The sequence below is a fragment of the Staurois parvus genome, unplaced genomic scaffold (assembly GCF_062004578.1).
Source record: "Staurois parvus isolate SC_StPar_1 unplaced genomic scaffold, SC_StPar_1.0 ptg000259l, whole genome shotgun sequence".
In the NCBI taxonomy this organism is placed as follows: Eukaryota; Metazoa; Chordata; class Amphibia; order Anura; family Ranidae; genus Staurois; species Staurois parvus.
Genome location: NW_028318055.1, coordinates 758,372 through 902,550, shown reverse-complemented (window position 1 = coordinate 902,550; position 144,179 = coordinate 758,372).

Genomic DNA, 144,179 nt, shown 5'->3' with positions numbered 1-144,179 from the left:
AATATCATCACACTGATTGGAGTCAAGGTTGGCTCACTCCTGGCTCCAATTAGCTCTGGGAGAAGTCATTAAGCTAGGGCCTCACATACTTTTTCCTCCCTGCACTGTGAATGTTTACATGTTATGTGCAATTAAACCATGGCAACATCTAATGTTTGTGTAGTATTATGTTCAGCAGACTGTGTTCTTCTATTGTTGTGACTTAGATGACGTTCAGAGCACATTTTATGCCCAATTCATGCAAAACTCCACGTAATCCCAAGGGGGTCACATACTTTTTCTTGCAACTGTATACCAAATGTGCTTTAAGGCTTAGGCTATCAAAACTGTTGCTATTATATGCAGATGGTGGTGAGCTCTCCCAGGCATTTCTTGAGCCAATAGAGTGTAGTCTTTCTCAACCAGAGTTCTATGTAACCCAAAGGGGTTCCTTCAGATGTTTTTAGAACCTTTCAGATACGTTTCCAATCAAATTTCTAAGTATTTCCAAGGGACAGCATGGGGAATTCTTCCAACTGATCATCAGAATAAGGAGTGGTTTTTTTTTGCACTGACCATCACATTGCACTAAGGGGGTCCTACCATTGACGACCAGTGTGTGGAAGCACTACAATTTTTTTACAGTCTACATTTATTTTCTTGCCATTATTATTTTTCATGTTGTTATAACTGGAGATAATTTTCTTGTATAGAGCAGCTAGGTGTCGACTACATGCCATGTGTGGCACATTACTTATCTTCTATTTATTTTTATATTCACAACTTACTGTTTTACGCTTCCCTGGGACCTCAGTGGTATTTTATGGGTTCTTCCATGTTAAGAGGTTAGGCTGCTCTGAAGGCAAGACCTTCCTGGTCATATTTTAAAAATTCCCCCACTCTGCTCCACTATCTACAAAACAGGAATAGTGTTAGTGCTGTGTCTTACTCTATATCATTGGTCTCCAAACTGCTTCCTGGGGGCCAGATGCGGCCCTTTGCTTGCTTTTATCCAGCCCTTGGGGCATGGTGTCATCCACTGATACCAACAATGGGGCATAATTCCCCCCCCCCCCCCCCCACCAGTGAAGGGAACACATTTCCTCCCAATGACAGGGCACAATTCCTCCCAATGACACCAACGATGGGGCGCAATTCTTCCCACTGACACCAACAATGTGGCCCAATGACTCCAACGATGGGGCCCAATGACATCAATGATGAGGCACAATTCCATGCAATGACACCAACGATGGGGCCCAATGACATCAATGATGAGGCACAATTCCATGCAATGACACCAACGATGGGGCCCAATGACATCAATGATGAGGCACAATTCCATGCAATGACACCAACGATGGGGCCCAATGACATCAATGATGAGGCACAAGTCCATGCAATGACACCAACGATGGGGCCCAATGACATCAATGATGAGGCACAAGTCCATGCAATGACACCAACGATGGGGCCCAATGACACCAACGATGGAGCCCAATGACACCAACGATGGGGCCCAATGACATCAATGATGAGGCACAATTCCATGCAATGACACCAGCAATGGGGCCCAATGACATCAATGTTGGGGCACAATTCCTCCCAGTGATACCAATGATGGGGCAAAATTCCTCCCAATGACATCAACAATTCCTCACAATGTCACCAATATTTGGGACCCAATTACATCAATGATGGGGCACAAATACTCTCAATGATGCCAACAGCGGGGCACAATTCCTCCCACGTATACTAATAATGGGATGCAATTACTCTCACTGAAACAAACAATGGGGCATTATTTATTCCCACTGATGTCGGGACCTTTTCTGCTCCCAATGGCCACAATCCGACCCCCCTAAAGTCTGATGAACAGTAAACTGGCCCTTTAGGAAGTTTGGGGCCCCCTGCTCTATATTATAGAATAAGTTCCATGTACAGTAGGGAGATACACTGGCTGGCATGTTGAATCTTACAGCTAGAGGCTCAAACAATGTCTGATGGATCCAAATACCCAAAACGAAAAGGTTTACAAGAGCTGCGCACTTATTGATGATTACCTGTTTTTGGTTTATTTAAAGTAATCAAAATGCTGTAACAGCAGCCAGTTAACGTTCTACAAAAAAGGTATTTTATATAGCAAGTTAACTACTTCCCATCTGGCCACTGTATTGAAATGGCTGGAGGAGACAATCGTTGGTGTGGGAGGGCGTATATATGTGGCCTCCCTCATCAGCTGCTTGTTCGTGGCTTCCAGACATAGCAGATCACAGAACAGGGTACCCTGTACCATGTGATTGTAGTGACCAGAAATAGCGATCACACAATTTTTTTATATACTATCAACAGAGCAAATTCAGTGTGATTATGGTGACATTGTAATGCTGTGGTGGTGATCGTGTACAGTGGCTGGCTGCTATGATGACACTATGGGGGTTATTCACTAAAACCAGAGTGCAAAATCTGGTGCTACTCCGCATAGAAACCAATCCGCTTTCAGTGTGTATTGCTAAAGCTTAATTAAACTGCAATTAGAAGCTAATCGGCTACCATGCACAGCAGCACCAGTTTTAGTAAATCTACCCCTGTATGTCAGTGTAGCCAGCCATGGTCTCTGATCACCCATGTCAGTACAATGTTACCATAGTGACGCTCTGGTGATAGTGTGTTAAAAACTAGAAAAGCTCCAATTTCTGGGGAAATTGTGTGAAGTGTTCTTACCTCCACCAGTAGTCTACAACTGGAGTGGGCGGAGTACCTGGGGGGAGTGGCTTGTCACTCTGCTGCCTGCTCACACACCTGGGTTCCTATGGCAACTCACTCTACAGCCAGGGCAGAGAAGAGCGGTTAAAAACAAACTGCTCCAACTTGCTCACTTCACTGGCAGTTGCCATCTTCAAACGGTTGTAGTTTAAAAATTCTAAATCCTACAGCAAAGAGCTTTATATTGTGAGAATCACAAGACCCAGATCTACATTTTGATGCATAGTATGTCTCTGAAATATTAAAAATGAAGGCACAGTCGCAGTTTACAAATTGCCCTTCAAATTTGAGGGGGCTAGAGTGCAGTTTCAATGAATGTCAATGGGCGGCGTGAGTTGCAGACAAATGGTCATATTGTGAAAACTATCAGGACTATGGCTTAGCCGTGGACATTTTTAGTGGCAGCCGGGATAGCTGAACGTTTTGATATAAGATTTGTGTAGGTGGGCTTGAAAATGAGGGAGTGATGGCAGTTTAGAAATCATGTCCTGATTTTTCAGCTCACACTCTAGCTTTTGTCAGCTCCCACTCTAGTTTTGGAGATTCCGCCATTCATTCCTATGGGACCAATTTCACCACAAAAACGGCGATATTTCGTGAACCATTCGGGGAAACGTTCCACAAAGTAATAGCACACCAATCGGGAACAATCCGCACGTTTCCGTATATTACTGTCTATGTAGTGTAAAAACTGTGGGAGGAGTTAGGGGGGTAAATTTGGCTGTAATAATAAGAATATATATGTGAGATAACAGGAAGTGGTCGCCATGCAGGAACACCTAATGATAATAATTGGGATTGTACGGCGATGGCGGTGATCAGACAATGGCTTGCTACGCTGACATACAGGGGTTGATTTTACGAAAACAAGAGTGCAAAATCTGGTGCAGCTGTGCATGGGAGCCAATCAGCTTCTAACTTCAGCTTGTTCAATTGAGCTCTGACAATAAAACCTGGAACCTGATTGGTTTCTATGCAGAGCTGCATCACATTTTGCGCACTCCAATTTTAATAGATCAATTCCACAGTGTCATCAGAGCAGTCGGTCATTGTACATGAACACTGCCACAGAGGTACAATGTCATCAGACCAGTGCAGACAGTCCAGTGTCCCCAATCACCAACCGCACCAGTCTCATGATACAGCCGCCTTTTATTACATTTTTCTATAAAGAGCGCGTATACACCTAAACACACCTTGGCCATCTCACGGGGTATGGCAATAACATACCACTTAATCAATCAAATTCCTTTTTTGTACTCCCACAAAAAGTCACACTTTCTCCCTAGAAAGTATACAACCTCACATAACCTTTTTGTGATGACCATAAATCAAGTATAATAAATTCATATCAAAACTAAAAATAAAAATCTATAAAAATATGTGAATTGTGTCCAAAGAAATTTTTTAAATAGTAATTGTGTCCAATGTCCAAATCCCAATTTTTCCACCTTGATGCAGTTTGAAGGAAATCAATCCTAGATATTCCGAAATACCTCAAAAGAAAAGAAAAATCCATAGTTAGTGCATTACCTTTTACATATATATCACTCCACTCAGTGCTCAACGCAAAAATCACTCTTAAATTGTGAGGGAAAAAAAAAAAATGTATACAAATATTCTTTTTAATTTCTATAAAATTCAAACCCAAAAAGTGAAACTCTGTGATCACTATATACCCTCACACTTTGTGATCAACCACTTCAATTCCATAAACACTCTGTGCACAACCCCTAGTGAATAGTGATACGAGGTACTAGTACCCTTTTTTTCAACCACAAGTGATACCAGGTACTATTACCCTCTTATAGTTGTTTTCAGGCATGGGCTATCAAAAGTACTCCTTCCTTTCGAATGCTTTTCTTCAAGGGCAATCCTCCAATATCCTCATGGAAATAAACAGGCTCTTAGGCAGAATCCATATTAGAGGAACAAATTTAATCCAAACTTACACAAAAGAAAGCAGAATCCGGCTCCCAGCATTACTCCTTCAATGGCTTTTTACAAACATTTAGTAAACCACATGTACACCACCAAAAAGATGGCCGCGGCGACACTTCCGGTTTGGCGTGCGTGCGTCTTGACGTCACTCTCCTAACGCGTTTCGTCGCTTCCGGACTTCATCTGAAGGGATACTCCTCTGGTCGTTTAACCGGCGGCCAGGTCCTGCTGCCTTGAATTTTTGTGAAATGTTTATGGAATTGAAGTGGTTGATCACAAAGTGTGAGGGTATATAGTGATCACAGAGTTTCACTTTTTGGGTTTGAATTTTATAGAAATTAAAAAGAATATTTGTATATTTTTTTTCTCACAATTTAAGAGTGATTTTTGTGTTGAGCACTGAGTGGAGTGATATAGATGTAAAAGGTAATGCACTATGGATTTTTCTTTTATTTTGAGGTATTTCGGAATATCTAGGATTGATTTCCTTCTAACTGCATCAAGGTGGAAAAATTGGGATTTGGACATTGGACAAAATTACTATTTAAAAAATTTCTTTGGACACAATTCACATATTTTTATTTTTAATTTTTATTCTATTTTTAGTTTTGATTATATGAATTTATTATACTTGATTTATGGTTATCACAAAAAGGTTATGTGAGATATGGCAATAATATGCTGACTCCTGACTGACCATTACCAACCCCTCCTTTTACACTGACTCTGCATCACAAAGGCACGGCATTTAGCAAAACAACAGTAAAAGACCGAATAGCAGAGCTGCTGCACACTATGGCCATGAAATAAATGGGGCTGGTGTTTCCTAGAAGTGCAATAATACCTGACGGCAGTCACAACTTTTGCACTACATGCCCCGGGATACGTTTGTGGTAGTTATACTCTGAGGTAAGACACTTGCACTTTACTAACTGGTACTTAAATCAGGGTAACCAGAGATGAATGTGAAAAGTGAGGGCGATATACTAATGATCACACATAGGAGTGTCCTGCATATCGGAATTTGTCCTGTTTTGGATTACCATCAGACAGAAGAAACTCCAGAAAGTGTTGGCGTACACTAGACTGTTTGTGGTGCCAGAAATGTGACTATTATTTTTCCTAGACGTGCATAAGATGTAAACCAGTTCCAGGAATAAGCCTAGGCTCGGCCCCGCTGCCTCCAGGGATCACAGCAGTCCCGGGAGATGAGGTGTTGTTCAGCTGCACGTTTACTGTGGATATGTACCAAATCCACGTGGCACTATAATACCCATCCACTAGAAGTGGCAGCATTTGTGTGGCGGTGTCTGCCCACTCCCAAATTCCTGAAAGAAACGGTCAGCGCGTCTGCTTTTTTTTTTTTTTTTTTTAATGTTGGTGCGGGACGTAGAAAAGTCATTTAGAAGCGGTTAAGTTGCTCATTAACATTTTATAGAAGGGAAAATCTAGGTTGGATTTTTAACTCCTTCCTGCTAACTGTAAGTATATATGCAACCTCAGGTAAGTGGGACCTAATCTGTGGGGTCCACATACAGTATCTCACAGAGGTCAGTACACCCCTCACATTTTTGTCAATATATCTTTTCATGTGACAGCAGTGTAAGTTTGCTCTCCCCTCAAAATAACTGAACACACCGCCATTAATGTATAAACCGCTGGCAACAACAGTGACTCCACCCCTAAGGGACAAGGTCCAAATTGGGCCCAAAGTGTCAATATTTTGTGTGGCCGCCATTATTTTCCAGCACTACCTTAACCCTGTTGGGCATGGAGGTCACCAGAGCTTCACAGAGTTATTTTGAGGGGACAGCAAATTTCCATGTTATACAAGCTGTACACTGACTACGTCACATTGTAGCAAAGTGTCATTTCTTCAATGTTGTCACATGAAAAGATATAATAAAATCTCTACAAAGATGGGAGGAGTGTACTCACTTCTGTGAGATGCTATGTATGTGTATCTCTGCTGGGAGTGAACCACGCAGCATGCTCCCAGTACAGAGTCCAGGCTCTCGCCAACAATTGGACTCCTGTTTCCAGATCACCTGATCACTGTGATCAATCACTCTGCAGCCTGCCCATGTGTTTTACTTCCTCTTCGAAAGGAAGAGCAAGGTACATTGTCGGTAAAAATGGGGCTGGGTCAGTGATGTCACCGGATGACCCCGTCCCTTAGTTATTTAAGAGCTGTAACCCGGCACAGCAGGCCGACGGCGGGATCCTTCATCTGGACCAGAGGAGGGTTTTTTTTTCAGGTCGGCGGTGAGCATCGTGATTGACGATGGACCTACACCAGGGGCCATTTTTATTTATTTTTAAATAAAGGACTTGTCAAAAACTTGTGTTGTGTCTTTATTTACTTTTTACACTTTTTTGGTGAATAAGTAGGGGTACTCTGGTTTTAGTAAATACTCATTCGGGGGGGGATCCCTTTTTAAGGGGGCTTCTAGATTCTGATAAGCCCCTTGCCCGCAGACCCCCACAACCACTGGTCAGGGTAGTGGGGAAGAGGCCCTTATCCTCATCAACATGGGGCCAAGGTGCTTTGAGGGGGTGCTAAAATTCATACCAGACCCAAAGGGCCTGCTATGGATTGGGGGGCACACACCGTTTTTTTTTTTCCTTCTTATTGCCGGCAAAGGTTTTGTTTTTTTTATACAGACAGCTGATGACCCATCCACTGTTAAGGATGTGGCTACCTGCTCCCCGGCCCTCTCCTTCACAATGGCTGCCCTGCTTCTTAACCCTGAAGCTACTCAACTTAACTTACAGAAAATGTATATTGTATCGGGCGCGCTTGTTGGAGCCCAACCTCTGTAACTGTAAGATAAAGGTGCCGGATGGATTGGAGCAGTAACACTGAGGCAGCTCTTCTTAGGGTGGAAGAAAGGCTCTAATGCAGTAACATGAAAAAGAGAGGAAGGCGCCTCTAAGTGCAGTATTAACAATTTATTCAGTAAACAATGGAAAATTTGCACTTACAAGATAAATAGTTAAAAAGACTCATCGTGTGGTAGTTAGATCCAGGTGGGACATCCAGCCGTCCAGCAGCAAACGATACCTATAGGATCAGGAAGTAGAGTCCAGGATGTGCATCAAAAATGAAGCTTGGAGAGCAGAGTCAGATGTAGCAGGTGAAGGGGGCGGTAATGCATTTCGGAGCATGCTCAATAGGCTCTGAAGAGGTCTGAAGAAGGAGCCTATTGAGCATGCTCCGAAATGCATTACCGCCCCCTTCACCTGCGACATCTGACTCTGCTCTCCAAGCTTCATTTTTGATGCACATCCTGGACTCTACTTCCTGATCCTATAGGCATAGCTTGCTGCTGGACGGCTGGATGTCCCACCTGGATCCAATCACCACACGATGAGTCTTTTTAACTGTTTATCTTGTAAGTGCAAATTTTCAATTGTTTACTGAATAAATTGTCAATAGGGCACTTAGAGGCGCCTTCCTCGCTTTTTCTTCAACCTAACTTACACACTAGGCTAAACGCTGGAAAAAAATGCTAAAACAGTTTTTTTGTCCAGAGTTTCTAAAGCAATTTTTAGCTAGTGTGGGGACTAAAATAAAAAAATATATCAAGGTTTTGTTGTAGGTCATTGCCAGGGTTCGTGCTGGGGTCAAGGGTCAGGGACAAAGTTCAGAGTCAGTATATTTTGGGTAGGATTAAAAAAAAAAAAACCTTAAAATTAGTATTGGTGTCAGTGTTTTATTTTGGGTGGTTCTTTGGTGGTAAATTATTGTAATGGCAGGAAATGTACAGCTAGATTAAAATATATATTTGTAATAATTTGGGCAAGTTTTCCTTTGGAAAAAAAAATAGGAGATATCCATTACTATTTACCACATAATGAAAACCCAGTTTGAACTGAAAAAAAATAATAAGGTATTCCTCAGGTTACACAAAGTAGTTGCAATGATGGGTACAGTTTTACTAACACGTCAAAGTTGCAAAATTTATTTTCAGGCATTAACATGTTTTACCCTCAGTCACTAAGTGGTTAAGCAAGTAAAAAGGTAAGTGCCATTCACATAGCATAATGTAAATGCTAATGTTTAACAAATATAAAGAATCATCCCAATTTGGCTAAAAATGTGGAAATTCACGATGAGGAGGCTGCATTCACACTTCAGTGTTTTGGAGCTCACAGCTACAAAAAAAGCTCAAACTTAAAAAAAAATCAATTGTTTTCTATGGTGCCTGTTCACACTTGATTGCGAGAACAGGCACTATAGAGAACAATTGATTTTTTAAGTTTGAGTGTTTTTCAAGCTGCAAACCGCTCAAATGTGAATGCAACAAATATCACACTAGGGCCGCGCTCCTAATTATTATTAATAACAGTATTAAATATCACAAAAAAGTATTTTGAATTAGGTCCGTATAATAGTGTATACACAATATATATATTAACCTCCCTGGCGGTATTCCCGAGTGTAGCTCGGGGTAAAGTTTCAGTACCAAAAGTGGTAACCCCCCCCCCCGAGCTACACTCGGGCTTACCATGTGGCGTTGCTCAGGGGGTCCCTGCAGCACTTACCTTGTCCTTCGCTCCCGCGATGTGTCCCCTGCAGTGTCCCCGGCCATCTCCTCCAGCCGATGCCGGCATCTGGCTTCTGTGTTCCGGTCCCTGTGACGTTGGGATGTACGGGCGCCGGTCCCGGTGGCAAATTTGAAATTTTTCAAATATGTCTTTTTTTTTTTTAAATGATTATTACATAGTATAACATTCCTGTATCCAACCATTTCACATACATTTTGTCCCGAGTGCTTTGTCCGGCGCCCTGCCTGCATTTTGACTGTTCTTTCTGCCTGGAAACTTAGAACAGTCCATGGCGTCCAAAAAGCGTCCCTTTAGGTCAGATGTGGTTTTAGACCGGCTAGAGAACAGCGATAGTAAATCAGAACCACTTGCAGAATTGAGTGATAATGATTCGTGGGGGAAATTCATCATCAGACACTGAAAACGATTCTGCGACTTTGCTCAGCGATGTGCGAACTTGGCGCTATATTTCACATTTCAGTGTTTTTGGTTTGATTATATTATTGAATTACATTTATTATTATTATATTATTATTTTTTATGATTATTAAATTATAATTTATGATTTCGTGTTTCAAATTTTATCCTCCCCGGGATGTTTACTAGACTCTTGTTCGGACAGATTTCAGGGAGTTATTCCTAAAAATTACAGCCTACAATAAAAAAACTACATATTTCCTGCAAAATAATGTACCGCTTTCAGCACAAAAAATCTGAAATAATCAGACCGCCAGGGAGGTTAATAACAAAGTGAAACCATAAGTGACAATAAAGTGAAAATAACAATCTATATTCAATGTGCACAAAAATTAATATAAACATGATTGATGGTAAATAAATGATGAATAAATCAGTCTCTGGTGACACGTGAAAATTCGCAGGTGATGTGACCTCCAATTCCCAGTGACTTGAATAATTTTATGCACTCACCTCATACAAAGCCTATGAATAGGCTGAAACAGCTTGTGTTCCCCAAATGGAACTATATCCTTGAATTGCACCGTAGCAGTAATGGTGGTTACTCCTTCAACGTGGCAGTAATGGTGGTTACTCCTTCAACGTGGCAGTAATGGCGGTTACTCCTTAACAACGTGACAGTAATGGTGGTTACTCCTTCAACGTGGCAGTAATGGCGGTTACTCCTTAACAACGTGACAGTAATGGTGGTTACTCCTTCAACATGGCAGTAATGGTGGTTACTCCTTAACAACGTGACAGTAATGGTGGTTACTCCTTAACAACGTGGCAGTAATGGTGGTTACTCCTTAACAACGTGGCAGTAATGGTGGTTACTCCTTAACAACGTAGCAGTAATGGTGGTTACTCCTTCAACGTGGCAGTAATGGTGGTTACTCCTTCAACGTGGCAGTAATGGTGGTTACTCCTTAACAATGTGACAGTAATGGTGGTTACTCCTTAACAATGTGGCAGTAATGGTGGTTACTCCTTAACAACGTAGCAGTAATGGTGGTTACTCCTTCAACGTGGCAGTAATGGTGGTTACTCCTTCAACGTGGCAGTAATGGTTACTACTTAACAATGTGGCAGTAATGGTGGTTACTCCTTCAACATAGCAGTAATGGTGGTTACTCCTTCAACATGACAGTAATGGTGGTTACTCCTTCAACGTGGCAGTAATGGTGGTTACTCCTTCAACGTGGCAGTAATGGTGGTTACTCCTTCAACGTGGCAGTAATGGTGGTTACTCCTTCAACGTGGCTCTCCTGCCACTATCCCCACAAAGATCTCGCTCTCTCCATACACTGGAACACTCCTCCTTGGTATAACCCTCAGTGTGAGAAGAAATACAGACATAATGTCTTATCTTTTTAAATATAACTACCTTTAATATATGCCCATTACACTCACATATAAAAGCGCTTTGTTAAAAAACAGTTGCCAGCAGATGATACAAGTGCGCCTCTCGCACTGTGTACTTGCCGTCCTCGAGTGTCAGGTGACGTCACTGCCCCTCCCCATGCGTCACGCCGCAGGTCACGCGGCCTCACCAGGGGATTTGATTGAGCAATAGAGGACAGCAGGCTATGACTGTGTCTGCTCTGCAGCAGTGGAATGGACACGGATTTGTTATCTGCTTGCTCAGCAGAGAGATCCCCGCTGAGCAAGTGGATCCGCTGAAGGGTCCATCCCGTGTGAAAGGGGCCTAAAGGTTAGGAAACTGGCGGTAAGTAAAGCAGTGTTAAACCCAAAACCAAACATTTATTATATTGCAGCTTACCAATTTTTAGATGTGTTGGCTGCATTCATTTTCTTCATTAGGCATTCTGCTTTCACCTGCTGATCCAGCCAGTAAGTCTGTTGTTTTTCAAAAGAACAAGCTCTAATGCAGTTATAGGGATGCGACAAACCATTTACCACTGGCAGGGTGCTTGCAATGATCTGCTTGTATTTATTCATGGAAAACCTTTATCCCTAAAGGAAAGACTTTGCTGCACCTGCCTATAACGTGTTAACTGTTGTTTGGCTTCGGTTTGTGAAGGCAAGTATGTGCTTCTTCCTCCAGAGTGATGAGCAAAGCCAAAGTCCATTATATGCAATGTTTTATTACTCTTTCCAGTAGGCTTGCACGTTACTTAGAGTAACTGGTATGGAATATTTACCTGTAGACTGCATTATGTATGTACAGCAATTACTCGCTTAGTGCCAACAGTGTCCTGCTGCCCCGAGTCAGTCTTTGACCTCACATAATTGAACAGCGTAATGGCCGGTTACTGATAAATAAATTGCATTCTTTGTCAACATTTACTACAGTGCAGTGAACCTTGCAGTAGAGTGCCCTATCAAGGGTGACCCATTGCACAGGACACCTTCAAAACATTATTAAAACAAACAATGTAGTTGACAAAGTAAACAGCAACCAAAAATGTATAACTATCAAATGATTATAAACACAGTTTTAAAAGGTGAATTATATTCGGCTGATTACATAAATAAATAGTGTAGCGCTCAAAATAAATACTGAATATAAATAAGTGACCAATTCATATATTACAATCTATAAAGTAATCCGAAATTTCATAAAATTAAAACCACCTTGTAATATTAATAAAAATATATAAATAATACCAACTCATAATAAATAACTGTGTATCATGTAAAACATAAGTGGTCACACTCTAAATCAATCAAGTGTCCAAAAAATTAAATATCGTGCTCACACACCTACTAAGTAAAATAGTGACCAGGTTATAATAAAACCTTTATACGAATAAAAGCGGCCGGTGAGGCGGTGTGGAGAGAGCGGTGACATTGTGTGACACCCAGGAGGAGTCAGCTGACTGGGGGCAGGTTCAGATGCTGCCAGGAGTGCAACCCATTCACTATGAAGGAACGACTTTAAGCTTCTATTCAAGAACTCCTTTTGCTAAACATTGTGGATTGGTGAGCCATTGTTCTTCAGAGACACCTTGGCTGAGTAGGGGAAATAGGAGCCCCACAAAGAGATCCAATGAAGGAGGGAAGCTGCTGGCCTATATGAATTAAGGATCCAGGGTGATCCTGCAAGCCCCTAGGGGTCACTGGGAGGAGGTGAGGAGGAAATTTAGCCACCATTAGGAGCAGATTTTGGCACAAATCACGAATTGGTCAATAATCACCACACATTGCATGATTATATCTACCACCAGAAGGACATTGTTTCAGTTGACTTTTGAAAGAGTGGACAATTTTTTTTGCACTATTTTGGCACTAGCACTTTTATTCGTATAAAGGTTTTATTATAACCTGGTCACTATTTTACTTAGTAGGTGTGTGAGCACGATATTTAATTTTTTAGACACTTGATTGATTTAGAGTGTGTCCACTTATGTTTTACATGATACACAGTTATTTATTATGAGTTGGTATTATTTATATATTTTTATTAATATTACAAGGTGGTTTTAATTTTATGAAATTTCGGATTACTTTATAGATTGTAATATATGAATTGGTCACTTATTTATATTCAGTATTTATTTATTTTGAGCGCTACACTATTTATTTATGTAATTTACACTGTGTTAGGTATCAGTAGGTGAGTGTTGGCAGCTTAAGGTTAGTTTTTTCCATTTATAGCGCAGGAGGATCTCTGATTATTTATATTCGGCTGATTGCCAATTGACTAAGTTAACTACAGAGAAATGAGCTGGTTAGCACGATTATATATGAGTTGGCCAGAAATGAGAAGACAATTAAGTTCTAAAGTATAAAAATAAAAAATACAGTTTTAAAATGAGGGTTCTGGAAGGACAAAATTATTTAGTATTGTTTGTGAACACCCCCCCCCACCCCACCCCTCTATACCTGAACTATAGACAGAAGAGTGGGAGCCAAGTGGAAATAGAACATCAAATACCAGCAAAAAATAAATACGATTGAAGTAAGAGCAGCTGCTGCACTTAATAATTCTTTCTTGAAAGTATAAACTGTATGAAGGCTCCTTTACACCGTGCATGCATGGACACTGACGTGGGGATTTCACTTCATTCTCCCTCGGTTTTCATATGCACTTCATTGAGTTTTGTACACATTGCAGTTTCCTGCATAGAATTTATCTGCGTGTGATACTAGTGTTTGTGAACAGGGCACATAGAGAGCAATTGATTTTGCTTTGCCTTTGCAGAACACTTGCAGAAAAACAGACATCTCAGCATCATGGTGTGAACGAGCCCTGAATGTTCACTTATACAAGTCCAAAAATTAGACACCAATACCTACAATTAAAAGGTTGTCTCTGTAACCTCTTCATGCCAACAGTACGCAAATATGCAGCCTCTCGGCGGCTGGGCCTTGACGCTGAGCGGCCGCATAATTGCATACCATTTTTAAACAAACGCACTGAGAGCGCGTGCCCTGCGTGCTCCCAGAACATGTTTCGGCGTTCCACGGAAAAGTCCCAATCCTTGTGATCAGGACCTTTTATCATATGAGAGCCAATCACAGCAGTCACATGACCCTAAACCCCATCCCATTTCCCGGCGTCAGAAACCCCTTAACCCCCCTGGCGGTATTCCCGAGTGTAGCTCGGGGTAAAGTTTCAGTACCAAAAGCGGTAACCCCCCCGATCTACACTCAGGCTTGCCATGCGGCGTTGCTCAGGGATTCCCTGCAGCACTCACCTTGTCCTTCGCTCCCGCGATGTGTCCCCTGCAGCGTCCCCGGCCATCTCCTCCGGCCGATGCCGGCATCCGACTTCTGTGTTCCAGTCCCTGTGACGTCGGGATGTACGGGCGCCGCCAGGGGCGGGAAATTTGAAAATTTAAAAAAATGTCATTTTTTTCCAAACAAATTTTACATAGCAAAACATTGCTGTTTCAACCCATTTCACATACATTTTGTCCCGAGTGCTTTGTCCGGCGCCCTGCCTGCATTTTGTCTGTTCTTTCTGCCTGGAAACTGAGAAACATCCATGGCGTCCAAAAAGCGTCCCTTTAGGTCAAAAGCGGTTTTAGACCGGCTAGAGAACAGCGATAGTAAATCAGAACCACTTGCAGAATTGAGTGATAATGATTGGTGGGGGAAATTCCTCATCAGACACTGAAAACGATTCTGCGACTTTGCTCAGCGATGTGCGAACTTGGCGCTATATTTCACATTTCAGTGTTTTTGGTTTGATTATATTATTGAATTAAATTTATTATATTATTATTTTTTATGATTATTTATTAAATTATAATTTATGATTTCGTGTTTCAAATTTTATCCTCCCCGGGATGTTTACTAGACTCTTGTTCGGACAGATTTCAGTGAGTTATTCCTAAAAATTACAGCCTACAATAAAAAACTACATATTTCCATGCAAAAAAAGTACCGCTTTCAGCACAAAAATCTGAAATAATCAGACCGCTAGGGAGGTTAAAGGGCCAGGAGGCACCAGCATGAAAGGATTAAGCATGAAAGCACTGCACAATAGCCTGCCTAATCACACCTACTACACCCCAAAACTATTCGGGAACAATCAGAAAAGTTCTTTTTTTTGGTGTTGGTGGATCAACATTTGGGGCTCGTTCACACCAGGATGCAGAGATGCCAGTTTTTCTGCATGCGTTCTGCAAGGGCACAACAAAATCAATTCTCTATGTGCTCTGTTCACACCAGAACACTTTTATCACACAGATTTTTTTTCTGCACAGGAATCTGCAATGTGTACAAAACTCACTAAAACACGCATGTAAACTGATGTCTCTGCAAGTGAAATTTGCGTGTCAGTTTTTCTGCACATATTATTATTATTATACGGTGTTTATAAAGCGCTGATAGTTCGCTCAGTGCTGTACATAGGCCCTTAGAGGTAGAAGGAGCTCCTGTTTATGACCCGAAAATCCATCAATTAGACAGTACTAGAGTAAGGTGTCAGGAATTTAAATTATGTAGAGTCCTTATTAAAGACTGACGAGAGCAGGTTTGGAGCCCATACTATATTGTTAGTTCATGTAATAACACGGAAGGGCTCATTCACACCATATGTGCATGGAAACTGACTTGCAGAGACATCAGTTTTCATGCATGTTACATGAGTTTTACACACATTGCAGATTCCTGCACAGAAAAAATCTGCAGGTGATACTAGTGTTGTGGTGTGAACAGGACACATAGACAACAATTGATTTTGTTATGCCCTTGCAGAAAAAACTGATGTCTGTACATTGGTGTGAATGAGGCCTAAAACATCTGTACAATCTCAAAGGCAGTTTATATCACAAAGTAATTTGCATATGCTGTTCATGTGAACAAATTCCTCTTCCATGTCTGTATGCACATCATATGGGAAATCGAACAGCCACTTGCACTCATGGCCAAAAGTATTGGCACCCCTGCATTTCTGTCAGATATTGCACCACTTTGCCTATAAAATTGTTGCAAGAACAAATGTTTAGGCATTTTCAAAAAAAGTAGAGAAACAAAAAGCCAAATCTGCCACATTCCACGCAAAACTCCAAAAATGGACTGGACAAAATTGACACCCCAAAATTGTAAGAAATAAATAGCATTCTAAGTTTCTGATCCTCCTGTAATTTGTAATAACACTCACCTGTATTAATTAACCGGTGCTGACAAAATAGAAATCACACCGGAAACCAGTTAAAATGGTGAAAAATTGACTCAACCTTTCTGCTGTGAGTTTCTGTTTGCCACATGAAGCATGGAGAAGAGAAAGAGCAGCAAAGAATTGGCTGTGGATTTGAGAACAAACATTGTGGAAAAGCATGGACAGTCTCAAGGTCCATCAAGTCCATCTCCAGAGATCTTAGTGTTCCTTTGTCAACATTGTGAAGTTGACAGCCCATGGCACTAAATAATCTCCCTGAACGTGGATGAAAGAGAAAAACTGACCAAAGATTGCAATGATGGATTGTTGGAATGGCGGATAAAAGAAGCTCAATCAACTGCCAGACAAATCCAAGCCGACCTTCAGTAACAGGGTACAACTGTGTCAGCTGCACTATATGTTGCCATCTGAATGTAAAGGGACACTATGGGAGGAGACCCAGGAGGACCCCACTGCTGACACAAAAATATGGTAGGAGACCCAGGAGGACCCCACTGCTGACACAAAAATATGGGGGGAGACCCAGGAGGACCCCACTGCTGACACAGAAATATGGCAGGAGACCCAGGAGGACCCCACCGCTGACACAGAAATATGGTAGGAGACCCAGGAGGACCCCACCGCTAACACAGAAATATGGTAGGAGACCCAGGAGGACCCCACCGCTGACACAGAAATATGGGAGGAGACCCAGGAGGACCCCACCGCTGACACAGAAATATGGGAGGAGACCCAGGAGGACCCCACCGCTGACACAGAAATATGGGAGGAGACCCAGGAGGACCCCACCGCTGACACAGAAATATGGTAGGAGACTCAGGAGGACCCCACCGCTGACACAGAAATATGGTAGGAGACCCAGGAGGACCCCACCGCTGACACATAAATATGGGAGGAGACCCAGGAGGACCCCACCGCTGACACAGAAATATGGTAGGAGACCCAGGAGGACCCCACCGCTGACACAGAAATATGGTAGGAGACCCAGGAGGACCCCACCGCTGACACAGAAATATGGTAGGAGACCCAGGAGGACCCCACCGCTGACACAGAAATATGGGAGGAGACCCAGGAGGACCCCACCGCTGACACAGAAATATGGGAGGAGACCCAGGAGGACCCCACCGCTGACACAGAAATATGGTAGGAGACCCAGGAGGACCCCACCGCTGACACAGAAATATGGTAGGAGACCCAGGAGGACCCCACCGCTGACACATAAATATGGGAGGAGACCCAGGAGGACCCCACCGCTGACACAGAAATATGGTAGGAGACCCAGGAGGACCCCACCGCTGACACAGAAATATGGTAGGAGACCCAGGAGGACCCCACCGCTGACACAGAAATATGGGAGGAGACCCAGGAGGACCCCACCGCTGACACAGAAATATTCTATCTGCTGGGGACATCTCCCCGAACCCTGGCCCCTCGCCACCTCACCCCTCCTCTAGGGACCCCCCTGCTCCCGCCAGCTGCCGTAACCCCCTCAACCTCATATCTGTGCCCCTTCTCCCCGCATCCATCCCCCCTCTCTCGGTTGCACTCCTGAACGCCCGCTCGGTCTGCAACAAACTTACTGCCATCCATGACCTCTTTATCTCCCGCTCCCTTAACCTCCTAGCCATCACCGAAACCTGGGTACAGGCCACTGACTCCACCTCCCCTGCGGCACTCTCCTATGGAGGTCTCGTCTGGTCCCATTCACCAAGACTGAGCGGTCACAAAGGTGGTGGGGTCGGCCTGCTCCTATCACCGCTGAGCACCTTCCAGGTCCTCCCTAATCCTCCCTCCCTAACTTTCTCCTCCTTCGTGGCTCACTGCATCCGGCTCTTCTCACCCACCCCCCTAAGGATCGCAGTGATCTACAGGCCTCCCGGATCCATACCCCGCTTCCTGGATGACTTCGCTGCCTGGCTTCCCTTCTTCCTCTCCTCTGAGCTACCAACCATCATCCTCGGGGACTTCAATATCCCCATCAATGACAACAGCCCGGCTACTTCCCAATTCCTCCACCTAACCTCCTCCTTCGCGCTCACACAGCACACTCAATCCTCCACCCACATCATTGGGAACACCCTGGACCTCGTCTTCTCCCACCTCTGTACCCTCAACCAGTTCTCTAACACCCCCTTCCCTCTCTCCGACCACCACCTCCTCACGTTCTCCATCTCCCCTTCCCCTAACTCCCCCCCCCAGAGCGCCAAACCATCACCAGCCGCAACCTTCGCAACCTGAACCCGGCCCCCCTCCACTCAGCTGCCGACCGCCTACACGACAGAATCCTTCCACTGTCTTGTCCTGACCTAGCCACTAACACGTACAACGACTCACTATCAGCTACCCTAGACTCTCTGGCACCCCTAACCACACGCTACATCAAACCCAGACCGCTCCAACCATGGCAGAACGACCACACTAAATGCCTCAAACGTCGCAGTCGTGCGCTGGAGAGACTATGGCGCAAAACCAGGTCCCCCCGTTCATTCTCCCTCTACAAATCTGCCTTCCTCACTTACACCTCCTCCCTCCACGCCGCCAAGCAGGCTTACTTCGTAAACCTGATTAACACCCTCTCCTCCTGCCCTCGCCGACTCTTCTCCACCTTCAACTCCCTGCTCTCTCCCCCCCCTCCTCCACTGTACCTCACTCACCGCCCACGAGATTGCCACTCATTTCCACAATAAAATTGATGCTATCCGTCAGGACATAGTCAACTCGCAATCTACCTCCCCACCTAGCCCCCCCCCCCTATCTCCCCCTCATCTCTTCCCTCCTCTGACCTCGCAACCGCACTGCCCCCCTCCACACCCAAGACCCCGCTTACCGTAACCCCACCAGCTCTGCACTCCTTCAGCCCCGCTACCACTGAGGAAGTCACCAGGGTCTTCTCTGAAGCCCGCCTCACTACCTGCCCCCTAGACCCTATCCCCTCTCGACTCCTCCAGTCACCCCCCTCTTCCCTCATCTGCTCCCTCACCCACATCTTCAATCTCTCCCTCTCTACCGGCGTATTCCCCTCCCCCCTAAAGCATGCGCACATCACCCCCATACTCAAAAAGCCCTCCCTGGACCCCTCTGACCCAAACAACCTCAGACCCATCTCCCTGCTGCCACTCACTTCCAAACTCCTGGAGCGCTTAGTCTACAACCGCCTAAGCGCCCACCTAACTGACAACAACCTCCTTGATCCACTACAGTCCGGCTTCCGTCCCCTACACTCCACCGAAACCGCCCTCCTCAAAATCACCAACGACCTACTTACCGCCAAAGCCAAAGGCGACTACTCTGTCCTCCTCCTCCTGGACCTCTCCGCGGCCTTCGACACAGTTGACCACCCCCTCCTCCTTAATAAACTATTCTCCCTTGGCGTCAGAGACACCGCTCTCTCCTGGTTCTCCTCTTACCTATCCCGACGCTCCTTCAGCGTTTCCTACAATGGTGCCACCTCCCCTTCCCTCCCCCTCTCTGTTGGGGTCCCCCAGGGCTCTGTCCTTGGACCCCTTCTCTTCTCCATCTACACCTCCTCCCTTGGCAAACTCATACACTCCCACGGCTTCAACTACCATCTCTATGCAGATGACACTCAAATTTACCTCTCCACCCCTCACCTCACCTCCACTTTCTCCGCCCGCATCACTCACCTCCTAAACGACATCTCTGACTGGATGTCGCTCCATTTCCTCAAACTCAACCTCTCCAAAACCGAGCTTCTCGTCTTCCCTCCTGCCCGCGCCCCCCCCCCCATCCTATCCATCACTACTAACATCACCACCATCAATCCCGCCCCGCAAGCCAAAGTCCTTGGGGTCATTCTGGACTCTAACCTCTCCTTCCAACCTCATGTCAAATCACTGACAAACACATGCAGGCTCCACCTCCGCAATATCGCCAAAATACGCACCTTCCTTACCCCAGACACCGCTAAACTACTCGTACACTCCCTGATTATCTCACGCCTTGACTACTGCAACTCCCTCCTCACCGGCCTACCCCAGTGCAAACTCTCCCCGCTTCAGACCATCCTGAACTCAGCTGCCAGACTCATCCACCTCACCAGCCGCTCCACCTCTGCCACCCCCCTCTGCCTCTCCCTCCACTGGCTCCCTATCGCCCAACGCATCAAATTCAAACTACTCACTCTGACCTACAAAGCCATTCACAACACTGCCCCTAACTACCTCACCGACCTGATTCCCAAGTACCACCCTACCCGTACCCTTCGCTCTTCACAGGACCTCCTTCTATCTTGCTCCCTGGTCTCCTCCTCACACGCACGTCTGCAAGACTTCTCCAGGTCCTCCCCCATCCTCTGGAACTCACTACCCCAATCCATCAGACTGTCACCTTCCCTCCTCACCTTCAGGCGCTCCCTGAAAACCCACCTCTTCAGGGAAGCCTACCCCACCCTCACCTAACTGCTGCTCTCCTTCATTCCTCCTACCACTCCATCCCCCACAGCCACTTCCTCCTGTACCACTACCCCCTCCCTCCCAGATTGTAAGCTCGAAAGAGTAGGGCCCTCTTACCCCTCGTGTGCTGTTCGTAGCTGCTGTAATGTTTCATGTATTGTCCCCCCCTCTATTGTACAGCGCTGAGCAAACCCTTTGGCGCTATATAAACTCAATGTAATGTAATAATGTAATGTAATGGTAGGAGACCCAGGAGGACCCCACCGCTGACACAGAAATATGGTAGGAGACCCAGGAGGACCCCACCGCTGACACAGAAATATGGTAGGAGACCCAGGAGGACCCCACCGCTGACACAGAAATATGGTAGGAGACCCAGGAGGACCCCACCGCTGACACAGAAATATGGTAGGAGACCCAGGAGGACCCCACCGCTGACACAGAAATATGGTAGGAGACCCAGGAGGACCCCACCGCTGACACAGAAATATTGGAAGGAGACCCAGGAGGACCCCACCGCTGACACAGAAATATTGGAAGGAGACCCAGGAGGACCCCACCGCTGACACAGAAATATTGGAAGGAGACCCAGGAGGACCCCACTGCTGACACAGAAACATAAAAAAGCCAATTGGAGTTTCCCAAAACTTACCTGAGGAGCCAAAATTCTTATAGGAGAATGTACTGGGGACAGACGAAACAAAATCACAGCTTTTTGGTAAAACCCATCATTCTACTGTTTTCAGAATAAGCAATGAGGCCTTTAACCCCTTGACGCCTACCTCACGCAAATATGTGGCCTCACTGCACAGGGCTTTATGCCGTGGGGCCACATACTTGCATATCTCCCTTTGTGATGGGAACATGCCGCACATCACACTCCCAGCACAGAGATCGGGGTCCAGTATGAATGATCGGGACCTGGTACTTCCGATTCTGGGTCACCTGATCACTGTGGTAGCCTCTGATTGGCTATCACATCGATCAGTCAATGTAAAGCCCGCCCTCCAGTGCATTCTAATTTAATCGGGCACTCCACTGAATACTGATGTTTGGGGCACTGTGCTGGATAATGTTGTTAGGGGACACCCCGGTGCATTCTGATGTAAGGGAACATGCCACTAGATCTTGATGTAAGGGGGCACTCCGCTTGATCCTGATGTTTGGGGGACTGTGCTGGATAATGATGTAAGGGGACACTCCAGTGCATTCTGATGTAAGGCGGGCACTCCACTGGATACTGATGTAATGGGGCACTCCTCTGGGTACTGATGTAATGGGGCACTCCTCGGAACTCTCATGTAAGGGGGCACTCTGCTGCATTCTGATGTAAGGGGACATTCCGCTGGATACTGATGTAAAGGGAAACTCCGCTGCATTCTGATGTAAGGGGGAACTCCACTGCATTCTGATGTAAGGGGCACTCTGCTGGATGCTGATGTAAGGAGGCACGCCACTTGATCCTGATGTAAGGGGGCACTGCTGGATAATGATGTAGGGGGCAATCCAGTACATTCTGATGTAAGCAGGCACTCCACTGGTACTGATGTAAGGGGGCACTCTGCTGGATACTGATGTAAGGGGGCACTCTGCTGGATACAGATGTAAGAGGGCACTCCACTGGATACTGATGTAAGGGGTCACTCCACTGAACTCTGATGTAAAGGGCCAACTGCTGGATACTGATGTAAAGGGGCACTCTGCTGGATACTGATGTAAAGGGGCACTCTGCTGGATACTGATGTTGGAGGGCACTCTGCTGGATACTGATGTTGGAGGGCACTCTGCTGGGTACTGATGTAAGGGGGTACTGCACTGGATACTGATGTAAGGGGGCACTCCACTGGATATTGATGTAAGGGGGGGGGGTTCTGCTGGATACTGATGTAAGGGGGCTCTCTGCTGCCTTCTGATGTGAGGGGCATTCTACTAGATATTGATGTAAGGGGGCATTTAGCTGGATATTGATGTAAAGGGGCACTCCAGTGTATTCTGGTAGAAGGGGGCACTCCTTCGGGTTTTGATGTAAGGGGGAACTCTGCTAGATTCTGATGTAAGGGGGCAGTCTGGTGCATTCTGATGTAAAGGGGCACTCTGCCAAATTCTCATGTTAAGGGGGCACTCTGCTGTAAGGTGGGACTCTGATGTAAGGAGTCACTCTGCCTCACTCTGATGTAAGGGGGGACTCTGATGCAAGGGGGGACTCTGCAGACTCAGATGTAAGGTGGTGGCACTCTGGGGACACTGATGTAACGGGGGACTCTGACGTATAGAGGGAATGCTGGGGACTTTGATGTAATGGAGGTTTCTGATGTGAATGGTGCACTCATCCTGTTTCTTTCCATATGTTATTTTGTTTTTTACTTGCTGCTTCTCCCTGTACTTTATGCTGTACATAGACCTGACCAAGGTGTAGATTGCCTCAATGGTTGCTGGTTTGAATTAAGCTCTTCTTTCAGGCAGGCTCAGTAAGGCCACCAATACTTGAGTCATATTTTTCATTCTGAGGTATTGTGTTGTGACATCGGGGAGACTTTCCTTCCGTCAGAATACACTGATCAGTGCTGCAGGCCATGGCCGGTGGGACCGATCAAGTAGACATTTTCTTACAGGCTGGTTGGCCATGGGCATGCTCTCGATGACACCGCAGACAGAGAGAGAGCAGCAGTGACCAGATTTTATTTTCCTTTCATTACAGGAATCTCCCGTACAGAAGCAACATTGACTGCACAGACCTAGAAGAGACACACAGAGCACAAGATTCAGGTGAGAATACCTCTTCTGTTCAGATAATATTTGCCTATCCCCAAATCCAGCTTTGAAGTGACCCTGTAATTCCCCATGCCGGACCCATGCCGGACAAAGCAACAGGTTCACTTAGTTGCCCCCTTCCCAAGCATTCCTTTTCTCCCACAGCTTTGCTTAGCCTCCAGACACAGACACATAGGCCAGCGCAGACAGTAATTGGACACTTCCGGAAGAAAAAAGGGAGCTCTGCTGGGAAATCGACTCTTCATGGAGTAATCACATTTTTTATCAAGTTTAAAGGCAGATTGTGAATGAATTAAAATTATTTATGGAAAAGAAAACACTGGATGTAAGCATTTAACTTTCATCTTTCTTTATTTTCTGTTTTTACTTGCAGGGGTCCAAACCCCAATGCGTCCTGACTGGCAGTTGCTTTAACCACTTCCCGACCGGCCGTTGTATATAAACGGCCAGACGGTGGCAGTGCAGGGTCAGGTGGCCATTTATAAATGGCCTCCCCTCACCCTGCTTGTGCGCGCTCCCTGTGAGTGAGCAAGCACCGTGATCCGGTTGTCCTCAGAACACAGTGAAACACCGATCGTTGGACGGGACCTCTGTGCGAGGTCCCGATCACGCGATCCCTGATTGGCCAATCAGTGATCACATGCATAGTAAGCAAGATGTCACTTGTGACATCATTGCTTACTACGTGTGAAATCTGTGAATGATCACAGAGGTCACATGGTACAGGGCTATTCACAACAGCCTTGTACCATGTGACAAGCTGTGACCAATCACAGCTCACACAGTATTTCTCAATGGCTGCAAGAATGCAGACAGAGAGAAAGAGAAATGATTGCTTTTACATCCTATATGGGTGTAACAGCAATCAGTGTAAAAAAAAAAAAAAAAATCTTCATCACCCCCCACAAGTAGTACAGTGTCCTCATGGTGAGTGACAGTATGTAAAAAAAAAAATACAACTAAAAAATATAAAAAATAAAATAAAAATATAAAAAAATGTTTAAAAATTATAATTTTTGGTTATAAAGTAATTTGGATTGTTTTTTTTTTTACTAAAAAGATAACGGAATACATTTTGGCCAAGATTTATGATGAAATATTATTTATTTGCAAAATGTTATAAAAAAACCCACTTTTTTTCAAAATTTTTGGACATTTTCATTTACATAGCAAAAAAAATAAAAATCCCAGTGGTGAATAAATACCACCAAAATAAAGCTTTATCTGTCTCAAAAAAATGGTAAAAAATTCATATGGGTACAGTGTTGCATGACCGCGCAATTGTCATTCAAAGTGTGATAGCGCTGAAAGCTGAAAATTGGCCGGGACTGGAAGGGGGGGAAGTGTCCGGACTGGAAGGGGGGGAAAGTGTCCGGACTGGAAGGGGGGGGAAGTGTCCGGACTGGAAGGGGGGGGAAGTGTCCGGACTGGAAGGGGGGGAAAGTGTCCGGACTGGAAGGGGGGAAAGTGTCCGGACTGGAGGGGGGGAAAGTGTCCGGACTGGAAGGGGGAAAGTGTCCGGACTGGAAGGGGGGAAAGTGTCCGGACTGGAAGGGGGGGGAAAGTGTCCGGACTGGAAGGGGGTGAAAGTGTCGGGACTGGAAGGGGGGGAAAGTGTCCGGACTGGAAGGGGTGAAAGTGTCCGAACTGGAAGGGGGGGGAAGTGTCCGGACTGGAAGGGGGGGAAAGTGTCCGGACTGGAAGGGGGGGAAAGTGTCCGGACTGGAAGGGGGGGAAAGTGTCCGGACTGGAAGGGGGGGAAAGTGTCCGGACTGGAAGGGGGGGAAAGTGTCCGGACTGGAAGGGGGGGAAAGTGTCCGGACTGGAAGGGGTGAAAGTGTCCGGACTGGAAGGGGGAAAGTGTCCGGACTGGAAGGGGGGAAAGTGTCCGGACTGGAAGGGGGGAAAGTGTCCGGACTGGAAGGGGGTGAAAGTGTCCGGACTGGAAGGGGGGGAAAGTGTCCGGACTGGAAGGGGTGAAAGTGTCCGGACTGGAAGGGGGGGAAAGTGTCCGGACTGGAAGGGGGGGAAAGTGTCCGGACTGGAAGGGGGGGGAAAGTGTCCGGACAGGAAGGGGGTGAAAGTGTCCGGACTGGAAGGGGGGGAAAGTGTCCGGACTAGAAGGGGGTGAAAGTGTCCGGACTGGAAGGGGGGGAAAGTGTCCGGACTGGAAGGGGTGAAAGTGTCCGGACTGGAAGGGGGGAAAGTGTCGGACTGGAAGGGGGGGAAAGTGTCCGGACTGGAAGGGGTGAAAGTGTCTGAACTGGAAGGGGGGGAAAGTGTCCGGATTGGAAGGGGGGGAAAGTGTCCGGACAGGAAGGGGGTGAAAGTGTCCGGACTGGAAGGGGGGTGAAAGTGTCTGGACTGGAAGGGGGTGAAAGTGTCCGGACTGGAAGGGGGTGAAAGTGTCCGGACTGGAAGGGGGGGAAAGTGTCCGGACTGGAAGGGGTGAAAGTGTCCGGACTGGAAGGGGGAAAGTGTCCGGACTGGAAGGGGGAAAGTGTCCGGACTGGAAGGGGGGAAAGTGTCCGGACTGGAAGGGGGGAAAGTGTCCGGACTGGAAGGGGGTGAAAGTGTCCGGACTGGAAGGGGGGGAAAGTGTCCGGACTGGAAGGGGTGAAAGTGTCCGGACTGGAAGGGGGGGAAAGTGTCCGGACTGGAAGGGGGGGGAAAGTGTCCGGACAGGAAGGGGGTGAAAGTGTCCGGACTGGAAGGGGGGGAAAGTGTCCGGACTAGAAGGGGGTGAAAGTGTCCGGACTGGAAGGGGGGGAAAGTGTCCGGACTGGAAGGGGTGAAAGTGTCTGGACTGGAAGGGGGGAAAGTGTCGGACTGGAAGGGGGGGAAAGTGTCCGGACTGGAAGGGGTGAAAGTGTCTGAACTGGAAGGGGGGGAAAGTGTCCGGATTGGAAGGGGGGGAAAGTGTCCGGACAGGAAGGGGGTGAAAGTGTCCGGACTGGAAGGGGGGTGAAAGTGTCCGGACTGGAAGGGGGTGAAAGTGTCCGGACTGGAAGGGGGTGAAAGTGTCCGGACTGGAAGGGGGGGAAAGTGTCCGGACTGGAAGGGGTGAAAGTGTCCGGACTGGAAGGGGGGGGAAAGTGTCGGACTGGAAGGGGGGGGAAAGTGTCCGGATTGGAAGGGGGGGAAAGTGTCCGGACTGGAAGGGGTGAAAAGTGTCCGGATTGGAAGGGGGGGAAAGTTTCCGGACTGGAAGGGGGGGAAAGTTTCCGGACTGGAAGGGGGTGAAAGTGTCCGGACTGGAAGGGGTGAAAGTGTCTGAACTGGAAGGGGGGGAAAGTGTCCGGATTGGAAGGGGGGGAAAGTGTCCGGACAGGAAGGGGGTGAAAGTGTCCGGACTGGAAGGGGGGTGAAAGTGTCCGGACTGGAAGGGGGTGAAAGTGTCCGGACTGGAAGGGAGTAAAAGTGTCCGGACTGGAAGGGGGTGAAAGTGTCCGGACTGGAAGGGGGTGAAAGTGTCCGGACTGGAAGGGGGTGAAAGTGTCCGGACTGGAAGGGAGTAAAAGTGTCCGGACTGGAAGGGGGTGAAAGTGTCCGAACTGGAAGGGGGTGAAAGTGTCCGGACTGGAAGGGGGTGAAAGTGTCCGGACTGGAAGGGGGGAAAGTGTCCGGATTGGAAGGGGGGGAAAGTGTCCAGACTGGAAGGGGTAAAAGTGTCCGGACTGGAAGGGGGGGTAAAGTGTCCGGATTGGAAGGGGGGAAAGTGTCCGGACTGGAAGTGGTTAAAACAGAACTAAACCTTCCTATTCTTTACAGCCAATGAAGTTGCTGTCGTAGCCTTTGTTTGATCTACAGTGGCCATGGTACTGCACATGTGATCAGTTATGGCTCCAAAAAAGTCAATGGTTTGACAATTTGGCCGAGAGCAAAAGATAATTGTGTCAGTAATCCTTCACAGCATGCCTTGAATGTAACTGTTTTGGGCAGCAGTCAAACCAATGGGTTTAGTTCTGCTTTAAGGTGTTTGAGTCGCATTGCCTGAGCATTCTGTGTATTCCCACTGCTGAAAGGACCGTGCAGCATTGCATTGGTAGCCAGACTTTGGTCCCAATACACTGGCAAGGAGAAAGTTCTGGGGACAGTGTGGGATGCTAGAGGTGATCATCGGGACCCATGGCAAGCAGGACATATATGGACACATGTCCATCTCTTCATTCTTTCAACCGCTTGTGTGGGTTTGACACTATACAGAATCAAATGATTAATATTTCACACTGGTGATTTAACTACTGGGGAGCTGGGAGTACTGGAGTCATAGTGGCAGTGTGGATACTGGAAAGTGACCCCTATATGTTCAAATACAGATCTCGGTTATTACTAGCATGCTGTGAAGTGGGCTGAATGTGCCGGTGTGTAGATCTCACTGGTGACATGGATACTGAAGAGTAAGATATGTGTGCTGGAAATCAGATCTCACTGCTGGTGTCATACCATGGGGTTTTGTGTGTTGGAGTGCAATTTGTACTGGTGATAGTGATAATGAGGAGTGAAATGTGTCGCAGTTGTTGATCTCACTATTGACATGGATAGTTGTAGGGCAGATCTCCGTGCTGGAGACCTGATCACTGACGTTCTGGAATTAATGATCACACTGATGATATAAATGCTAGAGATCAGGTTCTGGGTGATAGAGTGCAGATCTGTATGAGAAGTGATCTTTGTGTATTGTATTGGATATCTGACAGAAGACTTATATCCTGGAGAGTGTGCTGTGGGAGCTGCAGATCTATTGATATATGTGAGTAAACTGTGTGCCTCCTGGAGCATAGATCTCACTTGGGGTATGGATACTAGGTAGTAAGCAGTGTGCATTCTAAATGAAAGACACTACAATGTGCATACAGTTGCAAGAAAAAGTATGTGAACCCCTTGGGATTACGTGGAGTTTTGCATGAATTGGGCATAAAATGTGCTCTGAACGTGAATGTTTACATGTTATGTGCAATTAAACCATGGCAACATCTAATGTTTGTGTAGTATTATGTTCAGCAGACTGTGTTCTTCTATTGTTGTGACTTAGATGACGTTCAGAGCACATTTTATGCCCAATTCATGCAAAACTCCACGGAATCCCAAGGGGTTCACATACTTTTTCTTGCAACTGTAGTACCATGTGCTAATGTGCATTGCGGAAACACTCAGTAAAATGGGCATCTTACCGCGCTTTACTAGAATGCACAATTGTGAATCCACACTAATAGCTCAATACCTGTTTTCCAATACAGAGAAAAATAAAACTATTCCTCATCTAGTACTACAGTGAAAACCACAGGAATCTTCTATAGACTTATGCTCATCCAGTTTTTTGGGTTTTTTTTTACATGCTAGTCTTCATATCAAAAATGAAGAGGATACTAAACTTACAAAAATTCTTGTACGAAAGAAAAGAATTTCAAAAGTGATGTACTCTATTGTATTTTCGGATGACTACTGTACTGTTTCAATGAAAATCGTACAATCTGGTATCGTAAGAGGAACATTTTCATGCTTGCCCCTTTGGATATTGTCTCATGAATTGTTACGGCTCCCGAAAGCTGTGTACTGACGATCAGATTATTGGACGATCGGTCCTCATACTAACATTTTCACATGATTTTCTTATTGCTTGTACGGGCCATTAGGAACCCTTCAGAATCATTTTAAAGACCCTTGCAATGTAAGAGTTTGATACCTTTCAATCAGAGTTTTTTTTAATAAGCCCACCCTTTGCTTTTTTTGGTGGGGGGTGGGGGTAGAAGGACTGGATAAATCAAGATTTCAAAAAGCCCCTAAATGTTCAATTTAAAAGAAACATTTTCTAAGAGAAATAGGGGATTATTATTTCTGACCTTTTTCAAAAACGAATTGTCTATTATCCTGACCCTCTGCTTCAATACTTTTTTTAGGTCACTAACCTAGAGCAAGGATGCAGATCAGAAAAGTCAGAGTAACATCAGAACTTCATATTAGTTCTGAGTTATTGATTCAAATTAATATAGCTATTCAACTACAATGGAGATCAGTCTGAATTAATTTAGCAGGACTTAATTTTTTGACTAAAGTTCCACTTTAAATGGAAAAGTCAGTGTAAGGCTTGGGTGTGTGGCTGTACCTCTCCACCATTCTTCTAAATAACCAGTAGGTGGCACTCTAGTGTCATACATGTACTGATCCTATTACAACATAGAAAGATAGCCCTGATCAGTAATAATACACAGCACATCTCTCTGGTGTCCCCCCAGAACACTCCAGAGCAGGGGTGGACTGACCATTTGGAAAGTCGGGCACTGCCCGAGGGCCCAGGGTCAGTAGGGGGCCCCATGAGATGCCCCTGGTACCTTTTTCCTAGGCTTTTTTGAGTTTTGGCAAGGACACAGGGGCCCCATGATCCCCTGTTGCCCGGGGGCCCCATGAGTTGTCAGTCTGCCCCTGCCTGGTACCTTTTTCATAGGCTTTTTTGAGTTTGGGCAAGGACACAGGGGCCCCATGATCCCCTGTTGCCCGGGGGCCCCATGAGTTGTCAGTCTGCCCCTGCTCCAGAGGTCTTTTATTTTTTAGGTGACCCATGTTATGTAAAAACTCTTGCACTTTATGATAATGTGCCCTATCTTGTATCGAGGTAGTTACTTCACACGAGCCGTGTATGTCACATGAGGCGCTGGTATTGTACGTAGTTGTCAGTTGTGGAGCTGTGAAGGAAGAGTAGCCTGGAGATGTCCTGGGTGAAGGCGGTTGTGGACAGGGAGGAGGAAATGTTCAATGAGGAGGGAGATGAGATGAACCTTCTACACAGAGAATAGCAGCGGTCCATGGAGAAGAGACTGAAGGTGAGGAGAAGGGAGAACAGACTCCTGGCAGTGCTAGCACTATGGGGGCATTTGCACATTCCTGTACTCAATACTTATTTTATTATATTCATAAATAAGAGTTCATTCACACAGGCAGCAAAAAAATGCTGCGTTTAGCTGTGCACTGCGCAAAGTTTTGTGTGCACCTAAAAGCATCACTATTGCAATCACCAAGCCCATACACACAGCTCCTCCCTACATGCCAAAATGTGTGCTGCATACAAAATGGGCATTTTCTGCATCATCTTCTGCCAGCAGGAATCTGTGTTCATGCAGAAAATACACATATGCCCCTTTAAATGCACCCTAAAGCAGGCCATAGACGTGGGGACAATCAGACTTTTTTTTTTTAAAAGTCGTAAATCGGTCGTTCAGACGGCCGACGTTGCCACTAATTACAAAAAAAAAGTCGGCAGGTCTTAGTCCCGTCTACGGTCGTCAATTAATATAATAGCGCTGTCCTTGCATAGAGATCCACTATTATATCTGACAGAAGAAATAGATTATGTAGAAGAAGAAGAAGAGAAACAACATTGTATCTATTTGTACTGGAATAGAAACATCTGTATCCGAAATGCATACAAATAGATCAGGGGCGGACTGACAACTCATGGGGCCCCCGGGTAATAGGGGATCATGGGGCCCCTGTATCCTTGCCCAAACTCAAAAAAGCCTATGAAAAAGGTACCAGGGGCATCTCATGGGGCCCCCTACTGACCCCCGGCCTTCGGGCAGTGCCCGGGTTTCCAAATGGTCAGTCCGCCCCTGAAATAGATACAATGTTGCAACTTTTTTTCTTCTCAGTCTTCTTCTGCAAAATCTATTTCATCTTCTCCTCTTTTCTTCTATTCTTCTTCTTGATCAGAGGCGGACTGACCATTCGGGCTCTCGGGCACTGCCCGAGGGCCCGGGGTCAGTAGGGGGCCCCATGAGATGCCCCTGATACCTTTCATAGGCTTTTTAGGGTGTAGTTTGAGTGTGGGCGAGGACACCTGGGCCCCATGATCCCCTATTGCCCGGGGGCCCCATGAGTTGTCAGTCCGCCCCTGCTCTTGATATTCTATTTCTTCTTCTCCTGCAAAATCTATTACTTCTATTTCTTCTTTTTCTTCATAGTCAATTTATTGTCAAATCGGCCAGAAGAACGGCCGATTTGACCATAAATTACCGCGAAAATCGGCCGATCTAACAAATCGTCCCAGGATTTTCCAGCTTGGCCGATTTTCAAAATCTCTTAAAATTAAGAAAAACGGAAAAACGACATTTTTCCCCACTAACGGTACGAATATCGGCCGATAATTCGGCAAGAAAATTGGAAATCTATGGCCGCCTTAAGAGAACTTTGCTAGTGTGGATAAGTAGTGGCTGGCAGAAGCCCCCCCAACCCCCCCGTACTAAAATGGAACCAATAAAGAAACGTGTTTCTTTCTGTGAAATTTATCTCGGGAAGCAGTATTTTGCTCATCATATGTAAAAGTTTTTCCTTTGGACTAGCATATTTTTTGATCAGCTATCAGGCTGTTAAGCAACCAAAATAAAAACCAAAATGGATTCCCATCTGCACATTAGAGGTGGATGGAGGAATCCTCCCCGCTGTGCTATTGTATTCTGACAGAGGGGAATCCTCTGCTGTCAGAATACACTGATCAGCATTGCAGCCGATTGGAGAGGATGGGAAGCATGCTGCAGCTTTGGGATAGCTCCACTGAGTCTGTGTCCAAGGAGCAACAGCTGCCACTGTCAGTGCTGATACAGCTCTTGGATGATGTCACATATCAGGGTCCCAACCCAAGATGCCAATACCGAGAGACATACATTTTTGGGGGAATTCCACCATTCAACAGTCATTAATCCATCTATGACCAGATTTTGGCTGCCCATACACTATGCTTTCTCCTTTATGATGGCCATATATGCTTCAATTCATTAAATTGGATGTGTAAGTGATCGAATAATTCAACAAACAAGTAGCCATAATTTCCCTTCTCATTGATTAAAGCTGGCCATACACTAGTGGATTTGTGAACAAACATTCTCATCAGTGCTTTTGATGACATGAGGAATATTGTTCAAAAGTACTTCAGCCTGTTACCGCCTGCGCAACACATATCGACGGCAGAAAGTGGGTGGGCTTTCATGCCCACACACCTCACATACGTATTACTAGGCAGATGATATTTCTGTGTTGAGCCTACTACTGTCAGGGCAGGAGCCGAGGAACGGACAGGCAGGCCTAACAATGTAACGCACTGGCTGATGACAACCACCACCCACAGACCGAAGTCCCTCAGGGCGCGGAGTCTAAGTCCCAGGCTGCCCTTCACTAGGGCCCCTGATGGTGGGGATGGACTTGACGCAGCCAGGAACCAGGTCGCGGCCCCCGAGACACCTCAGCTGCGGTAATGGCCGCCGCCAATGGCGTGTAGCTGGTGGAAGAGACAAAAGAGTAGTCAGACAGGCCGGGGTCAACAACAATAGGACAAAACAGTACAGGACAGCAGACAAGAATCACAGGTCACGAGCCGGGTTCAGCAACAGAGGGTCAGATCAAAGGAGAATACAAAGAATAGTCGAGTCACAAGCCGAATCAGATACCAGGAGAGTCACGAGAGTCAGAACAGAGTAATAGCAACACAAAGACACAAGACACAAGTGCAAAGAGCATGTGCGGGCCACAGGCTTATATGTCATCAGCCACACCCCTCTGGGGTGTGGACCTCAGAGACCTGAAGGCATAAAAGGATTCCCACCATGCACAGCAGAATCCAAGATGGACGCCAGCACATGGAGTAACATAACCTCAGGGAAAAGGTAGGACCTTGACAACTACTCCCAGCGCAGAGAGCCAAGATGATAAAGACAGCTCTAGGTCCGGGATAAAGATCGGTAACCAGCAGGACTGGCTCCCGATCATATGACTGCTATCACAACCAGGGTCGGACTGACCATTTGGAAACTCGGGCACTGCCCAAGGGCCCAGGGTCAGTAGGGGGCCCCATGAGATGCCCCTGGTACCTTTTTCATAGGCTTTTTTTGAGTTTGGGCAAGGACACAGGGGCCCCATGATCCCCTATTGCCCGGGGGCCCCATGAGTTGTCAGTCTGCCCCTGATCACAACTAATCACAGTGTTCACATGATCACCAAACCTTCCCGCCCTCTGGGCATTCAGGACTTTTTAAAGGGATTCAAGGGGGGATGGGGTTAATGGGTGTGGAAAATTTTGAAAAAACTACTTGTTCAAGGACTAAATCGGTGCCCCAATCTACTTGTCCTGATAAAAAAAAAAGATCAATTTTAACCAAAACCATATTTAATGTCTGGGCCTTTTAAAATCAAAAGGGGTTCTATGGTGACTTTTAATTTTTTTTAACATTGCGCTGTATGTCTCCTCTTCCCCTCCCTGCCTGTCTCCAGCACCGCACCCAAGGACTAACAGGGAGGGGAGAGACCTTGCAGTGTGATGAGCACCGATTGGCTGTTCCTCAGGGAAGGGGAGTGTTGGGCTTATTCTTTATCCTTTTTGATGCCAGAGACATTTTTGCATTTTTTGCACGTTTAAAAAATTATTTTAGGCTTGAAGATTACCCAAAACCTCCAAATATGATATATTTTCTGAAAGCAAAGACCCTAGAGAATAAAATAATGGTAGTTCCAATTTGTTATGTTGCACGATATTATTATTATATTATTAAGGTCTAGGAAATGCAAAATTTTAGGGCATAAAAAAGCAATAAATTACCCTATTTTTTGTAAAATATGAAAGACGAGGTTGCACCGAGTAACTAGATATCCAACATGTCAAACCTTAAATTTGTGTGCGCTCGTGAAATGGGGACATACTTCAATACCCTATATTTTCTATAGGCGACCCTTTTAAAGCCCCTTATAGGTAATCAGTTTAGCGTTACGGAGGATGTTTCATACTCAGGGGCGGACTGACAACTCATGGGGCCCCCGGGCAATAGGGAATCATGGGGCCCCTGTGTCCTTGCCCAAACTCAAAAAAGCCTATGAAAAAGGTACCAGGGGCATCTCATGGGGCCCCCTACTGACCCTGGGCCCTCGAGCAGTGCTAGAGTTTCCAAATGGTCAGTCCGCCCCTGTTCATACTAGAGTTATTGCTCTCACTCTGGCATATGCGGCAATATATAACGTGTATTGCAATGAACATTTTCATGCGTAGGCGGCCCGGCGCTCACTTTTACTTTTGTATATGGGGGGGGGCTTAAATTTTTTTGAGAGGATGTTGTATGCTTAAGTGCAACTTTGATTTTTTTTACTATAAAAAAAAAAATTTCACTTAACTTTTTATTTTCATCACATAGGGGAAAAAAAGTCAATGCTCTGTGCCAACACTGACCAATCAGAATCATTCTGATCTGTCCTGGAAATGCTGCAGGAAGAAGGGGGAAAGAAATTTCAAATCCCCAGACTGGTGGATCAGTTGCATGGGCACTGACAGCTCATAACTCAAAGAGGTAAGTACAGTGGGACCGGGGGTGGGGAGGGTGTACGGTGTGAGTTCACCTTTACATTTTTTTTCTTAAAAGGTGAACATACATTTGAAGTATAACAGCCCTTCAAGAATGTTAACATGCCTTTAGGTGGAAAGTTTTTTTCCATCCGGTGTCACCCTCTGTGATTGAAATTGATGGTGTTTGAGTACAGACATTAATATGTATTATAACATTCATCCTTCACTGGCACTCCTGGTGAATAGTGATCTCTGGCCACAAAATAAACGCCTTAAAGGTATTTTGTTGACACTGCGATACCATTCTACAGTAAATCGCTGATCATAGTGCTTTTACATTGATTTGTTTAGCACAAGTCCAGTTCTGCTTCACCTTTGCAATAAACTAATATGTAGCCAATAAGGAAACCGAATCCAGCAAGTCATATACAATAGACAAAGCAGAAATGAAGCTTAAAGTGGAAAATAAATAAATGAGTGTACTTGTGAGCTACTATGGTGTTTGTCTAAACTATTACCATTAATTAATTTGACAAACAAACAAAACACAATATATGATACACCTGTGGTTCGCTGGCACTCACACCTACTCATTAGACAGTGTTCTGTGAGAAAATTAAATATATAAATTGTGCCGCGCTCCTGTGTATAAATAATTACAATATTCACTATTTCAAATGACAATCCAAAGTTAAAAAAAAAAAAAAAAATATGAAAAAATAATAAAAATGATATATATACTTATATCTAGTGTATAAAATACAATTATCTTCTGCTTATAACATCATAAATAAATACCGCATACTGTGCTGGTGACAATAGTAAATAGTGATAGTGATAAAAACAATATATATGAAAAGGTGCTCATAGACAGTCCTCTTTCAATTTAAATTCTGATGGTGCGATCCCATAATCCACGTGCAGTGTGATTTTATTATGCGCTCACCTCAGTGGAAACTGAATATTTTTTTATACGGTGCACAGGACCATAGAGGTAATTTTTATTGTATGGTTCCAATTATGAAATAATTTTTTAAATCTCTTTTATTTCAGGAAGGTTATCTAGATGGGATTGATGCTGGAAAGGAATATTCATTGCAGACAAGATTCAACCTGGTATATATCCTCACCAGCAACTTTTTTAGGTACACCTTGCTAGTGCCAAGAGAATATCCTCCACACCACCAGCCTGAACCATTGATACAAGGCAGGATGGATCCCCCACACCATGACATCACCACCATCAGCCTGAACCATGTATACAAGGCAGGATGGATCCACCACACCATGACACCACCACCACCAGCCTGAACCATTGATACAAGGCAGGATGGATCCCCCACACCATGACACCACCACCACCAGCCTGAACCATTGATACAAGGCAGGATGGATCCACCACACCATGACACCACCAGCCTGAAAGATTGATACAAGGCAGGATGGGTCCCCCACACCATGACACCACCACCACCAGCCTGAACCATTGATACAAGGCAGGATGGATCCACCACACCATGACACCACCAGCCTGAAAGAGTGATACAAGGCAGGATGGGTCCCCCACACCATGACACCACCACCACCAGCCTGAACCATGTATACAAGGCAGGATGGATCCACCACACCATGACACCACCACCACCAGCCTGAACCATTGATACAAGGCAGGATGGATCCACCACACCATGACACCACCACCAGCCTGAACCATTAATACAAGGCAGGATGGATCCCCCACACCATGACACCACCACCACCATCCTGAACCATTGATACAAGGCAGGATGGATCCCCCACACCATGACACCACCACCACCAGCCTGAACCATTGATACAAGGCAGGATGGATCCCCCCACACCATGACACCACCAGCCTGAACCATTGATACAGGCAGGATGGATCCATGCTTTCATGTTGTTTTCGCCAAATTCTGACCCTGCCATCGGAATGTTGCAGCAACCAGTCTGCCCATTCTCCTCTGACCTCTGACATCAACAAGGCATTTTCATTCACACAACTGCTGCTCAATGGAGATTTTCTCTTTTTCGGACCATTCTCTGTAAACCCTAGAGATGATTGTACATGAAAATCCCAGTAGATCAGCAGTTTTTGAAATACTCAGACCAGCCCATCTGGCACCAACAACCATGCCAAGTTCAAAGTCACTTAAATCCCCTTTCTTCCCCATTCTGATGCTCGGTTTGAACTTCAGCAAGTCATCTTCACCATGTCTAAATGCCTAAATGCATTGATTTGCTGCCATGCGATTGGCTGATTAGCAGTTTGTGTTACCAAGCAATTGAACAGGTGGACCTAAGAAAGTGGCTGGTGATTGTAAGTTTGGGGTAAACATGCTAATACCCTGTGGAGAACTTTGAAGGACTATTAGGTATTTGAATGTTTTTTTTTATGGTTTTATGTATGACAACATTTATATCAATGATATCCATAAATACCGTTTTAGCTTTTCTTTTGGAATCTAATAAATATAGTTTGAGAACAGAGGCACTCCTACTGTATAACATTCCTGCCCATGTCACAAATAGAATTCCTCCACTCATTCAGTATAGTTCATCTGAGGTATTGATGATGTCCTGATATTCAAACACCACCAAGATCAAGCTCTTTAAACTGTACACTCCTGGCCACTTCACCCTTTTTTTTTTCGGGAACATTAGTGGCAAAGTGTTGGAATATAAAACTGCCTGTCAACGTTGAATGGTCCTTTAAGTCCAATTTTTAGTTTAAACTAGCGAAATACATTCTCAGTACATTAAAACAAAAGGTGTATTGGGTTTTGTAGTATATTTTCTTTAGAGAGTAGTCACAGCCTGGGTAGAAAAGCCTGCCCTGCCAACGAGTGACCCCGCCCCATGTGACATCAATGATGTCACATGGGGTAGGATCACATGCTTGATGTCCCCGGCTGGCCCCGCCCCTTACCTATTCAAGAGCTGTCAGCGAGCGACTCACCACATAAGGCTAGTAAGCCTCATCGAGTGCGGAACGGGTTTTTTTTTTTTTCTTTTTTCCGGTCACCGGCGCGTGACACCGTGATTGACGTTGGATCTACTTCGGGGGACATTGTTTTAATAAAGGACTTGTCAAAGACCCTGTACTGTGTTTTTTTTACACCACACTTTGTTTTTTTGTGAATGAGTAGCGGGACCATGTACCGCAGACTCATTCACGTGGGGGGGGCCGGGATCTGGGGGCCCCCTTGTTAAAGGGGGCTTCCAGATTCTGATAAGCCCCCTGCCCGCAGACCCCCACAACCACCGGCCAGGGTTGTGGGGAAGAGGCCCTTGTCCCCATCAACATGGGGACAAGGTGCTTGGGGGGGGGAGCCCCCCTGCCCCAAAGCACCCCCCCCATGTTGAGGGCATGTGCCCTGGTATGGTTCAGGAGGGGGGGCGCTTGCTCGTCCCCCCCCCTCTTTCCTGACCTGCCGGGCTGCATGCTCGGATAAGGGTCTGGTATGGATATTGGGGGGTACTCCACGCTGTTTTTTTTTTTTTTTTTATTGCGGACCATTATTTTTACATTCAGCTGTCAAAATAAATATTATCCAGACTTTCGAAATAAGTAAAATCATCACAGAAATAATTATAAAGGATAAGAAACAAAAATAGAATCACTAGAACTAAGGAAATCCAATGAGAGTACATAAAGATCTGCCGAGTGCTGGTTGTCACACACAGGAGACGCCACCGAGTGCCGGCTGTCAGAGGACTCCACACACAGGAGACGCCACCGAGTGCCGGCTGTCAGAGGACTCCACACACAGGAGACGCCACCGAGTGCCGGCTGTCAGAGGACTCCACACACAGATGACGCCACCGAGTGCCGGCTGTCAGAGGACTCCACGCATAGGAGACGCCACCGAGTGCCGGCTGTCAGAGGACTCCACACACAGGAGACGCCACCGAGTGCCGGCTGTCAGAGCACTCCACACACAGGAGACGCCACCGAGTGTCGGCTGTCAGAGGACTCCACACACAGGAGACGCCACCGAGTGCCGGCTGTCAGAGGACTCCACACACAGGAGACGCCACCGAATGCCGGCTGTCAGAGGACTCCACACACAGGAGACGCCACCGAGTGCCGGCTGTCAGAGGACTCCACACACAGGAGACGCCACCGAGTGCCGGCTGTCAGAGGACTCCACACACAGGAGACGCCACCGAGTGCCGGCTGTCAGAGGACTCCACACACAGGAGACGCCACCGAGTGCCGGCTGTCAGAGGACTCCACACACAGGAGACGCCACCGAGTGCCGGCTGTCAGAGGACTCCACACACAGGAGACGCCACCGAGTGCCGGCTGTCAGAGGACTCCACACACAGGAGACGCCACCGAGTGCCGGCTGTCAGAGGACTCCACACACAGGAGACGCCACCGAGTGCCGGCTGTCAGTGGACTCCACACACAGGAGACGCCACCGAGTGCCGGCTGTCAGAGGAATCCACACACAGGAGACGCCACCGAGTGCCGGCTGTCAGAGGACTCCACACACAGGAGACGCCACCGAGTGCCGGCTGTCAGTGGACTCCACACACAGGAGACGCCACCGAGTGCCGGCTGTCAGAGGACTCCACACACAGGAGGTGCCACCGAGTTCTGGCTGTCAGAGGACTCCACACACAGGAGACGCCACTGAGTGCCGGCTGTCAGAGGACTCCACACACAGGAGACGCCACCGAGTGCCGGCTGTCAGAGGACTCCACACACAGGAGACGCCACCGAGTGCCGGCTGTCAGAGGACTCCACGCACAGGAGACGCCACCGAGTGCCGGCTGTCAGAGGACTCCACGCACAGGAGACGCCACCGAGTGCCGGCTGTCAGAGGACTCCACGCACAGGAGACGCCACCGAGTGCCAGCTGTCAGAGGACTCCACGCACAGGAGACGCCACCGAGTGCCGGCTGTCAGAGGACTCCACGCACAGGAGACGCCACCGAGTGCCGGCTGTCAGAGGACTCTACGCACAGGAGACGCCACCGAGTGCCGGCTGTCAGAGGACTCCACGCACAGGAGACGCCACCGAGTGCCGGCTGTCAGAGGACTCCACGCACAGGAGACGCCACCGAGTGCCGGCTGTCAGAGGACTCCACACACAGGAGACGCCACCGAGTGCCAGCTGTCAGAGGACTCCACGCACAGGAGACGCCACCGAGTGCCGGCTGTCAGAGGACTCCACGCACAGGAGACGCCACCGAGTGCTGGCTGTCAGAGGACTCCACGCATAGGAGACGCCACCGAGTGCCGGCTGTCAGAGGACTCCACACACAGGAGGTGCCACCGAGTGCCGGCTGTCAGAGGACTCCACACACAGGAGACGCCACCGAGTGCCGGCTGTCAGAGGAATCCACACACAGGAGACGCCACCGAGTGCCGGCTGTCAGAGGACTCCACACACAGATGACGCCACCGAGTGTCGGCTGTCAGAGGACTCCACACACAGGAGACGCGACCGAGTGCCGGCTGTCAGAGGACTCCACACACAGGAGACGCCACCGAGTGCCGGCTGTCAGAGGACTCCACACACAGGAGACGCCACCGAGTGCCGGCTGTCAGAGGATTCCACACACAGGAGATGCCACCGAGTGCCGGCTGTCAGAGGATTCCACACACAGGAGACGCCACCGAGTGCCGGCTGTCAGAGGACTCCACACACAGGAGACGCGACTGAGTGCCGGCTGTCAGAGGAATCCACACACAGGAGACGCGACCGAGTGCCGGCTGTCTGAGGACTCCACACACAGGAGACGCCACCGAGTGTCGGCTGTCAGAGGACTCCACACACAGGAGACGCGACCGAGTGCCGGCTGTCAGTGGACTCCACGCACAGGAGACGCCACCGAGTGCCGGCTGTCAGAGGACTCCACACACAGGAGACGCCACCGAGTGTCGGCTGTCAGAGGACTCCACACACAGGAGACGTGACCGAGTGCCGGCTGTCAGAGGAATCCACACACAGGAGACGCGACTGAGTGCCGGCTGTCAGAGGATTCCACACACAGGAGACGCCACCGAGTGCCGGCTGTCAGAAGACTCCACACACAGGAGACGCGACCGAGTGCCGGCTGTCAGAGGACTCCACACACAGGAGGTGAAACCGAGTGCCGGCTGTCAGAGGACTCCACACACAGGAGATGCCACCGAGTGCCGGCTGTCAGAGGATTCCACACACAGGAGACGCCACCGAGTGCCGGCTGTCAGAGGACTCCACACACAGGAGACGCGACCGAGTGCCGGCTGTCAGAGGACTCCACACACAGGAGGTGAAACCGAGTGCCGGCTGTCAGAGGACTCCACACACAGGAGATGCCACCGAGTGCCGGCTGTCAGAGGATTCCACACACAGGAGACGCCACCGAGTGCCGGCTGTCAGAGGACTCCACACACAGGAGACGCCACCGAGTGCCGGCTGTCAGAGGACTCCACACTGAGATTTACTATTGAGCAGTGGCTAAAAAGCAAGCGCCCACAGAGGACGGCTAAAATGTGTTCTGCACATGCGCATTTATATTGGACAAATACACTGCACAAGCGTCTAGTTTTTCACTGTGTCGTTTTGCTTAAAAAAAAAACTTAACACATTTTAATTTTTTTGGGAAATGGCAGATATTGTTTAAAGTGAAGTCCTGATATTTGGCAAAGCAAATTTCAAAGTGAACGTCTCTGCAGTGATTTTTCATGGTATCAGACATGCCTCTGACCAAGTCTGCTTTTTGAGTCTGATTCCTGGTGTGTGTCTGGTTAGTACATTCGATTGGGCGTCTACTTATGGACGCTGCTCAATAGTAAATCTCTTAGCGGGGTAAAAGTAGACAGTTGCTCATAAAAATTAGACCTTCGCCCACGGAAATGCGCCCAGGCACAATAGTAAATCAGGGTCTATGAGTCAAACTTGGAGGTGAGCGCAATAGTGTGTTGGAGGTGGAAGAGCACCAAGGGGTGACACAGGAGTACGGTACACATGTATGCAGCAGTGTGTTCACACTGGTTCACTTGAAGTACAGCGGTTTTAAAGGAACAGTCCACCATTATTGAGACTATATTCAGTTGACACTTTTTGTTGGCGTATTCGGATCATGATACACAGGAAGTGTACCACACAGGTCCATGTGACGGTATTTAGGATTTAAAGAGACAGATCACCATTTAGGATTGTTTGTTTTGTATTTGTGTGCACTATTTATTTCTAGCACTGGTTATGTGCAGTCTCTATGGGCGTTTCTATGTATACATTGGAGACGTCTTGAATAGCACAGCAGGTTGTATTCACTATTTACACATGCATGTATTAGATTGTGAGCACCATTATATTTATATTGTTGCGCTGCATTTTTTTCATTTAATTTACTTTGTTACACGTGGGAACACATTATATGCTAGCTGTACAATTTTTTTTAGGATATTTTATTGCGCTGAAGGTTTTCTATACACATTAAACACAAAGAATGACAAATGACAAAGAATGTACCATTGTGCTTTAAATGATATCTACAAAAACAAAAAAAAAAAAAGAAGAAGAACTGTCCAGGGCTGGAAGACAGATTGTGGAATCGCTGCACGCGGAACCTGGGCACTATATAGTAAAGTAAAAATACGGCTTCAGCCTAACCTCCTGGCGGTGCCCTTCTGACATGTTTCGCCCTGCCATTGGGGCTTAATCATAGAGATATCTCAATAATTAAGCCCCAAAGGGGGGGGGGAACATGTCAGAGGGGCATAGCCAGGAGGAGTTTACGCTGAAGCTGTATCTTTACTTTTCCATCACAGTGATTGGGTTCTGATGTGCAGCGTTTCCACCTTCTGTCTTCTGCTTCTGCTAGCCTGGATGAGCATGTTTGAATGCTGGCACCCAATCTGTGCTTTGGACTGCAGGAGGGAGCAGGGGCAGACTGACAACTCATGGGGCCCCCGGGAATAGGGGATCATAGGGTCCCTGTGTCCTTGTCCAAATTCAAAAAAGCCTATGAAAAAGGTACCAGGGGCATCTCATGGGGCCCCCTACTGACCCCGGGCCCTCGGGCAATGCCCGAGTTTCCAAATGGTCAGTCCGCACCTGGGAGGGAGGATTTGTTGTGCTTTGAGTGGCATTCTAAATTCTTTGTATATGTATCACACCAACATAGTCCTCATCAACAGAAGCACAAACTATTGACTTAATATTATGTTTCTATTCACAAAGCAACATTTTGCCCCAATGGATTTAGGTGCAAAACTCAAATCACTGGCAAAGTGGCTTACTGCCAATTAGCTCCTTAGAGTAGTTGCAAAATGGTCCAACTGTAAATGCCAAACCAATCGCATATTCCCAGAATTAGGATCCATTGAGTGAAGTAAGCCCAGTAAGTTGCCGTCCAATTTATTTATTTTGAAGAGATAGGGCCCATTCGCACCAGTCAGTTTTTGGCTACACTAAGTGTAAGGGACCGCCCGGCGGTACCACTAGCACTCCACTAAATAGGTGTTTCCAGAGCACGGAGTCTAAGTCCCAGGGGACTTGTTCACCAGGGCCCCTGATGGTGGGGATGGACTTGGAGCCCCCCGAGACCAGGTCGTGGCTACTGGGCAAACCCGTTAGTGGTAGTGGTATTCGCCGAGGGCTCCTGCGGGGAAGAGCCTGATATGAGGAGGTCAGGAGACCCCACTGGGAGGGATGGACGGATGGATGGCTGAGCAGGTGCGGGGTCAGACAAGCCGGGTCGGTAACAGGGAGGACGGTATGGTACAAGGCAGCGGGCAGAGAATAGTCGGGTCACACGCCAGGTCAGCAACAGCAGGTCAGATCCAATAGGGGGCATTCAAGAGAGAGGTCAGGCAAAGCAAGGGTCAGGGCAGGAGAAATACAGCAAGGTCAATAGCAATCCGGGTCAGCAACTTACTATTCACAGGTTCGCAGATACAGGATACAGGTAAGACCAGAAGGCACTGAATGACAGCTCAGGGCCATTTAAATATCCCGCCCTGCGCTGCCATTGGTGCCCAGCGGGCGGCCGCGGCTTCTACTGCGCATGCGCGAACTCGAACGCCGCGGCCGGCCGGCCGGACCTAATGCTCGAGTCCCAGCACAGGGCGGCACACTGCGCCTGCGCCGGGACCATCGCGGCGGAGACCGAGGGGATCCCTGACATTGCCCCCCCCCTACGGGCAACCTCCGGATGCCCACCCGATCTCTCCACCACGGGTGATCGCGAAAGAACCTCCGGACAAGTCTAGGTGCATGGACATTATGGGCAGGTTCCCAAGAATTATCCTCAGGGCCATAGCCCTTCCATTTGATTAGGAATTGGGTCTGGCCCCCCCTCCTTCGGCACTTCAAGATTGATTCCACCTCAAATTCCTCTTCCCCTTCTACCGATATGGCCTGCGGAGGCCCAGATTCTCGTTCAGGGAAGGTATCCGGGACTACTGGCTTCAGCAGGGACACATGGAAGACTGGGTGGATCTTGAGTGTGTCAGGGAGGACAAGTTCGTAGGCCACATCGTTGACCATCCGCTTAACGCAAAAGGGTCCTATAAATTTAGGGCCTAATTTCTTTGAAGGGCAAAGCATCCTTAAGTTAGAAGTAGACAACCAAACCTTCTCACCGGGTCGCAACACCAGATCTCCCCTTCGTCTCTTGTTGAATGCCCTCTTGTAGTCATCTTGGGCCCGAATTAGGGCTTCCTGTAGCTTCTTGTTGTTCTAGGAGAAGAACGTCAATGTATCCTGCGTTGCCGGAATTGGGCATTCCGGGACCAAGTCCGGGAGGAAGGTAGGGTGAAACCCACAATTGGAGAAGAACGGGGACTGCCCCGTTGCCGAATGGCACGCGTTGTTGTACGCGAATTCCGCCAAGGGTAGAAGTGGTATCCAGTCATCCTGGGCAAAAGACGTATAGCAGCGCAGGTACTGCTCCAGAGTCTGGTTGGTTCTCTCGGTCTGTCCGTTGGACTGAGGGTGAAATGCAGAAGAGAGGGACAGTTGGATGTTCAGAGCTTTACACAGAGCCTTCCAAAATCTTGAGGTAAACTGAACCCCTTGGTCAGAGACGATGTCTTCAGGGACCCCGTGCAGTCTTACAATCTCTCGAATGAATACTCGCGCAGTTTCGGCTGCCGACGGAGTCTTCCTTAATGGTATAAAGTGGGCCATCTTAGATAAACGGTCCACGGCCACAAGAATTGCTGTGTGGTCCCGTGAAGGTGGGAGCTCGACTATGAAATCCATCGAAATTTTCTGCCAAGGCCGTTCGGGAATTGGTAAAGGCCGCAGAAGACCCCAAGCCTTGCACCTTGATGGTTTGTTCCTCTGGCAGGTGATGCAGGAGTTGACGTAGTGTTTGCAGTCTTTTGCCATGTCCGGCCACCAGAAGGAGCGTCGGAGGAGCTCTAAGGTCTTGGCCGACCCAAAGTGCCCTGCCATCGGGTGGTCATGGCAATGGCCCAAGACCAGAGTTCGGATTCCCTCTGGCACCACAATCCGATCTTCCTTCCACAGGAGTCCCCCTTTGTTCTGGAGGGGCACCCCGGCTGGGATGGATAAGGCCGTGGACGCCTCCATTATCTTGGAACGAAGGTCCGTCTGGAGCGCCAAGAAGTTTCCTGAAGACAGGATAGTGTCGGGCGCTGGGGCCTCCTTGGCGTCCTCGTACATTCGTGACAACGCATCTGGCTTCGTATTCTTTGATCCCGGCCTGTATGTAATGTGGAAATTGAATCTTGAGAAGAACAGTGCCCATCTCGCCTGTCGTGGGCATAAGCGTTTGGCGGTCCTCAGGTACTCCAGATTCTTATGATCCGTAAATATTAAGATGGGGTGTGAGGCACCTTCCAGCAGGTACCTCCATTCCTCTAACGCTGTCTTAATCGCCAGAAGTTCACGATCACCGATATCGTAGTTCCTTTCCGCCGGGGTGAGTTTCCGTGAGAAGAATGCCACAGGGTGGAGCAATTCCCTGGTGCCCTTTCGCTGGGACAGGATGGAACCTACCGCATTCTCTGACGCATCTACCTCCAAGATGTAGGGTAAGGCGGCATCGGGGTGACCCAGGATGGGTGCCGAAGTGAATAGTTTCTTCAAAGCTTCAAAAGCTTCCTGCGCCTCTGGCGTCCACCTGAATCGAGTTCCAAGCTTGGTTAGCTGAGTAATGGGGGAGACCAGACCCGAGAAGTTCTTGATGAACTTGCGGTAAAAGTTTGCGAACCCGACAAACCGTTGGACGCCCTTCCTGTCTGTGGGTTCAGGCCAATCCAGTATTGCAGAGACTTTCTGAGGGTCCATCGCGACCCCCGCGGTGGAGATAATCAGACCCAGAAAAGTAATACTAGACTGTTCAAAGCAACATTTGTCAGCTTTGGCGTATAAGCCATGCTGCCGCAACCGCCCTAATACCTTTGCTACGTGAACCCTGTGCTCCCCCAGAGAAGGTGAAAAAATCAAAATATCGTCTAAGTAGACTATAACAAAGACATCCAGGAAATCCCTAAAAATGTCGTTCACAAAGTGTTGGAAGGTGGCGGGTGCATTGCACAGACCGAACGGCATGACCAGATACTCGAAGTAGCCGAAGCGGGTGCGGAATGCCGTTTTCCACTCGTCCCCCTCCCTTATGCGAACCAGGTTGTACGCTCCCCTTAAGTCCAGTTTTGTGAACACCACTGCCGCCTTTAAACTCTGGAATAATTCTGGTACCAACGGCAGGGGGTAACGGTTTTTGATTGTAACTCTATTCAATTCCCGGTAATCAATACACGGTCTCAAGGTCTTGTCCTTTTTTTCTACAAAGAAAATCCCTGCCCCTGCTGGAGAGGTAGAGGGGCGGATGAATCCCTTCTGCAGGCTGTCCTCAATGTATTCCCTAAGGGCCCCCAATTCGAGCTCCGAAAGGGGGAAGATCCGCCCGAAAGGGATCTCTGAGCCAGGTAACAGGTCGATGGGACAGTCATACGGGCGGTGGGGGGGTAGAGTATCTGCTCCCCGTTTACTGAATACATCAAGGAATTCATGGTAGGCTGCCGGAATGACCTGCCTTAAGTCGGCATCCCCCTCTGAGCATACAAGGACCTGGGGAACCCCCGGGCCCGAAGTGCGGCAGTGTTCCCGACAGTATGAGGAAGGGAACGAGACTACCCTGGTTTCCCAGTCAATCTGGGGGTTATGAGCCCGTAACCACGGAAGCCCCAGAATGACTGGAAAAAGGGGTGATGCAATGGCATCCAAGCGGAGGAGTTCCTGGTGTTGGCTGGCAATGGTGGTAGAAATGGAAGGGGTCTCCTGGTTAACCACCCCTGATCTTATCCGGGACCCATCGGCCAGAAATATGTTGAACCCCTTTTCTTTTGGTTGGAGGGGAATACCCTGCTGGTGAGCAAAATTAATATCTACAAAACAGCTGCATGCCCCCGAGTCAATAATGGCTGTCACTTCCACGGTCCTTTCTGGCAGCTGAAAGGAGAGGGGTACAACTAAGTATTGGGAAGAATGAACATCGCCAACAGATAAGGAAGAAGAGGTGCACTTACTCAGTTTCTGCGGGCAGGATCGTACCATGTGACCAGCTTCACCACAGTAGAGGCATAGGTTCTGGGAGCGTCTGCGCTGGCGTTCCTCTGGAGATAGCTTAGGTCGCGCCAGGCCTAGCTGCATGGGTTCAGGAGCATCCTCCGGTGGTGGGTTCAGGAACTGTGGCCTAGTGGATTGGCTGTGACCCTGGAAAGACCCCCAGGAACCTCCTCGACCCTGACCGGACCTCTCAAACCTGCGTTCCCGCAGTCTTCGGTCAATCTTGATGGTTAGTGCAATTAAGTCTTCAAGCGCCTCAGGCATTTCTACCCGGGCGAGCTCGTCTTTCAGGGCCTCTGACAGGCCCATGCGGAACTGGTGCACAAGGGCAAACTCGTTCCAGCGTGTGTCCCCCATCCAACGCCTAAAGTCAGAGGCGTACTCTTCCGCCGCCCGTCGGCCCTGCCGGAGTGTGTAAATGGTAGCTTCGGCCGAAGCTGCCCGCTGTGGGTCATCATATAAGATGGCCATTGCGTCAAAAAAAATGTTAACTGAGCCTAGGTGGGGGTCATTGTTCCCTCTCAGTCGGTGGGCCCAGTCTTGGGGTTCACCCTGCAGGAGGGAGATGACAAACCCCACCTTTACCGATTCTGTCAAAAAAGTGCGAGGTTGCAACTCAAAATAGAGAAGGCAGGATTCACGGAACGACCTGAAGCGTGTGCGGTCCCCGTGAAAACGCTCCGGTAGGGGTACCCGGGGTTCGGTCATAGGAAGTGATGCGGGAACCCCTGAAGCAGGCCCAGGGGCCGCTACGGGCGGAGGTGCGGGGGTCGGGGCCTGTGGTGCAGGGGCAGATATCGTGCAGGCCTGGAACCGATTTTCAATCTGCAAACACCTGTCCTGTAATACGTTTACCGCTTGCGTCAAGGAAGCCAGGTGCCTACAAACTTCCTCCAGCGGGGAGGGTCCTCCTCGAGGCTCCGTCATGGCCTTCTGGTACTGTAAGGGACCGCCCGGCGGTACCACTAGCACTCCACTAAATAGGTGTTTCCAGAGCACGGAGTCTAAGTCCCAGGGGACTTGTTCACCAGGGCCCCTGATGGTGGGGATGGACTTGGAGCCCCCCGAGACCAGGTCGTGGCTACTGGGCAAACCCGTTAGTGGTAGTGGTATTCGCCGAGGGCTCCTGCGGGGAAGAGCCTGATATGAGGAGGTCAGGAGACCCCACTGGGAGGGATGGACGGATGGATGGATGGCTGAGCAGGTGCGGGGTCAGACAAGCCGGGTCGGTAACAGGGAGGACGGTATGGTACAAGGCAGCGGGCAGAGAATAGTCGGGTCACACGCCAGGTCAGCAACAGCAGGTCAGATCCAATAGGGGGCATTCAAGAGAGAGGTCAGGCAAAGCAAGGGTCAGGGCAGGAGAAATACAGCAAGGTCAAGCACAATCCGGGTCAGCAACTTACTATTCACAGGTTCGCAGATACAGGATACAGGTAAGACCAGAAGGCACTGAATGACAGCTCAGGGCCATTTAAATATCCCGCCCTGCGCTGCCATTGGTGCCCAGCGGGCGGCCGCGGCTTCTACTGCGCATGTGCGAACTCGAACGCCGCGGCCGGCCGGACCTAATGCTCGAGTCCCAGCACAGGGCGGCACACTGCGCCTGCGCCGGGACCATCGCGGCGGAGACCGAGGGGATCCCTGACACTAAGCCACACCTTGATGCACACTTCATTGCATTGCATGGTTTACTTTATTACCTTCATTTGAAGTGCACAAAGTGACAATTCATGTCTTCGACTGACACTCTGCCCTGGGCGACCAAATTTGATTGAAATTGATCAAAAGGTAAGTTATGGCTATTCAGTTATTTCCGGATTTGGTCATTTAGATTGAAGCACACACCAATCAAAAGAAAGCAAGCACGTGCGGCCACCATTAGCGTGAAGACAAAGTTGTCTATCCATTTCGTAAAAAGTTTGTACTTTACTAATAATAAAAAAAAATAAAACTATACACATGGCCCTTTAGTTTTGATATGGCTGCTATGCGGGTCAACAAGGTGGAAAGGGATTTTGCTGCAATGTAAGAACAGTTGTTGGGTCATACTGATAAACAAAGTAAAAGAGATTACTGGAAGAGTATAGGGCAAATTACAGATTCAGTAAAAGATGTGATTTTTAATTGCCAACTAACCAGAGATCACACGCTTCAAGTACCTTTTACAGCTTCTTGCAGTGTGTTTCCGCATCTTAGAACTGGATGATCTGTAGAGCTCTTTAGAGCATTTCCAGCAGGTTTTTCCTAATGAGAAAAGGGAACTCAATTACACTGACAATTAACTTAGTTCACCTTATTTACAGATATCAGTCGCCTCCTCACCTTCCGTTTACCCTGTAAATGCTGCACCACTGCACTATAACTAATGTCTTCGATTGTCAGCAGGGCCCTCCTATCCCTCTTGTATTGATCTGTATTGTTGCTGTATTGTCTCCCATTATATTGTAAAGTGCTGAGCAATCTGTTGGCGCCATAAATCCTGTATAATAATAATAATAATGGGCTTTACAGGCCATTATAGCTTGATCTCTTTAATTTGAAATGGTCATATTTGGCAGCGGTATAACAAATTCAGACACAGTCAGGTCCATAAATATTGGGACATAGACACAATTCTAACATTTTTGGCTCTATAGACCACCACAATGGATTTGAAATGAAACGAACAAGATGTGCTTTAACTGCAGACTGTCAGCTTTAATTTGAGGATATTTGCATCCAAATCAGGTGAACGGTGTAGGAATTACAACAGTTTGCATATGTGCAAGCTTAAAGTGTTACTAAACCCACAACAGTAAAACCAGCTGGTATATGCAGTAAAGCATGCTTGGTATACTCATTGTGGAGCCTAAGGGGTTAATCCACTGCATTGTGTAAAAAGGCTGTTTGATCCTGTCTTCTCTGCCCCTCCTCTTGCTCAAATGTCCACATCTTATCTCCTGACAAGACAGACTGAACCTGTAGCCCTTCTGCACATGCTTAGTTTAGTGTGTATTGCCAGAGAGGTTTTTTTTTTTCTCGTGGGAGACTGCATGTGATCAGCACAGGGCCAATCAGCACTGTCCAGACAGAGGTCAGGGGTTTTGCATCGTCCTAGAGCAGAAAGAAAACTTCTCCTACCAGCTTTAATTAGTGCTCTGCTGAAGTCACAAGACTGCTCTAACTGCTGATGAGAAAAGGTATTTAGCAGTTTATATTTACTAAAATAATTGCATTTCCATGTTGTGTGTACTGTGGGAGACCAGATATAGTGAATGTGGGGTCCGGGGAGAGCGGATATAGTGAATGCGGGGTCCGGGGAGAGCGGATATAGTGAATGCGGGGTCCGGGGAGAGCGGATATAGTGAATGCGGGGTCCTGGGAGAGCGGATATAGTGAATGCGGGGTCCTGGGAGAGCGGATATAGTGAATGCAGGGTCCGGGGAGAGCGGATATAGTGAATGCGGGGTCCGGGGAGAGGGGATATAGTGAATGCGGAGTCCGGGGAGAGCGGATATAGTGAATGCGGGGTCCGGGGAGAGCGGATATAGTGAATGCGGGGTCTGGGGAGACCAGATATAGTGAATGCGGGGTCTGGGGAGACCAGATATAGTGAATGCAGGATCCGGGGAGAGCAGATATAGTGAATGCGGGGTCTGGGGAGAGCGGATATAGTGAATGCAGGGTCCTGGGAGAGCGGATATAGTGAATGCAGGGTCCGGGGAGAGCGGATATAGTGAATGCAGGATCTGGGGAGACCAGATATAGTGAATGCGGGGTCCGGGGAGAGCGGATATAGTGAATGCGGGGTCCGGGGAGAGCGGATATAGTGAATGCAGGGTCCGGGGAGAGCGGATATAGTGAATGCAGGATCTGGGGAGACCAGATATAGTGAATGCGGGGTCCGGGGAGAGCGGATATAGTGAATGCAGGATCTGGGGAGACCAGATATAGTGAATGCAGGGTCCTGGGTTTAGTAACACTTTAATAAGTGTTCACTAAGTTTCAGTCCAGGGTTTCTGGGAATATTTTGATTGCATTTATTCTACCAAGACTTTTCCGGAAAACTTCACGGGAGCTGTAACAAGTAATAGATGTGCATAATTAACACAAAAAAGTATATTTAAAGCCAAAACGTTTTTGCTTTGGATGAAGTAGAGAATAGCTGAAATTCCAAAATCCATCAAGTTTCTCTTTTTGGCAGTTTGTGTCCCACTGGGGAGACAGAGGTCACCAGTGCAATTAGATAGAGCGAATCATCCTGGCGGGGAAACAAACAGCAATAAAAACCTGACAAAGGTACTAACCCTTCCTTACTCTTTTCCTTACTCAGCAGGGTTTAAAGGAACCAAGAGAAGTCACTTGGTTCTCCTCTTCCATCCACTCACACAAGCCTTGCAATCCTCTTGTGTCCCCAGATTAAATATTGTCACTACTTGTCTATTGTGGTCACAGCAGCTAAAGCTCAGGGCTACAATAGCTTTAGCTTAAGTGTGGCAAATAAATCTAAAGGGGATCTACCTCTAACTCAGGAAACCACATCTCTCAGATAATCACCTACAACCTTGTATATAGTTGCAAGAAAAAGTATGTGAACCCCTTGGGATTCCGTGGAGATTTGCATGAATTGGGCATAAAATGTGCTCTGAACGTCATCTCAGTCACAACAATAGAAGAACACAGTCTGCTGAACATAATACTACACAAACATTAGATGTTGCCATGGTTTAATTGCACATAACATGTAAACATTCACAGTGCAGGGAGGAAAAAGTAGGTGAGGCCCTAGCTTAATGACTTCTCCCAGAGCTAATTGGAGCCAGGAGTGAGCCAACCTTGACTCCAATCAGTGTGATGATATTGGATGTGTTGCTGACACTTGTTTTGGGTTTACTGGTTTCAAGAAGCACTGTCTGATGTGAACCATGCCTCGCAGAAAAGAGCTCTCAGAAGACCTACGATCAAGAATTGTTGACTTGCATGAAGCTGGAAAGGGTTACAAAAGTATCTCCTTGAGCCTTGATGTTCATGTGTCCACGGTCAGACAGACTGTCTACAAATGGAGAAAGTTTAGCACTGTTGCTACTCTCCCTAGGCGCGGTCGTCCTGTAAAAATGACTATTAAGAGCCCAGCGCAGAATGCTGCATGAGGTAAAGAAGAATCCCAGAGTGTCAGCTAAAGACCTACAGAAATCTCTGGCACATGCTAACATTTTTGTTGACACATCTACAATCAGGAAAACATTAAACAAGAATGGAGTACATGGGAGGACACCACGGAGGAAGCCATTGCTGTCCAAAAAGAAGATTGCAGCACGTTTGAAGTTTGCAAAAGAGCACCTGGATGTTCCACAGCACTACTGGCAGAATATACTGTGGACAGATGAAACCAAGATTGAGTTGTTTGGGAAGAACACACAACACTATGTGTGGAGAAAAAAAGGCACAGCACACCAACATCAAACCTCATCCCCACTGTGAAACATGGCGGAGGGAGCATCATGGTTTGGGGCTGCTTTGCTGCCTCAGGGCCTGGACGGATTGTTGTCATTGATGGGAAAATGAATTCCAGAGTTTATCAAGACATTTTGCAGGAAAACGTACGACCATCTGTCCGCCAACTGAAGCTCTGCAGAGGATGGGTGAGGCAACAGGACAATGACCCAAAGCATACAAGTAATTCAACAAACCAATGGCTGCAACAGCACAGAATACGCCTTCTGGAGTGGCCCAGTCAGAGTCCTGACCTCAACCCGATTGAAATGCTGTGTCATGACCTTAAGAGAGCGATTCACACCAGACATCCCAAGAATATTGCTACACTGAAACAGTTTTCTGAAGAGGAGTGGTCCAAAATGACTCCAGATCGTTGTGCAGGTCTGATCTGCAACTACAGGAAACGTTTGGTTGAGGTTATTGCTGCCAAAGGAGGGTCAACCAGTTATTAAGTCCAAAGGTTCACATACTTTTTCCTCCCTGCACTGTGAATGTTTACATGTTATGTGCAATTAAACCATGGCAACATCTAATGTTTGTGTAGTATTATGTTCAGCAGACTGTGTTCTTCTATTGTTGTGACTTAGATGACGTTCAGAGCACATTTTATGCCCAATTCATGCAAAACTCCACGTAATCCCAAGGGGTTCACATACTTTTTCTTGCAACTGTATACTGCTGGCAGCCTTCATTCAGAAGAAAAAAAATCTAATTTTTGTTCATTGTTCTGTAAATTTGTTGTGTAAATATCCAGTTTTGGCAATCGTGGTCCTTCATGTGCTGAGAAGGGGTTCACTTTTCCCAGACGTTGTAAAGAACACAGGTATCAGTACACATTCATAGTTTATAGTTTGCCACATATAAGAGGTGTCCAGATAAAGTGTTAATGGGTTTTCAGAGCTTCTCTCATTACAGAAGTCACGGACTAATGATTCATAGGCACCCTGTGGAGAAAAGCAGATGTTCCAGGGTGAAGGTGACTGCATCTCCCTTAGTCAGAGCTTGCTTTATGAAACAAACAAGAGAAAATAGCAGAGTTCCTTGGATACTAATGGTTCCATATGTAATATGAACAAGCCACCAATTTGCATGAACTGTATTTGGAAAAATTGCTACTGAAGAATATTCGCCTTGCAAATTGGAACATGAAACATGGAGCAATGAGCTGGTTCCTTGGGTGTGGGAAGGATGGCAGGTGAGAGCTCGCATGGTAAAAGTTGACCTGCAGAATCGAATTTGCATGAGCTTCTCCATTAGGCATGCAGCATTTATGACAATCCATGATCCTCCTGTCCAAGTAAAAAAAACTTACTGGGTTATTCCAAAAACCAGAAGCAAGCTTGGACTCTAGTATACAAAAAAATGAACTTACATGTTCCCAGTAATATTACTGACCTGTGTGGGTGGTGCGGAGTGCCGACTACTCCAGTTTGTAAGCCCACGGGGTTCTTGGGCTATGCCAGGCAGTGGGCGGGGTCACTTGCCCTGCACAAGGGGTACCTTTCAATGTGTACACGCATTCATCAATGCCTGGGACTGGGCAGATTTCAGGTGAAAACCTTAAAGTGGTTGTAAAGGCAGAAGGTTTTTTACCTTCATGCATTCTTTGCATGAAGATAAAAAACTTTCTGTGTGATTCTCTGCCCACAGTTCCCCCCTAATACTCACCTGAGCCTCCTTTAAATCCAGCAATGTGCGAAAGAGCCTCGGCTGTACTGGGACACCCTCTCCTCATTGGCTGAGACAGCAGCTGGAGCCATTGGCTCCCAGTGCTGTCAATCACAGCCAGTGAGGAGAGTGCGGGGTCAGGGCTGAGTCATGGCTCTTAGAGCTGTGTCTTAGAGCTGGATTTGAGAGCGAGCACACACCAGTGCCCCCATAGCAAGTGGCTTCCTATTAGGGGCACTGATCAAGGGGAAAATCAGGAGTACCAGTGGGGAACCCAAGAAGAAGAGGATTGGGGCTGCTCTGTGCAAAAGCATTGCACAGAGCAGGTAAGTATGACATGTTTGTTATTTAAAGAAAAATATCCAAACCTTTAACACCACTTTAAGGGGGCCCCCGACTTAGAGATGAGCCGTGCGTAGTAATTAAATGTACAGAACTCCTCTGTGAAATGCTGCACCCCATGTCACTACACACTTTACTGTAACTGTTGCAGGAGAGGCACTGCTGAGCCTATGCTCTCTCCACCTGTCCAGCATATTCTGCCACCTCACTCCCAGTGACAGAATGGGGTCCCAGTGAGCACCTAGCACTGACCTCATGCATGCTCACAGATAACTCCTTATGTCCTCTCCTGGACCATGTTGCTAGGCTGTGTTTCTCCATAACACGGGTTCGGTCCCTGTTGCTATGAGATACTTCAATATATAAATGACTTCCTTAACTCAAGTCCCACCAAAAAGTCACACTTTCTCCCTAGAAAGTACAATATAATACATATACCTTTTTGTGATAAACCACATAAATTCCCAAAAACCATATGAAAATTAAATCAAATAAAATATAAAGTGTCCAATTCAATTTCAGTCTCAAATGTGTCCAATAAAAAGTTTCAGATGTGTCCAATAAAACCCAAAATGCAGATTTTCCACTTCAATCCAGTATGAAGGAATATAATCCTAATTATTCCACGAAAACCTCAGGAAAAAGAAATAACCTATAGTGCATTATCTTTAAATATATACAAAACACTCCAATCCGTGCAAAACACAAACCACTCTTTAAATGTGCAAAAAAAAAAAAAAATATATATATAATATATAAATATATATAAACCAAAACGTGAACACTCCGTGATCACTCCAAATATTGTGTGCACTCTGTGATCCAGCCAACAGTGATACTAAATACTATTACCCTCTGGGAGTATTCATAGGCATAGGCTATATTATGAAATCAGACTCTTCCCATTCCTTTGCTTCAGGGGTACTCCTCCAAAGTCCATAGCCTTCAGCAGATACGCCTCATCACACACTTGTCAAAGAGAACTGCAGAGCGAAACGACAATAAAGTCAAGGCACATCATAAAAGAACAGCTGGGTCAACACCGTGCTGAGTACCAGTCCGTAATGAGGAATGTAGACATCCAATAGGCTGACGCGTTTCGAGGGCTTGCCTCTTCCTCAGAGCCACTGTGATGACGCTGTCGGAGCTTGTGCCAGCACGGTGCAATACAGCGTCATCACAGTGGCTCTGAGGAAGAGGCAAGCCCTCGAAACGCATCAGCCTATTGGATGCATCTGTCCTTAACTCACTATGCTAGTGGCTGCCCAGGCATAACTTGAAAAGGTGAGAGTCTATAACATGGTCCAAGTCCATAATGTGGTAGTTCTCTGCTGAGCTGTGCCTTCGAGCAGACTGTAAGAGCAGTGGACCCCCTCCGCAGCATGGTGTCACAGCATCTTCAGAAGTACAAAAGACATGCAAGTAGGAGCCCCGGTACCTGTCCTTCCCCCTTATATATTACTCACATGGCAGGTAGGCTGGCTCCAAAAAGCCCACAAACAGCACCAGAATAAATCAGCCCCTTCCCCTGCCTGGGCGAGTCACCATCTAACTAATGTAGGTAACCTCCCTACCAAGAGAAGGCAGCAAGTCACAATTCCAGTGCACAGCCAAAGAACAAACACCTTTCCAAGGCCCTTTACAAAATTATTATATCCAGATACAGGAGCAAGTAAGGACTCAAAGTTAAATCTTGGAAAGCCTTCTTTCCATAAATCACATAGATTTGCTAATCATTGTGTCATATGACAGCTGAATATAAATAAGCCAACTGACAGCAAGTAAAATATCTGGAAAAAAACAGCGTGGGGTCCCCCCCCAATCCTGGGGAACCCTGCTGACAGCTGATGAGTCATTGGTTGGTAAGGATACAACGGAAGAGGAGCCCGATGACATTATTTTACAGAAAATGACGTGCCCCCCCAAAATCCATACCAGAGCCTTATTCAAGCATGCAGTCCCCCCCCTCCCCGAACTGTACCAAGCCACATTCCCCTCAACATCGGGGAGTGCTTAGGGGCAGGGGCAGGGGCGGACTGACAACTCATGGGGCCCCTGGGCATTAGGGGATCATGGGACCCCTGTGTCCTTGCCCAAACTCAAAAAAGCCTATGAAAAAGGTACCAGGGGCATCTCATGGGGCCCCCTACTGACCCCGGGCCCTCAGGTAGTGCCCGAGTTTCCAAATGGTCAGTCCGCCCCTGGGCAGGGGGAGCTCCCCCCCAAAGCACCTTTTCCCCATGTTAAGGACAAGGGCCTCTTTCCCACAGCCCTGGTCTGTGGTTGTGGAGGTCTGTGGGGAGTGACCTATCCAAATCTGGAAGCTCCCTTTAACAAGGGGGCCCCTCAGTTCCCACCCCCCATTGTGCATGAGTATGGGGTACATACTCATTCACCAAAAAAGTATCAAAAAAGAGTAAAAAACAGAACAATTGTTTTTGACAATAATAAATAAAGAAATAAATTGTGCCGTGAAGTAGATCCACGCCCCTGCCCCCTCGTGATGTCATTGACCCAGCATGCCCTGGTAGAAAGAACTGTACTACGTTTCGGCAAGCCACTTAATGCGCTAAAATCTGCATAAGTGTGAAGCTAGCCTTTGTGAGCGGTTGAAGACATTGAGTTTGGAGGACAGACTGATAGCCAGGCAAAGCGTTATGTTAATTCACCCCCTCTGGTAGAAGGTTTACTGTTAACTGCTGAAGAAATTTAACTAGTTGCCGACCGCAGATAGCCAAATGACGGCTGCACTGCGGCCGGCCAGTTCTGGGTGGACGTCATATGACGTCCTCCCAGAACGCGCTCTCCTGCACGCCCCAGGGGGCGCGCACCCGGCGATCTCCGTGATCGCTGTGTCCTACGGACACAGCTGATCACGTGATGTGGTAAAAGGCCAATCACACCGGCCTTTTACCACGTGATCAGCGGTGTCCAATGACACGCTGATCACAGGGAAATGCAAGTGCCGGTTCTCGGCTGCACTTTCCTCACGCTGTCAGATCGTGAGGAAAAAAACTGCCGAGAACCGGCAGTTGTCAGAGCGTGGATCGGCACCGAGCTCCGCCCATCTGTGCCCAGCAGATCACCCACCTGTGCCCAGAAGTGCCACCTACCTGTGCCCAGCAGTGCCACCCACCTGTGCCCACCCACCTGTGCCCACCAGTGCCACCCACCTGTGCCCACCAGTGCCGCCCACCAGTGCCACCCACCTGTGCCGCCCACCAGTGCCACCCACCAGTGCAGCCCAGCAGTGCTGCCAGTCAGTGCCCAGCGGTTGTGCCAGTCAGTGCCGCCAGTCAGTGCCCAGCAGTGATGCCAGTCAGTGCCATATATCAGTACCCATCATCAGTGTCACCTATCAGTGCCGCCTATCAGTGCTGCATATTAGTGCCGCCTATCCATGACACCTCATTAGTGCTGTCTATCAGTGCCGCCTATCCGTGCCACCTCATTAGTACTGCCTATCAGTGCCCTTTAGTGCTGCCTATCAGTGCCCATCAGTGCCGCCTATCAGTGCCCATCAGTGCTGCCTCATCAACACACATCAATGAAGGAGAAAAATTACCTGTTTGAAAAATTTTATAATAGAAACAAAGAAACTTTTTTTTTTTTTTCAATTTTTTTGCACTTTTTTTATTTATAGCGCAAAAAGTAAAGCGCCCAGTGGCGATTAAATACCAACAAAAGAAAGCTCTATTTGTGAGAAAAAAATGATCAAAATTTCATATGGGTAGAATGTTGCATGACCGCGCAATTGTCAATCAAAGTGCGGCAGCGCTGAGAGCTGAAAATTGGCCTGGTAAATAAGGGGGTGTAAGTGCCCGGTAGGCGAGGGGTTAATAAAAAAAAGACAAAAAGCACTAAAATGTACAGTTTGGTGCAGAGTTACAGTTGTGTCATCGAGGAGGACCTAAAGGCGTTACTCAGACTTGTGTGACAAGCTCTCACAATAGCCATAGTTACTGTATATTTCTGATGCATATTTGGGACGGTCATTTTTGTGTCAGGTGACGCTGCCATATCTATTCTGCTTTTCTCCACGGCTTATAGTTATGGAATTCTCATTTTCTCTGTAGTCTAAGAGGCTCAGTAATAGTCTGAAGTCACTTGGAAATTTACCAATGAGTGACAGCAAATGGATTGTGAAGTTCCTGGTCTGAAATGACCCAGACAAAAACCTCCATTCATTCCAAAGACTAAAGCTTTGGCATCTATTCATGTAGTGGAATGGAGCTTATGAATCACCGAATGCATTACTGGCCCTGTTTAGAGATTCACACCGAATACATCAACTGTATGGGAAATGGGTTTATGGTGGTAAGAAATGTTTCCAGTAAAAGATATCACTTTCTGATGCCATGACACTGTATTATGTTCTGTGGTGTACTAATTGTTATTACAGTGTGAACATGACTTCATCCTGGAAAGTAAAAGGTGCCGTTCGGTAAAGTAAAATGCATGCAAGGTTAACAAGAATAATGAATATGAATGCAAGGCGCGGCGTACTCCACACAACCAATCCGGGTTGATTTACTAATAGCAAATAGACTTTGCCAAAAGAATTTCACTTTGTGAGGGAATTCGCCCTAGAGCTTAGTGACTGTGGTAAAGTTATTCTGTTTGTGAAGAATACCCAATCACATGCAAGGAAAATTAAAAAAACAGCATTTTACATGATTGGCTGATGCAAGTCAGCAGAGCTTCACCTCATTCGCTAAGCTCTGGGGCTAATTCCCTTGCAAAGTGCAACTTCCCTTGAAAAGTGAATGGCCTATTTGCCTTTAGTAAAGCAACCATCATTGCATCTGCTTCACTTATCATTATTACTCAGGGCTGGATGCACTAAAATACTAAAGTTATACCGCTTGTATTATTCAGATATCATTACAGTTAATGACCCTCTATGGCAGTGGTTCTCAACCTTCCTAATGCCGCGACCCTTTAATACAGTTCCTCATGTTGTGGTGACCCCCAACCATACAATTATTTTCGTTGCTATTTCATAACTGTAATTTTGCATTGGGAGGAATAGTGTCCCATCATTGGTGTCAGTGGGAGGAATAGTGCCTCATCATTGGTGTCAGTGGGAGGAATAGTGTCCCATCATTGGTGTCAGTGGGAGGAATAGTGCCTCATCATTGGTGTCAGTGGGAGGAATAGTGTCCCATCATTGGTGTCAGTGGGAGGAATAGTGTCCCATCATTGGTGTCAGTGGGAGGAATAGTGTCCCATCATTGGTGTCAGTGGGAGGAATAGTGTCCCATCATTGGTGTCAGTGGGAGGAATAGTGTCCCATCATTGGTGTCAGTGGGAGGAATAGTGTCCCATCATTGGTATCAGTGGGAGGAATAGTGTCCCATCATTAGTGTCAGAGGGAGGAATAGTGCCACATCATTGGTGTCAGTGGGAGGAATAGTGCCCCATCATTGGTGTCAGTGGGAGGAATAGTGCCCCATCATTGGTATCAGTGGGAGGAATAGTGCCCCATCATTGGTGTCAGTGGGAGGAATAGTGCCCCATCATTGCTGTCAGAGGGAGGAATAGTGCCACATCATTGGTGTCAGTGGGAGGAATAGTGCCCCATCATTGGTGTCAGTGTGGGAGGAATAGTGCCCCATCATTGCTGTCAGTGGGGGGGGGGGATAGTGCTCCATCATTGATACTAGTGTGGGGGGGAATTGTGCCCCATCATTGGTGTCAGTGGGGGGGATAGTGCCCCATCGTTGGTGTCAATGGGGGGAGGAATAGTGCCCCATCGTTGGTGTCAGTGGGGGGAGGAATAGTGCCCCATTGTTGGTGTCAGTGGGGGGAGGAATAGTTCCCCATCGTTGGTGTCAGTGGGGGGGAGGAAATAGTGCCCCATCATTGGTGTCAGTGGGAGGAATAGTGCCCCATCATTGGTATTAGTGGGGGGGATAGTGCCCCATCGTTGGTGTCAGTGGGGGGAGGAATAGTGCTCCATCGTTGGTGTCAGTGGGGGGAGGAATAGTGCCCCATCGTTGGTGTCAGTGGGGGGAGGAATAGTTTCCCATCGTTGGTGTCAGTGGGGGGGGGGAGGAAATAGTGCCCCATCATTGGTGTCAGTGGGAGGAATAGTGCCCCATCATTGGTATTAGTGACACCAATGATGGGGCACTATTCCTCCCACTGACACCAATGATACTTACCTTGCTGACTCCTGCTCCAGCCTGGGCTCGCTCCCTCCCTCTCCCATCTACAGCCAGCATACCTGGCTGCAGCAGCACCATCTGCACGCTACAGACACTTACCTGTCAGCTGTCTTCCTTCTCCGGCCGCTCCCTTGCTCGATCTTCTTTGATCTTCGCGCTGCTGCTCGGCTCCTCCTCCTCGCTGGTGATTGCCCGCCTGTGTGCCTCTCCTGAGCTACAGTTCCGGCGGCCAATCACTGGCGAGGAGGCGGAGCTGTTGAGTGATCCGGGGATGAAGTCAGATGACAGGGGTGGCATGTCATCCCACGCACACATCGCGTCCAGGGAAATGTGGACGTATCTGCATGTGGGCGGACCCGCCTGGAGACTGATAGAGGAGCGGTGTCTCGGTTCCTAAGACCAACGGAAATATGAGTTTTCCGATGGTCTTAGGAGACCCCTGTGAAAGGGTTGTTCGACCCCCAAAGGGGTCGCGACCCACAGGTTGAGAATCGCTGCTCTACGACTACCAGAATGACCAAGGCATGTATGAAAACCACCAATATAACCACATATTTTGAAACCAGAATTAATGCTGCAACACTTTTAGGAAAATGTGCTAAATAATAAATATTTAACACTGTTAATGAACTGAGAAGCATATACATTTGATTATATGTGAACCCTGTCTGCCCATCCAGGCAGGATCTAGTGCTGACACATTCTTTTCTTACTGCATTCACCAGCATTTAAAAAAGCTTTTAATACCCTTTTCCTGTGTTTCCTCCAGTCAGAAGACCACTATATTACACTAGTTTCTGCAGGGTCAGAACTGTAAGCAGACCGCAGTTTACCACTTCTGGTGACATTGCTGTAGGCTCCTTCATTTTCAGCATTTGCCACAACTGCGCATTGGGACCGACCAGTGTGCTTGACAACAGAAAGCCGCTGGCATGCTGTGTGTGTCGGCATCGCCTGCTGACCTTCAAAACAAGAGCACAAAAAACAGAGTGACAACACTACCACAGAATTAGAATCCTATCACAGGCGTAACTCGGTTTACGAATTTAATTTGTTCTGAGGACTTTTTGTATTGCAAAAAATTTGTAAACCGAAATGCGGTTTCCCATAGGAATGCATTGAAAACCAGTTAATCCATTACGGAGGTCAGAAAAAAGTAAAAAAAAAGTAATTTATCTGTTCAAAACTCTTTATAAAGTACACTTTAAAGGCATAAATACTGTACAGGGACATGATTAAAAATTAATTTGTAAATGCATTGAAAACCAATTACTCCCTTTGGGAGGTAAGAAAAAATTAAAAAAAAACTAATTGCCCAAAATACTTTTTTAGGCCCTCAGTCTAAATACACTGCTCAGAAAACACATCAGATCTCAATGGCAAAAAATATCATGCTAGATATCTATACTGATATGGACGGGGTAATGTGTTAGGAATGTAAGGACGCCCCATCATTTGACAGAAATTAAAATTATCAACCTACAGAGGACTGAATTCAAAGACACCCCGAAAATCAAAGTATAAAAATTATGCAGCAGGCTAGTCCACTTTGATGAAATTTCATTGCAGCAACTCCAGATGGTGCTCAGTAGTTTGTATGGCCCCCACATGCTTGTATGCATGCCTGACAATGTCGGAGGAGGCTCCTAATGAGTTGACGGATGGTGTCCTGGGGGATTTCCTCCCAGATCTGAGCCAGGGCATCACTAAGCTCCTGGACAATCTGAGGTGCAATCTGGTGGTGTCAGATGGACCGATATGATATCCCAGAGGTGTTCTATTGGATTTAGGTCAGGCGAGCGTGGGGGCCATTCAACTGTATCAATTCCTTCATCTTCCAGGAACGTCTTGCATACTCTTGCCACATGAGGCTGGGCATTGTTGTGCACCAGGAGGAACCCAGGACCCACTGTACCAGCGTAGGGTCCGACAATGGGTCAAAGAATTTCATCCATATCTAATGGCAGTCAGGGGGCCATTGTCTAGCCGGTAGAGGTCTGTGCGTCCCTCCATGGAGATGCCTCCACAGACCATCACTGACCCACCACAAAAACGGTCATGCTGAATGATGTTTCAGGCAGCATAACTTTCTTGGCAGCTTCTCCAGACACTTTCACGCCTGTCACATGTGCTCAGGGGGAACCTGCTCTCATCTGTGAAAAGCACAGGGTGCCAGTGGTGGACCTGCCAATTCTGGTGTTCAATGGTAAATGCCAATCGAGCTCTATGGTGCCAGGCAGTGAACACAGGGCCCACTAGAGGACATTGGGCCCTCAGGCCACCCTCATGAAGTCTGTTTCTGATTGTTTGGTCAGAGACATTCACACCAGTGGCCTGCTGGAGGTCATTTTGTAGGGCTCTGGCAGGGCTCATCCTGTTCCTCCTTGCACAAAGGAGCAGATACCGGTCCTGCTGATGGGTTAAGAACATTCTACAGCCCCGTCCAGCTCTCCTAGAGTAACTGCCTGTCTCCTGGAATCTCCTCCATGCTCTTGAGACTGTGCTGGGAGACACAGCAAACCTTCTGCAAATGACACGTATTGATGTGCCATCCTGGAGGAGTTGGACTGCCTGTGCAACCTCTGTAGGGTCCAGGTATGGCCTCATACTACCAGTAGTGACACTGACCATACCCAAAGGCAAAACTAGTGAAAAAGTCAGAAAAGATGAGTAGGGAAAAAAATGTCAGTTGCCTCCACCTGTACAACTATTCCTGCTTTTGGGGGTCATCTCATTGTTGCCCATCTAGTGCACCATTTGTTAATATCATTAACACCAAAGCAGCTGAAACTGATTAACAACCCCCCCTGCTGCTTAACTGACCAGATCAATATTCCAGGAGTTTAATTGACTTGATGATATACTCTCATTAAAAAGTGTTCCTTTCATTTTTTGGAGCAGTGTATATAAAGGAAGAGGAGATTACTGGAGTAGCAGTGTTGTCTTCAGTGATTTATAGCTTCCAGGGGTATCACCAGATATGATATGATGTATACAAGCTAGACCAATGTAACAATGTATCAGTTATTCATACCTTGAGTTCCTCTTTAAATGTAATAGGATGTTTTTTTGTCATCAGCTTCTTCTGTGCTGTTTCTTTAGAAAACTCATCATGCTTCGTGAATTCAGTTTGATTGGTACAACCTCTATTAAATATTTATTTGTACAAAAAAGATATAAAGCATCAGTTTAAAAAAAAATTAAAATTGATCAATAAATACATAAAATGTACATAAAACCATTAGGGTTTCCTGTTAATGATAATTTGGTAATAATTTGCATTCTGATGGTATAAAATGCCAGTGAAACTGAATATTTCTGGATGAAATAATCTGGTAATATCAAGAAGAGAATTCCAACTAAGAATTCATCAGATTTCCACAACAAAATAAAACTTCTAATTTTATTATTGTATTTAGAAACAACTAAAATCTTTAACATTAACCACTTGCCGCCCAGCCACCGCATATAAACGGCGGCAGGGCGGCGCTCGTAGGCAAAAGCACGTTTTAAAACGGCTGCCTTCAAAACAGGTAGGGGGCGCGCGCCCGCCCTACCTGTCCCGCGGGTGTCAGCAGCGGGTCTCCACCGCCAGGTCACGGCCGGTTTTTACCAGCCATTTTCCCGCGATGACCGGTGATCACTAACACAGAGCAGGGCTGCATTGTTTACACACAGCCCTGCTCTGTGACAGTTCGCCAACAAGCTGAAGAGGGAGAGAAGAGTTTCTCTCCCTCGATCAGCTCCCCCCTCCCTCCCCCCGTCCAGTACACACCCCCGCCCCCTAGTAAAACACTCCCCTTACACAGCAAAGTCTAAAAATGTTAACCCCTTCCTCCCCAGTGACATTAGTACAGTTTCAGTGTTTTTTTTTCACTGATCACTGTATTGGTGTCACTGGGGATGTCAGTGACCCCAAGTCAGTTCCCCCCCCAGTGTCAAAATGTCCGTCGTAGTCCTGCAGTCCCGCCATAAGTCGCTGGTCGCCGTCATATGTCGCTGATTGCTGCCATAAGTCGCTGATCGGCGCCATTATTAGTATAAATAAAAATTAAATATCCCAGTATCTTTCCCGCCATTTGTAAACGCTATAACTTTCACGTAAACCAATTAATTTACACGTATTGGGTTTTTTTTTTAGCAAAGACATGTCACAGAATGCATTTTGGTAGAAATTTATGACTAAATTTGATTTTTGCATTTTTTTTTTTACTGGACATGTTTTATAGCAAAAAGTCCAAAATATTGTTTTTTTTTCCTCAAAATTGTCAGCCTTTTTTTTATAGCGCAAAAAATAAAAACCGCACAGGCGATCAAATACCACCGAAAGAAAGCTAAATTTGTGGGAAAAAAAGGATGTAAATTTCATTTATGTACCGTATTGCATGACCGCGCAATTGTCCATTAAACTAGCGCAGCGCTGTATAGCAGAAAAATGGCGTAAATTGCAGTATCTATACCATAGTTTGTAGACGCTATAACTGTCACACAAAGCAATCAATATACACTTATTGGGATTTTTTTTAACAAAAACATGGAGCAGAATACATTTTGGCCTAAATTTATAACCAACTTTGAGTTTACTATATATTTTTTATAGCTGAAAGTAAAAAATATTGTTTTTCTTCAAACATTTTGGCCTTTTTTTGTTTATAGCGTGAAAAATAAAAAGCGCACAGGTGATCAAATTACACCGAAAGAAAGCTCTATTTGTGTGAAAAAAAGGACGTAAATTTCGTTTGGGTGCAGCATTGCATGACCGCGCAATTATCAGTTGAATTAGAGCAGCGCCGAGTAGCAAAAAGAGGCGTGGTCATTAAGGGGGGTAAATCCTCAGGAGGGCAAGTGGTTAAAAAAAAACTCTGTTGTGTTCTTTTAATTTCCAGTTCCATTGTACAAATAGTTAGATGCTAGTAATAACATATTGTTCCTGCAGCAGTGACAGCCCAGTATCAGGTGAACTGGACAAAGATAGTCACGTTGAATAATTCAGATGAAGTTTAGACCATTCATGTCAACGAGTGAGCAAGAGCAAGAAAAAACACACTTCAGACACGTTTTACCGAGAAACCCAACTGGATACTGAACTTTAGAAAAAATGCAATTAACAACAGTTATGCAAGAGCTCACATTTAAAACAAAGGGTCCAAACTGCAATAGAAATAATTATGGCATTTAAAATTTTGAAATAATTAAAGTTTGTAAGCCTTCAATTTTTTATTTTATTTTTAATTAAAATCAAAAAGGTTTACTTACCTGCTCTGTGCTCTGCTCCACCTATCTTCTGCTTGTGCCACCATAGCAAGCTGTTTGCTATGGTGGCACATGTGCGGGTGCTGTTTGTGTCCATAGACTCACACAGCTCAGCTTGGCCACCAACCATGAGCTCCTGTAAAGTGGCAGGAGCTCAGTAATGCCTGTGAAAGCAGCCAGAAGGAAGGAAAGAGATGCAGCCTGGCACAGTGCTGGATCATAGGGAGTCAGGCAAGTGTCGGGGAGTGGGGGAGCACATAGTAAATTGGTTTTTACCTTAGGCCCCTTTCACATGGAGTAAACCCATTATGATCAGCAAGGGATATGTCTGCTAATCCCCTGCTGATGAGAGCAAAGGGGGCTGATGATAGGTGCGTGTCCGCTCAGTTTATTTACAGCAGACACGGACAGAGCCTGCTCTGCTCTATGTATGTGGGCAGCACGGTGGCTAAATGGATAGCCCTTCCGCCTGGCAGTACTCGGGTCATTGATTCAAATCGCAGCCACAGCACCACCTGCCTGGAGTTTGCATGTTCTCCCTGTGCCTGCATGGGTTTCCTCCAGGTGCTCCAGTTTCCTCCCACACTCCAAAGACATGCTGGTTGGTTAATTGGCTCCTGTCTATATTGGCCCTAGTATATAAATGTAAGTTAGGGACCTTAGATTGTACACCCCTTGAGGGTTAGGGACCTTAGATTGTACACCCCTTGAGGGTTAGGGACCTTAGATTGTACACCCCTTGAGGGTTAGGGACCTTAGATTGTACACCCCTTGAGGGTTAGGGACTGATGTGAATGTACAATATATATGTAAAGTGCTGTGTAAAATGATGGCGCTATATAAGTACCTGGAATACATAAATAACAATAAAATAAATAAATGTGCAGCTAGTAGTAGATGGATTTCACTGTCCATTTACACCCAACTTCCCTCTGATCAGATCCACCTATACAGTATGGAGGGGGACAGATTTTTTTTTAGTGGACAGGATTGGATTGGAGGGAGGCTAGTTTGTTTACACCCACCGGTCCATAGGGCTGAATAGAGGGACCGATCAGGTTTACCCCCCATAGTTCTTGTTTTTGGAGTATGCCACCTTATTCCCCATTCCTATCCAAGTTCTCCAAAAATAAAAGCAACACCCCTAGACTGGTTACTGGCAAAGCCTTTAACTTCCCTACCGCACTACAGCCCAATGACAGGGCAGATCACCGGGTACATACAGTTGCCGGTTATCGACTGCACTTTCCTCACACTGTCACAGCGAGAGGAAAGTACTGCCGAGAACCGGCAATTGTCAGAGAAGTGATTGGCACTGATGATCAGTGCCCAGCAGTACCGCCCACCTGTGCCACCCACCTGTTCCCATCAGTGCCACCCACCTGTACCCAGTGTTGCCCATCTGTACCCATCAGTGCCACCCACCTATGCCCTGCAGTGCCACCCACCTGTGCCCAGTAGTGTCTAGCAGTGCCACCCACCTGTTCCCATCAGTGCCACCCACCTGTACCCAGTGTTGCCCATCTGTTCCCATCAGTGCCCCCCACATGTACCCAGTGTTGCCCATCTGTACCCATCAGTGCCACCCACCTATGCCCTGCAGTGCCACCCACCTGTACCCATCAGTGCCACCCACCTATGCCCTGCAGTGCCACCCACCTGTGCCCATCAGTGCCACCCACCTGTGCCCAGTAGTGTCTAGCAGTGCCACCCACCTGTGCCCAGCGGTGCCAGCTATTAGTGCTGCCCAGCAGTGCAACCCATCAGTGCTGCCCAGCAGTGCCCAGCAGTGTCGTCAGTCAGTGCCACCCATCAGTGCCACCTATAAAAGCCCATCAGTGCCACCTATCAGTGCAGCATCATCAGTGCCAGTTCATCAGTGTCGCCTGTCAGTGCCTCCTATCAGTTCCTATCAGTGCTGGCAATCCGCGCCTCATCATCAGTGCCCCCTATCAGTGCTGCCTATCAGTGCCCATCAATGCCGCCTATCAGTGCCCATCAGTGCTGCCTATCAGTGCAGCCTCATCAACGCACATCAGTGAAGGAGAAAAATTGCCTGTTTGCAAAATTTTATAATAGAAACAAAAAAACCTTTTTGTTTAAAATTTTTTGCTCTTTTTTTGTTTATAGCGCAAAAAATAAAACCCCCAGCGGTGATTATATACCACCAAAAGAAAGCTCTATTTGTGTGAAAAAAATGATAAAAATAAAGTGTTGCATGACCGCACAATTGTCATTCAAAGTGTGACAACGATGAAAGGTGAAAATTGGCCTGGTAAGGAAGGGGGTGACAGTGCCCAGTAGGCAGGAAGGGGGTAGAAGTGCCCGGTAGGCAGGAAGGGGGTGACAGTGCCCGGCAGGCAGGAAGGGGGTAGAAGTGCCCTGTAGGCAGGAAGGGGGTAGAAGTGCCCGGCAGGCAGGAAGGGGGTAGAAGTGCCCTGTAGGCAGGAAGGGGGTAGAAGTGCCCTGTAGGCAGGAAGGGGGTAGAAGTGCCCGGCAGGCAGGAAGGGGGTAGAAGTGCCCTGTAGGCAGGAAGGGGGTAGAAGTGCCCTGTAGGCAGGAAGGGGGTAGAAGTGCCCTGTAGGCAGGAAGGGGGTAGAAGTGCCCGGTAGGCAGGAAGGGGGTAGAAGTGCCCTGTAGGCAGGAAGGGGGTAGAAGTGCCCGGCAGGCAGGAAGGGGGTAGAAGTGCCCTGTAGGCAGGAAGGGGGTAGAAGTGCCCGGTAGGCAGGAAGGGGGTAGAAGTGTCCGGTGGGCAGGAAGGGGGTAGAAGTGCCCTGTAGGCAGGAAGGGGGTAGAAGTGCCCGGTAGGCAGGAAGGGGGTAGAAGTGCCCTGTAGACAGGAAGGGGGTAGAAGTGTCCGGTGGGCAGGAAGGGGGTAGAAGTGCCCTGTAGGCAGGAAGGGGGTAGAAGTGCCCGGTAGGCAGGAAGGGGGTAGAAGTGTCCGGTGGGCAGGAAGGGGGTAGAAGTGCCCTGTAGGCAGGAAGGGGGTAGAAGTGCCCGGTAGGCAGGAAGGGGGTAGAAGTGCCCTGTAGACAGGAAGGGGGTAGAAGTGTCCGGTGGGCAGGAAGGGGGTAGAAGTGCCCTGTAGGCAGGAAGGGGGTAGAAGTGCCCTGTAGGCAGGAAGGGGGTAGAAGTGCCCTGTAGGCAGGAAGGGGGTAGAAGTGCCCTGTAGACAGGAAGGGGGTAGAAGTGCCCTGTAGGCAGAAAGGGGGTGACAGTGCCCAGTAGGCAGGAAGGGGGTGACAGTGCCGGTAGGCAAGAGGTTAAATGAGCCTATGTTCCTGGGCAAGGCTTTGGAGGAGGACCTGGACAGTGTTTCTGCGGCTCCTATGGGAGTAGCACAGCTAAGGAGGACGGTGGTTTGTAGTTGTAGTATATGGTCAGGGGGGTCAGATTTCTTCTATATCAAAGGCTTTCCTTTCCTCATCGCAGTGCTATACAGAGGTGGTGTTTCATTGCTATTCACAATGCAGGGCTGACTCATTAAAAAACAATGTGCTTCCTGCATGGCAGATATCTTTTCTGAACAGTGAGACACAGTTGACATAAAGTTGTATCAGAGTGCCCCCGCTCTGGATGAATGAACACAGGGGCTCCTTTGGACAGCAGCATTGTTAATCTGGGGGGTGTGGAATGTTAGATGAACTAGCAGATTTAAACACACTAACAAATTAAAGCAGAATTCCAACTAACACTTTATAAGCAGTTATAGCAACATTTTTTTTTTCCTTTTGGGATAAAGGTTTTGCAGAAAAAAATAAAAGCTGATCATTGTAAGTACCCCTGCCAGTAGTAAATGGTTTGTAACACTGTAAGTGCTACATCTGCAGAACAGCTTGTTCTTTTGAAAAACAACAGACTGGCTGGATAACCAGGTGAAAATAACAGAAAGGAAGCCTAAAAAAAGAAAACGAATGCAGCCACCAAATCTAAGAATTGGTAAAATGCAATATAATAAATGTTCCCTTTTGGGATTAATACAACTTTAAAATTGCAGTGATAACTCAAAATGTTTATTTACTGAAACAAAGTGTAACAAAATGTAACAAAGTGTACTTCCCTTTAGGACAAATATTGCTTTGTTTATACTGTCCAGCTGACATTTAGGCACAAAATGAACCAGACGTGAGTTTTCTGTAAATTCTGTGTGGCTGGATTATAGAATTATGAGTCAGTTGTTACTTTGTATAATCTATGGAATAATGACATAAAATCATCATTTGTATAATGGGGGACATTTTCTAGCGCTTGTCCCAGTGTTCTGAATGATGTTTGTGTGTCAATGGGCTTTTGTTTGCCTCAAACTGGTTTTGCTTTTCCATGTACATCTCTGGAAATGCAAACCTGCTTGAAGCAAGAAAAGTGTCCGTCAAAACGGCAGACAACTGCAGGTCAAATGCCATGTCAATGAATTCTGAGTGGTGTCAGCGTTTGACATCAAAAGTATGATTAATAAACTAGAAAAGCTCCAATTTCTGGGGAAATTGTGTGAAGTGTTCTTGCCTCCACCAGTAGTCTACAACTGGAGTGGGCGGAGTAACTGGGGGGAGTGGCTTGTCACTCTGCTGCCCGCTCACACACCTGGGTTCCTATGGCAACTCACTCTGCAGCAAGGGCAGAGAAGAGCGGTTAAAAACAAACTGCTCCAACTTGCTCACTTCATTGGCGGTTGCCATCTTCAAATGGATGTAGTTTTAAAATGATAAATCCTACACCGAAGAGCTTTATATTGTGAGAATCACAAGACCCAGACCTACATTTTGATGCAAATGGAGAAACAGAAAAAGGGCGCACCGACCTAATGCCTTATCGTTTATAATAATTTATTAAAGAAACAAAAATAGGTATCATACTCACAATGGACATAATAACACAGGCATGTCAAACTGAACAAGGTGTATGATCCAAACAACATTGTTGGCTCTGAGGAAGAGGTTGTGTCCTCAAAATGCGTTAGCCAGTTGGTCATCCAGGGTTCCATCGTATGGACTCAGATGTTGTTTGGATCATACACCTTGTTCAGTTTGACATGCCTGTGTTATTATGTCCATTGTGAGTATGATACCTATTTTTGTTTCTTTAATAAATTATTTTAAATGATAATGCACTAGGTCGGTGCGCCCTTTTTCTGTTTCTCCATTTGTATCCAGTGTATTCGGACCACCCCGGTCTGTTGAGGGCAGCAAGCAGTACATATTCCAGAAAATTCCAGAACATTCCTATTGGGTCTACTGAGTCCTTTCCTAGCGCAGGAGTAAAGTGTTTGTTGTGTTGGATTCTACATTTTGATGCATAGTATGTCTCTGAAATATTAAAAATGAAGGCACAGTTGCAGTTTAGAATTTGCCCTTCAAATTTGAGGTGGCTAGAGTGGAGTTTCAATGAATGTCAATGGGCGGCGTGAGTTGCAAACAAATGGTCATATTGTGAAAACTATCAGGACTATGGCTTAGCCGTGGATATTTTTAGTGGCAGCAGGGATAGCTGAACGTTTTTTAAGATTTGTGTAGGTGGGCTTGAAAATGAGGGAGTGATGGCAGTTTAGAAATCATGTCCTGATTTTTCAGCTCACACTCTAGCTTTTGTCAGCTCCCACTCTAGTTTTGAACATTCCGCCATTCATTCCTATGGGACCAATTTTACCACAAAAACGCCGATATTTCGTGAACCATTCGGCAAAACGTTCCACAAAGTAATAGCCCACCAATCGGAAACAATCCGCACGTTTCCGTATATTACTGTCTATGTAGTGTAAAAACTGTGGGAGGAGTTAGGGGGGTAAATTTGGCTATAACAATAAGAATATATATGTGAGATAACAGGAAGTGGTCGCCATGCAGGAACACCTAATAAAGCAATGAAACCAAAAAAGTGTGCTGGCCCTTTAAATAAAAAAACAGTTTTTTTTTTTACAGTAAATGCATATAAACCAATATGGACACATGAATCATAGTGTATACAACATATCTCACCGTCTAAAAAACAATCCAAATAGTTCATATTAAACCAAAATTATGACAAAGTGCTCAGTGCTTGTAATCCTCAACTCCAAAAAGTGCTCCCAGTGCTGATCAGGGAGACAGGGAATGGTCTCTTGCCGGATGAAATTAACCTCGAATGACAGAGATCAAAAAGCGCTGAAACACCGAAACGAGGATGGCACTCTCACTGACAACCTCACAAACAGGGGCGGACTGACCATTTGGAAACTCGGGCGCTGCCCGAGGGCCCGGGGTCAGTAGGGGGCCCCATGAGATGCCCTGATACCTTTTTCATAGGCTTTTTTGAGTTTGGGCAAGGACACAGGGGCCCCATGATCCCCTATTGCCGGGGGCCCCATGAGTTGTCAGTCCGCCCGTGCTCTCAAATGAAGAACAATCTCATCAATGAAGTAAGCTGGTAATCCGAGTACCAGTCCTGCCGGCATGTATAAATTGTAAATATGGAGAAGCCTCATAGTGCAACACATTAAAAAAATCTCTATTTTAAAAAGTCATGCACTTCCATGTATGTTCCTAAAACAAGCTTCGTATTACAAAAGACAAACTGGCTGCGGTGTCGTGCGCGATGACGTCACACCAAGACTCTTTTCGATATGTTTCCCAAAAACTGTCAACCTCTCTGATTTAAAAAGAAAGAAAAATGTCACCAGCACACCAAGGAATCCTCAAAAGGGTCCGAAACTTTATTTAGTGGTTACATAACATCAACAGCGGCTATTGATAGTAAGTGACCACTAAATAAAGCTTCGGACCCTTTTGAGGATTCTTTGGTGCGCTGGTGACATTTTTCTTTCTGGATTGTTTGCGGTTCCCAGCCCTGGTCACTACAGCACACAAACACCATTTACAGCCACTTGCAGGAATGTGTACTTTGGGAAAACTACATTTTTTTCTCACTGATTTAAAGGGACACCACACTTTTTTGGATTCATTGTTGGTGGGTACAGTATTCAGGATATTTTGTTACAGCAATCCTAAATGCACTATTTTGGTTGGCTGAGTGCAGGATTTCATTTATTTATTGATAATTAAAGCAAACCTTTCCTGAGAGACACTTGGGGGCTGTCATTGCCATTCTCTTGGATTGTAAGCTCCCAGGATCAGGCCCTCCTATCCCTCTTGTATTGAACTGTATTGTTGCTGTATTGTCTCCCTTTATTTTGTACAGCGTTGAGCACACTGTTGGAGCCATAAATCCTGTATAATAATAATAATAATAATTCCTCTTCTGAAGTCAATAGTTGTCTGGCTGGAACACTGACCAACTGCTTCCAATGAGGTTTGAGTCACACCTGATGAAGGGGCCCTGTGAGGCTTTGAAACATTGCTGTCAAAGATTTAGTTATTTTAATGTAGTAATAAAATTCTATAGTAAGCTAACCCCCTATGACTATGTGCCATTGCACGAAACGCGTCAGCTAGAGGCTACAGCGGTGTGATGTCACGCCAACCGGTGCCACGGGGGCCCCATCTTATGCATTCTTATGGTCAGTACCTCTCCTGGTTTTATTGTATTTAGTGTACATTTATGTGGAATAAAATACTCCTAAGGATACTACGCTATTTGGCCTCCTCTGTTTTTTGAGCTTCCTTTGGGAGCCATCTGCATTCACAGAGCAGCCTTTCCCAGTGTGGCAACACTTCCTAGCAGTGAGGGGTACCTGACCAGATCGGACCAGACCCATATAGGATCCTTGATGTCCTGTGGCTACCAACCTTTATGCGCATTGTGATTGCGGATCTGGTGAGTGCGCAATATTTACATACTATATCACCTCATTCACGGATCCTAGCCACTGGATTTTTGAAGATCATATGGGATCTCATCTGCTGTCAGGAATGGACTCACCACTGGTAGTGCTGTTGTCAGGGCTCCCAGGTGTGACCAGAGGTGTGTGACTGACGCAGGGAAACACAGACTTCAGATATGTGATAAAAAATATAATTTATTAACACTAACCATACAAACATAAACACAGTGCAATACTAAAACATAATACAGTGCAAACAAACCAAACCAACCACCCACAGATAACAGTACATACAAGCAAGCGTCGTCAGGCAGGCCGGGTCAATATCAATAGGGCAGGTAGGTACAGGGGATGCAAGCGGAGATGGGTCAGGGTCACAGGCCAGGTTCAGCAGGTAGCTAGCAGCGTAGTACAGAGGGTCAGGCAGAGGGATGGTCAGGGTCACAAGCCAGGGATCAGAACAGGTAGCAAGCAGCGTGGTACAGAGGGTCAGGCAGAGGGATGGTCAGGAGCGAGTCGGGATCAGAGCAGGAGAAGTCAGCAGTGGTTCAGATCAGGCAGGGTCAGCAAAGGAACAGAAACAGGATGCAGGACAGATACAGGGCCCAGGACAAACACAACACCAAGGCAGAGTCTGCAAGTCTGGCCATCCCTTAAATACACCAGTATCATCAGTTCCAGGTGTTAGCTGGCTGAAAGGTTGAGTCTCTGATTGCTGGGAGCACCCGCTGGCCAGCCCTGGTACTGCAGATCAAAAGGCAGGTGAGTGCCACCATTGCTGGCCAGTCCATTCCTGACAGCTGTGGCTCACTTGCTCTGTGGGCTGCAGTACCAGCTCCTACCAGAGGGTGCTTTCAGCAGCCAGGGTCTCACTCCTGCAATCAAGCCATCACCTGAGGCTGATTGCAGGAGGTGTATTTAAGCAGGACCAGGCCTGCAATCAGGGCCTTGGTGTTGTTCCCCATGAGCCCCTGTACCTACTTCCTACTTCCTGCCTGATATTCCTGCCTGATCCTGACTCTGCCAGAACTCTGCCTGCACTGACCCCAGCTATTCCTGACCTGTCTACTGCCTGCTCCTTTGTACCTTGTCTACCCGATAGTTACCGACCCGGCCTGCCTGACTACGCTTGTGTTCCCGCACATATTGAGACTAGTTTAAGGTTTTGGTTTGGTTTTTCACTGTGTGTTCTGTGTATTGTGTACCTTAAATAAATTATATTACTTTTACACCATACTTGAAGCCTGCGTTTTCCTGTGTCAGTCCACACACCTCTGGTCATACCTGGATCCCTGACATCTGCATTTGCACTATGGACTGCTTTTGTTTTAGTGCACAACACTCATTTGTCACTATTCAATGACTTTTTTTATCTGCACTTTGTCACTTCATTTATGTGATTCATTGTATGTATTATATTGCATTTATACATGAATTTTAGCTGATCATTTTAGCGCTGCACCCTATTTTGTTTGTTTAATAAAATTCTATACTTTATTGAAGATCCAAGGTACGCAGGTGACATGTTTGTTCACCTAAGACCTGGGACAAGTACGCATATCTGTAATTTTCCTGCATATTTCCAGTAACAGACACAAAGGACTGGAGCAAGAGGGTAAGGTATGGGTGACAACAATGCCTCACTGCAGCCTACTGGGATAGACGGGACTCGAAATCCCATGAGAATGGACTCCAGAACTTTGCGGGGGCATATTTTCAGTGGATTTTGAGTGTGCAGCCATACCAAGAGGCAGCAACGAAGCACAGTGACATCAACCCCCCCCTCCCAGGAGCATCACAAGCAGCAGTTGAGGTAAGTTTTCTTTTCCTTTTTTTTTTAGGAACAGCCTAATTTTTAAAACACCTTAGTAAGCAATTGGACTTTGGTAGGTGGGGGCTTTCAATATAAAAAGAGCGCACCCTCCATTCTCATGGTAGGTCCACTTTAAGTAGATTCACTCTTTCCCATTATTTCCTGATTAATCTGAAGCAGATTAAATCTAAAAAACGCATCGAGAAACATTGCCCAGCATCCCAGATGAGCCTTGTGAAGACAAGCTTCTTATGTCATGCGTGTAATAACTTACATGTGAGGTTATGGTGAGGGAAATGGTTGGAGAGGTATTCTGTGAAGTGTGAAATTATGTAATGTATAGTTTTATTTCTGGCTTTTAATGATGGTAATAAAATATATTTCTTTTTATCATATATATAGCTTTTTTCTACTAGTTTTGGTTCCGTTAAAGTTCCCTTTCCTAAATATACAGTATAATAAATATATTGGTTATTATTGGGATTGAGCAGCCCAGTGGCTAAATGGTTAGCACTTCCGCCTGGCAGTACTCGGGTCATTGGTACAAATCCCAGCCACTGCACTTCCTGCCTGGAGTTTGCATGTTCTCCCTGTGCCTGCGTGGGTTTCCTCCGGGTACTCCGGTTTCCTCCCACACTCCAAAGACATGCTGGTAGGTTAATTGGATCCTGTCTAAATTGGCCCTTGTATATGAATGTGAGTTAGGAACCTTAGATTGTACACCCCTTGAGGGTTAGGGACTGATGTGATTATACAATATATATATAAAGCGCTGCGTAAATTGACGGCGCTATGTAAGTACCTGAAATAAATAAATAAATTGTGAAAAAACAGATTACTAAAAACAGATGGTAAACTATATTAAAGCAGAGCTCCACCCAAAAGGGGGAGTTCCACTTTAAGGACTGGTCCCCTGCTCCTCGTTAAGGATTGGAACCTTTGAGGAGCAGGTATCCAAAATTGACAGGTACTCACTCCCACTTCCACTGCGATTGGAAAGGGAAGTTGTCCTCCCCACTCCCTCACTGTAGTCTTCTGGGACACGTGACAGGCCCTGGAAGACTACAGGACCATTCAGAAAGCACAACACAACTGGCGCATGCGCAGTGGGCACCCGGCTGTGAAGCCACAGTCTGTCATAGCCTGGTGCCCACACTGAAGATGCCAGCACCGGGAACACAGGGCAGCCGATGAAACTGTGGGGAGGACACCACAGGATCGAGGGATACTGTGAAGAAACCTTTCCGTATTTGGAGATTAATTCTCTTTTCTTACAGATGTAAAGAGTGCCCCCTTGTCCTCTGTGATGACCTCAGGGTGAATAACTACACCGAGTTCACTATATGAACCACTTATGTATTTATACATGTTGATCATATCACCACTTAATCTCCTCTTCTCAAGAAAAAATACATTCAGTTCCTTTAATATTTCCTCATAGCTGATCTCCTCCATGCCTCTTATCAGTTTGGTTGCCCTTCTCTGTACTTTCTCCAGTTCCCCAATGTTCTTTTTGTGAATTGGTGCCCAAAACTGAACTGCATATTCCAGATGAGGTCTTACTAATGATTTGTACCGGGGTGATATGATATCTCTCTCTGGAGTCTATACCTCTTTTAATACAAGAGAGGATTTTGCTCTCTTTAGAACCCGCAGCTTGGCATTGCTGCCATTATTAAGCTTGTGATCTACCAGAACCCCCAGATCCTTCTCCACCGTTGATTCCCCCAATTGTACCCCCCTAGTATGTATGATGCATGTATATTCTTAGCCCCCAAGTGCAGAACCTTACATTTATCAACATTAAACCTCATTTGCCACATATTTTCTCAATTACACAGAGCATTGAGGCTTGTAAATTGGAGACATCCTGTAAGGACATTATTCCATGGCACAGCTTGGTGTCATCTGCAAAGACTGAAATGATATATAGTAATCCCAGACCCCATATCATTTATATTATATTAAAAAGTAAGGGTCCCAACACTGAAACTTGGGGTACACCACTGACACCCCTAGACCATGCAGAGTATGAATCATTAACCACAACTCTCTGAATACCATCTTCTAGCCAGTTTTCTACCCATTTATATACAGATTTTTCCAAGCCTGTAGACTTTACCTTACACATTAGCCGTGTGTGGGGAACTGTGTCAAAGGCTTCTGCAAAGTCCAAGTATACCACATCCACCGCCACTTCTTTGTCCAAGTATACCACGTCCACCACCACCCCTCTGTCCAAGTATACCATGTCCACCGCCACCCCTCTGTCCAAGTATACCACGTCCACCGCCACCCCTCTGTCCAAGTAATCCATGTCCACCGCCACCCCTCTGTCCAAGTATACCACGTCCACCGCCACCCCTCTGTCCAAGTATACCACGTCCACCGCCACCCCTCTGTCCAAGTATACCACGTCCACCACCACCCCTCTGTCCAAGTATACCACGTCCACAGCCACCCCTCTGTCCAAGTAATCCATGTCCACCGCCACCCCTCTGTCCAAGTATACCACGTCCACCGCCACCCCTCTGTCCACGTATACCACGTCCACTGCCACCCCTCTGTCCACGTATACCACATCCACCGCCACCCCTCTGTCCACGTATAGCACGTCCACCACCACCCCTCTGTCCAAGTATACCACGTCCACTGCCACCCCTCTGTCCAAGTATACCACGTCCACCGCCACCCCTCTGTCCAAGGTTTTGCTCACCTCCTCATAAATAGAAATCAGATTTGTGTGACAACTTCTGTCTTTCATGAATCCATGCTGTCTGTTGCTTAAAATATTTTTTTCCAGCAAGAACTCATCTATGTGGTCTTTTATTAAACTCTCCGGTATCTTCCCAACTATAGATGTTAAACTAACAGGTTTATAATTACTTGGTAAAGATTTTGTCCCCTTTTTAAATACTGGCACCACATTGGCCTTACACCAATCCAGTGGTACTATACCAGTCATTAAAGAGTCCCTAAAATTAGAAACAATGTCTTTGAAATGACAGAGCTGAATCCTTTAAGGCCCTGTGGGTGTATGCCATCCGGTCCACGGGCTTTATTCACCTTTATTCTGTCTAAATATTTCTGGATCATATCAGTTGTGAGCCAATGTGGGTCATCTGGATCTGTGTCAATACCACGCCCATTATAGACAAGAGCTCCACCATGCTCCTTTGTATACACAGAGCTGAAGAAGGGATTTAATAAATTATTACAATAATATACGGTGTCCCTTTCCCTTATTTAAAATATATATCCCCAAAACGCATGTAAACACTTTACACCCCAAAAAGTGTGATAATCTTATTAGAATATGCTTGCTATCCCAAATACGTAAATAATCAGTGCTCTAATCAATCAAAAACCACAAGTCCCAATATCTAAAATAAAAAATAGTTCTTCAAAAATATAAAATCATTCAAAAAGTTTCAAACGAAAAACCTCCAAGTAGAAAACAGCTTCCACGGTGACTTCTGAAACCAAAAACCTCAAAAATAAAGAAAACTCAAATAGTGTATTACCTTTATCAGCTTGAATATATTCATTCCATAATGCCTGCGAGTCACACAAAAACCACTCGTGATCACTATTATATTAAGTGAACAACTGTGTAAAAAGTGCTTGTGAAACAATCTCGTGCAAATAAAAAACTGTGAAAAACGTGTCCACTTCTAGAGTGTGCAGATCAAATACCCTTACCAAAGAATATAAACACAAGCAGGGGCGGACTGACAACTCATGGGGCCCCCGGGCAATAGGGGATCATGGGGCCCCTGTGTCCTTGCCCAAACTCAAAAAACCCTATGAAAAAGGTACCAGGGGCATCTCATGGGGCCCACTACTGACTCAGGGCCCTCGGGCAGTGCCAGAGTTTCCAAATGGTCAGTCCGCCCCTGAACACAAGCTAGTAATCCTCCAGGCAGGGTACTGACATATAATAAGTTCCTCCCGAGGGATCTTCACAGCTGCAGTATTATACTCCTCTCCACACCAGTCTCCAAACGATGCCCACCATATATATAAATCAACAATAGTGTAATTCCGTATCATATTGACAGATAATACTTTATTCGTTTGCTTACATATATCTCCATCTTTAGAATTGCTACCAAAAAACGAACAAACACAGCCAGACCTCTGGAAATCATCAGCAGATCCTCTTCTAGGTCTTAGATAGAGAATTCCAGGATCCAAAATGGCCGCTCGGTCACTTCCAGTTCCGCTGTGCGTCTGATGTCACTTCCCTTGACCAATCAGTGATCACTTCCCTTGGCCAATCAGTGATCACATGAATAGTAGTAAACAAGATGTCACTTCCTGACATCATAGTTTACGACTTGTGAAATTTGTGAATGATCACACAGATCACATGGTACAGGGCTATTCACAACAGCCTTGTACCATGTGACAAGCTGTGACCAATCACAGCTCTCACAGTATTTCTCAATGGCTGCAGGAATGCAGTCAGAGAGAAGGAGAAATGATTGATTGTATAGCCTTTATGGGTGTAAAAGCATTCAGTGTAAAAAAAGAAAAAACATTTTCATCACCCCCACAAGTAGTACAATGATACTGTACTGCTAGGGTGACAGTATGTAAAAAAACATAAATAATATTAAAAAAAATAAAATAAAAATGTAAAAAAAAATTTTTTTAAATTATTATTTTTGGTTAAAAAATAATTTGGGCTATTTTTTTTTTACTAAAAAGATAGATGAATACATTTTGGCTAAGATTTATGAAAAAAGATCATTTATTTGCAAAATGTTATAAGAGAAACACTTTTTTTTCAAAATTTTTGGATTTTTTTTATTTATATAGCAAAAAAATAAAAATCCCAGCGGTGAATAAATACCACCAAAATAAAGCGTTATCTGTCTCAAAAAAATGCTAAAAAAATTCATATGAGTACAGTGTTGCACCACTGCGCAATTGTCATTCAAAGTGTGATAGTGCTGAAAGCTGAAATTTACTTGGACTGGAAGGGGGTGAAAGTGTCCGGACTGGAAGGGGGTGAAAGTGTCCGGACTGGAAGGGGGGGAAAGTGTCCAGACTGGAAGGGGGGGAAAGTGTCCAGACTGGAAGGGGGTGAAAGTGTCCGGACTGGAAGGGGGGGAAAGTGTCTGGACTGGAAGGGGGGGAAAGTGTCCGGACTGGAAGGGGGGGAAAGTGTCCAGACTGGAAGGGGGTGAAAGTGTCCGGACTGGAAGGGGGGGAAAGTGTCCGGACTGGAAGGGGGGGAAAGTGTCCGGACTGGAAGGGGGGGAAAGTGTCCGGACTGGAAGGGGGGGAAAGTGTCCGGACTGGAAGGGGGGGAAAGTGTCCGGACTGGAAGGGGGGGAAAGTGTCCAGACTGGAAGGGGGAAAAAGTGTACGGACTGGAAGGGGGTGAAAGTGTGCGGACTGGAAAGGGGTGAAAGTGTCCGGACTGGAAGGGGGGGGAAAGTGTCCAGACTGGAAGGGGGGGGAAAGTGTCCAGACTGGAAGGGGGTGAAAGTGTCCGGACTGGAAGGGGGGCAAAGTGTCCGGACTGGAAGGGGGGGAAAGTGTCCGGACTGGAAGGGGGGGAAAGTGTCCGGACTGGAAGGGGGGGAAAGTGTCCAGACTGGAAGGGGGAAAAAGTGTACGGACTGGAAGGGGGTGAAAGTGTCCGGACTGGAAGGGGGTGAAAGTGTCCGGACTGGAAAGGGGTGAAAGTGTCCGGACTGGAAGGGGGGGGAAAGTGTCCAGACTGGAAGGGGGTGAAAGTGTCCGGACTGGAAGGGGGGCAAAGTGTCCGGACTGGAAGGGGGGGGGAGTGTCCAGACTGGAACGGGGGGGGGAAGTGTCCGGACTGGAAGGGGAGGGGGAGTGTCCGGACTGGAAGGGGGGGAAAGTGTCCGGACTGGAAGGGGGTGAAAGTGTCCGGACTGGAAGGGGGAGAAAGTGTCCGGACTGGAAGGGGGGCAAAGTGTCCGGACTGGAAGGGGGGGGGAGTGTCCAGACTGGAAGGGGGGGGGAAGTGTCCGGACTGGAAGGGGGGGGGAAGTGTCCGGACTGGAAGGGGAGGGGGAGTGTCCGGACTGGAAGGGGGGGGGAAGTGTCCGGACTGGAAGGGGGGGAAAGTGTCCGGACTGGAAGGGGGGGGAAAGTGTCCGGACTGGAAGGGGGGGGAGTGTCCGGACTTGAAGGGGGGGAAAGTGTCCGGACTGGAAGGGGGGGGAAGTGTCCGGCCTTGAAGCAGTTAAGAATGAATACTTGAATATATTTTTTACCATATAAGAGGGCTCCATTCAGGACAAAAACTTCCCTTTTGTCTGTAGTGTGAGAATGAGCTGCACTGCATACAACCCTCTCCAGCAGTCATTTGCAGTCTGGGAAATGCAGAGAGTCCATTGCTTGGCTGTGTACAGTGAATGTAATTTCTTGTCATTTTCATACCAGCATGTTACATTTACAAACCCAAAACCTTCGATTATCAAAGCTTTTCTCTGCCAACTAGTACATCTGAAAGAGAAAAATCAGAGAAAACATTCGTATTGACAAATGTATTACTGGATGCATTCTGTACCTTGTATGATCCTTGATGGTTAGAAGGACATATTCGAATTATTCCAGTCACATACTCGGCTCTTCTATTTTTTTGAACCCAGCTGCAGGCTGATGATTGCATATAATGTGAGCTGGTTCCAGATGGCCTCAGTAGCCGTAGCCCATACTTAAGAGCAATGATCTGCAAGGCCTTACAAGGATTAATGAATGTATTGTTTCCATTGTCCTCAAGATACTCACCACAGACTGATGTCTCAATATTGGATTTTTTCCTATGGATTTTGCATGATTAGAAAGCACTGCTGATTTTCTGTCACACCATTTTTAGTAGTCAAAGGGATTACAAAAAACAATTGTAAAACAAAATAAATGTAAGATGCTATCCAAACAGAATGAGCCTTCATTACGCCCTCATTTCTAAGGCTAATGATTATAGGGCTTGTTTGCATTAGCGGTAGCCCTCTGAAGAGTGATCCATGGTGGAACACTTTTCAGAAGACATTTTGCAAGCAATGGGGAGGCATTATTATGCCTCCTCGCTGCCCGTTTTAACCCCTAAAAGATCACACAAATAGCATGGATTGCACGTGGTTGAAGGGCAGTTTTGGTGCATCCCAATTCACTTGAAAAGGTCGTGTTGGGTGGGCGGTACTGCCTGCCAGAACCAATGGGGGGGAATAGTTTTTGGTAGATCGTAATGCAAAGCATCACAGCCACAGCATGTGTATGCCTACATCAGGGGCGGACTGACAACTCATGGGGCCCCCGGGCAATAGGGGATCATGGGGCCCCTGTGTCCTTGCCCAAACTCAAAAAACCCTATGAAAAATGTACCAGGGGCATCTCATGGGGCCCCCTACTGACCCCAGGCCCTTGGGCAGTGCCCAGCTTTCCAAATGGTCAGTCCGCTCCTGCTCAGTACAGTACAGGAAGTGAGATCTGGGCCAGAGGATGAAACCACAGTGTGGACAGGGGATGCAGGCATCTGACACACTCGCTAATGTATTACATGTGAAGATTCTGCAGGCAGTTTTGCTCTGCAGGATAGTGAAGACCACAGTTATGGGTGGCAGCCTAGGTACAGGAAGTATAAATTGTCTTTTTTGTATTTTTGTTTGTTTAAATCTAAATTTAATTTCTCTTTTTTTTTTTAAATTTCAGTTTGGTGTCCTCCCCCCACTCACTTAAGGATGATGATACTGCAGGAGGAGGATTCATGACAGCCCAATTTCATAGGAAGTAGGATGACCCTGGTTGTCATCCAGCCTTGAAGGCTTGCAGCATGTTGTGGTGGAGAAGTAATATTGGGGACAGTTCCGAATAAAAGGATAATATAGCAGGATAAAACGATAGCAGGATACGTTTTTTTTTTGTTTTTTACTTTTAAAAGACACAAGGGTGCAAATACAAAAAATATAAATAGTATTATTATTTTACAGGAGTTATAAAGTGCCAACTGTTTACGCAGCGCTTTACAACATAAGGGCAAACAGTGCAAAAACAATACAATTTAATACAGGTGGAATCAGAAGGCCCTACTCTAGAGTTTACAATCTAATGCAGGCCATAGGTGGGTCGAAAATCGGCCGATTTTGTGGCCGCAATGGGTTAATTGGTTTTTCTGGATTTTGTCAGATTTTTTTGATTTTGTCAGATTTTGCCGATCAGCCAATTTTCGCGGCAAAGAAGAGAAAGAAGGAGAGAAAGAAGAAGAAGAAGAAGAAGAGAAAGAAGAAGAGGAAGAAGGAGAGAAAGAAGAAGAAGAAGAAGAAGAAGAGAAAGAAGAAGAGGAAGAAGAAGACAAAGAAGAAGAAGAGAAAGAAGAAGACAAAGAAGAAGAGAAAGAAGAAGACAAAGAAGAGGAAGAAGACAAAGAAGAAGACAAAGAGGAAGAAGAGAAAGAAGAAGAGGAAGAAGAGAAAGAAGAAGAAGAAGAAGAGAAAGAAGAAGAAGAAGAGAAGGAAGAGGAAGAAGAAGGAGAAGAGGAAGAAGAAGAAGAAGGAGAAGAGAAAGAAGAAGAAGAGAAAGAAGAAGAAGAAGAAGAGAAAGAAGAAGAAGAGAAAGAAGAAGAAGAAGAAGAGAAAGAAGAAGAGAAAGAAGAGAAAGAAGAAGAGAAAGAAGAGAAAGAAGAGAAAGAAGAGGAAGAAGAGAAAGAAGAGGAAGAAGAGGAAGAAGAAGAGGAAGAAGAAGAAGAAGAAGAGGAAGAAGAAGAAGAAGAAGAAGAGAAAGAAGAAGAGGAAGAGGAAGAAGAAGAAGAAGAGGAAGAAGAAGAAGAAGAGGAAGAAGAAGAAGAAGAAGAGAAAGAAGAAGAGAAAGAAAAAGAGAAGGAAGAATTCCAGTCCGCTATTATATTTGACATGAAAAAGTATTGCGGATGCAATATTGTATCTATTTGTATCCAAAAAACCCCATCTGTATCCGAATTGGATACAAATAGATACAATGTTGCAACCGCAATACTTTTTCATGTCAAATATAACAGCGGAGCTCTCTGCAGGGACAGAAGTAATTAAATGCCGGCCGTAGACGGGAAGAAAATCGGCCGATTTTTTTTTACTGTTGGTGGTAACGTCGGCCTATTGAACGACCGATTTTTCATTTTTTTATTAAAAAAACAGCCAGTTTTCTCCCCATCTATGGCCTGCATTAGAGATAATAGACTCCTTCTTTTAAATCTCAGGGATTAAATTTAGGTTGAAGAAGCAAGACTAAGGGTTCATTTTAGGGCTTAATGTAAGTTATTTTGGTCTGGTTAGGAAAGGGTTAAGTAATAGGGAAGGTTTAAGGGTTAGCTTAAGGTTAAAGGTCAGGGACATACTGGGAATCAAAACCCGTCTTTGTCATTGAAAGCCCTACAAATAATAAACCTGTGCTAAGTTCTTATCATCAAAATTGGGATTTTAAATAACCTTCATAACCTGCTTGAAGCTCAGGGCAGATAAGATAATGACTCGGATGTTAATGAAAGGGAAATGCTGTTCTGTAGAACATGTAATGTGAGCAGACATCTGGACAATACCAGGGAGGAGTAGTTATGCTTTCTTTCCTCTGAGCAGCTGCATTCTCTGGAATAACATAGAACATTAGGCTGCGTAATACGTTAAAGGGACCCTTCCATCAATTTTACAAACTGCAAGTAGGCCCCTTTCATGCAGGTTGGACTCCGCTTTGGTCAGTGGGGGATCTGTCAGCTGATCCTCCACTGAGCAGAGTAGAGTGGGTGAATGACAGCTCTGTGTCCTCTCCGTTTATGTACAGTGGACAAAGCCCCCTTCTGCTCTATGCCTGGTCAGGTGTAAACAGAGGAACTGTCCGTTTACATCTGAATGCCCTCCAATCTGATCCACCTAGATGGAAGGGCAGCAGATCTTCTTCCGTTTTTTCTTAGCAGATCGGATTGGAGGTAGGTGGGTGTAAATGGACACAAGTCCATTTCCACTGCCAGTTCATTTAAATAGGCCCCTTTTTAATGGGCGAGCCAATCAGGTCCGCCTGTCAGTTTTTGAGGCGGACTTCATCGGATGATCCAAGTATTATTATGGACTGGCAGATATAAATGGACTTGTGTCCATGTACACCTGCTTACCATTAATCCAATCTGATCCACCAAAAGAAAAAAGAAGGGGATCTGTTCCATCTAAGCAAATCGGATCGGAGGGCTGTCAGTGTAAATGGTGAGCTGATCTGTTTACACCTGGCTGCCCATAGAGCAGGGGGGGCTGTGTTCGTGTACATTCTGCATAACTGAGTGGACATGGACCTGCCATCTGCTTGCTCTGCTCAGCAGGGGATCAATGGACAGAGTCTGCCCCATGTGAATGGGGCCATCCATAGACCATCCGATGAGGTCCGCCTGAAAAACTGACCTGATCGAATCACAAGAGTGAAAGGGGGCTAAAAGCAGAAAAAAATCATGTATTGGAACTACGCTGCATCTGAGCACCACAAACCAAAAATTAAATTTAATTAATTTTTATTTTTCAAAGTAAACTCTTCCATCTATCCATCTAGCATTTCTGGCCCCAGCCATCTTAAGTAAGGGCAGATGAATTCACTTCCTGCAATATACAATCCATCTGCATTAGCAGAGAAAGCCCCTCCTCCCCTCCTGCAGACTTCTGGGATGTATGACATCATTTGCCTAGGCATGCAAACCAGGAAGTACCTGAAGAAATGTGAAAAAAAAAGTTTAAAACAAGTTAATATAATATACTTTCCTATCTATTTACTAATGCTAGCAGCATAAGGATTAAAAATAGTCAACGTTGATTAAGAGAGTAAAGTTCCACTTTAAAGACCATGAACACTGGGCAAAAAAATGCCACTGTCGTTCTAGAGCAGGGGTCTCCAAACTGCGGCCCTTTGCTTGCCTTTATCTGACCTTGAGGTACTATTCCATCCACTGACACAAACAATGGGGCATAATTCCTGTTGCTGACACCAACAATGGGGCATTATTCCTCCCACTGAAACAATCAAAAGGACACAATTCCTCCCACTGACACCAACAATGGGGCACAATTCTTTCCATGAACACCGGTGGTGGGGTACAATTCCTTCCATTAATGCCAACGATGGGGCACAATGCCTTCCATTGACACCAATGATGGGGCACAATTCCTTACATTGACACCAACAATGGGGCACAATTATTTCCACTGACACCAACAATGGGGCACAATCCTTACATTGACACTAACGATGGAGAAAAATTCCTTCCATTGATACCAATGATGGGCCACTATTTCTCCCACTGACATCAACAATGGGGCATTATTCTTTTGACTGACACCAACAAAATAGCACAATTCCTTATGCTGACACCAACGATTGGGCAGAATTTCTTCCATTGACACCAACGATTGGGCAGAATTTCTTCCATTGACACCAACGATGGCACTGACACCAAAAATAGGACATTGTTTACTCCCAATGGACTCCAGGACATTTTCTATTCCTACTGGCCCTAGCCCCCCCTAAAGTCTGAAGGACAGTAAAATGGCCCTTTGTTTAGAAAGTTTAGAGACCCCTGCTCTACATTGTACAACCATCTATCCTTTGTTACTGATAGGACACTTATCCTTTCCTTTAGATAACAGGTTGAGTTGCTCTTTTTTTACGGATTCTCTCATGCCCCAGTGCTGTCCTTCTTTCATGCTTTGTACAATTGGACTTGTTTAACCCCCCTGGCGGTATTCCCGAGTGTAGCTCGGGGTAAAGTTTCAGTACCAAAAGCGGTAACCCCCCCGAGCTACACTCAGGCTTACCATGCGGCGTTGCTCAGGGATTCCCTGCAGCACTTACCTTGTCCTGCGCTCCCACGATGTGTCCCCTGCAGCGTCCCCGGCCATCTCCTCCGGCCGATGCCGGCATTCGTCGTCCGTGTTCTGGTCCCTGTGGCGTCGGGACATACGGGCGCCGGAACCAGCGGGAAATTTAAAATTTTTTAAAAATGTCATTTTTTAAAAAATGATTATTACATAGTAAAACATTCCTGTATCAAACCATTTCACATACATTTTGTCCCGAGTGCTTTGTCCGGCGCCATGCCTGCATTATTACTGTTCTTTCTGTCTGGAAACTTAGAAAAGTCCATGGCATCCAAAAAGCATCCCTTTAGGTCAAAATCGGTTTTAGACCGGCTAGAGAACAGCGATAGTAAATCAGAACCACTTGCAGAATTGAGTGATAATGATTGGTGGGGGAAATTCCTCATCAGACACTGAAAACGATTTTGCGACTTTGCTCAGCGATGTGCGAATTTGCCTCTGTATTTCACATTTCAGTGTTTTTGGTTTGATTATGTTATTTCATTAAATTTATTATTATATTATTATTTTTTATGATTATTTATTAAATTATAATTTATGATTTCGTGTTTCAAATTTTATCATCCCCGGAATGTTTACTAGACTCTTGTTCGGACAGATTTCAGTGAGTTATTCCTAAAAATTACAGCCTACAATAAAAAAAATACATATTTCCATGCAAAAAAATGTACCGCTTTCAGCACCAAAAATCTGAAATAATCAGACCGCCGAGGAGGGTAATGTACCTATCTGAAAATGCTGCTTTTATGATGTAATCTTTATGTCTTTGGCTGATTTTCTTTTATTTTCTGACATGGTTTGTTGTATACCTTACTCTTAAATAAAGAATTTGAAAAAAAATGACACCGTTAGACATTTTGTGTTTTTTTTTTTTTCCCTGCCTGTAAACGCCTTTCTATGTTAGCTTGCAGAGATAGGAGTTTAGAGACGGTGTTTAGAGGCAGAAAAAAACCTTCCCTTGTGCAATCTGGAGAGGAGCATTTTGGCATAAAAACTACCAAAAGCGGCATGTAAATGCAGCAAAAACGTGTGTAAATGTACCTAGTGCTAGGTGCATTAGGTGCTTGGGAGTTTTTTCATTGCAATGGCCGGAATAAATTAATATTCTGACCATTGAAATTAAGAAATACTCAAGCACTTAAGATGCATAAATACGCCTAAACTCATTTACAAAAACACGGCGTTGGCACATTTTTTTCAGCTGCTTTTGTCCTGCCAGGAGATAATCGTTTAGAAGAGCCATCGTGTGCATGGATTCTAGATGTTTACTTGCAGTGTTTTCTTTCCTTTACTTAAATTATTTTTTTATTCAGTTGCCTTTGAACTTAAAGTAGAACTAAAGGCAAAACTTTTTTTTTTAATTTTGGAGAGAACAAGGCAGGGTTAGTACCCTCTGCCAGATTTTTTTTCGCCATCTGTGTCCCATTGCAGAGATTTCCCTTCACTTTTTGTCCTGATACCCAGCAGCGGTTTTGGGGCTTTTGGATGTCTATACAAGAAAGCCTTTTACAAGTCAATAAAATGCATGAAATATGTTAAATACACTTATGGGAAGATTGTTGTTGAAATGACAGGTCTGGCCTCAGGGTCTCTAATAATAAAAGGTTACATTCTTTTGATTCTATGCACTGGCTTTGGGTCTCCTCATGGGCTTGGTTTTTTTTTTTTTTTTTATTAGGGAGTTCAACTTGGATAGGGTAAAGGGCTTATGGGATGCCCAACTTGACTGAATAACAAAATGAGGACAAATTTCTTCTCTAGAATACTGCAAATTGACAGACTTTTGATTGCTTTCCAGCCGGAACCACGGCACTCTTTAGTAAACTAATCCCCTCTTAGGAATTCAGTGCCCCCTAAGTGAGTTTTCAGCAAAGGAACAACTTGTAGGAGCTCTGGGTCCCCTTTGTGAGCAAAATACCAGTTTACTTGGCTATGGCATCTGATCCCAAGACAAGGGATTAGGTAAGCTGAAGACTTGCCAAGAACTTGCATCCAGTAGACTTCTCCCTTATAGGCCCTGGGGGTGTAGAGGTCCTCACACTGTGCTTGTCCTATAGCTGTGGACAGAATTTCTTTCAGGCTTTCTGCTGGGCTGGTTCTTTTCCAGGCTATGCAGGCTGTCTGTCCCCAGTGGACTGCAGGGCAGTGTAGCTCCCTCTTCCAGCTTTCTTTCCTTCCTCCAACCTCCAGCTTGGAGGCAGAACCCCCCTTCTCCGGGGCCCCCTCCCAGGCTACAAAGCAGCACTTCAACCATCCATATTCCACTGGACTCCCCTTGGTGGCCAGGCTATGTCTTATTTATGGGCCAGTCTGCCATACTGCCAGGCCTCCTGCCTGGGATTGGTCAGACTCCCATAAATATGCAGATCAGCCACTCCTCATCCCCGGCTACTATTTTTTAGAAGCTTTCCCAAGCTTTTAGAGTGGGGGGGGGGGGGTTACCAGAGGACTGGCCTGTAGAGCCCAGCTTAACCTGAAGTAACCCCCTGTCTAAACCCAGGCTTATTTTTTTTTCTTATATATTGTATTATTCCAGGCTTCTAGCAAGCCTCTAACTACATTAAACAAACTAGGCACACTAGGGGGGGCTACAATTTTATATATATCTGTGTGTGTGTGTTGTTATTGTTGTTGTTATTGCCAATTTTTTTAATTTTTACATAAAGTAATATTTTTGCTTATTTAAAGAAGTAGGGCCAAAGCTCTTTTGGCCTTACTTCCCTTGTGGGTCACAGAAGTGTTCTTAGTTCTGCACTTCTGTGACTCGTATTCAACCAACAGCGGGCCAAATCTTGCCATTGGCTGACGTCACTCAGCTGGTCCAGACTCCTGAGCAGAGCCAGACTGACCATTTGGAAACTCGGGCACTGCCCGAGGGCCCGGGGTCAGTAGGGGGCAAGGATACAGGGCAAGGACACAGTTTGGGCAAGGACACGGGGGCCCCATGATCCCCTATTGCCCGGGGGCCCCATGAGTTGTCAGTCCGCCCCTGCTCCGGAGGGATATTGGCTTGATTGTTGGGATGACACACAGATTCATGACCAGCAGCTGGCTCAGTCTCTCAGCACACTGCTGAGAGCCTGAGCCATCCACTTTTGTCCTCTCCACAGCCCAGGGCTCCAGTGCGTGCTGGAGGGGCAAAGCAGAGAGCAGTTGACTGACAGTCACCGGCTCTCTGCTCACTGAAGACTGAGAACTGAGCAATCAGCAGTCTTTGATGACTCAGTTCTCGATCTTAGAGGAGGCAGGGGACAGATGTAGCAGAGGAGCGATGCTGTATCTACCTAGGTGAGTATGTGTGTTTATTTTTTTTACATCCCGCACTTCTCTTTTAACTTTTTTATCCTCTGCCAATCCCTCCACTGGCCTCCACTCAGTGTCCTCCACCCCCCTCTGCCAATCCCTCCACTGGCTTCCGATTGCGCAACGGATCAAATTCAAAATCCTAACACTGACGTACAAAGCTGTCCACCATACTGCCCCGAACTACATCACCGACCTAATATCCAAGTACCACCCAACACGCACACTCCGCTCCTCACAAGACCTCCTTCTCTCTAGTTCCCTGGTCTCCTCCTCCCATGCCTGCCTCCAGGACTTCTCCAGGGTGTCACCCATCCTCTGGAACTCCCTGCCCCAACCCATCAGATTATCACCTACTCTCCTCTCCTTTAGACGCACCCTGAAAACCCATCTCTTCAGGGAAGCCTACCCCACCCCCTGCTAACCTGCCGACCTCCTCCACTCTTCCTACCACCCCATCCCCCACAGCTATCTCCTCCTGTGCCACCATCCCCTCCCTCCTAGATTGTAAGCTGGAAAGAGCAGGGCCCTCGATCCCTTCATGTATCACATTGTATTGGTATTGTTCTGTCACATGTTCTGTCCCCCTTTGTAATGTACAGCGCTGAGCCAACTATCGGCGCTTTATAAATACTGTATAATAATAATAATAATTTTGAAGTGTATTGTATTTACCAATGCACAGAAAAGAAGGCTCCAATCAAGTAGTCAGACAGATTTCTTTTTGTTCTGCTCTTTTTTAGCACTATACTATAAAAACAAATAATTTTCATTCATCTTCAGGTCCTCATGAAATGCACAGTAATTTGAACCCAGCCATTAATCTTGGCAGACTCTGTTCATCTAGATAACATGTGCCAATCTGTTTGAAACCCTCCTTCTTCACAGTCCAGAGACCACAACTGTGCTGCCAGATAGCAATAATTGTCAGGTATGCTAGAAGATTCACTTCAAAGACTATTGTATATTTACCAAACTTCCCTGAAATTCCATTTTTTTCAGGTTTGCCTTTTGAAAAACTGTGAACTTTAATTCCAGCTGTTAAGAGAGGTATACGGTATGACATATATTATACATTTTCTTATTATAAGATGCATATTCAGTGAAAAGATCAGGAAAATCAGCAATAGGCATCCCACAGTTGATGATGGCCACGATCAGGGGCGGACTGACAACTCATGGGGCCCCCAGGCAATAGGGGATCATGGGGCCCCTGTGTCCTTGCCCACACTCAAAAAAAGCCTATAAAAGGTACCAGGAGCATTTCATGGGACCCCCTACTTACCCCGGGTCCTCGGGCAGTGCCCGAGTTCTTGAATGGTCAGTCCGCCCCTGGTCACAATATTTCTCCTGGAAAAATCTAATTGTGTAACAGAAATGTATCCCTCCCAACGTCAAACAAAAAAAGCATTTATACATATGCAATAAATTGATTGTTTCAATTGTGCAGGCATACATGTTGGCATACATTTTTATTTCAGAGCTTTTATTGCTTGTTCACATTTTCAGATGGGTTTTTACTGACCCCAACGGCCCCACAGCAGCCAGAGGGGGTTGTAAACATGGGAAGCATTGCACAAAGTAAAGCCTCGTAGCTGTGGGACAATCATCATATCCCATTATAACCACCCCACAACCGCTGTCCCTGCGCACAGTTGTGGCACAGTGGTGCTGGCTTTTCAGGGTTAAAACAGGTGCTGAGTCCTCCCAGCAACCTGTCAACCTCCCCCTGAAAAGTAGTGCACTGTGGATAACTTTTCAGAGGGATGATAAGGGCTGCTGCTAAAGTAAATGAGCCCTTATAGAGTTTTATCATTAATAACTCACACGTTCCCCCCCCCCTTTCCCAGCCTGCCAGGCTGCATGCTCGGATAACAGTCTGGTATGGAATTTGGGGGGACCCCCTACATCATTTTTTTTTTAATTTTGACATTGGGTTTCCCTTAAAATTCATACCATAGCCGAAGGGCCTGGTATGGATTGGGGGGGGGCTCCCACACTGTTTTTTTTTCCATAATTTGTAATTGCCGGCAATTGTTTTGGCAGGCATGTCTGGTGTATCACAAGAAGAGGGCTCCTATTAGAGGACAAGATAAGTTAGAGAAGATGCAGTATAAATGTCTGACGTGCAGTCAAGTTATTAGGAAGAAGCTATATTCACTGAGTGCACTGACTACAGCACTAATATCGAGTGCACAAGTAGCCAGCCCGTCAGGAAGCGGGATGACATGGAAAAGGTGACAGAAGCCGTGTGTGATTAGAAGGAAGCTTGTGTGCTTAGACCCCTTCCCTAGAAACCAGAGCCCCACTAATGGTATCAGGACATTGGGCATCCTAGGGACCCAAAAAAATGTGACAATCCACCACCAAAAGCACTAAATAAACTCACCAGAGCTATAAAAAACTGAAGCATATATTGCTCTGGGGGTGATGGTATTAGCAGAGTAATGAACCATTCATGGATGCGTCTTCAGGGAGTAATATTCTGCAGAACCCAGCTCCAAGCAGACCAATTTCAATGAAGCAATGCTCTATAATCAAATACCACTAAGGAAATCCACTTCTCCAAGAGATCACTTTAATCGCATCCAAAAGGGGTAATACCAGACACTCGGAAGAAATAAAAAAACTTCATGGCGCAGTATTGTTAAAAAACAGCTTCATTTATTATGCACTCATTGCACTTAGCTCAAAGGGTGTCCCAGCCGACACCAGCGTTAACAGCATATAGGAATCACAGTGAAAACGAACCCTGCCACTCAGCACATGCACAGTAGATCGCTGGGAAACGTAATGACGTCGCAGCAATCAAGCCCCGCCCTACGCGTTTCGTCATCGACGTCATTACATTTCCCAGCGATCTACTGCGCATGTGCCGAGTGCCTGGGTTCGTTTTCACTGTGATTCCTATATGCTGTTAACGCTGGTGTCGGCTGGGACACCCTTTGAGATAAGTGCAATGAATGCATAATAAATGAAGCTGTTTTTTACTGCACCATGAAGTTTTTTTATTTCTTCCGAGTGTCTGGTATTACCCCTTTTGGATACGATTAAAGTGATCTCTTGGAGAAGTTGATTTCTTAGGGGTATTTGATTATAGAGCATTGCTTCATTGAAATTGGTCTGCTTGGAGCTGGGTTCTGCAGAATATTACTCCCTGAAGACACATCCATGAATGGTTCATTACTCTGCTAATACCATCACCCCAGAGCAATATATGCTTCAGTTTTGTATAGCTCTGGTGAGTTTATTTAGTGCTTTTGGTGGTGGATTGTCACCTTTTTTTGTGCACTTTTCTTCGGATCTGTACTACACATCTTAAATTTGGACTGTTTTTGGACACTTTTTTATATATAAAAAAAATGTTTTAATTATGTACTTATAAGTATTACTCACATGGATAATATTTTTATATTTTCTTTGTTCACAGTTATATTATAATATTTATTTACTAGCGCAAATAATTTTTGTGTTATTTTTCACACTTTATTAAATTATGGTGGATTTTGCAGCTGGTATATCAGTGAGCGACCCACATTTTTCTCTTTCCATAGGCGCCATTATATTTATTTACTTATATATCCTAGGGACCCAGCCTGGAAACCATGGAAAATGGAGTGAGGCCTTGGGAGAAGAATAAGCACAGGATATGTACAAGAGTTCATCTTCCTTGTATTCAAGTGTAATATACAAATGGAAGTGATATGATGGATAACTGGGCTGGTGGAGTTTAGTACAGATTCAGCCGTACCGAAATGCTCAGAAAATGCTGCATAATACAGAGAGAAGAGTTTTGAAGTGTATTGAGGAACTGTTATCCAAAGTTTACAGAGTGTTTTGAGGTAAAGGACTGTGCCACAGACTACAAGGAGTTAATTATGTTTTTTTTATGGAGAAGCATCTCTTTTAAGTTGGAGAGCTGCCCTAACGCCAGTCTTGCATTAATTGGCAGCCTCAGCCCTCCTTTAGGGGCACTAGGGAGCGCTCTCTCCAGGTCCCCACTTGGGCGCAGTAAGCCCCACCTACATGCAACAACATTTTCCTATGGCATTAAAGAGACCCTGTCACTAACTTAACCACTTCCCGACCGGCCGTTGCATATAAACGGCCAGACGGTGGCAGTGCAGGGTCAGGTGGCCGTTTATAAACGGCCTCCCTACACCCTGCTTGTGCGCGCTCCCTGGGAGCGCGCAGCACCGCGATCCGGTGCCCGCTGTGTCCTCCGGACACAGTGAAACACCGGTCGTCGGACGGAACCTCTGTACGAGGTCCCGATCATGTGATCACTGATTGGCCAATCAGTGATCACATGCAAAGTAGTAAGCAAGATGTCACTTGTGACATCATTGCTTACTACGTGTGAAATCTGTGAATGATCACAGAGGTCACATGGTACAAGGCTATTCACAACAGCCTTGTACCATGTGACAAGCTGTGACCAATCACAGCTCACTCAGTACTTCTCAATGAGTGCAAGAATGCAGACAGAGAGAAAGAGAAATGATTGCTTTTACATCCTATATGGGTGTAAAAGCAATGTGTAAAAAAAAAAATCTTCATCACCCCCCACAAGTAGTACAGTGTCACCATGGTGACCATATTGCTAGGGTGACAGTATGTAAAAAAAAAAAAATAAAAATAAAAAATAATAATATAAAAAAATAAAATAAAAATGTTAAAAAAATGTTTAAAAATTATAATTTTTGGTTATAAACTAATTTGGATTTTTTTTTTTTACTAAAAAGATAACGGAATAAATTTTGGCCAAGATTTATGATGAAATATTATTTATTTGCAACATTTTATAAAAAAAACACTTTTTTTCTAAATTTTTGGACTTTTTCAATTACATAGCAAAAAAAATAAAAATCCCAGCGGTGAATAAATACCACCAATATAAAGCTTTATCTGTCTCAAAAAAATGGTAAAAAATTCATTTGGGTACAGTGTTGCATGACCGCGCAATTGTCATTCAAAATGTGATAGCGCTGAAAGCTGAAAATTGCCCTGGTCAGGAAGGGGGTAAAAGTGTCCGGACTGGAAGTGGTTAAAAAATTGCAAGAGAAAGTTCTGAAAAAAAATCAGTATTTATAATGCTTACATGCAGTGTGTTACTTTCCATAAATTATTTTTTATTCACTTGCACTATGCCTTAAAGCTTACTAGTAAATCTGACCACTCTTGGAAAGTTAATTACCTAGCACAGCCCCCGTTCCTCCTTGCGTGTCGCAATCCTCTTCTCTTCTGGCATTGTCTAATTACAATTGGCACAGTATCACTGCCCCTCATCCCCTCTTTACCTCATTACATAACCTTTTACGTAGATGCTGGGCAGGAACAAAGGGGAATACCACTGAGTGCCACTAGAGTGACAACTCTGAGTCTGCTGGGCTTCTGATGTTACATCCAAGATGGCGGCACCCAGCAGCAGTGTCAGAGTTTTTGTATGTCCGTACAAAGAGGCTTTTACAGATAAATAACACGCTATAAAATCTTATGGAAAGATTTCTGTTCAGGTTATTTGTCTGACAACAAGATGTCTTTAAGGAGATTTGCAATAGTCTTCCTTGTCTTCTTCCCAAGTCAATAGGCCCTGTCCCTTCTTGTTGGTAATTCCCATCCCTGTCATTAAACTGTCCAATGCGACACATTACACCGTGTTCCAAATTATTATGCAAATTATATTTTTCTCATTTTCCTAAATAAGTGATGTAAATAACAGTCGGCAGAATTCTCAGGTTACAACTATTAAGAGTACAATTTACATATCTATCTAATGATAACAGGATTTTTGCTCCAAATTATTCCGCACAGGAAGTTTCAAAACACTTTCTAGGTTGTAAAGAACTGAAAATTGTCATTTGTTGTGTTTGCAGCAAATTTACTGGAATCAAAAGCTATTTCAATCAAACTTTTCCCAACATTGTAACTTTGTAAACATTTGAAGCGGTCACGTTACATTGTAACATAGGAGCCCTTATCTGATAGCAGATCACAAGTCTCGCATCCATTAAACTTGGGAGTTTTTGGACAGTTTCTACTTGAATTTGTTTGCAAGATGTCAGAATAGCCTCCCAGAGCTGCTGTTTGGATGTAAATTGCCTCCCACCCTCATAGATCTTTTGCTTGAGGATGCTCCAAAGGTTCTCAATAGGATTGAGGTCAGGGGAGGATGGAGGCCACATCATGACTTTCTCTCCTTTTATCCCCATAGCAGCCATTGATGCAGAGGTATTCTTTGCAGCATGAGATGGTGCATTGTCATGCATGAAGATGATTTTTTTATGGAAAGCATAGTTCTTCCTTCTGTACCAGGGAAGAAAGTGGTCAGTCATAAACTCCACATACTTTGCAGAGGTCATCTTTACACCTTCGGGGACCCTAAAGGGGCTGACCAGCTCTGTTCCCATGATTCCGGCCCAAAACATGACTCCACCACTTGCTGACGTCGCAGCCTTGTTGGAACAGGGTGGCGGTCCACCAACCATCCACTACTCCATCCATCTGGACCATCCAGGGTTGCGTGGCACTCATCAGTGAACAGGACTGTTTGAAAATGAGTCTTCATGTATTTTTCTGCCCAATGCAGCCGTTTCTGCTTGTGAGCATTGGTTAGTGGTGGCCGAATAGAAGGTTTCTGCACAGTTGCAGGACTCTGGAGGACTCTACACCTTGATGTCCGTGGGACTCCAGAGGCACCAGCAGCTTCAAATATCTGTTTGCTGCTATTTAATGGGATTTTAGCAGCTGCTCTCTTGATCCGATGCATGGATCTGGCAGAAATCTTCCTCAATGTGCCTTTATCTGCACCAACCCGTCTGTGCTCTGAATCAGCCACAAATCTCTTCATAGTGCGATGATCACGCTTAAGTTTTCATGAAATATTGAATGTTTTCATACCTCGTCCAAGGCATCAAACTATTTCACTCTTTTCGGCAGCAGAGAGATCCTTTTTCTTCCCCATATTGCATGAAAATGGTGCTCTGCTTAATAATGGGGAACGCCCTCCTTTAGTAGTTTTTCTTTAAATTGGGCTCACCGGCCAATCTAATTATCACAGGTGTCCGAGATTGTTTTCAGTGATCAAAAGAGCCCTGACACACAATGCCATCCATGAGTTACACTGAAAAACAAAATATTTCATCTTTGTGACACTTAAATAGAATTTGCAGAATAATTTGGAACAGAGTGTATCTAGCCATTAAATCCGGCCACACATGGATCGAAATTCAACAGGTTTGATCAGGGACTGGTTGAGATTGAATCCATGTCTGAGTTGTCTATGAGCTGCTTTAGGTTATGGATTTTGACACTTGAATAAAGGGCATGCAACTTAATTCTAGAAGGGACCTCACTGATATAAACAAAAGATGAGGCCATGTGTACACCATGGACCAAGAAAAAGAAATCTCTAGAGGGACTTAATATTTAAATTTACATCTAACACTGATAATGCCTAAGCAGTGCTGTTACCTGTGGACAACTTTTAGTCTAAGATAAAGGTCAAGGTGATTGCTGAATTATTATGAAGTCTATGGGTTTTTCTAAAAAAAAAAGTATTTTCTTCCATAGTCATTTCACTGGTCCTAGTGTAAAATGAAGCTATATTGTTGAGCTGGTGTATGCTACCATGTAATGCTCACCTGCAGTCATTGCTCACCATTGGCTCTTCGTATAATAGAGATGGGAAGAAAAACTGCAACAACTAATCCAATGAATGATGTAGCCTCCTCACAATACAACCTTTGTTCCTTCAGCAACAAGTGGCATTCCTTTAGATGCAGAATATAATTAATGGCTATTTGCATGGTGAGGCCTACTGTGAAGCTTCTGTTTGCATTGTTCAGCTACCTGCGGTTGCTTTGCATGCCAATATTTGGAAATCTTTCCACCTAACTAGACAGCTGTTCACAAAACATACATTTTGCTGTTTTAAATTCTGAGAAACTAAATTATAGGTCAGACAATATTTTGAGAAAAATTTATTAAGGTCAGCATTATTAAAAATGTAGCCGTTTAGAATACATACCTTTTGACAGTATTCAAATGATCATATTTCAAAATGTATAGTCAAACATTTAGACATGAAAAGTCATTATAATTAACACCCGGCACTGTTCCTGCCCCTATAGACGTGCATCATCACAAGATGGAGCTTATTTGGATTTTGAGATCCTGATTCATTCAAACATGAAACACTGAATGCTGGGCAATGTAATCTGGGCTAGGAGCCCAGTGCCAGGGGTACCCCATGCAGGCATCCAGCAAGGATGATCAGATCAAATAAAAATTTCCCATGCAAGGCAATGTCATAAAGTGCTAGTGTAATCTGTATACTAGGACATTATGTGAAACTTACCTTAAAACAAAGCCCTCACCGCCGACAGGGCTTATAACGTCATCCAGTCCTTCTTCCGGTTTCGTTGGCTCCAGCAACCGAGCCACGATGATGTCACTCCCGTACATACATTTCAGGTGGTTAACCTCCTCGGCGGTCTGATTCTTTCCGATTTTTTGTACTGAAAGCGGTACATTTTTTTGCATGGAAATATGTAGTTTTTTTATTGTAGGCTGTAATATTTAGGAATAACTCACTGAAATCTGTCCGAACAAGAGTCTAGTAAACATCCCGGGGAGGATAAAACTTGAAACACGAAATCATAAATTATAATTTAATAAATAATCATAAAAAATAATAATATAATAATAATAAATTTAATTCAATAATATAATCAAACCAAAAACACTGAAATTTGAAATACAGAGGCAAATTCGCACATCGCTGAGCAAAGTCGCAGAATCGTTTTCAGTGTCTGATGAGGAATTTCCCCCACGAATCATTATCACTCAATTCTGCAAGTGGTTCTGATTTACTATCGCTGTTCTAAAACCGCTTTTGACGTAAAGGGACGCTTTTTGGACGCCATGGACTTTTCTAAGTTTCCAGGCAGAAAGAACAGTCAAAGCAGTAGGGACAAAATGTATGTGAAATGCATTGAAACAGCAATGTTTTACTATGTAATAATCATTTTTTTAAAAATTACATTTTTTAAAAATTTCAAATTTGCCGCCGGCGCCCGTACGTCCCGACGTCACAGGGACCGGAACACGGAAGCTGGATTCCGGCATCGGCTGGAGGAGATGGCCGGGGGCGCTGCAGGGGACACATCGTGGGAGCGAAGGACAAGGTAAGTTCTGCAGGGACTCCCTGAGCAACGCCGCATGGTAAGCCTGAGTGTAGCTCGCGGTTACCACTCATGGTATTGAAATTTTACCCCGAGCTACACTCGGGAATACCGCTAAGGAGGTTAACTGGCCTACTTGCAGTCCAGACCTTTCACCAATTGGAAATATTTTTCTCATCTTAAAACAAAACATATGACAGACCCAGGACTGTTGAGCAGTTAGAATCCTATATCAAGCAAGAATGGGACAACATTCCTCTCCCAAAACTCCAGCAACTGGTCTCAACTGGTTTTAAAAGAAGGAATGCAACACACACAGTTTAAACATTTGATATGTTTTCTCCTCACTACTGTAAATAAAATATGGGAGAGAGATGAGATTTGCAAATGTTTGCATACTGGTTTTATGTAGACTTTATACAGTGCCCCAACTTTTTTGGAATCTGGGATGTATTTACCGATCATGGTGTAATGTTATTTTGTAGGATGGCTTTGCTCCATGACTTAACTGAAAAGTAGTCTAATGCAGGCCATAGATGGGGAGAAAATGTTTTCTTTAAAAAAAACCAAAAATCGGTCGTTCAAGCGGCCAACGTTACCAGGAATGGTAAAAAAATTAGCCGATTTTCATCCCATCTACAGCCGGCAAAAAGTGTCCCTGCAGAGAGCTCCGCTATTTCTTTGACAGTTCTTTGACATTTATAGTGGCTGCAACAATGTACAGTCATGGCCGAAATTGTTGGCACCCTTGATATTTCTCCAGGAAATCATGTATTTCTCACGAAACGTATTGCATTAACACATGTTTTGCTATACACATGTTTATTCCCTTTGTGTGTATTGGGACAAAACAAAAAAAGGGAGGAAAGAAAGCAAATTCGACATAATGTCACACAAACCTCCAAAAATGGGCTGGACAAAAGTATTGGCACCCTTTCACAACTGCGGATAAATAAGAATGTTACAAGCATGTGATGCTCCTGTAAACTCACCTGGGGCAAGTAACAGGTGTGGGCAATATAGAAATCACACCTGAAAGCAGATAAAAAGGAGAGACGTTCACTTAACCTTTGCATTGTGTGTCTGTCTGTGCCACACTAAGCATGGACAACAGAAAGAGGAGACGAGAACTGTCTGAGGACCTGAGAACCAAAATTGTGGCAAAATATCAACAATCTCAAGGTTACAAGTCCATCTCCAGAGAACTAGATTTGCCTTTGTCCACAGTGCGCAACATTATCAAGAAGTTTGCAACCCATGGCACTGTAGCTAATCTCCCTGGTCGTGGACGGATGAGGAAAATTGATGAAAGATTGCAACGCAGAATAGTCCGGATGGTGGATAAGCAGCCCCAAACATGTTCCAAAGACATTCAAGCTGTCCTGCAGGCTCAGGGAGCATCAGTGTCAGCGCGAACTATCCGTCGACATTTAAATGAAATGAAACGCTATGGCAGGAGACCCAGGAGGACCCCACTGCTGACACAGAGACATAAAAAAGCAAGACTACAGTTTGCCAAAATGTACTTGAGTAAGCCAAAAGCCTTCTGGGAAAACGTCTTGTGGACAGATGAGACCAAGATAGAGCTTTTCGGTAAAGCACATCATTCTACTGTTTACCGAAAACGGAATGAGGCCTACAAAGAACAAAACACAGTACCTACGGTAAAATATGGTGGAGGTTCAATGATGTTTTGGGGTTGTTTTGCTGCCTCTGGCACTGGGTGCCTTGACTGTGTGCAAGGCATCATGAAATCTGAGGATTACCAAAGGATTTTGGGTCGCACTGTAGGGCCCAGTGTCAGAAAGCTGGGTTTGCGTCCAAGATCCTGGGTCTTCCAGCAGGACAATGACCCCAAACATACGTCAAAAAGCACTCAGAAATGGATGGCAAAGAAGCGCTGGAGAGTTCTGAAGTGGCCAGCAATAAGCCCAGATCTAAATCCCATTGAACACCTGTGGAGAGATCTTAAAATTGCTGTTGGGAAAAGGTGTCCTTCCAATAAGAGAGACCTGGAGCTGTTTGCAAAGGAAGAGTGGTCCAAAATTCCGGGTGAGAGGTGTCAGAAGCTTATTGATGGTTATAGGAAGCGACTGATTTCAGTTATGTTTTCCAAAGGGTGTGCAACCAAATATTAAGTTAAGGGTGCCAATACTTTTGTCCAGCCCATTTTTGGGGTTTTGTGTGACATTATGTCATATTTGCTTTTCTGCCTCTGTTTTATATTTGTTCCAATACATACAAAGGGAATAAACATGTGTATAGCAAAACATGTGTTAATGCAATACCTTTTTTGTGTGAAATACTTGATTTTCAGGAAAAATATCAAGGGTGCCAACAATTTCGGCCATGACTGTATCTATTTGTATCCATTTCGGATACAGATGTTTTTATTCGGAAACAAATAGATACAATGTTGCAGCCGCTATAAATGTCAAAGAACTGTCAAAGAAATAGCGGAGCTCTCTGCAGGGACAGTTTTTGCCGGACTGGAATTCTTCTTCATCCTCTTCTTCTTTTTCCTCTTCTTCTTCCTCTTCATCCTCTTCTTCTTCTTCATCCTCTTCTTCATCTTCTTCATCCTCTTCTTCATCTTCCTCTTCTTCTTCATCCTCTTCTTCTTCATCCTCTTCTTCTTCTTCCTCTTCTTCTTCTTCCTCTTCATCCTCTTCTTCCTCTTCATCCTCTTCTTCTTCCTCTTCTTCATCCTCTTCTTCTTCATCCTCTTCTTCATCCTCTTCATCCTCTCTTCTCCTTCTTCTTCCTAATCCTCTTCTTCATCCTCTTCTTCTCCTTCCTCTTCTTCTTAATCCTCTTCTTCTTCTGATTTTTCTTCTTCATCCTCTTCTTCTTCATCTTCTTCTTCTGCTTCATCCTCTTCTTCACCCTCTTCTTCTTCTTCCTCCTCTTCTTCATCCTCTTCTTCATCCTCTTCTTCTTCCTCTTCTTCTTCCTCTTCTTCTTCTTCTTCTTCTTCTTCATCCTCTTCTTCTTCTTCATCCTCTTCTTCTTCTTCCTCTTCCTCTTCTTTTTCTTCTTTTTGTCTTCCTCTTGCAGGTCACTGCTCATGCGCTGATTTTTTTATCGGTAAAAAGATCGTCCGATTTGCCCATAATTACCGTGAAATTCGGCCGAACGGCAAAATCGGACGATCTTTTTCCAACTTTACCGATTAAAAAAATCTGCCAAAATACCGAAACACGGTCGAACAATTAACCAGCTAACGATCCGAAAATCGGCCAGTTTTATTTTCGGACGAACAATCGGCTGATATTCGACCCATCTATGGCCTGCATTACTCAAACATTTTATGTTTTTATGTAGTATACCTGAAGTATTACTATATTAGAAAATCCTTGTGATGACAGAAATTGGGATCTCAAAATCAGAGTAAAAAGCAATGAAAATCATTTGGGCTGATCATTAAAATGTATTTCTTTTTCTAAAAACAGTAGAATGATTGTCTTTATCTAAAAGCTTTAATTTTTTTTTGGTCCACATCACATTCTCCCAAAAGGTTTTTGGCTTCCTCAGGTAAGTTTTGACAAATTCCATTCTGGCTTTTTTATGTTTTTGTGTGCAGTGGGGTTTTCCTGGGTCTCCTACCATAGAATCTCATTTAATTTAGATTGCAACGTATAGCGCGAGGTGACACATTTGTTCCCTGTGCCTGAAGGTCAGCTTGAATCTTTCTGGAAGTTGACCGAGGTTCTTTATCCACCATTCGAACAATCCTTCATTGCAATTTTTGATCAATTTTTCTCTTTTGTCCACACCCAGGGAAATTAGCTACAGCGCCATGGGCTGCAAACTTCTTGACAATGTTACGCACAGTGGACACAGGAACATTAAGATCTATTAATTGATACAGGCAAGTTTAATTACAAATTACAGGAGCATCACAATCTTGGAGAGCAATAATTTCTTACAATTTTGAGAAGGTGCCAGGTGTGTGTCATGGGGGGTGTATTTAAAAGTTTTTGGGGTGCTCCTCTCTGGTCCCCATCTCTTATACTCACCTGACCCTGATCCTTTGAGGTCTTAGCTGTGTGCAGGGTCGGTGCTAGAGTATTTTGCACCCTAGGCAAGACCAGCTACTTGCACCCCCCAAAAAAATAAATAAATAAATAGACAGAGACAAAAATAAGTAAGAGACAGAGTTACAAAACTCCGCAGTGATCAGTAGCTGGTAGCCAGCTTGCAGTAAGGGACTGAGTCTGAGAGACTGAGTCTGAGAGGAACACTGGAAGGAGGAGCAGCTCAGTTGCTACACTGGCCTCAGACACCCGGTAAATTCCTTTGTCCATTCTTCCTCCCCCATCTGCCGCCCCTCCCCTCAGCTGAAGGATAATTCATGATGTGGTGGCATCCCACATGATTAATCAGCATCCGCTCCCCTCACCCTGACCATTGTTTGCTGCCATTTTTCCTTCTGTCACCTTCATGAACAGCCATCCTTCTAGGCCCGACTCACCTCTGATGGTTCCTGCCAGAGTGTGGAGTCCAGGCTGCGGCTCTCAGGACAGTGGCCTCCTAGCACTACACCGCTTCCCTCTCATACACATCGGGCCCCGATCATCCTACTCACATAGGGTTAACCCTGCAACCAGAGCAGCCCCCCCCCCGCCTATTGATTGGCTCCAGATGTGTAGAAGAAGACGGAGCCAGCGCTGGAAACACCCCATTCGGTCACTAGCCGGCTCCCTGTTAAAGCGGGAGGATCGTGTGTGCCGGAGATGTATGGACTGATACTCTAATCAGAGACTGCGAACTGCCCTGGGCTAATGTCATCACTTACCATCCTAGGGGGAGACGACACTTCAATGAATACTGTTTCATATATATATATATATATATATATATATATATATATATATATATATGTATATACAGTGGGGATCGAAAGTTTGGGCACCCCAGCTAAAAATTTGTATTAATGTGCATAAAGAAGCCAAGGAAAGATGGAAAAATCTCCAAAAGGTATCAAATTACAGATTAGACATTCTTATAATATGTCAACAAAAGTTAGATTTTATTTCCATCATTTACACTTTCAAAATAACAGAAAACAAAAAAATGGCGTCTGCAAAAGTTTGGGCACCCTGCAGAATTTATAGCATGCACTGCCCCCTTTGCCAAGCTGAGACCTGCCAGTGTCATGGATTGTTCTCAATCATCATCTGGGAAGACCAGGTGATGTCAATCTCAAAGGTTTTAAATGCCCAGACTCATCTGACCTTGCCCCAACAATCAGCACCATGGGTTCTTCTAAGCAGTTGTCTAGAAAACTGAAACTGAAAATAGTTGATGCTCACAAAGCTGGAGAAGGCTATAAGAAGATAGCAAAACGTTTTCAGATGTCAATATCCTCTGTTTGGAATGTAATTAAGAAATGGCAGTCATCAGGAAAAGTGGAAGTTAAAGCAAGATCTGGAAGACCAAGAAAAATATCAGACAGAACAGCTCGCAGGATTGTGAGAAAAACAATTCAAAACCCACGTTTGACTTCACGATCCCTCCAGAAAGATCTGGCAGACACTGGAGTTGTGGTCACTATTCCACTATAAAGAGATACTTGTACAAATATGGTCTTCATGGAAGAGTTATCAGAAGAAAACTTCTTCTACGTCCTCACCACAAAAATCATTGTTTGAACTTTGCAAATGAACATATAGACAAGCCTGATGCATTTTGGAAACAAGTTCTGTGGACCGATGAGGTTAAAATTGAACTTTTTGGCCGAAATGAGCAAAGGTACATTTGGAGAAGAAGGAGCACAGAATTTAATGAACAGAACCTCTGTCCAACTGTGAAGCATGGGGTTGGATCAATCATGCTTTGGGGTTGTGTTGCAGCCAGTGGCACAGGGAACATCTCACGAGTAGAAGGAAAAATGGATTCAATAAAATTTCAGCAAATTTTGGATGGTAACTTGATGCCATCTGTGAAAAAGCTGAAGTTAAAGAGAGGATGGCTTCTACAAATGGATAATGATCCTAAACACACCTCGAAATCCACAGGGGATTACATCAAGAGGCGTAAACTGAAGGTTTTGCCATGGCCTTCACAATCTCCTGACCTCAACATCATTGAAAATCTATGGATAGACCTTAAAAGAGCAGTGCGTGACAGACAGGCCAGAAATCTCAAAGAACTGGAAGACTTTTGTAAGGAAGAATGGGCAAAGATACCTCAAACAAGAATGGAAAGACTCTTGGCTGGCTACAAAAAGTGTTTACAAGCCGTGATACTTGCCAAAGGGGGCAATACAAGATATTAACTCTGCAGGGGGCCCAAACTTTTGCAGACGCCATTTTTTTATTTTCTGTTATTTTGAAAGTGTAAATGATGGAAATAAAATCTAACTTTTGTTGACATATTATAAGAATGTCTAATCTGTAATTTGATGCCTTTTGGAGATTTTTCCATCTTTCCTTGGCTTCTTTATGCACATTAATACAAATTTTTAGCTGGGGTGCCCAAACTTTCGATCCCCACTGTATGTACTTAATGTTCGTGTGTGTGGACAGGCTGTGAAACAATTGTGCAGAATAAAGATGCCATCATTCCCTTATCATTCCCTGTGTATGAGGAGAGGGGGACTCTGCAGAGAAATGAAGAATTCATACAAGAGGTCCATATGCCACACAGAGAGAGTGCCAGCCTGCCAGCCTGGACTGCACCCAGGCGTCCCTAGGTAGCAGTGCACCCTAGACGGCTGCCTAATTTGCCTAGTAGAAGCACCGGCCCTGGCTGTGTGAGCTCTTCTCAAAATCTTCTTCATTCAATTTGTAGAATAACTCCTATGAATAAACTACAACTCAACAATAAAATGCATATTCCTGTAAAGTCTAATTTCTGATATGATATAGTATTATAATTACGTCTTTCACTTAAAAATATGGGAAAGTGAGCAAAAACATATCTCCTTTGAAGTCATCCATAATTGGACAGTGCTGAAGAAAGTACAGTCCAACAGGAACTATAAACTGTATGGAAAACTAAACACTGTAAATATAGCTAAAAAGGGAACAATGATGGAATTATAATCAGGAAGTTGGAACTAAAAGTGGACTAGCAGGATGGTAAAATGTTGTCATTGTTTTAATTGAACTTAAGAATTGTGAAACCTATAGAAGTCTATAGTGGTGTTTTTTTTTATTCATATGCATATACAGTGCTCCCCCAGAGTTTGTATGCCAGGTGTATCACCAAGATATTTTTGGCGGCCTCCAGGGGTATTTCTAGGGTCCTAATAGAGCAGGGGGCACACACACTAAAATGTTGAGGGCCTGAAAGGATACCACAAAGACCACTTTGGATCAAAGCCTGGTTTCTTGGGGTTTCTTTGAGGTGACAACGTTGTCATTCTTTATTTTAAGTGGTTTTGGAGAAATTTAGCTATATTCACCTATTGAGGTGGACCTTTTATGTGATCTGTATTAATAAAGTTTTTTCTATTCTTTCACAATAAGCCGCAGTTGGTTTGCAAGGCTGCTTTTCGTAGGTTGGCGCCCCTTTGATGCTACCTACACATTTTTTTGATGATAGGAGTTCTTTAGCCTTATAGGACCCCACCATTTTTAAGGTGAGACGGTTATGTGAATGTTTATTAATTCATATAATTTCTTTTGGTTCTATTCATACTGGACTCAAAATATACTATTTTTTCTCTTTTTTTTGGTTTTGATCTTCTGTGGATGTAGGCTGATGTTGCCTGCAGGCACTCATTATCCAGCCCTTTGCAAATAGACTGCCTTTTGCAACAACCAAATGTTTCAAATTTTAACTCATCTGTCCAGATGCCATTTTTCTGCACCCCAGTTCCTATGTTTTCATGCATAGGACATGGAAGCAAGGCTAAACGACTTAACTATGCACAAAATTCTGTTCATAGATCATGTCTCATTCATAGAAGCTGTAGGAATGACTTCTATGAATGGAGGAGCTAGTGGAAAGGAAGGGCATAGTCAGGATCTCTTGATGAGTTCCTGTGACAACTCCTAAGTTCTTTTTTGGGGGAAAGTCTAAGCAGGAAGATTTCTACTGAACTACGGTATAACCTTTGAGGACCAAGGGACGTATTTGTCCCATGTTTTTAATTGCGTGTATCATCTGATTAAGAACTTAAAACTCTTTTTTTTTTTTGGTTTGAGTAAAAATATTAGTTCTTATCAACAAACAACAAATGGATCTAGCTTTTTGCCAATTATTTCATGAAATGGCTTAGTTACAGCGAATGAAGTGTACGAACTTTAAAAACAAAAAAATGTATTCTTTTGGCGTTCCAAAATCTTACGGTCCTCAAAGGGATAAGACACATCACACAGAAGGTAAATAATGTTCCTTGAGTCCATTTTGTATTTTAGGCTTTAATTCTGCCACTATTGGGATTATGTTATCTGTTCATTTTGGGTGCAAATAGGGCTTTGCAATGTTTCTCTGTATCCCCTTCGTGATGTATGGTAAAAGAAATCCTAACACTTGAACACAGTTTTGCAACTTTGACGTGCATTGGTAAAACTGTACATACTGTATTATTGAACCTGCTTAGTGCATCCAGATGAATTATACCTTTTTTTTTCAGGAAAAATTGGGCATTTAATTTAGTGGTGAATGGTAATGGATATCTCCTATTTTTTTTTTTTTTTTTAATATCAACGGAAACACAAAATAGTAAAAATAATAAAAAAATAATAATTTAGCATGTATATTTTTTGCTACCACCAAAGACAAAGTCAAAATAAATTCCCAATGATCACAGCATGACCACATAGGTGTATGTTATTTGTTGTCTGTACCCGTAGTAGGGCCCTGTGTCAATAACATGCAGTTTGCTTTTTTTTTTCCTACCTAAAACATACTGACTCTGACCCTAACTTACACCGATACTAAATTAAAAATGTTTTTTTTATTAAATCCTAACTAAAATACACTGGACCTGACCTTTGATCCTGACCCTTGACCTCAACCTTGACCTTTGATCTTGACTCTTAACTATAACTCTGATACTGACCTATATCAAGCTTTGATCTACCCATTTTTTCTTTATTTTTCCATTCCCCTACATGCAAGAGGAGAAAAAACACATGGGTGGGTTGCACAGTGGCTCGTCGCTGTGGTAGCCAATCAGAGGCTATCACAGCGATCAGGTGATTGGGAACCAGACTTCCTGGTACTGATCATTAGTACAGGACCTGGGCCTCTCGGTGAAAGCTGGTCCCTGTGCTGTGAGCACATTGTGCAGCACAAACCCAGCACAAACCCCTGATGCCGCGGGCCCAAAAGAAAACGTCAACGCAGTTTATAATACGTAAATAAATATGTAAATATGGCAGTAAACTATCTCTGAGCAAGAATTCCCCCAAATATACACAGAGGTGAAGCATAGAGTCCTTTACGTGAAAGTGGGAAGACAAGAGAGGAAAGTCTTGACAATGGAATGTGTCCAAAATCTTCAGCTAGCTCAATCAAGATCCAAAAGGATTGCTGTGCAACCAGTAATAATGATTTGCTTATGTAAGTGTTTCCTGTTAGAAGCCTCATGGTCGAAGGCAGTGGTCTCCAAACTGTGGCCCTGGGGCTGGATGCAGCCCTTTGCTTGCCTTTATCCAGCCCTTGAGGCATTATTCCTGCCACTAACACCAACAATGGGCACTTGTCCTTCCAATGCCACCAACAATAGGGCACTATTCCTCCTACTGACACCAACTATTTATCCCCCTAATACCAAAGATTGGGCATCGTTTACTCCCACTGGGTACAGTCCGTCTTCCTGAACCCTGAAGGACAGTAAACTAGCCCTTTCTTTAGAAAGTTTGGAGACGGCTGGTCTAAGGAGAAGAAGTAAAGGTGTCTGCATGCAGTGTTTTTAAGAAGAGTTTAATCAGCGTGGGCTTCTCACTAATCCCAAAAATACTGAGGCTCAAGGGAAGGAGACATCCCAGAATAGGCTCTTGAATAATCTGTTTCCAGTGAGAGGTGCCTGAACTGTGCACCTGGTGACTCTGGGTTTCAGCTAAGGATGATGGGAGTGACCCTGGACAGTCACTCCACCAGCAGGACTGGAAGCGGATGGTCTGCCTCCAGGTATATTGCTCACTCTCTGATGATTCCCAGAGCTGTCTAAGCCACAAGGCCTGCTCTACTTCTCCAGCGTGGCCGGGTCCCTCCTTTCAACCTCAGGCAGTGGTCCCAAGAGAGTGAGTTTTTCCTGGGCCAGGCTATGTCCTCTCCCAGCATTCCCCCCTTCTTTTCAGTTGGCTGGATCTTGTAATTTACAGCAGCACTGGTTCCATGTAAAGACATAGCTCCCCGAACTACATGTCCCACAATCCCCTGCTCTCAGTAGTGGTCCTTCTCTCACTGCTTCCAGGGCACAATGTTACAGTCACTAGGCTGAACACTAAAGGGAAACAAGCTCAAGGCAGTCTTGTTAAGAATGTCCCTTGGTCGTGTAGGTATACTAACCAGCACTTGGCTACATACAGGATGACCTTGCCACTGTTCTACTCTTTTACTATCCAATCAGAGGCTAGGGCAAGTCCTTAACCAAGTTGTACTGCTATTAACAAAAAAAATGTTGCCAGAGAACTGTCTTATCTGGAATGGGTGAGTAATGTTGGATATACACTAATAGTTTTCCACACAAATATTTGTAAAAAATTATTATTAGATCTCAGAAAAAATAGACTTTCCCAAATGAAAACCACATTCACTGATAGAAATTTGTTCTTTTCAAAACATTTTTCCTTCCTGTTTCTTTGAATGTGCGTTCAAAAACGAACGTCAGTTTGCCCTCACTAACAATTAGAAAATTGAACAAACGTTCTGAAAACTCAGATTTTGTTTAACAAATCTCTCCTAATGTATGGCCATCTTAAATCTTTTGAGTGGGTAAAAAGAATTACAAATCTTTTGGCCGGTAAAACATTTTACATATACAGTATGTATGTATAGATGCTTGCTTTTAGTTCTGCTTTGAAAAAGGCTACAATTAACTAAATTGTCTGAAACTGAACCCTTTTCTTGTTCTTCCGGTAAATATATTTCCTATGTTTCCTCAGAAAAGGAGGAAATCTATACTATTATAACTAATGCTAAACATAGTTTTGGGCGTAGTACACTTTTACTATTATGTAGCATGTATACAGAGCTACTATAACTTCCCGTGACCCTTTTCCCTGTAATGGTTTGAGAAACACAGGATATCCTGTTTTCTTTCCTCAACCATAACCTGATTCCAGGCACATCCTTATAGCACATCTAAACTCTAAAAATTACTTAAATTAATGCAAAATACAGAATGTTTCTTTTATTGTTCTAGTTTACATATAGTAAAAGAAAAAATCTATATGTTTCTTCTATGTTGTCATGAAAACTTAGACCTAAACATGCATGCAGAGGGCCACATTCATGCACTTGGGGAGTGATAAGTGGTTCGTGCAGCCAGCCTGTAAAAATGACATGCTGGGAGATTCAGTGGCTATACGGATCTTCCTTCACCTCCAAGTGTCCAGATAGACTGGGTCCAGGGCTGTGTATGGATGTGAATATTGGGATGTGGAAGATCCATACTGCCATTGTGTCTCTTAAGCCAGTCCACGTATGGACAAGGATGATGTACAGAAGTTGATCTGCCGATCAACTTCTGTACAATCGTCTGTTAGACTTTAGCCGCTCAATCAGCGCCGTTGGCAAAAGTGTATTCTGACAGCGAGAAGTCTTCCCAGTTGTCAGAACACAAAAGCGCACCAGGAAGCATTCAAGTCAACCTGCTGGTTGAATGGAGAAAAATGACTCATCTATGGGCTGCCTTTGCCTATCATTAAAGCAGTGGTAAAGTCTCTTAATAAAATTTAAAAAATGTGCCTCCTGCTGGTTTAAGTCCTAATGTACTACTATTCAGTGCATACTAGTATAGTATGAGAGATTATGTCCCTGGGGCTTCCATGTTAACCCGGTTTTCCTTCTGGGTTCCGAATCTTCGGCCGCTTGAATGGTAGGCCTAAGGTGACATCATTCCCGCTCTCCCTCTACAGTGGCACAGAGAGCAGGCCATAAATGAGGTTTGAGCTGTGTGTGCGTGGCTCAGATCACATTACCTCTGACAGACAGTGGGGGTCATTTATGATAGAAGAGACCTCTTGGGTCTCTTCTGTTTTAAAAACCCTGCCTGTCAGAGAATAATTTGATTCTTGGGGTTACTGACACTTGGGACAGAATAATAATCATAAATCAAACTTTCACTTTTTAATACTTGGTTGCAAATCCTTTGCAGTCAATGACAGCCTGAAGTGTGGAACGCATAGACATCACCAGACGCTGGGTTTCATCCCTGGTGATGCTCTGCCAGGCCTTTACTGCAACTGTCTTCAGTTCCTGCTTGTTCTTGGGGCATTTTCCCTTCAGTTTTGTCTTCAACAAGTGAAATGCTCAATCGGATTCAGGTCAGGTGATGGACTTGGCCATTGCAGAACATTCCACTTCTTTGGTGTCTTTTGCAGTCTGCTTTGGGTCATTGTCCATCTGCACTGTGAAGCGTCCAATGAGTTGTGAAGCATTTGGCTGAATATGAGCAGATAATATTCCCGAAACACTTCACAATTCATCCGGCTGCTTCTGTCAGCAGTCACATCATCAATAAATACAAGAGAAGCAGTTCCATTGGCAGCCATACATGCCCACGCCATGACACTACCACCACCATGATCACTGATGAGGTGGTATGCTTAGGATCATGAGCAGTTCCTTCTCCATACTCTTCTCTTCCCATCACTCGGGTACAAGTTGATGTCGGTCTCATCTGTCCATAGGATGTTGTTCCAGAACTGTGAAGGCTTTTTTACATGTCGTTTGGCAAACTCTAATCTGGCCTTCCTGTTTTTGAGGCTCACCAATGGATTCCATCTTGTGGTGAACCCTCTGTATTCACTCTGGTGAAGTCTTCTCCTGATTGGTGACTTTGACACACATACACCTACCTCCTGGAGAGTGTTCTTGATCTGGCCAACTGTTGTGAAGGGTGTTTTCTTCACCAGGGAAAGAATTCTTCGCTCATCCACCACAGTTGTTTTCCGTGGTCTTCCGGGTCTTTTGGTGTTGCTGAGCTCACCGGTGCGTTCCTTCTTTTTAAGAATGTTCCAAACAGTTGTTTTGGCCACGCCTAATGTTTTTGCTATCTCTCTGATGGGTTTGTTTTGTTTTTTCAGCCTAATGATGGCTTCACTGATAGTGACAGCTCTTTGGATCTCATCTTGAGAGTTGACAGCAACAGATTCCAAATGCAAATAGCACACTTGAAATGAACTCTGGACCTTTTATCTGCTCATTGTAATTGGGATAATGAGGGAATAACAAACACCTGGCCATGGAACAGCTGAGAAGCCAATTGTCCCATTACTTTTGGTCCCTTAATAAGTGGGAGGCACATATGCAAACTGTTGTCATTCCTACACCGTTCACCTGATTTGGATGTAAATACCCTCAAATTAAAGCTGACAGTCTGCAGTTAAAGCACATCTTGTTCGTTTCATTTCAAATCCATTGTGGTGTATAGAGCCAAAAATGTTAGAATTGAGTCGATGTCCCATTATTTATGGACCTGACTGTATATATATATATATATACTGTCTCCCATTATAATGTACAGCGCTATATAAATCCTGTATAATAATAATAATATATAAAGCGTTGCGTAAATTGACGGCACTATCTCCTAGATTGTAAGCTCCAAAGAGCAGGGCCCTCGATCCCCTCATGTATCACATTGTATTGGTATTGTTCTGTCACATGTTCTGTCCCCCTTTGTAATGTACAGCGCTGAGTGAACTATTGGCGCTTTATAAATACTGTATAATAATAATAATAATGTACCCCCCCCATCACTCCGTGTACCCCCCCATCACTCCATATACCCCCCTATCACTCCGTGTACCCCCCATCACTCCATATACCCCCCTATCACTCCATGTACCCCCCCACCACTCCATATACCCCCCTATCACTCCATGTACCCCCCCATCACTCCATGTACCCCCCATCACTCCATGTACCCCCCTATCACTCCATGTACCCTAGATTGTAAGCTCCAAGGATCAGGGCCCTCGATCCCCTCATGTTTTGCATTGTATTGGTATTGTTCTGTCACATGTTCTGTCCCCCTTTGTAATGTACAGCGCTGAGCGAACTATTGGCGCTTTATAAATACTGTATAATAATAATGTATAATAATAATAATAATAATGTACCCCCCCATCACTCCGTGTACCCCCCCATCAATCCATGTACCCCCCTATCACTCCATGTACCCCCCCATCACTCCATGTACCCCCCATCACTCCATGTACCCCCCCATCACTCCATGTACCCCCCATCACTCCATGTACCCCCCTATCACTCCATGTACCCTAGATTGTAAGCTCCAAGGATCAGGGCCCTCGATCCCCTCATGTATCACATTGTATTGGTATTGTTCTCTCCCATGTTCTGTCCCCCTCTGTAATGTACAGCGCTGAGCGAACTATTGGCGCTTTATAAATACTGTATAATAATAATAATAATATAAGTACCTGAAATAAATAAATACAAATAAATAAGTGCACTGAATGTGTAGTTGCTCTAGATCTGAGAGGACCAAGCAAGGAAAACAAGAAAACAGCATTTTTGCTTTCAAGATTAGATGACAGAAATCAGCAGAGCTTCCCCTCGGATCTAAAGCCACTGCACTTGCACTGCACAGCCTATTTACCTTTAGTAAATGAACCCCCTGGCATGTCTCTTTTCCAATAAAAAGCTCACAAATTCCTTACTGAAGCTTTAGGTTTACTTTATGTAGAACTATATGTAGCGCTACCTTCTTCATGGCCGCCGTGTTTCTGGCTCCCCCTTAGCTTTGCACAGCCAGGCAGCACACATTTCCCACACTTACATCAACAGTGAACAGTCCATTTGCTTGGTTTTTGTTTTTTATTAGGGGAAATAACTTTGATAGGGTAATATTGATTATAAAAGTTGCACGGGGACAACTTCCTTCCTATTTACAGAAACAGATCCTGAACTGTTCCTCGCCTTGAATGTGGTTAATCTTTACAGATCATTAGCAAAAGCCCTCTATGGGCTATGGACTCTCAGCCCCTCTGAACATTAGCACAGATTGTTGGTAGCAACATGCAGAAGTATCTCCTCTCCCCTGCTGAACTGCTCCCAGCTCCACAGCCTGCAGACACTACCAGCCTTCCTGGCTGCTCTGAAGATCTCCCAGGACAACAATAAAGGATTAAGCACAGTGACGTCCTTTGGAAAACTTGCTACGTAAGGCAGTCTCTCCCCTTGTGAATCCCTGGGTGTGCTTATGTACTCACGCTGTCCTCCTTGCTGCCGCTACTCGCGGGCAATGATCCCATTCATATCATGATGCTGGATGGAACTTCCTGAGCCAGACTGAGCCCAGCCTGGAGGCCAAGCCTATACCTAGGGAAGCCCTCCCAGGCCACCAATAGCCTTCTCAGCACCACATCTTCCACCCGACTCCCCCGCTATAATGGCTCTCTCATATTTATGAGTTAGCCTACCACACTACCAGGGCCCCCAAACCTGGGATTGGTCTGACTCCCATAAGCATGCAGATTTAGGTCTCCACCCCTTCCACCCAATGGCTTCTGGAAGCTTCCATGGTCCTCCAGAACCAGGTAGAGGCAATAAAGTCTCAACCTGCTGAGACATCTAACCTGACCTGCAGTAACCCAACCTAATTACAGACTCACACAGTTACCATGAGTCGTACCATAATAAATTGACCTACACTAACACTAGCAGCACACTAGAAGAAGCTACATATAGGCAAAACATTTTTTTTACCTTTAGAATAGGACAGAGCAAGAGAGGGTTGTAACCCCTGTCAGATTCTTTTCCACCATCTGTATCCCTTCACTTTCTGTCCCATAGCCAAACAGGAAGTGAGAGGAAATTCCTCCACATTAAGGGAATTCCCTGGGGACCCCAGGTCACCAGAACTAATGCCCCATTGGAAGATTTCCCCTCTGTTATTTTTCTGGGGACAACCCAAAATTTTGGATTTTCTTTTCACTTTCAATGATAATGGTAATCTGGACAAATAGATAAGGTGAATCTCCCTTTCTGGAGCACAGACAGCAATACAAAACTGACACGGCTTCTAATCCATCTCCACCCTTTCCAAAACTAAAAGAAACGTTTTGCCTTTTGTAACACCCTGCTATAAAGTGCTGTTCCCTCCTTTATTGCATTGATTTTCATTATTTACCCTTTTTCTCATTGTGTACCAACTGGGGCCCATCACACGCGCAGAAGACTCTTCATTGCCTTTAAAAGAACGTTGGTTGTTTTGGGATAAAGAGCTCTTTTCTCATTTCAGGCTATCTTTCTGCCATCAGGTCCTGAGGGCCCAAAGTCAGTTAGTCCACTTGTGCTGTTTTCGTGCTCATTGGGGACTCTAGAGCCACCTCAGGTTGAAGGTACTGGGGTAGTTTGTGAAAAAACTGGCCTGCAAATACTAGCTGTAACTCTGTGATAAGTGTTACCTTTTCCTTGTTTAAAGTGAGACCAAACTAAACTGAAATTTGCTATTAACCTCTTATGAGTTTACTCCAGTCAGTATGCAAGACTTACTTTCTGGTGGTAATTTATTCCAGTTAAGAGGGTACGGTGGTGTCAGCAGGGGTTGAGCTTTCAGAGAGGGGTCCAGAGAAACAGGGAGCCCAAAAATAATCCCCTAAGGGGTAGTGCTACACTTTAGTTATACCTTAACCACTTCCTGTCCGGACACATCCCCCCCCCTTCCCCCCCAGGCCAATTTTCAGCTTTCAGCGCTATCACACTTTGAATGACAATTGCGTGGTCATGCAACACTGTACCCATATGAATTTTTTACCATTTTTTTGAGACAGATAAAACTTTATTTTGGTGGTATTTATTCACCGCTGGGATTTTTATTTTTTTTGCTATGTAAATGAAAATGTCCAAAAATTTTGAAAAAAAGTGTTTTTCTTATAAAATTTTGCAAATAAATAATATTTCATCATAAATCCTGGCCAAAATGTATTCCGTTATCTTTTTAGTAAAAAAAAATAAGCCAAATTAGTTTATAACCAAAAATTATAATTTTTAAACATTTTTTTTTTACATTTTTATTTTATTTTTTTTATATTATTATTATTATTTTTTTACATACTGTCATACTAGCAGTAGTGTCACCATGGTGACACTGTACTACTTGTGGGGGATGATGAAGATTTTTTTTTTTTTTTTACACTGATTGCTTTTACACCCATAAAGGCTGTAAAAGCAATCATTTCTCTTTCTCTCTGTCTGCATTCTTGCAGCCATTGAGAACTACTGAATGAGCTGTGATTGGTCACAGCTTGTCACATGGTACAAGGCTGTTGTGAATAGCCTTGTACCATGTGACCTCTGTGATCATTCACAGATTTCACACGTAGTAAGCAATGATGTCACAAGTGACATCTTGCTTACTACTTTGCATGTGATCACTGATTGGCCAATCAGTGATCACATGATCGAGACCTCGTACAGAGGTCCCATCCGATGATCGGTGTTTCACTGTGTTCGGAGGACACAGCGGGCACCAGATTGCGGTGCTGCGCGCTCCCAGGGAGCGCGCACAAGCAGGGTGCGGGGAGGCCGTTTATAAACGGCCACCCGACCCTGCAGTGCCACTCTCCAGCCGTTTATATACAACGGCTGGACAGGAGGTGGTTAAAGATCAATCTCTGAGCTTCAATTCTGTTCCTTTGCCTAGGCTGAGATAAGTGAGCTGCCGCTCATCAGAAGAAACATTTTCTCAGTCGCTTCTCCCCTGACAGTCAGATTGCAACACTATAACTTTTTAGCTAGTCACAAAGTGAGAATCTACAGTAGGAGGCTGATCTTTGTCAAACATTTGTGAACACTGGCAAGAATGGCATGGGTACCAGGATTTACGTAATTGTGTTATGACCATATATGATGCCTGAACAAAGATGGCTCAGTTCTCCTGCACAGAAAAGAAGATGAAGACATTGTCAGTGAGAGTACTGTCATTTCTAAGAGGTAATAAAGACATGAAAGGGGTACAAATACATGTTTCTTAGCATGCATGCACTTGAAGCATTTTGTGATGATTTAAATGGATTGGGGAGTAGTTATTTTTTACTGCCTGTGACCCACTGGAGGCAACAGGAAATCAGCGTGGAAATCTCTCAAAAGTGAACAAATTCCAAACATGAGATGCGATATGAAATGTCCCCATTAGAGGATTTTCCCGCACCCCCACTGACCTAATGGCTGGAATATGCATTCCTACGTACTGTAAAGCCTACGGACCGGGCTCTCTTTTCAATGTATGAGTTACGAAGTTCCTTGAGAATCTTTAAGGCCCGGTTTAGGCGATTTGGAATCACGGACAGAATAGCTGCGACTTTAAATTGCGGCAAAATGCACAATGCGTGTTTGGGAGCTATTATACTTAACGGGACCCGAAACGTGGTGAGGTGCTGCCACCATTGTCTTGCTACAGAATCAGGTGGCAATTGTGGCAAAATTTAAAAATCACACCAAGCTTGGTGCCCAAAAGAGGAGTTTTCTTTAAGTGACAAATGCATACAGGACAGCCCATTGAAGGAGGCCGGTGAAAATCAGGCTTTTAAAATCGCAGGATTTCCAGCTTGTTCTCGTATTGCTGTCTAAATGTGTAACACGTGTTGCAAAGAATCGTTTTTAACATGGATTCCACACCATCACTCCCAATTTGGCGGGGCTGGAAAGGTATATGTGATCATGAAATTACAGATTTTGCTGTTACAATGATGGGATCCCATTTACCATCTGGAAGAGTCTTCTATATTAATCTTAAAGCTGAACGCTGGGAAAAATAACTTTCATTTCAATATACTGTATTCCACAAGAGCTACAGTTGCAAGAAAAAGTATGTGAACCCCTTGGGATTATGTGGAGTTTTGCATGAATTGGGCATAAAATGTGCTCTGAACGTCATCTAAGTCACAACAATAGAAGAACACAGTCTGCTGAACATAATACTACACAAACATTAGATGTGGCCATGGTTTAATTGCACATAACATGTAAACATTCACAGTGCAGGGAGGAAAAAGTATGTGAACCTTTGGACTTATTAACTGGTTGACCCTCAGGGCCTGGACGGATTGTTGTCATTGATGGGAAAATGAATTCCAGAGTTTATCAAGACATTTTGCAGGAAAACGTACGACCATCTGTCCACCAACTGAAGCTCCTCAGAGGATGGGTGATGCAACAGGACAATGACCCAAAGCATACAAGTCATTCAACAAAACAATGGCTGCAACAGCACAGAATACGCCTTCTGGAGTGGCCCAGTCAGAGTCCTGACCTCAACCCCATTGAAATGCTGTGGCATGACCTTAAGAGAGCGATTCACACCAGACATCCCAAGAATATTGCTACACTGAAACAGTTTTGTGAAGAGGAGTGGTCCAAAATGACTCCAGATCGTTGTGCAGGTCTGATCTGCAACTACAGGAAACGTTTGGTTGAGGTTATTGCTGCCAAAGGAGGGTCAACCAGTTATTAAGTCCAAAGGTTCACATACTTTTTCCTCCCTGCACTGTGAATGTTTACATGTTATGTGCAATTAAACCATGGCAACATCTAATGTTTGTGTAGTATTATGTTCAGCAGACTGTGTTCTTCTATTGTTGTGACTTAGATGACGTTCAGAGCACATTTTATGCCCAATTCATGCAAAACTCCACGTAATCCCAAGGGGTTCACATACTTTTTCTTGCAACTGTACAAAGGATATTTCTATAAATTCATGTTGTGTGCACCAATTATCTTTATTAACCTATAAAAGTAGCTGCTGGTCTGATGCATTCTAGACACAAGAGGTCGGCTGCTGAACCCAGGCGCCATTAAGAAAATTCTTTGCAAAGTGTTCTCTGATTGGACGAAATGGAGAGTATCACATCACCATCCCGTCTCTCCACCTAGTCCGATCAGAGAAAAATTTGCATTCATTCAGAAAATGCAAAGAATTCTCTGAATGGAGCCCAGTCTGTGTTCAGAATGCATCAGGCCAGAGGCTCAGCACAGGACCCAGAATGAGGTGGAGATCACTGGAGTAGTGGGGTCTACTTCATTAGTTTTCAGCTTCCAGAGGCATTGGCTAGGTATGGTACAAGCTAGACCTGAAATTTTCATCAAAAGAGTAGACTCACCAGACCTCTCTGACCATCTTGTGGGAAGTCAAAAAATGTTTTTTGTGGGTCAACCCCCTAGCACTTAGTTCACAAATCACCATCAGCTCCACATCCCAGTTCAACTACATTACTCTCACCCATGGCCATATTGGTCCATCGTCATCCTGGCGCCTTTTCATTTGCGTTCATTTGTATTGCAAGGGAAATATGTGATCAAAAACTCCAGTCCAGAAAATGAAGGATGAGGCAAACACCTCTAGGGCATTAAATTGACACAAAACTCTGGTTTAAAAAATAATTCTGTTCAAGTATGTATTCTTAATTCACAAACATAATACTTCTGTTGCTCTCAACCTCTTCCAAGTTCTCCAAATCCCTTTTTTTTATTTTGCTGCTGTGATCAAACTTCCTGTTAAAGGGTGGCAATGTTCATTCTCCATGATCCCACGTGCAGTATGTAGGAGCATAGCCACAAACTCTAGCTCATTCATGGACATGGACTAGGACAGGGTTTCTCAACCAGGGTTCCATGGAACTGTAGGGTTACTCCAGAGGTTGCTAGGAGCTCCTTGAGCAATGAGCAATTTCTGCCTTTAAAATAAGTTCCCACTGACACCATTATTCTTTTTAGTTTTCTGTAAACGGGTCATATTTCCCAATGTCCACAAGTGAAAGGAGCATCATTCCCGCTGACCATCACACTAATGAGTTTTAGATATAGCAATTTTACTTAAGGTTCCCTGAGACCGGAAAGCTATTGCAAGGGTTCCTCTGTGTTGGAAAGGTGAGAAAGGCTGACTAGAGACTTAAAAATCCTAAAAACATCTAAATTCATGTTGACTAGTGGTGTGGAGCAGATGACGACTTGTGAGTTGAGTGTCGGGAGGTTCATCCACAGAATAATTTTGACTTAGAACATGAAGGTCAGACAGTTCTGGTTTGTGTACCTGATGATATGTTGAGGTATCTTGAATGCTCAAGCTCATCTGTTTGAAAAAGGTTTTTACTTTAACCACTTCCAGTCCGGACACTTCTACCCCCTTCCAGTCCGGACACTCCCCCTCCCCTTCCAGTCCGGACACTTTCCCCCCCCTTCCAGTCCGGACAATTTCCCCCCCTTCCAGTCTGGACACTTTCCCCCCCTTCCAGTCCGGACACTTTCCCCCCCTTCCAGTCCGGACACTTCCCCCCCCCCCTTCCAGTCCGGACACTTTCCCCCCCTTCCAGTCCGGACACTTTCCCCCCCTTCCAGTCCGGACACTTTCCCCCCCTTCCAGTCCGGACACTTTCACCCCCTTCCAGTCCGGACACTTTCACCCCCTTCCAGTCCGGACACTTTCCCCCCCGTCCAGTCCAGACAGTTTTACTCCCTTCCATTCCGGACACTTCCCCCCCCTTCCAGTCCGGACACTTCCCCCCCTTCCAGTCCGGACACTTTCCCCCCCTTCCAGTCCGGACACTTTCCCCCCCTTCCAGTCCGGACACTTTCACCCCCTTCCTGTCCGGACACTTTCCCCCCCTTCCAATCCGGACACTTTCCCCCCCTTCCAGTTCAGACACTTTCCCCCCCTTCCAGTCCGGACACTTTCCCCCCCTTCCAGTCCGGACACTTTCACCCCCTTCCAGTCCGGAAACTTTCCCCCCCTTCCAATCCGGACACTTTCCCCCCCTTCCAGTCCGGACACTTTCACCCCTTCCAGTCCGGACACTTTCCCCCCCTTCCAATCCGGACACTTTCCCCCCCTTCCAGTCCGACACTCCCCCCCCCCCCCCCCTTCCAGTCCAGGCCAATTTTCAGCTTTCAGCGCTATCACACTTTGAATGACAATTTTTGAATGAGCATTTTTTTTGGACAGATAAAACTTTATTTTGGTGGTATTTATTCACCGCTGGTATTTTTTTTTTTTCCTATATAAATGAAAAAGTCCACAAATTTTGAAAAAAAGTGTTTTTCTTATAAAATTTTGCAAATAAATAATCTTTCTTCATAAATCTTGGCCAAAATGTATTCAGCTATCTTTTCAGTAAAAAAAAAATAACCCAAATTAGTTTATAAGCAAAAATTATAATTTTTAAAAAAAATTTTTTACATTTTTATTTTATTTTTATATTATGTATGTTTTTTTTTGTACATACTGTCACCCTAGCAGTACAGTGTCACCATGGTGACACTGTACTACTTGTGGGGGGTGATGAAGATTTTTTTTTTATTTTTTACACTGATTGCTTTTACACCCGTAAAGGCTGTAAAAGCAATCATTTCTGTTTCTCTCTGGCTGCATTCTTGCAGCCATTGAGAAATACTGTGAGAGCTGTGATTGGTCACATGGTACAAGGCTGTTGTGAATAGCCTTGTATCATGTGATCTCTGTGATCATTCACAGATTTCACTAGTAGTAAGCAATGATGTCAGAAGTGACATCTTGCTTATTATTATTCATGTGATCACTGATTGGCCAATCAGTGATCACATGACCGGGACCTCTGTGTACAGCAATCGGTGTTCCCAGGCTAAAATGGCGGTCGCCGTTTATGAACGGCAACCCATCCCTGCACTGCTCCCCTCCGGCCGTTTATATACATGGGCCAGACGGGAAGTGGTTAAAAACATCGGAATATAGTGTTCATGTATTTTGCAACATCTACTTCAGTGTTCATATATTCTTCAACCAGCAGATGGCAGTGTTTCTACGTTTGTAGCTGACCTCTATGGTTACTCTGTCTTTTTTAGCATAATAAAGTTCCTGTTTTCTGTTTGCAGAGAAGCAGCAGATCAACACATGTGGGCTGTGCACTGCCTGTTCTGTACGGCTATATACATAATCTCTAACAAAAAGGATTGCCACTGTTTTGGAAGATACTCCAAAACCCGCAAAAGGACACAGAATACTGGTTGCAGTATGGTTAAAATGTGGAATGTGTGGAATGCCCGGATGTTTTTTACAAACTGTCTTCAGAAGTAGCAAAAATTCCCCAGTTGTGCCTCTGCCACATTTTATGTAAATATTCTATTAACTTATGTACCCCCCACCCCCACCCTGTCATACCAATGAATTAGAAGGTTTGTAATAAAGAACACATGTATGTCACACATTCCAAAGTTTTCGAATGCTTTTTGCTGCACGGCTTTCCTGCATTACAACTTTCACTGTAGAATTACATCATGTGATTGCAGATCCTATGTTTCTACGTCTTGTAAAGACTCAAGCTGGCCATACGTTACATAATCTTATTGTACAATTTTCCTTTGGATTTACCAAAAACCGTGTAATATGAAGTCACACCTAAACAACGCTTTCAGTTGTATCCAATCAGGCCGGCCCTCGCACTACCTAGTTGAAGGTAAATCTAAAGGAAATTGTACAGTAATTGTAAAAGAAAATTAGATAATGTTTGGCCACCCTAATTCAAAAAGTACTTTCTATTGCTGTCCTGCTCTCCGGCTCTTACAAATTCTTTTTTTTTGTGCTGTGTGATCTGAGTTCTTGTTAGAGTTTGGCTACCATCGCTCTCCATGGTATCAATGTATGTAGGAGCATAGCTACCCTCTCTTACTTACTCCCAAGATGGATGATGGAATATGAACTATGGGATTTTCAGTGTACATAGAGCCGTGCACACAACCGCAACTAATGTGCTTTTTCCAAAACAATGGAAGTGAAGGGGAAAAGGAGAGGCTCAGGAGCTCAGAGAGAACATCAAAGATCCATTATCTCCTGCGCTCAAAGACTCAGATCAAACAGGCGTTAGTGACAAGCAGCGTGTTGTGTGTTCATCCGCTGGTGATCAGAGGTTGTGCAGCTCTATCATGAAGCTGGGGAAGCGCGATAAAACTGTAGAAGAAGATGAAAGAAAGAGCGCACCAACCTTGCGCATTACCTCCATAAATAGTGACTAATTTTATTATTAGGAAATATACTCACAAAGTGATGGTATAACAGGCATAAGTAACCACAATCCAAACAGGGTTACAGGTAAATCCAAAAGGGAAGGGGGGGATGAAGTCTAACGCGTTTCGAAGGGTGCTCCCTTCTTCATCAGAGCTGAATTTCCCGCGCTCCTTTCGGTTCCACTCTGATGAAGAAGGGAGTTTATTTCCTTAATAATAAAATGAGTCACTATTTATTGAGGTAATGCGCAAGGTTTGTGCGCTCGCTCAGAGAGAACATTACAGGGCATAGAACAACATTTCAAATAAAATGGGCTGCCTTAACCACTTGCCTACCGGGCACTTATATCCCCTTCCTGTCCAGGCCAATTTTGCAGCTTTCAGAGCTGTCACACTTTGAATGACAATTGTGCGGTCATGCAACACTGTACCCATATGAGATTTTTATCATTTGTTTCACACACATAGAGATTTCTTTTGGTGGTATCTAATAGCCGTTGGGTGTTTTATTTTTTGCGCTATAAACAAAAAAATTTGGAAAAAAAAGTTTTCTTTGTTTCTATTATAAAATTTGCAAACAGGTAATTTTTCTCCTTGACTGATGTGCATTGATGAGGCTGCACTGATGGGCAGCACTGATGGGCACTCATAGGCATCACGGATGAGGTGGCACAGATAAGCAGCACTGCTGGGCACTGATAAGCGGCACTGATGAGCTGGTATTGATGATGCTGCACTGATATGCAGCAATGATGGGCACTAATAGGTGGCACTGATGGGTTGCACTGACTGGCGACACTGCTGGGCACTGATGGGGGGCACTGATGGGGAGCACTGCTGGGCACTGGAGGGTGGCACTGCTGGGCACAGGTGGTGGCACTGCTAGGCATTGATGGGTGGCACTGCTTGGCACTTGTGGGTGGCACTGCTGGGCACTGATCATCAGTGCACTGATGATCCGTGCTGATCCCTTTTCTGACAATTGTGACAGCGTGAGGAAAGTGCAGCCGACAACCGGCAACTGCATTTACCTGGTGATCTGTTGTGTTATATGACACAGCTGATCACGTGGTAAAAGGCTGCTGTGCTTGGAAATCGCCGGGTGCGTGCCTCTGTGGGCGAGCAGGAGGGCGCATTCTGGGAGGACAACATATGACGCCCTCCCAGAACTGGACAACCATGCTGTAGCCATCATTCGGCTATAGCCCGGTTGTCAAGTGGTTAATGTAACACATATTAACCTGTGACATTATCTTGCATGCATCAACAAAATCCATAAGAATGGCAAAAGAGTGAATGGACCCTTAAAGTAAACCTGTGCTTTGCCATGTATGCAGCAGATTCACTTAAAGCGTTATTAATCCCTTCTGGGAAAACATTAGGTAACAGTATACCACATAAAGTTTCCTGTTTGCAGTACCTTTTTTTATCTTGACCTGTTTTTTCATTAAAATTAGCCATGAGACATTCAGCGGTCTTCATTTCCTTCTTTTGGGTGGCTCCTCTATATGTGGGGTCTCCCTGGAGCCACCCAGACATGTGTGGTCCCAGCTGTGGATATGCAGAAACAGTACAAAAGCCCTGCATCCCAAGCCCCTGCTCCTCCTTCAAAGATGTTGATTGGCTTTGTACTGTGGAATATACATAGATGGCTTCATGGGACATAAACACCAAGCCTTATAATCGAAGTGCCCTGACCGAACGTTCCGGGAAGTGCTGCAGAGAAGGACAGATCGATGAGAACCTGTATAGTTCTAAATTAGGACTTTGGGGCATATTATTTATTATTCAGGAAAAATGAAAAGTTGAACAAACTCCAAATATCCTGGCTACCCCTCTGGACCCTGCTACACATAACAAACATGATGCTCTGTGTTGCCCCGCAACACACAGTCCCATAGTACCTAATAATATGCCAAGCTTTCATTGTCAAGCCCTTCTTTCTTCTGGGACAGCACCTCCTATTGGTCAGTGTGGTCTGGCTGCACTGATCAATGAGTCCTTGTCATTGAGAGAAATATGATGGACACTTACTCCCAGGCTGTGTATTGTTGTGTATGGTGTAAGCCACTACGGAGACAGCGCGGGGCATCACAGCACCATGTGCACTGGGGTCCGGAAGGTTAGCCAAGATATTTGGAGTTAATTCACATTTAAATTTTTTTGTGAAAAGGTAAACTTACCCTTTAACATAAACGGCAATGTTGGTCTGAGAAATTGGGGTCAATGTCAGTGTCCAGCATACTCTCTGTATGCCCCTACCTCCCATACAGTGAGGAAAATAATTATTTGATCCCCTGCAGATTTTGTATGTTTGCCCACTTACAAAGAAATGATCTAGAATGTTTATTATAGGTGTATTTTAAATGATGGAGATAGAATATCAACCAAAAATCCTGAAAAAAACAAATGATACAAATGTTATAAATTGAGTTGCAGTTTAGTGAGTAAAATAAGTATTTGATACCCTACCAACCAACAATAATTCTGGCTCCCACAGACTGGCTATGTGCTCATGTGGTACACAGATTAGACCTGTCAATTTAAGAAGGTGCTCCTACCGACATCTCGTTATTTGTATAAATGTCCACAGATTCTCTTTCTTCCATTCAAACCTCAACATCATGGGAAAATGACCAAAGAGCTTTTGAAGGACATCATGGACAAGATTGTAGACCTGCACAAGGCTGGAATGGGCTACAAGACCATCAGATTAGCAAGAAGTATAGTGAGAAAGAGAAACTGTTGGAGCCATTAATCACAAATAGAAAACAAAATAACCATCAATCGCCCTCTGTCTGGCGCTCCATGCAAGATTTTGCCTCATGGGGTAAGGATGATGATGAGAAAAGTGGGGGATCAGCCCAGACCTACACAGGAGGAGCTTGTGAAGGATCTCAAGGCAGTTGGGACCACAGTCACCAAACAAAGCATGGGTAACACAATATGCCACCGTTGACTGAAATCCTGCAGCACCTGCAAGGTCCCCCTCCTCACGAAGGCACATGTACAGGCCCGTGTGAACTTTGCTAATGAACATCTAAATGATTCAGGGAAGCATTGGGAGAAAGTGCTGGGGTCAGATGAGACCAAAATCGAGCTCTTTCTACAAACATGGGCCGTGTTTGGAAGAAGAAAAATGTTGACTATGATCCTAAGAACATCCCTACAGTCAAGCATGGAGGTGGAAACATGATTTGGGGCTGTTTCTCTGCTAAAGGTACATGCTGACTTTGCCACATTGAGGGGCCATGAATTGTAAAATCTTGGATGAGAACCTTCTTCCCTCAGCCAGAACACTGAAGATGGGTCGTGGATGGATCTTCCAGCATGACAATGACCCAAAACATACCGCAAGGCAACAAAGGAATGGCTCAAGAAGAAGCACATTAAGGTCATGGAGTGGCCTAGCCAGTCTCCAGACCTTAATTCCATAGATTATGGAGGGAGCTGAATCTTCGAGTTGACAAGTGACAGCCAAGAAACCTTAGGGATTAAGAGAAGATCTGTAAAGAAGAGTGGACCAAAATCCCTCCTGAGATGTGTGCAAACTGGTAACCAACTACAAGTAACATCTTACCTCTGTGATGTCCAACAAGGGTTTCTCCACCAAGTACTAAGTCATGTTTTGCTTGGGGATCAAATGCTCACTGACCTGCAACGCAATTTATAACATTCATATCATGCGTTTTTTCTGGATTTTTGGATGATATTCTGTCTCTATCATTTAAAATACATCTATGATAAAAATGATAGACCCTTCATTTCTTTGTAAGTGGGCAAGTTTACAAATCTGCAGGGGATCAAATAATTATTTTCCCCACTGTATATATTTAACAAACCAGATTACGACCAACACTAAATCATCCTTTCTGCCTGGAAATACATTTTATAATTGTTGTAGTAAAACTGCAAGGTCTCTTCCAAGTAAAAGCTAATATAGAGATCAGTGATGATGTTTTACTCTAACCCCGTGCTATGATTGTTCTACTAAATCTGCACTGGGACCAGAGAGGCAACAGATACTAGAGAAAACAATTAGCTGCTTGTAATGAGTGTGAAGACTTGGCACCACTACCCCGCCAGCAATCTCTGTGGCTACAATCCATGCAGTATTCTCCCACTCATTCAAGCTGATAGTTGAGCATCAAACCAACAAAGGCGGTTTTTATTGTATACAAAAGATAGTAGTATTGCTGCATTTGTTATGGTTTTTTACACAATGTTCCTAAATTATTTCATGTGTAAGTATCTTTTATTAATTTCAGCAAGGATCGTTTCCTCAACAAAGAACGTCGAAACACCAACAGCCTCATTACCTACTAATCTTAAAGAGAACCTGTATCTGTAAAGTTTCCACCCTTGAATTGTTTCAACTGCCTTTCAGGGATTACTTGACTTTTTTGTAATATACTTTCTCTATTAGAACAGATGAGTCAGGCTGAGTGTGAGGTTGTCTCCTGCCTAAGCTCAGTACAGGCCTGACTCTGCACTGACATGTCTGCTGTGACAGGGAGACAGGAACTAGGAGATGAACAAAAACGCTGTTTAACCTCCCTGGCAGTATGATTATTTCAGATTTTTGGTGCTGAAAGCGGTACCTTTATTTTGCATGGAAATATGTAGTTTTTTATTGTAGGCTGTAATTTTTAGGAATAACTCACTGAAATCTGTCCGAACAAGAGTCTATTAAACATCCCGGGGAGGATAAAATTTGAAACACGAAATCATAAATTATAATTTAATAAATAATCATAAAAAATAATAATATAATAATAATACATTTAATTCAATAATATAATCAAACCAAAAACACTGAAATTTGAAATATAGCGCCAAGTTCGCACATCGCTGAGCAAAGTCGCAAAATCGTTTTCGGTGTCTGATGAGGAATTTCCCCCACAAATCATTATCACTCAATTCTGCAAGTGGTTCTGATTTACTATCGCTGTTCTCTAGCCGGTCTAAAACCGATTTTGACCTAAAGGGACGCTTTTTGGACGCCATGGACTTTTCTAAGTTTCCAGGCAGAAAGAACAATCAAAATGCAGACAGGGGACAGGACAAAGCACTCGGGACAAAATGTATGTGAAATGATTTGAAACAGCAATGTTTTACTATGTAAAAATCATTTTGAAAAAAACTAAATTTTTTTAAAATTTTCAAATTTCCTGCCGCCGCCGGCGCCCGTACGTCCCGACGTCACAGGGACCGGAAAACAGAAGCCGGATGCCGGCATCGGCCGGAGGAGATGGCCGGGGACGCTGCAGGGGACACATCGCGGGAGCGAAGGACAAGGTAAGTGCTGCAGGGACTCCCTGAGCAACGCCGCATGGTAAGCCCGAGTGTAGCCCGGGGGGGTTACCGCTTTTGGTACAGAAACTTTACCCCAAGCTACACTCGGGAATACTGCCAGGGAGGTTAAAAAAACACTCATTATGAGTGGTTTTTTTTCTGTTTTTCCCATTTGTGTACTGGTGTTTAGCAGTTTAACTGGTTGTGAAGGGTTGGGGTGGCAAGCTGGCCGCTGCATCCTTAACAACCATTGACTCATCAGCTGTCAGCAGGGTTCCCCGGGATTGAGGGGAATCCCCATGCTGTTTTTTTTCTCAAATTTATATTGCTGGCGATTCTTTTGTTTACAGTCAGCAGGGATCCCCACTGACAGCTGATGAGTCATCTGTTGTGAAGGACGCGGTGGCAGGCCCACTCCTTGACAACCAGCTATTTACTGGTTGTTAGGGACACCGGCGGTCACCTTTAACAAAAAAAAAAGCTGGAAACTGTCTCTTAGAAGTGGTGTTCTCTGATTGGACGAGGTCCAGACTGTGATGTCACCTCCCCTCCTATTCACCCTAATAAGAGAATGCTTTGCATTTGTTGGATGGATGAATTCAGGGCATTCTCTGAATGGCGGACACTATCTGTGGTTATAATGCAGAAGGGAAACTACAAGGTACAGCAATCAGAAAACAGCTTCTAAGAGCCCCATCAAATATCATGTATGCCCTCCTCCCCAGTAGCACATAATCCCTTTCCTTTGCTCCCCTGCCATTCCATTCAGCCACCAGCAGACAGGAAAGAAAAACTCAAGTTGCTCTTGTTGGAGAGTACATGAAGCTGAGGGCTCTCTCCTCCTCCATGTGAAGGCAATGATCAGGCACAAGCAATGTTACATGAGAAACAGCAGCAACTACTACATGGATTTGCAGCTTCCACAGCGATCAGTCATTTATGAGCTACAGTTGTGTTCAAAATAATAGCAGTGTGTTGAAAAAAGTGAATAAAGCTGCAAATCCTTCTAACAGCTTTTATTTCCATCCACACAAATGCATTGGGAACACAACACATTCTATTCCAAATCAAAACATGAAGAAAAATACATCAAATTTGTGTTGTTCCTCTAAAAAATGGAAGAAAAGTGAATATTAGACGGTTCAAAAAAATCGCAGTGTTTGTATTCTTCTTTACAAACTCAAACATTCACTATATAAACTGAGAAATGTTTGAAGATTTTGCTTTCCTTTGAATGACTTCATGAATATTTGGTTGTAGTCGCACTGTTTCTGAGAACTGCTGTACATCTGTGTTGCATGGAGTCCCCCAACTTCTGGCCCCTGTGATCAGGTATTCCAGCCCAGGATGATTGGACCACATTCCACAGTTCTTCTCTATTTCTTGGTTTGGCCTCAGAAACTGCATTTTTGATGTCACCCCACAAGTTTTCTATTGGATGAAGATCCGGGGATTGGGCTGGCCACGCCATAACGTCCATCTTGTTGGTCTGGAACCAAGATGTTGCACGTTTACTGGTGTGTTTGGGGTTGTTGTCTTGTTGGAACACCCATTTCAAGGGCATTTCCTCTTCAGCATAAGGCAGCATGACCTCTTCAAGTATTCTGATGTATTCAAACTGATCCATGATCCCTGGTATGCGATAAATAGGCCCAACACCGTAGTATGAGAAACATTCCCATATGATGCTTGCACCGCCATGCTTCACGGTCTTCACAGTGTACTGTGGCTTGAATTCAGTGTTTGGGGGTCGTCTGACAAACTGTCTCCGCCCACTAGACCCAAAAAGAACAATCTTACTTTCATCAGTCCACAAAATGTTTCCCCATTTCTCTTTAGGCCGGTCAATGTGCTCTTTGGCAGATTGTAACCTCTTCAGCACGTCTTTTTCCCAACAGTGGGACTTTGCGGGGACTTCTTGCAGATAGCTTGGCTTCACATCGGCGTCTTCTAATTGTAACAGTCCTCACAGGGAACGTCACACCTTCTTTCATCTTCCTGGAGCTGATTGTTGGCTGAGTCCTCACAGGGAACGTCACACCTTCTTTCATCTTCCTGGAGCTGATTGTTGGCTGAGTCTGCCCCATTTTGGCTATTCTTCTATCCATTCCAATGGTAGTTTTTCGCTTTCTTCCTCGTCTTTCAGGTTTTGGATGCCATTTTAAAGCATTTGCCATCATTTTAGCTGAGCAGCCGATCATTTTCTGCACTTCTTTATACGTTTTCCCCTCTCCAATCGACTTTTTAATCAAGGTACGCTGTTCTTCTGAACAATGTCTGGAACGACCCATTTTCCTCAGAATTTCAGAGAGAAATGCACTGTAACCAGCATGTCCAACATTTGCTGCCTTCCTTCCTTAAATAAGGGCAATAATTGCCACCTGTTTTTCAAACAATGAATGACCTCACTAATAGAACTCCACACGGCTATTATTGTGAACACGCCCCTTTCAATGAGTGATTCAATGACACAGAATCAGCAGCATGCATGTCATGACTGTTGGGTCTATTGGATTTCTATGACTCTACTACACCTGCTAGGAAATTATCTGCCATGTAGAAATATCATTTCCACCAAAAACAGTGATTGATCCGGTTAGTGATGTCTGTCTGCTAGTATTTTCAACACAGCTGTATGTATACATACATTAGTCCAAACAGTAACTATGCTATAGAAATCGTACCTAAACTCCAGCTTTAACAACTAATCTCTCTCTTTATCAGTAAAACTATATTTTTATTCTTTGTTATATTATGTTGTATACTTTTTTGTTATAACTTTTTATGGTACTGTATGTGTGGGCATTAAATCTCACAATTACAGTAACTGTTTCTGCAAATGATTTAATATAAGCTGTAGTGACTTCCTCACTCCTGGTGGCTGATCAGAGCAACAAGGGGGAGAAGAACATATAAGTATGTGAAACCAGAGACGAGGGTGTTAATGTGGTTGTAAAGCTTCTTCTTCCTTTTTTTTAAATAATAAATGTCATACTTACCTGCACCATGCAATGGTTTTGCACAGAGCGGCCCTGAACCTCCTCTTCTAGGATCACCTGCTAGCACTTTGGCTTCTCCTCTTCTCCAAGTGCCCCAGTAGCAAACCACTTGCTATGGGGGACACTCTTGCAAGCTCGATCCTGAGCTGGGCTGTGTGCATACATAGAAACACAGAGCATGGCTCAGTCCCACCCCCCCGCTCCATCCTCACAGTATTTAATTGACAGTGGCCAATTGCTCTCACAGCTGCTGAATCTCCTGAGTGAGAGGGGAGAAAATCTGCTGTAGACTGGCCCAGGTCAGGGCTCAGGTAAGTAGAAGAGCAGCTACTGAAAAATGTTTACCTTAAAGAGTTACTAAACCCAGGACCCCGCATTCACTATATCTGGTCTCCCCGGACCCCGCATTCACTATATCCGCTCTTCCCGGACCCCACATTCACTATATCTGGTCTCCCCGGACCCCGCATTCACTATATCCGGTCTCCCCGGACCCCGCATTCACTATATCCGCTCTCCCCGGACCCCGCATTCACTATATCCGCTCTCCCTGGACCCCGCATTCACTGTATCTGGTCTCCCCGGACCCCGCATTCACTATATCCGCTCTCCCCGGACCCCGCATTCACTATATCCGGTCTCCCCGGACCCCGCATTCACTATGTCTGATCTCCCCGGACCCTGCATTCACTATATCTGCTCTCCCCGGACCCCGCGTTCATTATATCTGGAATCCCCGGACCCCGCGTTCACTATATCTGGTCTCCCCGGACCCCGCGTTCACTATATCTGGTCTCCCCGGACCCCGCGTTCACTATATCTGCTCTCCCCGGACCCCGCATTCACTATATCTGCTCTCCCCGGACCCCGCATTCACTATATCTGCTCTCCCCGGACCCTGCATTCATTATATCTGGTCTCCCCGGACCCCGCGTTCACTATATCTGGTCTCCCCGGACCCCGCGTTCACTATATCTGGTCTCCCCGGACCCCGCGTTCACTATATCTGGTCTCCCCGGACCCCGCGTTCACTATATCTGGTCTCCCCGGACCCCTGCATTCACTATATCTGGTCTCCCCGGACCCCGCATTCACTATATCTGATCTCCCCGGACCCTGCATTCACTATATCTGGTCTCCCCAGACCCCGCATTCACTATATCTGGTCTCCCCGGACCCTGCATTCACTATATCTGGAATCCCACAGTACACAGAACATGGAAATGCAATTATTTTAGTAAATATAAACTGCTAAATACTTTTTCTCATCAGCAGTTAGAGCAGTCTTGTGACTTCAGCAGAGCACTGGTTAAAGCTTGTATGAGGAGTTCTCTTTCTGCTCTAGGAGGATGCAGAACCCCTGACCTCTGTCTGGACAGTGCTGATTGGCCCTGTGCTGATCACATGCACTCTCCCAAGAAAAAAAAAAACCTCTCTGGCAATACACACTAAACTGAGAATGTGCATGTGACTACAGGTTCATTCTGTCTTATCAGGTGGACATTTGAACAAGAGGAGGGGCAGAGAAGACAGGATCAAACAGCCTTTTTATATAATGCAGCAGATTAACCCCTTAGGTTCCACAGTGAGTATAACCAGCATGCTTTACTGCATCTACAGACTGATTGTACTGTTGTGGGTTTAGTAAGACTTTAATGCAGAGAATGCATTACGTGAAAAACAAAAAATGCCTCTATAACCACTTTATAGGTAACCGGTTGCTTTCGCCTTGTATGGGCACAGAGACCGCCCCCTAGAAGTCTATGGGGATCAACTGCATAGCTATGGCTTGAGGAAAGGAAGATCACGGCCACAGGATGTAAAGATCATGACAGGCCATGGGAATCAGGGAAGTACGCATCTGAAAGCAAAAGAGGATATTCTGGAAGAAGTGCAGTTTATGTTCAGCTCATAAAATTGTTATTTATGTTCAATGTTAATGTTTGAACCTTCGTGCAGCATTCTGACATCCACCCCAATCAGAGCCAATCAGCAGAAAGCAGAATCACTGATAACTCTGCGCTCCATATTGTACGTAGCATTGTTCATTATTCTTTATGAGACATTATTATCATTTACTTCACATTTACATAGTCATTCAGCAAAAGCAAAGTAGGTTGGGACAAGTTATAGACAATCAAACGAGAAAAAGCCACCTAATATGACACATATAAAAATATGTCATATTAATATCTCCGTCTCACTCGTAATTAGTGTGGATTTATAAACCCAATATATACCTAGCAAGAAATAGCAGTGTGACAAATGCAGTACTGCTCAAACAAAAGTGGTTACTTGAAAATCCAAGCGGAGTAATATTATCATTCAAAAAAAACTTTATTCGATCACATGGCTCATATAGAGGTTAGACATAGATATGGTAAACAAGTAAGCCCAGTTCTGACGAAGTCTGCGGTAATTGGCGGACGAAACGCGTCAACGTAATGACATCATTACGCTCGGCGTCTCCATAGGGCGCGGTGCCCATGAGGAAGGAAGAAGCGGTTTGCTTCAGCTCCACATCTGAAAGGCAGGAGACATTGAAATTACGATGAATATACCATCATAAGCAGCCCGCACATGGTGATCTTGAGACACGGCATACTTCCACCGGTGGCAAGGTATTAGCCGTGTAATATATTGAGGCTTGAGCCCTGATCAGTATATGAGGTATATCGTTACACCTCTGAAAAACCTGTGCTTATTTTTACCTCAATATTGGGGGAATTTATTGAACTCCCACTGGAGTAATACGTATTTAATACGCTATTATGTGCTGCGGCATGTGAAAACAGTCTCACATATCTATTAGGATTACATTGCTTCCTCATTATTTGAGCAATTTTTGGAAACCCAGTTCTGGGTATATATTTCACAATATAATTAGACTGAGTCATATCAGTCTGGACTGTATATATTTACCACCTGGCTTCCCACCCCTGCATTCACTTTTTTCATCAAGACCTGATCGTACTTCAAGTGGATTAAGTCCTCTTGATCTTCCATATGGTAATATTTAGTTTTTTACCTCTATTTTTATTCAGGTATATACTTTTTGTTACACTGTTCAACAAATTTTTATTTTTTGCCAGTTTTGGAAACAAAAGGATCCATTTCTTAATGAATTTCACATTCTGAGTTCAAATATAACAATGAAATTTGTCAATTGGCTCTAGTTTTTCTGTAAACGGAAAGTTTTCTACTATAGGCGTAATGACTACATAATGCACAATAATTATATAGATAGATGTCTTTCCACAAATATAAAGCAAGTGATATTGATACATAACAAAGCCTAAATGGCATAATATATTGCATAGGATTACCAAGAAAAATGATAGCCATAAGCTAAGTTGAATCATTTTAATACTTAGGATTCTCACTAGTTTTGTCTTCAGTTTGTGTCGGTTTTGCTTCTCTTGGCTTTTCTGTTGTATTCGAGGAAAGGGCTATCTCTTACAACTGCACGTGACTACACGCTTCAGGTTCTTCCTCACTTGACTCAACCACGAAGGATTCTGGTGCTTTAGGAATTGGTAGCCCCTCTCCATGAGGAACTGGACGTATTGCCGATGGAATATTTGGATAGTGCACAGATAACTTTTTCTTCTTATTTAGCCCTTTTACAATTGGAGGCACCATACAAAAGTAACAATTACTAACATGATCTGTTGGCTCTCTCCAAATCATTGGCACAGCGAAAGGCATAGATGCCTTTTTTCCATTCAACCATTGCTCCAGTGCCGTCCCACAAGAATTGCAGCATATATGTGGTGCCCAGCTCTTGTCCTGGTCTCCTATCTTGCAGCCAAAATACAAGTTGTAGGCTTTCTTAATCATTCCTGTTATCCTCCTTTTTTGTGAGATAAAAGTTATTTCACCGCAGATATAGCAGAAATTATCTCCTTTATTCACACAAGTTGGAGGCATTACTGAGTAGCCTATATAAGCAGAAAACGAAATGTAAAGACGAACTCCAATCAGCTACAGATACTGCAGCTTTTATGCAGTGAAGTGATGCAATTAAAGGCTAATATTGCATCATCTCAGTATACATGACATTTTCTATTGGTCACCAGTATCAATTGCGTAATATGCAGCTGAAGTTGCATCATAATTTTGAATGGCTTACGTCATTAGATGGGTGAATATATCATGGAAACTAGAGCCAATCAACATTTTTTAGGGTCATTTTCGTTTTCAGCACCCCAAAATTATGTAAGATTAGCTAATTTTATGCCCAAAACTTTTTACCTGTTGAACAGTGTTATTGATGTTTCACATTTATACACCTCTTTAGAATCATCTATTAATGTGGATACACTTTCATCTGGGGTGGTTACCCAGGAAGGCCATATATCCATCCTTCAATGATGGTCAAGCTTTTGAGAAGGTAATGATTTAAATATACACTAGTTATGTGTCTGCTGGGCTGATCCATTTATCCAGTATATTTACCCTAGCTTAGTTCCACCTACTATGATCTTTTTTCTTTTTTGGTTTTTCCATTTCAGAAAGTCATTCCACTCATTGAGATTATTACCATAATGGTTTTTGAAGAATGATCTCCCTATGCTGATTTTTTATGGAAAACATGGAAAATTCTTTGATCTAGTAGTTAGGAACTCTATTTCCTTATGTGGATCCTCAATTGCCGAACAACCACTTCATTTGGAGAAGCCGAATGTTTTTAAGTGATTTTATTATTACTTGTTTACCATATCTATGTCTAACCTCTATATGATCCATGTGATCGAATAAAGTTTTTTTTTGAATGATAATATTACTCCGCTTGAATTTTCAAGTAACCACTTTTGTTTGAGCAGTACTGCATCTGTCACACTGCTATTTCTTCCTGGGACAAGTTATACCACTTCCAGGGGTTCTGGAGTTGTTGCAGCAACAGTTTCTTTTTTCTTAACCCCTCGCCCTCCTGAGGATTTACCCCCCTTAATGACCACGCCTCTTTTTGCTACTCGACGCTGCACTAATTCAACTGATAATTGCGCGGTCATGCAATGCTGCACCCAAACTAAATTTACGTCCTTTTTTTCACACAAATAGACATTTCTTTTGGTGGTATTTGATCACCTGTGCGCTTTTTATTTTTCACTCTATAAACAAAAAATGCCAAAATTTTTGAAGAAAAACAATATTTTTTACTTTCAGCTATAATAAATATATAGTAAACTCAAAGTTAGTCATAAATTTAGGCCAAAATGTATTCTGCTCCATGTTTTTGGTAAAAAAATCCCAATAAGTGTATATTGATTGCTTTGTGTGACAGTTATAGCGTCTACAAACTATGGTATAGATACTGCAATTTACGCCATTTTTCTGCTATACAGCGCTGCGCTAGTTTAACGGACAATTGCGCGGTCATGCAATATGGTACATAAATGAAATTTACATCCTTTTTTTCACACAAATTGAGCTTTCTTTTGGTGGTATTTGATCACCTGTGCACTTTTTATTTTTGGCGCTATAAACAGAAAATTTTTGAAAAAAAAAACAATTTTGAAAAAAACAATATTTTCTCATTACAGTCATAAAAAATGTCCCAAAAACTAAAATTTCATCATAAATTTAGGCCAAAATGTATTCTGCTACATGTTTTTTGTTAAAAAAAATCCCAGTAAGTATACATTTATTGCTTTGTGTGAAAGTTATAGCGTCTACAAACTATGGCATAGATACTGCAATTTACACAGCTTTTACTTTCTGACTGCCCATCACATTTCTTGAGGTGCTAAAATACCAGGATAGTACAAACACCCCCAAATGACCCCTTTTTGGAAAGTAGACATTAAGCCAGTGATGGCGAACCCGTGGCACGCGTGCCACAGCCGGCACGCCGAGCCTTATCTGTGGGCACGCCAGGAGAATCCAGCGGCGCGCTGTCTTCCCAGCTGTAGTGTGCGTGACAGCCGGGTCCCAAGTGCGCATGCACAAGAAGCAATGCTCTTTGTGAATGGTAAGGCGGTACCTGGGACACATGACAGATCCCAGAAGCCGCTGGACCAATCACAAAGCGCAGCGCTTCTCGTGCATGCGCACTGGGCATCCGGCTGTCCGACGAGCGCCCACACTACAGAAGCCGGGAAGACAGCGCGCGGCTGGATAAAGGAACAGGTAAGATAAAAAAAAAACTCTGCGGAAGTAAGAGCGGGTACCTGTCAAATTCAGGTACCCGCTCCCCCTCCCTCCCCAAAGGTCAGCAGTCATCTCTGTACTGTCCGCAGTCTCTGGTCATCCCTGTGCTGTCCGCAGTCTCTGGTCATCTCCTGTACTGTGTCCGCAGTCTCTGGTCATCCCCTGTACTGTTCGCAGTCTCTGGTCATCTCCTGTACTGTGTCCGCAGTCTCTGGTCATCCCTGTGCTGTCCGCAGTCTCTGGTCATCCCTGTGCTGTCCGCAGTCTCTGGTCATCCCTGTACTGTGTCCGCAGTCTCTGGTCATCCCTGTACTGTGTCCGCAGTCTCTGATCATCTCCTGTACTGTGTCCGCAGTCTCTGGTCATCCCCTGTACTGTCCGCAGTCTCTGGTCATCCCCTGTACTGTCCGCAGTCGCTGGTCATCTCCTGTACTGTCCGCAGTCTCTGGTCATCCCTGTGCTGTCCGCAGTCTCTGGTCATCCCTGTACTGTGTCCGCAGTCTCTGGTCATCCCTGTACTGTGTCCGCAGTCTCTGGTCATCCCTGTACTGTGTCCGCAGTCTCTGGTCATCCCTGTACTGTGTCCGCAGTCTCTGGTCATCCCTGTACTGTGTCCGCAGTCTCTGGTCATCCCTGTACTGTCCGCAGTCTCTGGTCATCCCTGTACTGTCCGCAGTCACTGGTCATCCCTGTACTATGTCCGCAGTCTCTGGTCATCCCTGTGCTGTCCGCAGTCTCTGGTCATCCCTGTGCTGTCCGCAGTCTCTGGTCATCCCCTGTACTGTCCGCAGTCTCTGGTCATCTCCTGTACTGTCCGCAGTCTCTGGTCATCCCTGTGCTGTCCGCAGTCTCTGGTCATCTCCTGTACTGTCCGCAGTCTCTGGTCATCCCTGTACTGTCCGCAGTCTCTGGTCATCCCTGTACTATGTCCGCAGTCTCTGGTCATCCCTGTACTGTCCGCAGTCTCTGGTCATCTCCTGTACTCTCCGCAGTCTCTGGTCATCTCCTGTAATGTCCGCAGTCTCTGGTCATCTCCCGTACTGTCCGCAGTCTCTGGTCATCCCTGTACTGTGTCCGCAGTCTCTGGTCATCCCTGTACTGTGTCCGCAGTCTCTGGTCATCTCTTGTACTGTGTCCGCAGTCTCTGGTCATCCCTGTACTGTGTCCGCAGTCTCTGGTCATCTCCTGTACTGTGTCCGCAGTCTCTGGTCATCCCTGTACTGTCCGCAGTCTCTGGTCATCCCTGTACTGTGTCCGCAGTCTCTGGTCATCCCGGTACTGTCCGCAGTCTCTGGTCATCCCTGTACTGTGTCCGCAGTCTCTGGTCATCCCTGTACTGTGTCCGCAGTCTCTGGTCATCTCCTGTACTGTCCGCAGTCTCTGGTCATCCCTGTACTGTCCGCAGTCTCTGGTCATCCCTGTACTATGTCCGCAGTCTCTGGTCATCCCTGTACTGTCTGCAGTCTCTGGTCATCCCTGTACTGTCCGCAGTCTCTGGTCATCTCCTGTACTGTGTCCGCAGTCTCTGGTCATCCCTGTACTGTGTCCGCAGTCTCTGGTCATCCCTGTGCTGTCCGCAGTCTCTGGTCATCCCTGTGCTGTCCGCAGTCTCTGGTCATCCCTGTGCTGTCCGCAGTCTCTGGTCATCCCTGTGCTGTCCGCAGTCTCTGGTCATCCCTGTACTGTGTCTGCAGTCTCTGGTCATCCCTGTACTGTGTCCGCAGTCTCTGGTCATCCCTGTACTATTAATTAGTTTGCACTACTGTACGAGTTGTTTTTTCTAAACCAAAAGCTCGATATTCAGGTTTCATTGCAGTGTTGGCACTTTGAAAGAAATAAGTTGGTTTTGGGTTGCAGTTTGGGCACTCGGGCTCACAAAGGTTCGCCATCACTGCCCTAAGCTATCTGCTGAGAGGCATATTGAGTCCTTCGAAGATGTATCTTTTTTCCACAAGCTTCTGGAAAATGAGAAAAACATTTTTTTTTTACACAAAGTTGTCATTTTAATGATTTATTTCTCGCACAAGCCATGGGTATATGTGGAATTACACCCCAAAATACATTCTGCTACTTCTACTGAGTATGGGGATACTACATGTGTGAGACTTTTTGGGAGCCTAGCCACATACAGGAGCCTGAAATCCAATGACCACTTTGAAAGCCTGAAGGTGCGTAACTTCCTCATTACACTTCCTCACTACCTATCACAGTTTCGGAGGCCCTGACATGCCAGGATAGCACCAAACCCCCCCCCCCCCCAAATGACCCCTTTCTGGACAGTAGATACCCCAAGGAATTTGATAAGAGGCATGGTGAGTATTTTGCAGATCTCATTTTTTCTCACAAGGTTTTGAAATATAAAAAAAGAATAGCAGAAATTTGTTTTTTTTTCTTCATTTTCCAAAAACATGTGGCAACAAATGAGATCTGCAAAATACTCACCATGCTTCTTATCAAATTCCTTGGGGTGTCTACTTTCCAAAAAGGGGTCATTTGGGGGGTTAGGTGCTATCCTGGCATTTCAGGGCCTCCGAAACTGTGATAGGTAGTCAGGAAGTGTAATGAGGGAATGAAGCCCTTTGAAAGCCTGAAGGTGCTTATTGGATTTTGGGGTCCTGTACTTGGCTAGACTGCCAAAACGTCTCTCACATGTGGTACCCCCATACTCGGGAGAAGCAGCAGAATGTATTTTGGGGAGTAATTCCACATATACCCATGGCATGTGTGAGCAATAAATCATTTAAACGACAATTTTGTGTAAAAAAAAAAAAAAATTTTTGTCATTTCCAAAAACTTGTGGTAAAAAAATAAATTCTTCTATTGATTCAAAATTCCTCTCAGCAAATTGTCTGGGGTGTCTACTTTACAAAAAGGGATAGTTTTGGGGGTGGGGGCATTTTATGTCGAGCATTAGAAGTTTATCCCACACATCACTCACTCTTCTAACCACCTGAAGACCAAGCCTTTTCTGACACTTTTTGTTCACATGAAAAAAATCTGTATTTTTTGCTAGGAAATTAATTTTAACCCCAAACATTATATATTTTTTTAAAGCAGACACCCTAGTAAATAAAATGGTGGGTACTACAATTTTTTATGGCACATAGTACTTGTGCAACGATTTTTGAAAACAAATTTAAAAAAATACACTTTTTTTACTTTTAATGCATAAAAACACTATATATTGGCCAATTATTTGGTAAAATATAAAAGATAATGGTATGCCGAGTAAATAGATACCAAACATGATATGCTTGAAAACTGTGCACGCCCCTGGGAGGGGTGTGAAAACCACGGGAGCACAAATCATGTATGTATATATATATATATATATATATGTGATTTTGCGCACCCATGCCGCCCTGTAGTAGCAGTATTTCTGCTATAGGGTGGTCAGAAAGCAGTTACAGAAGCGGTTTGTGTTACGTTGCTGCGTTACTTTAACTGACAAATGCACAGTCATGCAACACTGCACCCAAATTAAATTTACGTCTTTTTTTCCCACAAATTGAGCTTTCTTTCGGTGGTATTTGATCGCCTGTGCGTTTTTTATTTTTTGCGCTATAAAAAAAAAAGGCTGACAATTTCAAGAAAAAAAACAATATTTTGGACTTTTTGCTATAAAACATGTCCCTTAAAAAAATTTTAAAATCAAATTTCATCATAAATTTCACCCAAAATGTATTCTGCGACGTCTTTGCTAAAAAAAATCCCAATACGTGTAAATTCATTGGTTTACGTGAAAGTTATAGCGTTTACAAATGGCGGTATATATACTGGATTTTTAAATTTTTTTTATACTAATAATGGCGGCGATCAGCGACTTATGGCAGGACTGCGGCGGACATTCTGACACTGGGGGGGAACTGACTTGGGGTCACTGACATCCCCAGTGACACCAATACAGTAATCAGTGCAAAAAAAAACACCGGCACTGTACTAATGGTACTGGGGAGGAAGGGGTTAACTTTTTTTTAGGCAATGAAAGGGTTAACTGTGTGAGAGGAGTGTTTTACTAGGGGGCGGGGGGGTGTGCTTCACAGGAACACGCTGATCCCGAGAGATAGACTCCTCTCTCGGGATCAGCGTGCTCGGAACTGACAGGGAGAAGAGCTGCATTGAAAACAATGCAGCTGTGCTCCCTGTCAGTGTTTGCCGGCAATCGCCGGGACCCAGCGGGTAATCACTCGCCCTACCTACCCAGGTAAGGCGGTCACCCGCCTTGCGCGCGCCCCCTACTATGTAAATAGGATGACATTTATAAACGTGATCCAGCCTACAGCCCAATGTACTGTGGTCTGTTCCCTAGTGGTTAATAATAACAACACCAACACAAAATACAAATAATAATAATAATATATTAATATTAATAATATTATTAATAATACTTTAGTTATTTTGTAATGTAATTATAATTAGGGTATATTATTATCATTTATTATTATTAATAATAATAACAATAATAATAATAATAACGTATTCCATTTTTTAAAGGGATAGGAGGTTAATTATTTATTTATTATTACATATTATTCATTTATTGTACTTATTTATGGTTATATTTATTTTACATGTATCTATTCATGTATTATTATTAGTGTTATTATTAACACCCAAACCTTAACAACAAAAAAAGGAAGACAATACATAAAATACTATCCCCACTCTACCCTACTTTAACAAAAAAATAATATAAATTAATAATTGAAAAAAAAAAAGAAAGAAAAGCTGATGGAAAAGCTACAAAAGCTGAAAAATATAGCAACAAATGATGCAACAGATGATATTTTTCTCTATTGGCTAATAAAAAAACAGCAAATCTCAAAAACATCTGAAATAGGCTGTATGAAAACACGCATAAACATGCAAAAGTAGTGCACAAAAATCAAAGACACAACACTCCAGTGTGAATCCAGCCGTATGGCTCAGGTTCGGATAACACTGACATTTTTTTCATATTTCTATAAATATGCAATATTTACTTTTTTTAGATACATAAGAATGGTATGAAAGATCGGGACATAAGGAAAGAAGTTCAAATACACAGGACAGAATCTAAAATCTAATAAAACATTTCTGAGATGAATTCAGGTTTTTGTGTAAACAATTTTTTTTGTTGCACGGGCAAATGTACTAATTCCATTTGTGATATATTCTGCTATTCATAAAATAAATCTTGTTTGTTTGGGGTCATGGTGATATTGAACTTATTATATTCCATTATTCTGAAATAAACCTGGGGGGTGGGGGTGGGGTTGTCACAGTGACATGTTTTTTCCCCTGTTTTTGACCACAATAAGCAACTTATGACTGCAAGCACTTCAGCCGTGCTCCCTGTCAGTGATTGCCGGTAATTGCCGGGACCCAGCGGGTAATGAACGGCCGGGACCCAGTGATTGACACCCGCAGCCACGATCGGTGATTCTGC